Here is a 143581-nt window from a genome sequence, read left to right as displayed (position 1 = left end):
GAAAAAAAAAAAAGTCAAAATGGGGAGATACAGGAACATGCTTCCAACAAAATAACAAAAAAAAAACTCAGAAACAAGAACTAAATAAAAAAGAGAAACTATAAAAAATAACCAATAAGACATAAAGAATACAATAACTGAGGCTCACCTGGGTGTCTCAGTTGGTTGAATATCCAACTCTTAATTTCAGCCCGTGACATGATCCCCCAGGTTGTGGGATTGAGTCCAGTTTCAGGCCCCACACTGAGCATAAAGCCTGCTTGGGATTCTCTCTCCCTCTGCCCCTCTCACCTGCCCATGCTCTCAGAAAGAAAAAGAAAAGAAAAGAAAAGAAAAGAAAAGAAAAGAAAAGAAAAGAAAAGAAAAGAAAAGAAAAGAAAAGAAAAGAAAAGAAAAAGAAAGAAAGAAAGAAAGAAAGAAAGAAAGAAAGAAAGAAAGAAAGAAAGAAAAAGATGAGGTGCCTGGGTGGCTCAGTCAGTTGAGCCTCTGACTTCAGCTTGGGTCATGGTCTCACAGTTTGTGGATTTGAGCCCCATGTCGGGCTCACTGCTGTCAGCATGGATCCCACTTTGGATCTTGTGTCCCCCCTCTCCCTCTGCCCCTCCCCCTGTTCATGCTTTATCTCAAAAATAAACATCAAAAAATTGTTTTAAAAGAATACAATACTTGAAATGAAAAGTGCAATAGAGGGAATCAAAAGTACACTAATAGATGCAGAAGAACAGATCAAATCTGGAAGACAAGGTAATGGAAAGCATCCAAGCTGAATAGTGAAACAAACAAAAAATTAATGAGGATAGATTAAGGGATATCTTGGACAACATCAAGTAGAAAATATTTGTATTATAGGGGTTCCAGAGGAGAAGAGAGAGAAAGAGGAAGAAAAGGTATTAGAAGAAATAACAGCTGAAAACTTTCTTAACATGGGAAAGGAAACATACATCAAGGTCAGGAAGCACAGAGTTCCTAAAAGACAACTCAAAGAAGTCCAACCCATGACATATAATAATTAAATATAAAGAGACCATTTAAAAAGCAGCAAGACAGAAGCAAAAAGTTACATACAAGGGAAACCCCATAAGGGTATCAGCTGACTTTACAGCAGAAACTTAACAGACCAGATGGAAATAGCAGGAAATATTCAAGGAGCTGAAAGGAAAAAAAAAACAATAACCAAGAACACTCTAAATGGAAAGGTTATAATTCACAATGAAAGGTGAGATAGAGTTTCCCAAGCGATAGTTAAAGGAGTTCATCACCACAAAACTGGCCTTACAATAAATGTTAAATGTACTTCTTTAGGTGGAAAATAAAAGTCCATAATTAGAAGAAAATTATGAATAAAAAATGTAAAATATGATAACAGATACATAAAATGTGGAGAGGGAAAGTAAAAAATTCTTTTAGAATGTATTCAAACTTAAGTAACCATCAACTTAATATAGATTGCTATATACTTAGGAAGTTTTATATGAACCTCATGGTAACCACAAATATAAAACCTTTAATAGATACACACACAAAGAAATAAAGCCAACAACAACACTACAGAAAGTCATCAGTCATAAGAAAGAAGGGAACAGAGAAGAACTACAAAAACAACAAGAAAACAATGAACAAAATGGAAATAAGTACATATGTATTGATAATTATATTAAATATAAGTTATTTTAATGCTTCTATCAAAAAACATAGCTTAGCAGAATGTATAAGAAAATAAGACCTATTGACCTATCTATATGCTTCCTAGAAGGGATTCATTTCAGACCTAAAGACACATACAGACTGAAAGCGAAAGAATGGAAAAAGACATTCCATGCAAATAGAAGCAGAGGGGAAAAAAAAAACATGGTAGGGATACTTATATTAGACAAAACAGACTTTAAAACAAATGCTAAAAAAAAAAAAAAAAGACAAAGAAGTACATTACATAATGATGAAAGGGTCCATCCAACAAGATATAACAATTGTAAGTATCTATGAACTCAACATTGGAGCATCTAAATACATAAAGCGAATATTAACAGGGAGGAGGAGTTAAGATGGCAGAGGAGTAAGGAGAGCCTAGGCTTGTCTCATCCCTTGAACACAGCTAGATAAATAACAAATCATTCTTAACACTCAAGAAATCGATCTGAGGACTAAAAGCAAAAATGCACTAGAGGTGAAAAAACAAAACAAAACAAAACACCACATTGTGGAAAGCAGGAGGTGCAGAGAGTTGACTTGGTGAAGAGAAGAACTCTGTGTGCTGTGATAGAGGAGGAGCCCTGATCACAGAGAGAAGTGAGAGAGAAATAGTGAAAGCACATACATGGAATTGCATGAGAAAAACTCTTCCTTGGAACCATTGACTGGGAAAGGGAGGGAGGCTAAATACTATAAGATTTTATAAACAGCCAAGTGCAGACTTTGAAGTTTCAGAGGTCTGTGCCATTCACCAGGGTTGTGTCTGGTGGGCTTAGCTATGCTGCTGTGGGGAAGGAGAACAGACACCCAGGAGCAGGCAGTGTAGTCTGAGGATCCCCTAGGTCACATGAGAAACAGTTCCCCTGCTTAGAGTGCATTTGGGAGAGGTGGTGTGGCCTCTCCAGGGCCAAAAGAACTGGTGGGTGCCATTAAGCTACTCTGTTCACTAAAATAGGAATGGGGATGCTGGCTGAGGGCAGCAAGCTTTGGTGCCAGGTTTCTGCTGTGCTTTACCATAAACTCTGAACCACTGAATGGTCATGCTACAGATTTCTGGGACAAGCTGGCATTGGCCACAGTGAGCAAGACCCTCCCCCAGAGGATCAGTATGGTCCATACCACATGAATCTCTAAAATTTGGAGTTCTGACACCCTGCCTTGCACCAGAGATAAAACACAGGAGTGCCCTCCCATGCTGCCTGATAGGCAGACAGCTCAGACGCAGGCAGGGTGAAGGTGGGGATCTGGTAGAAGCTGGGGACACAAAAGAGTTGATTGATTGCTCTTTTGTGAGGGCTTCCTGAAGAGCAGTGGGTGAGATCTCCCCGCTCTAGGCATGAGAGAGCAGGGTGACACAATTTTTACCCCACCCATCAGCACCCACCAACATCAGTGAGCAAAACAGTGCCACCAAGTGGAGGCTGGAGCTGTCACACCAAGCCTTGCTCCCCATGCCCTAAAGGTGCATCTCCACTAGGGCAAGTCCACCTGAGAATCAACGCAGCATGCCCCACCACCAGAAGACTAGCATAAACGCCCCACACACACCAAATCTACTGATCATAGAGTGATACAAAGCTCAGCTCTAGGGGAAATAGAATCCAGCTTCCTTTGTTGCTGTTGTCTTTTACCCCACCCTCCCTTGGGATACAGAAAACAATTTTTTTTTATTTTTGATTTTTTAAATTTTTCATATATATATATATGTACATATATATACATATATATGTATATTTATGTATATATGTATATATATGTACATATATGTATATACATACATACATATATACATATATGTATATACATACATACATATATATGTATGTATGTATATACATATATGTGTATGTATATACATACATGTATACATATATACATGTATATGTATGTACATATATGTATATATATGTATATATATATAGCTTCTTTTAACAAGCAAAACAAGACACACCTAGATCTAGCTTCCTTTTTTGTTTTTTTTTACCTTGACAATATGAAAAGGTGGAGGAATTCACTCAAAAAGAAAGAACAGGAAGCAGTAATGGTCAGGGAATTAATCAATACAGATAAAAGTAAGATGTATGAACTAGAATTGAAAACAATTATAAGGCTGCCAGCTGGGCTAAGCATAGAAGAAATTAAGGAATCCCTTACTGCAAGATAAAAGAACTAAAATCTAGTTAGGCCAAAATTAAAAATACCATAACTGAGATGCAAACTCAACTGGATTCCATGACAACAGGATGGATGAAGTAGAGGAATTAAATAGTGATATAGAAGATAAAATTGTGGGAAATAATGAAACTGAAAAGAAGGAGGAAACAAAAGTATTAGATCATGAATGTAGACTTAGGGAACTCAGCAACTCCTTAAAGCATAACAACATTCATATCATAGGAGTCCCAGAAGAGAAAGAGAGATAAAAACAGGAAGAAGATTTGCTTGAGGAAATTATAGCTGAAAACTTCTCTAATCTGGGAAAGGACACAGAAATCAAAATCCAAGAAGCACAGAGAACTCCCATTAAATTCAACAAAATCATGGTAAATTCACAAAATACACAGGCAAGGAAAGAATCCTAGAAGTCCTTCACCTACAAGGAAAGACAGATCAGATTTGCAGATTTGTCCACAGAAACTTGGCAGTCCAGAAGGGAATGAATGGCAGGATATATTCAACATGCTGAATGGGAAAAATATACAGCCAAGAATACTGTATTCAGCAAGACTGTTGTTCAGAACAGAAGGAGAGATAAAGAGTTTCCCAGACAAACAAAAACTAAAGGAGTTCATGACCACTAAACCAGCCCTGCAAGAAATTTTAAAGGAGACTCTCTGGGTGAAAAAAAAAAAAAAAATCAAAAGCAACAAAGACTGGAAAAGAAGAGAGAACATCAAGAGAAACACCAACTTAACACGTAACACAATGGCACTAACCTGTATCTTTCTATAAACACCTTGAATGTAAATGGACTCAGTGATCCACTCAAAAGACATCAGGTATCAGAATGGATAAAAACAAGACCAATCTATACACTGCCTAAAGAGATTCATTTTAGACCTAAAGACATCAGCAGATTGAAAATGAGGGGATGGAGAACCACCTATCGTGCTAACGGACACTAAAAGAAAGCCAGAGTAGCCATACATATGTTAGAAAAACTAGATTTTAAACCCAAGACTGTAATAGATGAAGAATGGATTACATCATAATTAAGGGGTCCATCCCTCAAGAAAAATCTAACAATTGTAAATATTTATGTCCCCAACTTGAAAGAAAACAAATATATAAATCAATTAATAACAAACATAAAGAAACTCATTGACAATAATACAATAATAGTAGTGGACTTTAACACCCCACTTACAGCCATGGACAGATCATCTAAGGAGAAAATCAACAAGGAAACAATGACTTTGAATGACACACTAGACTAGAGGGACTTAACAGATATATTCAGAACATTCCATCCTAAAACAGCAAAATACACATTCTTTTTGAGTGCACACAGAACATTCTCCAGAACAGATAACACTGCGTCACAAATCAGCCTTCAACAAGTACAGAAAGACTGAGATCATGCCATGCATATTTTCAGACCACAACGCTATGATACTTGAAGTCAACCACAAGTAAAAAGATGGAAAGACCACAAACACTTGGAGGTTAAAGAACATTCTACTAAAGAATGAATGGGTTAACCAGGAAATTAAAGAGTAAATTAAAAAGTACATGGAATCAAAGAAAAATGAAAACATGACAGGGCAAAACCTTTGGGATGTAGCAGAGGGAGTCCAAAGAGGCAAGTATATGGCAATTTGTGCTATCTCAAGAAGCAAGAAAGGTCTCAAATACACAAGCTAACCTTACACCTAAAGGAGCTAGAAAAGGAACAGCAAATAAAGTCTAAAGCCAGCAGAAGAAGAGAAATAATGAAGATGAGAGCAGAAATAAATGATATAGAAACAAAGAAACAAACAAAAACCCAATAGAACAGATAATGAAACTAAACGCTGCTTCTTTGAAAAAAGCAATAAAACTGATAAACCCGTAGCCATACTTACCAAAAAGAAAAGAGAAAGTATCCAAATAAATAAAATTATGAAAGAGGAGAGATCACAACCAACACCACAGAAATACAAGCAATTATAAGAAATATTATCAAAAATTACATGTCAACAACCTGGGAAATCTGGAAGAAATGATGAATTCCTAGAAACACACAAACTACCAAAACTGAAACAGGAAGAAATACACATTTTGAACAGACCCATAAGCAGCAAAGGAGAATTATAGGCCAATGTCCCTGATGAACATGGATGCAACAATTCTCAATAAGATACTACCAAATTGAATTCAACAGTACATTAAAAGAATTATTCACCATGATCAAGTGGTATTTATTCCTGGCTGCTACAGGACTGGTTCAATATGTGCAAATCAATCAACATGATACACTACATTAATAAGAGAAAGAAACATATGATCCTCTCAATAGATGCAGAAAAGGTATTTGACAAAATACAGCATCCATTTTTTAAAATATTTATTTATTTTTGAGAGAGAGAGGAAGACAAAGCATAAGCAGGGGAGGGGAAGAGAGAGAGGGGGACACAGAATCTGAAGCAGGCTCCAGGCTCTGAGCTGTCAGCACAGAGTCCAACGCAGGGCTCAAACTCACAGACCATGAGATCATGACTTGAGCCAAAATCAGAAGCTTAACCAACTGAGCCACCCAGGTTCCCCAATACAGCATCCATTCTTGATAAAAACCTTCAAGAAAGTAGGGATAGATGGAATGTACCTCAACATCATAAAGGCCGTATATGAAAGACCCACCACTAATGTCATCCTTGATGGGGAAAAACTGAGGGCTTTTCCTCTACGGTCAGCAACAAGACAGTGATGTGCACTCTCACCATTACTATTTAACATAATACTGGAAATCTTAGCCTCAGCAATCAGACAATGAAAAGAAATAAAAGGCATCTAAGTTGGCAAGGAAGAAGTCAAACTTTCACTATTTGCAGATGCTATGATACTCTGTGTAGAAAACCCAAAAGACTCCAACAAAAAACTGTTAGGATACATGAATTCAGCAAAGTCGCAGGATATAAAATCAATGTGCAGAAATCTGTTGCATTTCTATACACCAATAATGAATCAGCAACAAAATTAATCAAGGAATTGATCCAATTTGCAATTTCCCCCAAAACAATTATATACCTAGGAATAAATCTAACCAAAGAGGTAAAAGATCTGTACTCTGACAACTATACAAAACTTTTGAAAGAAATGGAAGAGGACACAAAGAAACAGAAAAGCATTCCATGCTTATGGGTTAGAAAAACAAACATTATTAAAATACCTATACTACTCAAAGCAATCTACACATTTAATGCAATCCCTATCAAAATAGCACCAGCATTTTTGGCAGAGCTAGAAAAAACAATCCTAAAATTTGTACGGAACCATAAAAGACCCTGAATAGCTAAAGCAATCCTGAAAAACAAAACTGGATGCATCATGATTCTGGATTTCAAGCTACATTACAAAGCTGTAGTCATCAAGATAGTATGGTACTGGCACAAGAACAGACTCACAAATCAATGGAACAGAATAGAAAACCCATAACTATACCCACAACTATATGGTCAACTAATCTTTCACAAGGCAGGAAAGAATATCCAATTAAAAAAAGACCATCTCTTCAGCAAATGGTGTCGGGAAAACAGGACAGCACCATGCAGAAGAATGAAACTGTACCATTTTCTTACACCATACACAAAAATAAATTCAAATGGATGAAAGACCTAAATGTTAGACATGAAACCATCAGAATCCTGGAGAACACAGGTAGCAACCTCTCCCGCCTCTGCTGTAGCAACATCTTACTAGACATGTTCCAGGGGAAAGGAAAACAAAAGCAAAAATGAACTATCGGGATTTCATCAAGATAAAAACCTCTGCACAGTGAAGGAAGCAATCAACAAAATTACGAGGAAGTCTATGGAATAGATGAAGATATTTGCAAATGACATATCTGATAAAGGTTAGTATACAAAATCTATAAAGAACTTATCAAACTCAACACCCAAAACCAAATCCAGTGAAGAAAGGGAAGAAGACATGAAGAGACACTTTTCTTAAGGCATCCAGATGGCTGATACATGAAAAGATGCTCAACATCACTCATCATCAGAGAAATACAAATCAAAACCACAATGAGATACCACCTCACACCTGTCATGATGGTTAAAATTAACACAGAAAACAACAGATGTTGGAAAAGATGCAGAGAAAGGGGAATCTTTGTGTACTGTTGGTGGTAATGTAACTGTTGCAACCACTCTTGAGAATGGTACGGAGGTTCCTCAAAAAGTTAAAAATGGAAATACTCTATTTTTAGAGTATTGACTCAGCAATTGCTCTACTAGGTATTTACCCAAAGGATACAAATATACAGATTCAAAGAGGTACATGCATATCAATGTTTACTGCAGCATTATCAACAATAGCCAAACTATGGAGAGAGCCAAAATTTTCATCAACTGATGAACAGATAAAGAAGTGGTGTGTGTGTGTGTGTGTGTGTGTGTGTGTGTGTGTGTAATGGAGTATTACTCAGCCATCGAAAGGAATGAAATCTTGCCATTTGTAAGGACATGGATGGGATGGGGCTGGAATGTATTATGCTAAGGGAAATAAGTCAGGCAGAGAAAGACAAATATCTTATGATTTCACTCATATATAGAATTTAAAACAGATGAACATATGGAAAGGGGGAAAAGATAGAGGGAAACAAACTATAAGGGACTATTATGGAGAAAAAACAAAGGGTTCATGGAAGGAGGTGAGTGGGGGATGGGCTAAATGGATAAAGGGTATTAGGGAGGGCACTTGTGTTGAACACTGGGTATTATACATAAGTGAAAAATCACTAAATTCTACTACTAAAAATAATGTTACACTAGCTGTTAACTAGAATTTAAATAAAGATTTGAAAAAAATATATATTAATATTAATAGATATAAAGGGAGAAATTGACAGTAATAGTAGAAAAATAGGGGATTTTAACATCCCACTTACACCAATGGACAGATCATCCAGGCAGAAAATCAATAAAGAAATGGTGTCTTTTAAGGATACATTAGACCAGATGAACTTAACAGATATATACAAAACACTCCATCCAAAAACAACAGAATACATATGCTTGTCAAGTGCACATGGACATTCTCCAGGATAGACCACATGTTAAACAACAAGTCTCAATAATTTTTAAAAGGCGGAAAGCATATCATGGATCTTTTCCAACTACAACAATATGAAACTACAAATCAATAACAAAAAAAAATTGGAAAAACACACACACACACACACACACACCTGTAGGCTAAACAACATGCTACTAAAGAGCCAATAGGTCAATGAGGAAATCCAAGAAGAAACCAAAAAATACATGGAGACAAGTGAAAATGAAAATGGGACACAGAAAACCCAGTCTAAGAAAGAAATGTATAGCAATACAGGCCTCCCTCAAGAAACAAGAAAAGTTTCAAATAAACAATTGAACATTATACATAGGAACTAGAAAAAGAACAACAAACAAAGCCCAAGTTAGTAGAAGGAGGGAAATAATATCAGTACAAATTAAATAGAGAATAAAACACACACACACACACACAAAGATCAATGAAATCAAGAGCTTGTTCTTTGACTCATTACAAAATAGAGAACACAAAATCTGAAACAAAAGAACGAATACCACAGAAATACAAATGATTATAAAAGAATACTGTGAAAAATTATATGCCAGCAAATTTGACAAACTAGAATAGAGAATAGGCATCTTCACAAAAACATCTAATCTTCTAAAACTGAATCAAGACAAAATAGAAAATCTGAACAGACTAATTACTAGTAACAAAACTGAATTCATAATCAAAAACTCCCAACAAACAGAAGTCCAGGACCATATGGATTCACAGATGAAATCTATTAAACATTTAAAGAAGAGTTAATACCTATTCTCCTCAACCTATTTCAAAAAATAGAAGAGGAAGAAAAGCTTCCAAATACATTCTACAAGGTCAGCATTATCCTGATACCAAAACTAGACAAAAACACCACAAAAAAAGAAAACCACAAGCCAATATCCCTGATGAGCAAAGATGCAAAAAACCCTCAACAAATTATTAGCAATGTACGTTCAAGAATCCATTAAAAGGATCATTCACCACAGGCAAGTAGGATTTCTTTCAGGGATGGTTCAATATTCACAAATAAAATTGATGTGATACACCACTTGACAAAAAAAAAAGAATAAAACACATAGGATCATATCAACAGATGCAGAAAAATCATTTGACAAAATTCAACATCATTTCATGATAAAAAACTGTTAAAGTGGGTTTAAAGGGAATATACCTGAATATGAATAAAGGCCATATATGAGAACACCACAGCCAACATCATGCTCAATGGTGATAAACAAATTGTCATCTAAGATCAGGAACAAGATAAGGATGTCAAGCTCACCAATTTTATTAAACATAGTACTGTCTGAGCCACAGTAATCAGAAAAGAAATAAAAAGCATCCAAATTGGGAAGAAAGATGTTATATGGTCACTACCTGCAGATGATATATATTACACATAAAAAACCCTAAAGACTCCATCAAAACCTATTAAAAGTAATAAATTCAATAAAGTTGAAAGATACACAATTATACACAGAAATTAGTTGTTTCTATACACTTAGAAAGAAGTAGAAGGAGAAATTAAGAAAATAATTCCATTTACAAATGCACCAAAAAGAAAATACCTAGGAATAAACATAACAAAGATGGTGAAAGAACTGTATTTTGAAAACTATACAACAATGGTGAAAGAAATTGAAGATGAGACAAATGGAAAGATATTCTATACTCATGGACTAGAGGAAACAATATGGTCAAAATGTCCATATTACCCAAAGAAATCTACAGATTCAATGTAATCTCTATCAAAATATCAATAACATTTTTCACAGGACTAGAACAAATAATGCTAAATTGTGTATGAAACCACAAAGACCCCAAATAGCCAAAGAAATCTTGAGAAAGAGGAACTAAGCAGGAGGTATCAAAATCCCATATTTTAAGATATACTACAAAGCTGTAGTAATCAAAACAATATAGTACTGAAACAAATATAGACACAGATGACAGAGAGCCCAGAAATAAACCCACATTTATATGGTCAATTAACCTACAACAAAAGAGGCAAGAATATACAATAGAGAAAAGACAGTTTCTTTAATATATGGTGCTGGGAAAACTGGGCAGCTACATGCAAAAGAATGAAACTGAACTGCTTTCTTACACTATACACAATAATGTAAATGGATTAAAGACCTAAATGTGAGACCTGAAACCAAAACTCCTAGAAGAAAACTTAAGAATTAATCCCCTTGACTTGGGTCTTAGCAACATTTTTTTTTTTTTTTTTAGATAAGTCTTCTAAAGCAAGGGCAAAAAAAGGAAAAATAAACCCTTGGGACTACACCAAAATAAAAGGCTTTGTGCACAGCAAAAGAAACCATCAACAAAACGAAGAAGCAACCTACTGAATGGGAGAAGATGTTTGCAAATGATATATCTGATAAGGGTTACCATCTAAAGTATATAAAGAACTTACATAATGCCAATGAAGAAAAAAATCTGATTTTAAAATGGGCAGCAGACCCAAATAGACGTTTTTCCAAAGACCCAAAGATCACAAACAGGTACATGAAAAGACGTTCATCATCTCTAATCATCAGGGAAATGCAAATCAAAGCCACAATGAGCTCTCACCTTCCACCTGTCAAAATGGCTAGAATCAAAAGCACAAGAAACAAGTGGTGTTGAGGATGTGGAGAAAAAGTGCACTGTTGATGGGAATGCAAACTGGTGCAGCCAATATGATAAACAGTATGCAGTTTCCTCAAAAAATTAAAAATCATGATCTAGTAATTCCTGGGTATTTACCCAAGGAATACAAAAATACTAATTCAAAAAAATATATATGCACCCCTATGTTTACTGCAGCATTATTTGCAATAGCCAAAGATTGGAAGCAGCTCTACTATCTATGGATAGATGAATGAATAAAGGAATGGCATATATACATACCATGGAACATTACTCAGACATAAGAAACAATGAGATCTTGCCACTGCAGAACCATGGATGAATCTAGAGAAAATTATGCTAAGTGAAATAAGTCAAAGAAAGACAAAAGCCATATGATTTCACTTATCTGTGAAATCTAAAAAAACAAAGGAACAAACAAAAGCAGAAACAGACCCATAAATACAAAGAACAAACTGATGGTTGCCAGAGGAGTCCTAGGATGGGCAGCATGAGTGAAGCAGAGTGGGTTGTACAGGGGTCCAGTATTGAAATAAGTAAGTCATGGGGATAAAATTGCATAACATAGAGAAGATGAAACAAATGTGGAAGATATGATAATAGTGTTGTATAGTGACAGATGGCAGCTACACTTGTGAGCTAGGGAGGGGCAGAGAGAGGGAGACACAGAATCTGAAACGGACTCCAGGCTCTGAGCTGTCAGTGGGCTGGAACTCACAACCGCGAGATCATGAACTGAGCCAAAGTCGGTTGCGCAACCGACTGAGCCACCCAAGCACCCCGCCTGTAAAGTCTTTAACTGCCACTTTGGTTAAATGGATAACTAAATATTGTTTTCTAATGATCTGCAAAGCTACTTAATCAAATGTCCAAACACTTGTTTTTTTTATGAACTTCCCCAAAACAGAATTTAAAATGAAATCTTTTGACCCCAAACTAAATTTTGAAATTTCTGGAAGGTCCCTGGAAAATCTCAAAGACTTTCTTCTGATAAAAGAGGGATGTTAAATATGTCAGACATATTTGTTATGTTAAATTACATGAGGAAGATTGTCAAACAAGTGTTGCTATACCTTCTTAGATAATATTTGTGTAAATATACATTAAGGCAAGTGTTCTAGAAATTATACAAAACTCCTAGAAATCTGTTATGTCCTGGTATGTTATCAGTTATAATTTCAGTTGTTATCTTGAAGTGTAGTAGGTCACAGAAATAATCAAATTTCCTTGTCAACTTCATGGTAATAAACTAATTAGATCTTTAGCCACTGCCATTTTTATTTCTGTCATTGACAGTTATTGTTTTACTCTGATGCTTTTGCAACAGTGTTTCATCTTCAAGGAGATTCAGGGAAAAGGCTCTGACAAGTACTCTAGAATAAAGTTCTCTATTACCTTTAACATCATACTACTGAACTAGGTAAGAATTTACAGATCTCTAAAGGAGAAACTGATATCTTCTTAAAGCAGCTTTATGAGGCTAAAATCAATAAATATTAATTACATGGGGCTGAACAAACTAATGAAGATGATTATAATTATCATGACTTTTTGTTTGAAATATTGCTGGCTCCTTAAATTTTATTTTCCAAATATTAGAAGACCTTTCCTCCTAAGCTAACTATGACTTATAGCAATTTGGTAAGTAATACCTATATAAACAGAATTGAAATATTTATCTTTTTCTCCCTACCTGACCCCTCCAGAATTAAGAAACTCTCAGTGAGTATTCTTATGTTTTCATGGCAATATATTTATTTGCATAAGTTCATAAGAATCTGTTCTTGTAACAGGACACCACTGCAAACATTGGTTATATTACCAAGGCTTTGACTAGAATGTCATATTTGAAAGAAAAATGCATAGACTCAGAAACGACCAGACACCTTTCAGGAACTAAAACTGACCCTATTGAGCCAATAAAAAGCCTTTTGGAAGCCCAGGGTCCATAAGCTCACTTGAGCCATAGATGCACTGGGACACTGAAAAGAGAACTATGGTTTAAAAGGGCTAAGGAGACAGAACTTTGGAAGATGGTGGCATCCAAGATGGAGGCTCACCGCGTCCTGCTGATCACTTAGATTCCACCCACACCTGCCTAAATAACCCAGAAAACCACCAGACGACTAGCAGAACGGACTCTCTGGAGCCAAGCATAGACAAGAGGCCCACAGAAGAGGGTAGGAAGGTCGGAGAGGCGGTGGGTGCTACATGGACCGGCAGGAGGGAGCCAGGGCGGTGGAGGGGCAGCCTGCCCAGCAAGGCAGAGCCCCCGAGTCTGACTTGCAAAAGCGGAGGGGCCAGACGGAGTGAGTTCTGACAGCCAGCGGGACCTAACATGTGGAATGTTATAAGTTGACAGCTCTGCTTGGAGAGTGGAAGGGCGAGAGGACATCGGGAGGAAGAGGTGTCGAGCCCCAGAAGACAGGGCTCAGCTCAGCAGGGAACAAAGGCGCTCGTGAGCATCTCCCTCTCCCATCCCGCAGCCAAAACCCCAAAGGGAACCAGTTCACCTAACTTGCTGCACCGCACAAACACCCAAGGCTGTGCTTCTGTGGATCCATCTCTCCAATGGGTCGGCCTCCCTCCCGGTGCTGCAGGGCCCCTCCCGCAGGGGACCACCTACGGCAAAGAGAACTGAGCCTGCCCCTCCCACCCCTGTGTACCTCGCGGATCCACCCTGGCTAATATGCTAGATCCCATCAAAGCAGCACCACACCTGACAGTGTGCAAGTAGCCCAGACAGGGGCCACACCACTCCACAGTGAGTCCTGCCCCTGGGGGAGGGGAAGATAAGGTACACACCAGTCTGACTGTGGCCCCAGCAGTGGGCTGGGGGGGCAGACATCAGGTCTAACTGTGGCCCCACCCACCAACACAAGTTACTCCAGACAGCACAGGGGAAGTGCCCTGCAGTTTGGAGCCACCCCAGGCACTACCCAAAATGACGAAATGGAAGAATTCTCCTCAAAAGAAACTCCAGGAAATAGAGACAGCTAACGAATTGATCAAAACTGATTTAAGCAATATAATGGAACAAGAATTTAGAATAATAGTCCTAAAATTAACTGCTGGGCTTGAAAAACGAATAGAGAACAGCAGAGAATCTATTGCTACAGAGATCAAGGGACTAAGAAATAGTCATGAGGAGCTAAAAAATGCTATCAATGAGGTGCACAATAAAATTGAGGCGACCACAGCTCAGATTGAAGAGGCAGAGGAGAGAATAGGTGAAATAGAAGATAAAATTATGGAAAAAGAGGAAGCTAAGAAAAAGAGAGATAAAAAAATCCAGGAGTATGAGGGGAGAATTAGAGAACTAAGTGATGCAATCAAATGCAACAATATCCATATAATAGGAATTCCAGAATAGGAAGAGAGAGAGAAAGGGGCTGAAGGTGTCCTCAGAACTTCCCTGATCTGGGGAAGGAAAAAGTCACTGAAATCCAAGAGGCACAGAGAACTCCCTTCAGACGTAACTTGAATCGATCTTCTGCATGACATATCATAGTGAAACTGGCAAAATACAAGGATAAAGAGAAAATTCTGAAAGCACCTAGGGATAAACACGCTCTAACATATAAAGGGAGACCGATAAGACTAGGGACAGACCTATCTACTGAAACTTGGCAGGCCAGAAAGGAATGGCAGGAAATCTTCAATGTGATGAACAGAATCCTTATGCAGCCGAGAATCCTTTATCCAGCAACTATGTCATTCAGAATAGAAGGAGAGATAAAGGTCTTCCCAAACAAACAAAAACTGAAGGAATTCATCACCACTAAACCAGCCCTACAAGAGATCCTAAGGGGGATTCTGTGAGTGAAATGTTGCAGGGACCACAAAGTACCAGAGACATCACTACAAGCATGAAACCTACAGACATCGCAATCACTCTAAACCCATATCTTTCAATAATAACACTGAATGTAAATGGACTAAATGCTCCAACCAAAAGACATAGGGTATCAGAGTGGATAGAAAACAAGACCCATCTATTTGCTGTCTACAAGAGACTCATTTTAGACCTGAGGACACCTTCAGATTGAAAGTGAGGGGATGGAGAACTATCTATCATGCTACTGGAACTCAAAAGAAATCTGGAGTAGCCATTCTTTTTTTTTTTTAAGTTTTTTTTTTTAATGTTTATTTATTTTTGAGACAGAGAGAGACAGAGAATGAACGGGGGAGGATCAGAGAGAGGGAGACACAGAATCTGAAACAGGCTCCAGGCTCTGAGCTGTCAGCACAGAGCCCGACGCGGGGCTCGAACTCACGGACTGCGAAATCATGACCTGAGCCAAAGTTGGCCGCTTAACCAACTGAGCCACCCAGGCGCCCCTGGAGTAGCCATTCTTATATCAGACAAACTAGACTTTAACTTAAAGGCTGCAACAAGAGATGAAGAAGGGCATTGTATAATAATTACAGGGTCTATCCATCAGGAAGAGCTAACAATTATAAATGTCTATGTGCCAAATACAGGAGCCCCCAAATATATAAAACACTTCATCACAAACATATGCAACCTTATTGATAAGAATGTGGTAATTGCAGGGGACTTTAATACTCCACTTACAACCATGGATAGATCATCTAGACACACGGTCAATAAAGAAACAAGGGCCCTGAATGATACATTGGAACAGATGGACTTGACAGATATATTTAGAACTCTGCATCCCAAAGCAACAGAATATACTTTCTTCTCGAGTGTACATGGAACATTCTCTAAGATAGATCACATACTGGGTCACAAAACAGCCCTTCATAAGTATACAAGAATTGAGATCATACCATGCACACTTTCAGACCACAATGCTATGAAGCTTGAAAGCAACCACAGGAAAACATCTGGAAAACCTTCAAAAGCATGGAGGTTAAAAAACACCCTACTAAAGAATGAATGGGTCAACCAGGCAATTAGAGAAGAAATTTAACAATATGTGGAAACAAATGAAAATGAAAATACAACAATCCAAATGCTTTGGGATGCAGCGAAGGCAGTCCTGAGAGGAAAATACATTGCAATCCAGGCCTATCTCCAAAAACAAGAAAGATCCCAAATACAAAATCTAACAGCACACCTAAAGGAAATAGAAGCATAACAGCAAAGACACCCCAAACCCAGCCAAAGAAGGGAAATAATAAAGATCAGAGCAGAAATAAACAATATAGAATCTAAAAAAACTGTAGAGCAGATCAATGAAACCAAGAGTTGGTTTTTTGAAAAAATAAACAAAATTGATAAACCTCTAGCCAGGCCTCTCAAAAAGAAAAGGGAGATGACCCAAATAGGTAAAATCATGAATGAAAATGGAATTATTACAACCAATCCCTCAAAATATAAGAAATTATCAGGGAGTACTATGAAAAATTATATGGCAACAAACTGGACAACCTGGAAGAAATGGACAAATTCCTAAGAACCCACACACTTCCAAAACTCAATCAGGAAGAAATAGAAAGCTTGAACAGATCCATAACCAGCAAAGAAATTGAATCAGTTATCAAAAATCTCCCAACAAGTAAGTCAGGACCAGATGGCTTCCCAGGGGAATTCTACCAGACATTTAAAGCAGAGATAATACCTATCCTTCTCAAACTGTTCCAAAAAATAGAAATGTAAGGAAAACTTCCAGGCTCATTCTATGAAGCCAGCATTACTTTGATTCCTAAACCAGACAGAGACCCAGTAAAAAAAGAGAACTACAGGCCAATATCCCTGATGAATATGGATGCAAAAATTCTCAGTAAGATACTAGCAAAATGAATTCAACAGCATATAAAAAGAATTATTCACCATGATCAAGTGGGATTTAAGAAAAGGTAAGAACCATAAGATCCTGTCAATCGATGCAGAAAAAGCATTTGATAAAATTCAGCATCCTTTCTTAATAAAAACCCTCGAGAAAGTCGGGATAGGAGGAACATACTTAAAGATCATAAAGCCATTTATGAAAAGCCCACAGCTGATATCATCCTCAATGGGGAAAAACTGAGAGCTTTTTCCCTGAGATCAGGAACACGACAGGGATGTCCACTCTCACCGCTGTTGTTTAACATAGTGTTGGAAGTGCTAGCATCAGCAATCAGACACCAAAAGGAAATCAAAGGCATCAAAATTGGCAAAGATGAAGTCAAGCTTTCACTTTTTGCAGATGACATGATATTATACATGGAAAACCCGATAGACTCCACCAAAAGTCTACTAGAACTGATACATGAATTCAGCAAAGTCACAGGATACAAAATCAATGTACAGAAATCAGTCGCATTCTTATACACTAATAATGAAGCAACAGAAAGACAAATGAAGAAACTGATCCCATTCACAATTGCACCAAGAACCATAAAATACCTAGGAATAAACCTAACCAAAGATGTAAAAGATCTGCATGCTGAAAACAATAGAAAGCTTATGAAGGAAATTGAAGAAGATATAAAGAAATGGAAAAACATTCCATGCTCATGGATTGGAAGAATAAATATTGTTAAAATGTCAATACTACCCAAAGCAATCCATACATTCAATGCAATCCCAATCAAAATTTCACCAGCATTCTTCTCGAAGTTAGAACAAACAACCCTAAAATTTGTATGGAACCACAAAAGACCCCAAATAGCCAAAGTAATTTTGAAGAAGATGAAAGCAGGAGGCATCACAATCCCAGACTTTAGCCTCTACTACAAAGCTGTAATCATCAAGACAGCATGGTATTGCCACAAAAACAGACACGTAGACCAATGGAATAGAATAGAAACCCTAGTACTAGACCCACAAACGTATGGCCAACTAATCTTTGACAAAGCAGGGAAGAATATCCAATGGAAAAAAGACAGTCTCTTTAACAAATGATGCTGGGAGAACTGGACAGCAACATGCGGAAGGATGAAACTAGACCACTTTCTTACACCATTCACAAAAATAAACTCAAAATGGATAAAGGACCCAAATTGAGACAGGAAACCACCAAAACCCTAGAGGAGAAAGCAGGAAAAATTCTCTCTGACCTCAGCTGCAGCAATTTCTTACTTGACACATCCCCAAAGGCAAGGGAATTAAAAGCAAACGTGAACTATTGGGACCTCATGAAGATAAAAAGCTTCTGCACAGCAAAGGAAACAATCAACACAACTAAAAGGCAACCAATGGAATGGGAAAAGATCTTTGCAGATAACATATTGGACAAAGGGCTAGTATCCAAAATCTATAAAGAGCTCACCAAACTCCACACCCGAAAAACAAATAACCCAGTGAAGAAATGGGCAGAAAATATGAATAGACACTTCTCTAAAGAAGACATCCAGATGACCAACAGGCACATGAAAAGATGCTCAACATCGCTCCTCATCAGGGAAATACACATCAAAACCACACTCAGATATCACCTCACGCCAGTCAGAGTGGCCAAAATGAACAAATCAGGAGACTATAGATGCTGGCAAGATTGTGGAGAAACGGGAACCCCCTTGCACTTTTGGTGGGAATGCAAACTGGTGCAGCTGCTCTGGAAAACAGTGTGGAGGTTCCTCAAAAAATTAAAAATAGATCTACCCTATGACCCAGCAATAGCACCGCTAGGAATTAACCCAAGGGATACAGGAGTGCTGATGCATAGGGGCACGTGTACCCCAATGTCTGTAGCAGCACTCTCAACAATAGCCAAATTATGGAAAGAGCCTAAATGTCCATCAACTGATGAATGGATAAAAAAATTGTGGTTTATATACACAATGGAGTACTACGTGGCAATGAGAAAGAATGAAATATGGCCTTTTGTAGCAACATGGATGGAACTGGAGAGTGTTATGCTAAGTGAAAGAAGTCATACAGAGAAAGACAGATACCATATCTTTTCACTCTTATGTGGATCCTGAGAAACTTAACAGAAGACCATGGGGGAGGGGAAGGGAAAAAAAAAAGTTAGAGAGGGAGGGAGCCAAAACATAAGAGACTCTTAAAAACTGAGAACAAACTGAGGGTTGATGAGGGGTGAGAGGGAGGGAAGGGTGGGTGATGGGTATTGAGGAGGGCACCTGTTGGGATGAGCACTGGGTGTTGTATACAAACCAATTTGAACAATAAATTTCATATGTAAAAAAAAAAAGCCATACCTGAACAAGGTCCAGCTCACAGTGAGGCAAAAAAAAAAAAAAAAAAAAAAACAAAAAAACAAGCTGTGGTTTTGGGTTTAATTTTTACTATTTTATTTTTTTACTCTTTAAAATTTGTCTTTTTCTGTATTTTTTTTCTTTTTTGTTCTTTCTTTTCTTCCTCTTTTTCTTATCTATTTTTCACTTTTTTTATGTAATTATTTTTTCCTCTTTATTATCTCTGTAAAAAGCCATGGTTTAAAAGAGTAACTTGCACTACAGACACAGCTCCAGCCAGCCAGCAAAAGTCACCAAGCACACACAATCTGCACAGGGCTCACCATACACAAGACCACTCCATCAACTTTAGGAGTTGTTGTTTTGTCTAATACACAGGGAAAAAAAAAAAAAAAACACATAAAATCAAGCAAAATAGGGAGACAGAAGAATATGCTCCAAAAGGAAAAAAAAAACTCAGAAAAATAAGTAAAACAGAGATAAGCAATATGGCTGATAAAGACTTTAAAGTAATGATTATAAAGATATGCACTTTGCAAGAAAAAAAGAATGGAAGTACTCAATGAGACCTTCAGTAAATAAAGAGTTAGAAAATATTTAAAAGAACCAATCAGAGCTAAAGAATAGAATAACTGAAATCAAAAACACACTTCAGGGAATTGATAGTAGATTGGAGGATTTAAAAGAATGTATCAGTGATCTGAAAGACAGCAACAAAGAGGGAAAAGAATTTGAAACAATAAGGATAGATTAAGAGATCTCTTGGACAACATCAAGTGAACAAACATTCACATTATAGGGGTCCTAGAAGAAGAAGAGAGAGAAAGGTGCAGAAAATTTGAAGAGTGGTCCCTGGGCAGCTCAGATAGCTAAACATCTGACTCTTGATTTCAGCCCAGGTCATGATCTCATGGTTCATTAATTTGAGCCCCACTTTGCGCTCTGCACTGACAGTGCGGAGCCCACTTGGGATTCTCTCTCTCTTGCTCTCTCTCGCTCTCACTCTCGCTCTCTTCCTCTCTCTTTTCCCCTTCCCTGCTTGTGCATGTGCTCCCTCTCTCTCAATATAAACTTTAAAAACATTTTTTGAAGAATAACTGAAATCTTGACATCCAATTTCAAGAATCAGAGTCTCAAACAAGATGAACCAAAGGATGTCCACACCACACACAGCACATAATTAAAATGTCAAAGTTAAAGATAAAGAGAGAAACTTAAATACAGCAAGAGAGAGAAAAAAAGAAATTACCTACAGGGTAAAATCTCTAAGACTATCAGCTGATTTTTTAGCACAAACATGGCAAGCCAGAAGGAAATGGCATAATATATTCAAAGTGCTGTAAGGAAAAAAAAAAAACCTACAACCAAGAATACTCTACCCAGTGAGGTTATCCTCAAGATTTGAAGAGGATAGATGAAGAGTTTCCTAAAGAAAAGATAAAGGAGCTCATCATCACTAAACCAGCCTTATAAGAAATATTAAAGGGACTTAAAGAGACTTCATTAAGTGGAAAAGAAATGGTCATACAGATATTAGAAAAATATGTATAAAAATATGACAACATAAACATAAAACATGGAGAAGGGAATAAAAAGAGAAGGGTAAAAGAGGAAAAAAAGATTTTTTTCTGTTTTATTTTTTTCAGAACATGTTTGAACTTAAATGACCATCAAATTAATATGGAGACCTATTTACTTAGGATGTTATATATGAACCTCATGGTAAGCACAACCCAGAACCTATGACAGATCTATGAAAAATAAAGTGAAAGAATCCCAAACAAACATTTCAGATACTCATGGATCACAAAGAGAACAAGAAGAAACAAAGAGGTGCAAAAACAATCAGAAAACAAAATTTTTATATGGTAATAAATACATATCTACAATATTTACCTTAAATATAAATGGCCTAAATGCCCCAATTAAAAGACACAAGATAGTGGAATGGATTAAAAAAAAAAAACCCCACTATATGCTTCCTAAAAGATATTCACCTCAGACCTAAGGACACATACAGATGGAAAATGAAGAGATGGAAAAACATTCGCCATGCAAATGGAAGAGAAAAAAAAAAAAAATCCCAGGTGGCAATACTTACATCAGAAAAATAGTCTTTAAAACAAAGACTGTAATGACAGATATAAAAGAGTACTACATAATGATAAAAGGATAAACCAAACAAGAGGATGTAAAAATTGTAAATATCCATGCACACAACACTAACGCACCTAAATACATAAAGCAAATGTTAATGGATATAAAGAGAGAAATTGGTGTTAATACAATAATAGTAGGGGACCTTAACACCCCTACTTAGATTAATGGATAGATCATCCAGATAATCAATGAGGAAACAAGGTCTTTGAATGACACATTAGACCAGATGGACATAACAGATATATACACAACAGAATACACATTCTTTTGGAGTGCATGAAAATAATTCTCCAGAATAGATCACATATTAGCCCATAAAACAACAAGCCTCAAAAAATTGAAGAAGATTGGAATCATACATATCATGCACTTTTTACAACCACAACAGTATGAAAATAGAAATAAATCACAAGGAAAAAACCTGGAAAAACACAAACATGTGAACAACATGATACTAAACAACCAATGGGTAATGAAACAATCAAAGAAGAAATTTAAAAATACATGGAGAAAAATAAAAATGGAAACACAATGGTCCAACATCTCTGGGACACAGTAAAAGCAGTTCTTAGAGGAAGCATATAGCAATACGGGTCTACCTCAAGAAACAAGGAAAACCTCAAACAATCTAACCTTACACCTAAAGGAAATAAAACAAGAACAACAAAGCCCAAGGTGAGTAGAAGAAAGGAAATAATAAGTATCAGAGAAGAAATAAATGACATAGAGACTAAAAAAGAAAGAGAGAGAGAGAGAGAAATCAATGAAACCAAGAGCTGGTTCTTGAAAAGATAAACACAATTGACAAACCCTTAGCCAGACTCAACAAGGAAAAAAGAGAAAGGACAAACTTAAATAGAATCAGAAATGAGAGAGGAGATGTAACAACTGACAGCACAGAAATACAAAAAGATTATAAGGCAATACTACAAAAAATATATATATGTCAACAAACTAGACAAGCTAGAATAAATAAATTCCTAGAAACACAATCTTCCAAAACTGAACCAAGGAGAAACAGAAAATCTGAACAGACCAATTACAAGTAATGAAATTGAACTGATAATCAAAAAAACTACTCAAAAAGTCCAGGACCAGATAGATTCACAGAGGAGTTCCACCAGACATTTAAAGAACAGTTAATACCTATTCTCAAACTATTGCAAAAAATAGAAAAGGAAGGAAAGTTTCCAAATACATGCTATCAGGCCAGCATTACCCTGATACCAAAACCAGACAAAGACACCACCAAAAGAGAGAATTACAGGCCAGTATCCCTCATAAACACAGATGCAAAAATCCTCAACAAAATATTAACAAACTGCATACAACAACACACTGTAAAGATCATTCACCATGATCAAGTGGAATTTATTCTGGAGATGCAATTCCTATTAGAATACCAACAACATTTTTCACAAAATAGAACAAATAATCCTAAAATATGTAGGGAACCACAAAAGACCCCGAATAGCCAAAGCAATCCTGAGAAAGAAGAACAAAGCTGGAGGTGTCACAATTTCAAGACATACTACAAAGCTGTAGTAATCAAAATGTTATGGTGCTGGCACTAAAGTAGAACACAGATCAATAGTACATATAAACCCACATTTATATGGTCAATTAATCTACCACAAGGGAGGCAAGAATATACAAAGGGGAAAAGACAGTCTCTTCAATAAATGGTGCTGGGAAAATGGGACAGCCTCATGCAGAAGAATGAACTGGACCACTCTCCTACACCATACGCCAAAATACACTCAAAATTGATTAAACACCTAAACATAAAAACTGAAACCATAAAAATCCTAGAAAAGAACACGGGCAGTAATTTTTCTGACATTAGTCACAGCAACATTGTTCTAGACGTGTCTCTTGAGGCAAGGGACACAAAAGTAAAAATAAACTGTTGGGACTACATCAAAACAAAAAGGTTTTGCACAGCCAAGAAACCATCAAGAAAACAGAAAGACAACCTACTGAATGGGAGAAGACATTTGCAAACAATATATTTGATAAGGGATTTATATCCAAAAATATAAAGAATTTATACAACTCAACACCAAAGGTCAAATAATCCAGTTAAAAGTGGGCAGAAGATATGAATAGCTATTTATCCAAAGAAGACATATAGATGTCCAGCACACACTAAAAATGCTCAACACCACTCACCATCAGGGAAATACAAATGAGCCACAATAAGATATCACTTTTTACCTGTTAGAATGGCTAAAATCAAAAAGACAAGAAACAAAAACTGTTTAAGAGGATATGGAGAAAAAGGAACCCTTGTGCGCTGTTGGTGGGAATATAAATTGGTTCAACCACTGGAGAAAACAGTATAGAGGTTCCTTGAATATTAAAAATAGAAATACCATATGATCCAATAGTTCTGCTATTGGGTATTTACCAAAAAAACAAAAACAAAAACACTAATTTGGCTTCCTTTTGGCCATCTTCCAGTAATTTGCCAAAATGACCAACACAAAAGGAAAAAGGAGAGGCACCCGCTGTATGTTCTTTAGGCCTTTTAGAAAACATAGAGTTGTGCCTTTGGCCACATACATGCAAATCTATAAGAAATGTGATATTGTAGATATAAAGGGAATGGGCACTATTCAAAACGAATGCCCCACAAATGTGACTGTGGCAAAACTGGAAGAGTCTACAGTGTTACCCAGCATGCTGCTGGCATTGTTGTAAACAAGGTAAGGGCAAGATTCTTGCCAGGAGAATAAATGTAGGTATTGAGCATATTAAGCAAAGGTATATATAGATATAGATAGGTAGATAGATATATCATAGATAGCCAGATAATTAATATACATAGCCACAAAGAAAAGTAAGATCTTAACCATTTTTGACAACATGAATGGACCTAGAGAATATTATACTAAGTGAAAGAAGTCAGACAGAAAAATACTGTATGATTTCACTGATATGTCCACTCTAAAAAAACAAACAAAAGCAGAAATAGACTCATGACGGTTTCCAGAGGGGAGGCGGTGGAGGGATGCACAAAACGGATGAAGGGAAGTAGGAGGTACAGGCTACTAGTTATGAAATGAATCAGTCATGAGGATAAAAGGGGATAAAGGGTACAGCATAGAGAATATAGTCAGTGGTATGGTAATAGCATTGTATGGTGACAGATGGTAGCTACAGTTGTGAGCAGGACATGACACATAGAGTTGTCAAATCATTCTGTTGTACACCTGAAACTAATGTAGTGTTTCAACTATAGTTCAATTAAAAAATAAAATAAAAACAGGGGTGCCTGAGTGGCTCAGTCAGTTAAGCAACCAACTCTTGATTTTGGCTCAGATCGTGATCTCACAGTTGTGAGATTGAGCCCTGGAAAATACCAGAACCAGTCACAGACAAGCTAGGTTGCATTCCATTCTTACCACAAAAGCAGCAACTCAGAAACTGATAATGACTGTTTGGATATTGGAAACAGCACATATCACATATGAGAATATTAAAACACATTTATGAAATAAATAGGAAGAGTAGGGAATTTAGATGGAGACCCATGAGGCAGTCTTTATTTCAAAAATGCTGTCAGAACTTATAATACCATCTCATGAGGGCTCTGGATATAAACCAGAGAGCCTATACTCACAAGGGTTTACAACACAATCTCTGTGGACTAAAACACCACAGGACCCCCAAATATTACCCAACTGTATTTTGGACTAAGAAGTTCCTGTGGTCCAACAACAGACACCAACCAATTAAGGGCTCACCCAGGTACTCTATGAGCCCTACAAAATTCAGAACCACTGACAGAAAGTAAACTAATTACACCTAAGCTACAACAGCCTATTCTGGAATGGGTAAAGCAGACCCCTGACAGAGAGAAGCTACTCCTGACCATAAAGTCCTAACATGGAAACGGTATATTTCCAAGCGGGACAAATAGATTGAGGGTCAGCTTTGTGTGAACTGAGAAAATCTCCACTATGCCAATAGTGGACTTGCCAGAATTCCTGAGGGCAAGCCTATCCACGCTCCAGCAGTTGGGCAATGGGGACTGCCCTGGTCCCTGGCACCCAGTAATGCCTGGTTTATACACACATCAGCCTCCATGACACCATCTGGAGAATGCTAGCAGCCAGTGGCCTTGAGGACTAATGATGGTCTAACCCTGACAGATTCAGGCTTGAGAAAATCAGCACAATATGCTGAATTAATGGCCATAAAACTAACTGATGAACAATCTGTTAAAGAAAATCAGAATGACCTATATCTTTCTCAGACCCATGGGAAATAGCTGTTGGAATAGCTCTCTGGTCAGGAACATGGTGGGGAAATGACTGGGAAATAGGAAATATGAACATATGGAGTAAGGATATGGCAGAAAATAGCACTGGCTGACGTCTTCATGTTCATCACACATGTCTCGGCATATCAGAAAGACAAGGCTCAAGTACCAAAACTTAATGACCAGGTAGACAAACTCACTAGGAAAACTAAGAGGCCCAAATTCCCAAAATTTAACAAAAACACAATGATTCACGACTAAGGAGGAAACCAATTCAAAACACAACCATATATAAACAAGCAGAACAATGGAACATAAAACCTGAGCACACAAATATGCCAATTGATTGGGTCATTGCATGGGCACATATCACCAAACAAATCATGCTGGGACACAAAGCACTAGGACATGATTAGGAAAATAAACATGTATATACCTACCAAATACCTCCACTTTCAAATTAAGAAATGCGGGAATTGCTGAAAGTTTAAAGTGTGAAGGTCACTAATGAATACTCTGTAAGGTCAAAGAAGCAGCAGACCCTTCCAGATTATACAAATGATTGTATAGGACCCTTATCTGTACCAGGGAACAAATTATGCATGCACTTTGTAGACACATGGTCAGGAATAGAATTACTCTATCCTTGCAGGAAAAATGATCAGAAATCTACCAACAGAGCATTAGAAATCAGGATTGCTTGCTATGGTATCCCAATTAAATCAGGGGCCCCACTGCAAAGGAAAGCAAGTACAAGAATGGGCTAAGAACAAAGCATAGTAAGATACAAAGGACTTACACCTACAAGCCCAACCATGTCTGGGTCAAATGAAAGGTGCAATGGCTTACTCAAGCAGAAGCTGACTAATAAGCCTGATATAAAAGCTTGGACAAAACCAGTCTGGGAGGTGGCAAGATCTCTAAACCATAAATATGGAAAGAATGGAAAAACTCCTATCGCATTAATATTGCAAGCACCTCTACAGATGAGACCACTAACAAACTCCAGAATCTAAACTAGAAGGAAAACATTTAAAAAAACCATAATGGTATATATATAGTACTAGGGAAATTATGGTACCTGCCATCAATACAACCTACTGGATGACTGAAGAAAAAACTACATTACATCACATTAAAGAAAATAATATGATGACTCTGAAAATGGCAGGCATAAGAACACCATCTTTACTGTATTGACACCAGATGCCTGATATTTAGCCTCGCAAGATGGAGGGCGACTATGCTAGAGGGAATATAGGCAATAACGGACGTCATAATGGTAGATATCCTTGGGTGGCAAGAACAACGAGAAGGAATTAAAAATGCCATGGAAACTATCTTTATTTTGCAGGCATGAATCCACGATGCCTCTTTAACCCTACCAAGATTACTAACGGGTCAGTGCAGCATGCTGCCTGCTGCCCATACTCCATTGCCTATCGCTCCCTGTTGGATACCATAGTCATTACAGCTATGGATACTCCTCTGATGGCTCCAGCAGTAGGAGCTGTGCCAGTGTTCTGAACTGGAATGCCACTTTCTGGTCCGGCACAACTCCACTGTCTATGACATCCTCCGCATTCTCCAGAGATCACTAGTCTAGTCACCTTATTGCAATGGAGGACTCATCAACATCAGCGGCATCAACCAACGCAGCCTCTGCACCCCATCCTTCGCTGTCAGCACTATCTACTCACCGGGAAAGCTTCAATCAGTAGAGACACCAAATACTTAGGGAAGCTGATGAAGCAGTGGCGACCTCCATTTTAATCTCCACAAGAACCATCAAGGATTCTGAACAACAACTCTATTAGACATTGACTTGGAGGATGAAGACTGGCCTGAACTACTAATTGGCTTTTGGTATTATAACCCAGCATACATACTAAGGCAACCAGGTACTGAATTTTTTACTTTTATCTTATTGAATTGAGGCAGCATTGGACACATCACAGAGACTCTGAAAATAACCTGGATTTAGTTCCTGATTTGTGTGCTAGCACTTTATTGTAGAAGAGCAGCCACTGAATACACAGAATGGGTAATTATATCCTTAAATACAAATAGGCCAAAAATTAATCATTACACTCACAATTTATACTGTTTAACCCATATTCACCTGTTAGAAAACAATAGATATGAGTGAACAATGTGAACAATAGATCTGTGGATATTATGTCCAGACTTTAAAAGAGGGGCACCTGGGTGGCTCAGTCAGTCAAGCATCCGACTTGGGCTCTGGTCACGATCTCACAGTTCACGGTTTGAGCCCGCATCTGGCTCTGTGCTGACAGCTGGGAGCCTGGAGTCTGCTTCAGAGTCTGTCTCTTTCTCTCTGCCCCTCCCCCACTCGCGCTCTCTTTCTCTCTCTCTCAAAAATAAACATTAAAAACAAAAGCAGGGACATATAAGAAACAGAAAACTTAGCATGTAACATATATCATCACACTATGGATTTCCTTCTCACACTATGGATTTCTACTCCAAGAATATAGGAATCTATGTTAATAAAACCTCTCCCAGTCGCACCCTACAATAATAGCCTATACCTTGAAATTTAACATGTAGGAGTTTCTAGCCAGGAACAGATACCCTAATTGTGTTCAATTTTATTCATCTTCATTTATGCTCAATGTGCAATGGATGCCAACAACAGATTCACTAAAAGGAAGGAAACCCATTTAGTTCCTTGTTGGACTGGCAGGTTTAACTGAAGCAACAGTGGCACTTTTTCTCAATTCCAAATCCATCAAACCACATTAAATTTTCAATTTTTGAAATCAATCTCAAGTTAACACGCATGCAATGGCACCTTTGTCGTTATTGGGTACGTAGATGGAAACATTTGCAACATACGACAAATAAATTTCACACTAAATAAAGCAATGGAAATTTGACATAAAGCAGCTGGAGAAAACACTAACAATAATACTAAAAAACAACATAGAACATGTTTCTCTAACTGTTAATTGTCAGTGTTATAGTTAGGAATGGTTGATATATGTAGTCGTCTTCGGACAGTTATAATCTCAAGACAGTACTGGCTGCCTGAGATAACAGCCCCACCAGAAGGAAAGTAGATATCACACATCCTAATGGCTCTAATTCCTTGGGCAGCTGTCAAATTAGAATATTGGCATTTAAAGAAGGAAACATGACATTGGGTTCCCTACATTTGCTGTTTCTCAATATCAAAAGGGAGAGTGAAGGCCACAGGAGGACCCCTTATAATAGAAGGAAAATGTGTTCCTAAGGATACATTATTGGAATAGAACCAAAATACCTTTATTATTGCTGGACTTCTGGATATACCTATGGCATAAGTACCATACAGGTACCTATGACTATGGCTTTGATGCCTCCCCCACCACTTATATTTAACATGGGAAATTGGACCAGGATAGCGTGCTGTAAGCCAAAGTCCACCCGAACCTAATGGGGTCAAGGGGAAACTACAACATGACGTGATAGGTAAACATACAACAGGTAATGAATGTGTCAAGAGAACAAAAAAAATATTATTCGTGGTCAATAAAAGATAAAGAGCTATGAAAGTAATCAGAAAAACGTTTCACATCGAATTTCCTCAAATTAATCTAATAAATGTAAATCATACATGAGAAAACCTAAGTAAAGGCCCATTTAGAAGATTAATAAAATCAAAATCACTGAAGGAATTGAAAAGAAAACCAACACATACATTCCCTAAAATAATGACAGCTGGGGTTAAAATAAAATTATTATCTAGGGTTAAAATTTTAAAAACTGCTAGGGTTATGGCAGTGGAACACGTGCTTGATAGTCCTGTGCAAGCCTGTACCCCTGCAGCGTTATAAAGATGATCTTCACTTGGAAACGTATTTGTCAAGGACAATAAACTGAGTGGTTCAAGAAGCTTACCTTTGGGTTGTTTGGAGATTAAATATGGTAACACATTAAAGAGTGCTTTGTTATCCTTATATTAAAAATATTAGGAATACAGTTGTTTAAACTGGTCGTTAAACTATGGTGTCAAAGAATAATACTCTCCACTTGTGACTGTGATTAATACTGTAAGTCATGTAGAATCACGGGATGGATTGATACTTTTGTTCATTTAGATTTGTACAGGACATTAGACACTTAGTATTAGTGTGTGAGTGATTTGAGTCACGGGGTAGACTGTTGTGTACTGGTTTGGAAGGATTTCAAATCCACTGGTTTACAACAGAGACAAAAATAAGGTTGTGCTTAGAAGTGAAGTTGCTTTGATAGAACAATGAAGTTGTACTCATGAGAACTTAGTAGCTCAGCCGCTGAGGGGCCCCCAGGGGCCTTACCATGGAAAAGATATGAAGAAGCAACGATGACAAGAGGACATTAAACTATATTTGCTGAGGGATCGTGAGGACTATCTGAGAGGGTTTGGTTTGGCCAAGGCAATAATACTTCACTGATCTAAAAGGACTCTCGAGGGGTACCTGGGTGGCTCAGTTGGTTAAACGTCCAACTCTTGATTTCAGCTCAGGTCATAATGTCATGGTTGTGAGATCAAGCCCCATGTCTGGCTCTGCTCTGTGCTGGGCTGGGCTTAGAGCCTGCTTGAGATTCTCTCATAAATTCTCTCTCTCTCTCTCTCTCTCTCTCTCTCTCTCCGCCCCTCTCCCACATGTGCACGCTCTCTCTCATGCTCTCTAAATAACTAACTAAATGGACTCTTGGAAACCTTGGGGCACTTAGCTCCTGCCTCCATAGCTCCTGCCTCCATAAACATGACTCTTTTACAGGCAGTGGTAAAAGCCATATAGTGTCCCTACAAAAATCATATTGCCCACCAACACCTAGTCCTCATTCCCTGGCAAGGTACCCTAGCAACATGGAACTTTTACTTTAGCACTGGCAGCTGGACGTCAGCTACAGTTCGCTAAGCTGTCTCTCCTGGTTACCAATTCCTGTAAAGATACACCTGAGCCATATTTGGATTTTACTCCTTTCATCTCTCCTTACCTGGAACAATAGTGTGATTAATCTAACACTGGTTTAGAGTATGTTATTTCTGTATTATCTAATGAAAAGACGTTCTCTTGTATGCTATTGGCTTGTGAAATTCACAGAGCGAACCATTGTTAAATACATTGTTGGCAAAGACCAAATCAGTTTCTGAGTGTTATTTGCCTCCCCAAAACAGCCTTCATGGGGAATATGTGCATTTGTGTAGATTCAAGATGGGAATTAGACAGACGCTAGGTGCCCCCAATAGCTGTTCCTGTGACCCAGCCTTGCTGACACTGCCTGTTCTAGGTCCCTGGCTACTCTGACCTGGGCTTCCAAGCATCAACAGTCTGCCCCGTCAGCCACCCTTGGCTACTCAGGTCTCCCCAGGCCCGTGGAGCTAGGGCTCACACCCAACTTCCTGCATTGCCTCAAGGGTGGAAGGAAAACACCCCCCAAAATTGTTCTGAGGCAGCCATAGGAATAGGTGACAGTCCTCATGTGTACTTACTGTTTGCTGGGGTCCTAGATTTCTGCAGCAATCAAGGATCTCAGGGATCTCTTATCGGAAGCTACCTCAGCCGGTCTGCCCCATCCAACCCTGATCAGGCATTCCAGATTCCTCCAGCTCTGCCTTCAGGCAGAATATGGATTATGTGTAGGTTAGGGCTTGGAATTAGGAATATGCCAGTTATACCCAAAAGCCTCCCCCGGTGACCCAGACTTACCCGACTTTGTCCATGTCTACCTGGGCCTGCACAGCTCACACAGGTATAGTAGTACCCACCCTGTCAACTTTAAACCGGTAAAAGACTGTCCCTGTTTGGACTGGTTGCCTAATGGAGTCTCTAGCAATCACGGGCTTTGAGCTGTCACTTACTGGAGAGTACCTTAGCTATTTCACCTGCTCTGCCCTGGCAGGGCAGTCCAGATTTTTCCAGCTCTACTTTCACGGGGAATATGTACATTTGCATAGCCTAAGGTTTGGAATCAGGCAGACACCAGGTGCCTTCAAGAGCCTCCACATATGAGCCAGCCTCACAGGTCACCTGTCCTGTTCCAGGTTCCCAGCTGCCCCGAACCGTGCAGCCTGCGCATGCGCAGTTCACACCCCTAAGCCAGTCCACCAAGCTTGTGAAATTTTGGCTGGACGCCAATCACCGGCACAGCCGCCAGCAGGAAGGGAGCCCACCTTCTGAAAACTGCTCTGAGCTGAAAGCTGCAAATGGGCCATAACTAGTCACCATGTGAACTGAACCAGGACCCCCCATGTATCTAACGGAGGATATCCTGGCTCCTGCCGGCCCAGCCCCTCCTGGCAAAGCAGTTGGAAAACCTCCAGCTCTGCCTTTGGAGAGAAAACTGTCAGTGCAGAGCCTGATGTGGGGCTCCAACTCACGAACCGGGAGATCGTGACCTGACCCGAAACCAAGAGTCGGACACTTAACCCACTGAGCCACCCAGGGACGCTGGCCATCACTTTTTAACATTAATAGCTCCCTCCTGAGGCTCAGCCTTGCCTGACGTCGCTTAACAGGTCCCCGGACACACTGAGCTGCAGACACTGCGCATGCGCAGACTGCTCCTGTCAGCCCGTCCTGGGCTGCAGGGGGGCACTCAGGCCAGCGGAACTCCAACCTGAACCCAACCACCTGAATGGCCTCAGTGTGGAGGGGGCCCATCCTCCCCACCTCAAAAATCTTTGAGGCAGCAGCTTTAAACTGGCAGTAGTCAGTTCCCATGTATGCTACCCTTTTGGACTTTAGCAGTAATCAAGCCTCCCAAATGTCTCTTGCCGGAGGGTACCCCACTCAGCCAGACCATCCCTTCCATCATACTCCAACTTTACCTTCTGTGTGAATATACTCATTTGTATAAATTAGAGCTTGGAACAAGGTAGATACCTTGTAACCCCAAGAGACTGCTCCAGTGACCCAGCTTCTCCAGATGCTTGCTCAGTTCTGGGTCTTGGCTACCCTGATCTGGGAGTCCCACACATGTGTAATTCACACCCTATAAGCCAACCCTAGGCAGACCCCGCCTACAAGCCCTTGGAACTCAAACCTGTCCTGAACTATGGCTAGCTTCCAATGTGGAGAGAGCTCACCCCCTGAAAATCTTTCTGAGGTTTCTGCCTAACCTGGTAACTGCCAGTCCCCATTTAGACTGGCTTACTAATGAAGTCCTGGTCTTCTCCAGGAATCAAAGCCCCCCCCCCAGGTGTCTCTTATCTGAGGGTAGTCTGGCCATCCCACCTGGCCCCATGCTGGCAGGGCAATCCAGATTTTTCCAAACGGCCTCAGCAGGAACATACATCTTTGTGTAGGTTGAGCCTGGGAATTAGGCAGATGCTAGATACCCTTAATAGCCCCAACCTGTGATGTGGCCTCTCCACACACTTGCTCTGTCTTTCCGAGTACAAACTCTTGGCTACCCTCACCTGCGCGGCCCACGTATGCACAGTGCACACCTTGAAAGCCACCTGTGGGTGAACAGGGCCATCCGTCCCTATAGAGCTAGGGCCCATTCCCAATCACCTGCATAGCTTCAAGTATAGAAGTCCATTCCCCCAAAATTGATCGGAGGCAGCTGCTAAAACGGGCAACAGTCTGCCCCTGCAGACTGACTGCTGGCGTTTCAGGCTTTAGTGCTCCCAGGTGTCTCTTATTGGAGGATACCCCCGCGAGCCAGCCCCTTGCATCTTACCCCAACATTACTTTCAGCAGAAATATGCACATTTGTGTGGGTTAAGCCTTGAAATTAGGCAGATGTCACATATCCCCAACAGCCTGCTGTTTGACTCAGACTCTCCGGAAGCTTGCCCTTATTCAGATCCCTGGTTATGTTGACCCGCATGGCCCTAGCACGGGCAGTCCAAGCACCCTTCAGCTGACCCTCGGCAGATGGTGCCCTCCAGGCCTGTGGAGCCCGGGCTGTTCCCCACCCACCTGCTAGACTGCAGGGTGGAGAGAGTCCACCCCCAGAAAATCAACCTGAGGCAGCAGCTATAACCTGACGCCAGACCATTTGGACTGGCTGCCTGGTGGGGTCCCGGGCTTCTCCAGCAATCAGGGCCTCCAGGTGTCTGTAACAGGAAGGTACTCCAGCATTGAGCCCGCCTCACTCTGGCGAGACAGTCTGGATTCCTCCAGCTCTGCCTTCGGCGTGAATTGACACCTTTGTGCAGGCTAAGCCTTGGAATTTGGCAGACTCCAGGTACTTCCAAAAACTGCTCTGGTGACCCAGCCTCTCCAGACGCTTGCCCTGTTTCAGGTCCTTGGCAACCCTGCCATGGGCATCCCATGGGCATGCGCAATTCGAACCCCATCAGTCACACCTGGGCAGTGGGTCCCTGAGCCCTACAAAGCTAGTGCCCATCTTGAACTACCTGCATAGCCTCGAAATGGAGGGTGCCCACCCTCCGGACATGGGTCCGAGGGGGATGCCGAATGGGTGACAGCCAGTGCCCACATGCACTTACTGTTTGCTGGGGTCCAAGGCTTCAGCAACACTCAAACTCCCAGGTGTTTCTTATTGCAGGATACTCCGGCCAGCTTGCACAATTCAACCCTGAATCAGTCCAGATTCTTCCAGCTCTGCCTTCGGGGGGTAACGTGCACACTTGTGTAGGTTAAGGCTTGAAATTAGGCAAACACCAGATACTCCCAACAGCCCTCTCCAGTCATCAGGCCTCTCCTGATACTGTCCTGCTCCAGGTGCCTGGCTCTCCTGACCTGCGCCGTTCGCACATGCGCAGCCTGCCTTGTATCAGCTGGCCTTGGCCTGCAGGGGGCACTCTAGGCCTGTAGAGTTCCTTCCGGTGAAAATCTTTCCTTTTTTTTTTTTTTTTTTTTTTAAATGTTTATTGAGAGAGAGTGAGCATGGGGGTAGGGAGGAAGAAGGGCAGAGAGAGGGAGACAGAGAGTCTGAAGCAGGCTCTGTGCTGTCAGCGCAGACGGGGCTCCAACTCACGAACCATGAGATCATGACCTGAGCCAAAGTAGGACCCTTAACCAACTGAACCACCCAAGCACCTCCCCCATGAAAATCTTTCTAAGGTGGCAGCTTTTAACTGGCCACAGCCAGTTCCCCTAGGTACTCACCCTTTCTTGGGATTCCAGGCTTCTGCAGCCATCAAAGCTCATGTCGGAGGCTACCCTAGCCCCACACAATCCAGCCCCAGCAAGGCAGCCCAGATGACTCCAGTTAGGCCTTCTATAAAAATATGTGCATTTGTGTGGACTAGGTCTTGGAATTCTGCAAACGTTCTGTAACCCCCAGAGCCCTCTCCAGTGACCTCTTCCAACACTTGCCCTGATCAGATCATTGGTTCTTCTGACGTGCCCTGCCTGTGTGTGCACAGTTCATATCTGAAGACCCAGCAGGCCCTCCAAGCCCACGGAACTCTGGCCAGGCCCAGAGTTTAAGGCTTGAAATTAAGCAGATGCTGGGTACACCCAATGGTTCCAGGTCCCAGGCCACCCTGACCTCTGCAGCCCACACATGAGCAGTACTCATCCCAAATGGGCAGACCTAGCCTTCCAGTCTGGTGAAACTCCAGCCAGGCACTTGCATAGCCAACATTGTGGAGGGAGCCCACCTTCTGAAAAATCACCCTGAGCAGAGCTGAAAGCCACAAGTGGGCAAGGGCCAGTCCCCCTATGAACTTACTGCCTTCTCCAGAAACCAGGACCCCCACGTGTCTCCGAATGGGGGAAAGCCTGTACTGCTGGCCCCATCTGCCAAGGCAGTTGAAAAGCCTCTAGCTCTGCCTTTGGGGGAAAGGTTCACAATGGGGAAAATAAAGCCTTGGTACTTTAGGCTGACACCTTATACCCCCAAAGCCTCCTCCCTGTGACCCAGCATCCCCCAACATTGCCCTGGTGCAGGAATCTAGCTATCTTGACCTGTGCCAAGCCACACACACTCGGGTCTTCGCCCAGACAGCTTCCCCAGGGGCTGCAGGGGGCACTCCCGGCCTCCAGAACTCCAGCATGAACCCAACAAGCTGAATGGCCTCGGGGTAATGGGACCCCACACCTCGAAAATCCTTTTGAGGTGGCAGCTTTGATACTGGTGACAGTCTGCCACTTTTGGACTGGCTGCCTGACCGGGTCAGGATTTCCCAGTAATTAAGGCTCACAGGTGTCTCTTATTGGAGGGTACCCCAGCCGGCCAGCCTGCCCCATCCATCTACCCCAACTCTGCCTGCAGTGGGAATATGAACATTTGCATAGGTCAAGGCTTAGAATTAGGCGGAGGCGAGGCACCCCCGTGTCGCTGCCCCCTGTGACCCGCCTCACCCCGCGTTGCCCTGCTCCAGGTGTCTGACTACTCTGACCATTGCTGCTGGTGCCTGCCTAGCCCTTGCCCTAGCAACAGTCCTTTGGCTACCAGGGCCCTCCAGGCCTCTGGAAACTGGGGGGGAAGCCAACCACGGTAATCTTCTCTAGGCCAGAGGGAATCCACTACCTGAAAAATCTTTCTAAGGTGGCACTTTAAACTGGCCACAGTCCCCATGGACTGGCTGCCTAACAAAGTCCTGGGCTTCACCAGCAATCAAGGCTCCCAGGTGTCTGCGATTGGCCCGATCTAGCAAAGTAGTCCAGATTCCTCCAGCCCGCCCTCCGGCAGGAATACGTGCCTTTATGCACGTTAAGGCTTGGAACGAGGCAGATGCCAGCCAGGTACTTCCAATAACCTGTTTTTGGGACCCAGCCCCTCCCACACTTGCCCTGTTCAGGCCCCTGGCTACCCTTATCTGCTCAAGCTGCGCATACACAGTTCATATCCCTTTGGGCAGCTGGGGCTTACAGAGCCTGTGGAGCTAGGGCCCCTCTTTATCTGCATAGCCTCAAGGATAGAGGGAGCCCACCCTCCCTAAAACTGGTCTGAGTTAACCCCTAAAAAAGAACAACCATCAGTCCCCATGTAGACTTACTGGGCTCCCAGGTGTCTTTTCTTGGAAAAGACCCTGACTGGCCTGCATGATCGTGCCCCGGAAAGGCCATCCAGATACCCCAGCTCTGCCTTGAGCAGGGACATGTGCAATTGTGTAGGTTAGGGCTTGAATCAGGCAGATGCCTTGTAATCCCAATAGCCTGCTCCAGTAACCAGTCCTCTCCAAACACTTACCCTGGTCAGGTGCTTCTCCACCTTGACCTGCGCTGCCTGCACATGTGCGGTACACATCCCTAAGTCAGAATTGAGCAGGCCTGGCCCTCAAGCCTATGGAACTCTGGCCAGGCCCCAGCTACCAGCAGAGTTACTAGCCTAGTAGTATCGCCCCTGGCGATGTCGGGGGAGCCTTCCTATAATTGCTCTGAAGTGGCAGCTGCTAATGGCAACAGTCAGTCCTCATGTGGACCTGGTGTCTAATAGGGTTCTGGACTTCACGAGAGACAATGACTCCCAGGTGTCTCCTAATAAAGAATACCCTGTCCTGCCTGCCACCTGTCCCCACCCTGTCAAGGGAGTCGAAAACCTCCAGCTCTGCCTTGGGGTTGTTGCATCCACACGACTCCTGAAACAGAATGCTACGGGCACCAGTGACAGTCACAACAAAGTTTATTGCAATGAGAGGTAAGGCAAACGGATCGATCGAGACCGACACTCTTGACCAGAGTGCAGTCTCCAACGGCCCGGGATACAGAGTTTTTATAGCCGACCACACTGTCTTATTATCACCTGGGAACAGAACAAAGGAATAGCTCCCAGGTGGAAACAGTTGAAACAGGCCCTTGCCCCAATCCAATCAAGCGCTAATCCATCCCTTGGTTGATAGGATAAGGCTGTTAATCTCTTAACCTATAGTGTTAAAACAAAGCTGTTATTTCTTAAAGCTACAGGTTAGCCCTACCCTTACAGGGTGAATATTCCACAATGGAAGGTACGCCTTGAATTGGCCTGATGTTTTCTCTACCCCCTAGAGCTCGCTCCCGTCATCCAGTTTTTCCCAACACTTGCCCCGGGCCAGGTCCCTGGCAACACTGACCTGCACGTCCTGTGCATGCACCATATGCATTCCATCAGCCGCCATCATGCAGGCAGCGCTCTCCAGGCCTGTGTAGCTAGCGCCCATCCCCAACAACCTTCAAGGCTCAAATGTGGAGGTAGCCCCACACGGAAGATTGCTCTGAAGCGGCCCCTGGAATGGGCTTCATGTAGACTTACTTTCTGCTAGTGTTCTGGCCTTCTGCAGCAATGAAGTCTTCTAAGTATCTCTTTTTGGAGGATATTCCAGCCAGCTCACCATATCCATTGTATGCAGGACAGTCCAATTCCTCCAGGTCTGCTTTCAGGGGGAATAGGCGCCTATGTATAGCTTAGGGCTTGGAACTTGGCAGATGCTTTGTAATCACAAGACTTCACTGTCATGATCAGGCCTCTCAGGACACTTGCCCTGTTCCAGGTCCCTGTACGCCTGCACATGCTTAGTTTACACCCTGTCAGCAGGCACCACATCAGGCAGCTAGTCCAAATGGGGACACATGGGATCTTTGATTGAAACAGGGTGATATCGAAAAAAACCACCAGACGCCGAATAGAAGCGAGGCAAGATTTTATTCACGGCCGGGCCAAACCTGACCTCCTGATGTTAAGGAGAAAAGCGCAGAGAATGGCCCCGAACAAAGGCAGCAGTGGGCTTATATGGATTTTAGCAAGTCAGAATACATCATTATTTGGTTAACCAATTACAATCTACAGCGTTTCATGGTAGCCAATTATATTGTGACACAAAGACGTTAGTTTTGGCGGGAACCTATAAATTTTGAAGGTCTTTGTCCTAAGAGGGTTTAAAATGACCAATCATAGTTAGACACCTGAGATGCTGTAGGGCAGTGAGTACTTGACTTTTTACATGTTGGTCTGGCCTAGGCCAGATCTTGGTAGAGGGGGTGGGGGAACGTTTTGCATCCTAAGGTATCTGTTTAGCAAGCAGGCAAGGTCACAGAAGTGAGATAGGGCGGTTAGTAATTACTGATAACCCTAATAGGGAACTACATAAGCCTTTTATCTCCACTATTCATGAAAGGTGAGTTTAAGGCGAACTTATATACAATAAGCTTTCTGATATCTTATAAGTTGACCTATTACAGATTACTGTAGATGCCCAGGACTCCAGCAGAGTGAGTCCACAAGGGGACAGACTGTTGCCAGCTTAAAGCTACTGCCTCAGAACAATTTTCAAGTGGTGGCCTCCCTCCATCCTGGAGGCTATTCAGGGGTTTGCATCTGGCCTGAGTTCCATAGTCCACCATAAGCTAAAGGCCTGCTAACGGGTGTGGTCCACATATGCCCTGGTGGCACAGGTCAGGGCAGTGAGGGATGGGGAAAAGGGCCATGTCAGGCAAGGCTGGGTCACAAGAGCAAGTTATTGGGAATACCTACATTACCTAATTTCAAGCCTTAACCTACACAATGCATATTCCTGCTCAAGGCAAAGCTGGAGGAATATGGACTGTCTTGCTAAGTCAGGGATGGGCAGCTTGGCCAGAGTATCTTCCAATAACACACACTTGGGAGGCTTGATTTCAGCACCAGCTGGGGACCCCAATAAGCAACAGGTCCATGAGAGGCCTTGGGAGTGGGCTTTCTCTTACTCTTAAGGCAATGCCACTGACTGGGGATGGGTCATTTCTCTATAGGCCTGTGGGGCCTCTAGTGCCCAAGTGTGGTTTACGAGATGTGCTGTGCTTGCATAGGCCTTGAAGGACAGGGTAGCCAGAGACCTGTTAAAGGGCAGGTATCGGGGGAGGCTGTGTAGTGGGAGGAGATAGTTAAAGGTACAAGGCATTTGCCTAATTCAAAGCCCTAACCTCCACAAATGCACGTATTTACCCTGAATGCAGAGTTGGAAAAAACTGAAGTGACTTTCCAGGGTCTGGTTAGGCAGACTGGTGGGGTTCCAGAAAAATAAGGCATAGTTTTAGTGTTTCAATGAGCTAGATTTCTGTATTTCTTTTTTTTTTAATTTTTTTAATGTTTATTTATTTTTGAGAGAGAGACAGTCTAAGTGGGGAAGGGGCAGAGAGAAAGGGAGACATAGAACCATGAAGCAAGCTCCAGGCTCTGAGCTGTCAGCACAGAGCCCGACGCAAGGCTCTGACTCACGGACTGCGAGATCATGACCTGAGCCAAAGTCGGACGTTCAACCAACTGAACCACGCAGGCGCCCCTAGATTTCTGTATTTCTGAAAAAATAGCAGGTACATGTTTCTGGAGCTTAGGTAAATTTGAGGTCAATTAGGAGGAAAGGGAGAATTTCTTTCCAAAAGATTTTTAAGAATGCATTCCAATTTTGTGATTCATATGTCATATTATGTATTGGCATATCATGCTGTAAAGAATACTTCATAGCAATGAAATGATTTTAAATTTAACCGACAGCTATCTCATCACACAATTGAAGGTGAAGGCGGCCACAGGGAAATTTTCTTACTCTATGCATTTGAAACTGCTGTGATCACATTCCGAATGTTCCCATTGATTTCTGAAGTTCCCGGAATAGCTCCCTTTTTTTGTCTGTTCGTTACAGTTTTCTGATTTTGCAGATTTATTAGAACTGGTTTCAAAGGTCAGGCAGACATCTTCTATATTTGGCTAATCCATGTTAGCGTTTTAAATCTGGCTTTAACTATGTGGAGAAAGATAATGGTGATGTTGAACTACTTTTGAGTGGGGCTTTGAAAGGAGAAGAAAGGACATGAATTGTCTGAAAGCTGCTCATGAACTAGAGGGCACAAGATACCAGCTCAGAGGGGGTGTGGAAGCTCCTGCTAGATCCGTCACTGGACTTGAACCCAGCCCACTGTTTCACCCAGCCAGATTGTTATGAAACGGGGACTCTGAAGAAATATTGGAAAGTATTTAAACCACTAAGCTCAGAGATCCGTGAAGCTCTAACACCTCCAAGGAATCCTCCTCTCCTTGACCGTGAGAACAAATGGCTAAAGATAAAAGATGCTTCTGTTTCCCACCTGAGGAGCAGGAAGGGGAGCAGGAAGGCTTCAGGGTGGCTCACAGAGGTATGTCTGAAACCGGAGATGTGGTCCTCTCAAAGCAGTGATTCAGAATGAAGCAAAAAAACTGGTGGGAGCAAGTCCCAGTCAGATGTTCAGAGCAGTGAAGTGGTCTAGGGTGTCCACATAAGTACTAAGAACAGGGATTATTTAATAGGATTTTGCAATCTTAGAGCTGGAAGGACCTCAGCAACAATCTAGTCCAACTTTTTGTTGCTGTGGAACCCTCTCTCTTCAAACAAAAGCTTCCACAGAAGCCCTAACACAAACTCATAGGAAAGCAGGATTGCTGGGGGTGTGGCCTGGAAGGGCAAAACCCACAAAAGCTTACTTATAAAATTAGAATAACTTTAAGAATCATCGTGCAAGAAGTTTTATTTATTTATATCAGAGAGAAGCTAAAGCAACTTTGGTCGCAAAGAATCAAGTTCCCCAAACTGACACATCCTTAATTTACAAAGTGAAAAGCCTTTGGATCCTTAACGACATTTTTACTTGGAGGCAAGAGAGCAGGGAATATGACTTTTAGTCACACGGAAATGAGCCTTGGATGGAAATTTTCAGATTTATGGACTATGCTATGCTGGTATGGGACAATGAGCCCCCAAGTCCCACCAGGGGGCGCCCCTGTTCGACATTTTGGGAACGTTTGTTTCTCTCCTGGAGTGTCTGTCGGCCTCGTGCTTTGTAGGTTTAAGGGAAATCCGATTAGATACCACGCTCAAGGAGACACTAGGCGTTCTTCTATTTTAATCTCCTTCCCTCTCACTTTTCGTCCCAATGATCGAAATCCACTTAATATTGGGGTTATTGAGGTTTCTTCACTTTTCAGAAAAAGAATTAAAAAGCCCCCAAATATCCCCTGGAGAGAAAAACAAGAAGCGTCTTCCAAGGTGCCTGGTGCAGCCCGAGGAAGGCGGGGAATTCCAACTACAAGATCCTGGGAAAGAACGGCTCCTCTGGCCTCAGTTTTCTCATCAGTAAAATGGCTCTTTGCGCCCTACCATCCGTAGCATCCCGTGACAGGGCAGTCTGGCAAATGTCAGCTTAAATTCTGGATCCTACTTCTATCTGTAAAAGGCGGATGCCACATAGTATGATCACGGAGATTAAATAAAACAATGTTCGTAAGCGCTGGTGCAGTGTCACTAAATGAGTTTATTATTGCTTCTTACGTTTTTATTATTGCTTTCATTACCCCTCAGTGGTGGGGGGGGGGGGGGAGAAGCCCCTCCTTGGGAAAGCCTAGGAAATTAGACTTTTCATTCATTTTAGTTCTAATTCATATTCACGGGAGGTTTTAGAAGTTCAGGCTACAACGTGCTGAAGGACAGCAGACGGTTGAGGGGCGCGCCCGTATTTCTGAGGCGGAAATCGGGGGCTAACTGCTACTTCCACAAAACCTCCCCCGGGCCTTTCTCCCTCTGGGGGCAGCGACCCCAAGCCTCACTCGCTGCCAGAGAGCACAGGCAGCGCAAGCGATGGACGCCCCGCCCCGAGCCTCCCGGAGCCGGCGCCAGTGGCGGAGGCCAGCGCCGCACGGTGGGGAGAGGCCTCGGGCCCCGCCCCTGGCGTCATCGCGTAACTTCGCAGAGGCGTTTCCCGGGGCGTGCCTCTGTTGCTAGGCGACCACACCGCTCCCCCTCCCTCCCCTGGCGCTCCTCCCACCCCTGGCGCTCCTCTCCCCACTCCCTGCCCGGCCAGTCGCAAGCAAAGGCGCGCGGAGCTGCAGTGTCTGGACGAGAGTCCCCCGGGAAGCGTCGCGGTCCCGGAGGCAGCCGCCCCAGCGCAGGTGGACCCTGCGCGTCGGACCCTCCAACCGTCGCCCCTCCCCCGGGGGCTCCCGAGCTAGCGGATGGGAGGCACGGCTCGCGGGCCCGGGCGGAAGGATGCGGGGCCGCCGGGAGCCGGACTCCCGCCCCAGCAGCGGAGGTAACGGCGGCGCAGGGTAACGGGCTGGGGGCCCCCGAGTGGGTGGCTGGCGCAGGCTGGCGAAGCCGGGGGTGGGGGGAAGTGGGGGGCGGGGAAGGCCTGATGGAGTGAACTCCCGGTAGCAGGGACGAGGGAAGGGTTCTTTCTGATCTCCTCCCGGGGACCGGCCCACCCTCCTAGTCTGCATCAACTCCCCTCCCCCCCCCCCCCCCGGCCCCCCGTGAGCGGAGGAGGAGAAGCTGGAGCGGAGCTAGGAGAAGAAGCCGTAGATCGGGGATATGTAAAGAACTCTAAGAAGCTGGGACTTTTTTGTGGGGCTTTTTAACAAACTGGGGGAGGCAGAGAGCAAATACCTTTCCAAGAAGCCCTGTTGCTCAGAGCAAATAACCCAGGGCTGAACTCTTGGGGTTTGCCGTGAGGGGTGCGGTCTGACTTGGGATATGCAGGTGAAGGGTTGCGCTGAGTAGGGCTTTCTGGGGATCCTATTTTGAGAGATCTCCACCTTGCATTGTATTTTACACCTAAAGGGAGACTAGGGACACCCGCTCATTTGCATGCAGACTTCCTTTGGGTAATTTCCTCTGCCTGTTTATAAGAATACTTGCAGGTCTTCAGGGTCTGTCTTTTTCTCTGTAGTTGTGGACGCCTGTCCCATTTTATTTATTATATTCATGCTGTTGGCAAAGAGTCAGTCACATCCAGAATTTTTGGCTGTCAGAGAAGCAGTGTTCATTAAAGATACATAAAATTCTATCAGAATGTGAGCTTGTGTTTATAAAGAATCTTTCAAAAATATTTGTAGTTGTGTTTTTAATTATCTTTGTATTTCTATAACACACCAATTAAGAAAACTCTAGAACTAATTTTATAAAAGTTTTGAAAGGCAACTTTAAATATTGCAATTAAGAAAACAAGTATTTCAGCATATTTTAAAAGATTTTTAAAAATTCTTCCCCTGCAACCTCGTGATCATCATTGTATCTGTAGTATATTATGTAAAAATGATACGATGAAAGGCTGATGTGTATGACTGGGAAATTCATGTTCGTGGTGGCAGATGAAATGCATTATCTAGGACCATCTTGTGGTTTAAATAAATCCTCCCCCTCTTTTGTGGCAGAGGCACAGCGTGAAGGAACAGAGAAATGGTCCTTAATCATTTAGCATTTAGCTTCCACCATCCACTAGAAAATGGAGTGGATAAAGAAGTGAAATTCAGTACCTTGTATAATTTAGAGAATCTCTTTAGTATTTGTTGTAGTATTCACTGGACATTTCTACAAGTTGGGTAGATGTTAAGTAGGTAAGTGAATAAATCATAAAAAGAAGACATTCTAAGAAGGCTTTTTATTTCTTGCCTGTAAGACAGAGAAGTGTGGAAACTGGAACTATTCTTCCCATTATAACGTGGAAAACAGGCTCAGAAAAGAAGGTAGTACAGCCAGTGGTAAAGCAGAGACTAGAATCCAAGGCTCTGACTTTTAAAATACAGTTACCTCGGGGCGCCTGGGTGGCGCAGTCGGTTAAGCGTCCGACTTCAGCCAGGTCACGATCTCGCGGTCCGTGAGTTCGAGCCCCGCGTCAGGCTCTGGGCTGATGGCTCGGAGCCTGGGGCCTGTTTCCGATTCTGTGTCTCCCTCCCTCTCTGCCCCTCCCCCGTTCATGCTCTGTCTCTCTCTGTCCCAAAAATAAATAAAAAACGTTGAAAAAAAAAAAAAAAAAAATACAGTTACCTCTGCCTTTTTTTTTTTTTTTTTTTTCTCTCTTTTCCTGCTCCGGTTACCTTTTAGGCTTCAGATTTAAACGAGCCTTTATTTTCATGTAGTAAGTTAAGTGAGATCCTTCTCATAGTCCCTATTCTTATTTTTTAAATTTTTTTTTAAAGATTTTATTTTTAAGTAATCTCTACATCCAATGTGGGGCTCGAACTCACAACCCCAAGATCAAGAGTTGCATGTTCTCCTGATCAGCCAGCCAGGCACCCCGATAGTCCCTATTGTTAACAACATTTACACAGTAAGAGCTGTCTTAACTCTGTCAAAATACAAACCTAAAATGCTATCCTTTTTTTAAAAAAGAAAAAGAAGAAAAGTTGGGTTTTCTCTCTTCTTTTGCCAAATACCCCAGTTGTTTGTATTCGATGCCAAAATGCAGTGTAGACATTTTTTTGTATTAGTTATTTGTGGCAGATGTGAAGGAGTAAAGACACAAAATGTTTTGGAAATACAAGTTTATATACCTCAGTTACTGACAGATTTTATCTGTAATCCTTTCAACTAGATTGGGGGATGGTGTCTATGATACCTTCATGATGATAGATGAAACCAAATGCCCACCCTGTTCGAATGTACTCTGCAATCCTTCCGAACCACCTCTACCCAGAAGACTAAATGTAAGTAAATGAAATTGTTCTTTGCTGTCTAGATGTCTGGGAAAGAAGGAAGCGCTACTTAATGCCCAAGGTACAATTACATCTCACTGGCAACTCAGACTCTTTTGTTTCCTTTTGGTGTCTCTTGACTTTGGAATAACAATTTCTGTGGTCCAAGTTTAGCTTCTCAGATGATTTTGATTTGGAGCCCCATGTATTCCTTTCAATCACTGGGATAAATTATATGGCACTAGGAAAAAAAATAATGCTACTTTTATCTAGGGAATGTTTTGTTGTTTTTTTGTGTTTTTTTTATGGGATGACATAGTGTATTATAAAGGTTCATTTTAACAAAAATGAGGAACAGATAATACCCCTGAATTCATAGATCTGCAAGTTTTTTTTTTTCCCTGCAAGATAGAAATGCAGTCCTAGCTTATTAGTATGCTAAAGAGAATCACTTTATAGATCATAAATAAAACTTGAACAGTACAGTTTGGTTTCTGATGCATTTAATCATTCTGGAGCTTGAAGACATTTAGCTTTTGACACTGTTTTACTTAAGGTAATAAAAAAATTAATTCATATTCCATCAGCATGCACAGGATAGTAGGGAGAACGGGGTTTGGAGGAACTCCATGACAGGGAGAAGCCATTCTGTGACTTTAAAATTTGCTGCATATGTCCCCTGATGACCAAATTTAATAACTGAATAGACTTATTTGTAATATTTCTCCTTCATATTTCTGCATTTAAGACCTAAAATTGTTTCTGTATTCTAGTATATTTTTTAACATCTATTTATTTATTTTGAGAGAGAGTGCACATGCACATGCGCTGTAGCTGGGGAGGGTCAGAGAGAGAGAGAGACACAGATAGAGAGAGAGAGAAAGACACAGATAGAGACAGAGAGGATCCCAAGCAAGTTCCGTTCTGTCAGCGCAGAGCCCATGGCAGGGCTCAGTACCACGAACTGTGAGATCATGACCTGAGCCGAAATCAAGGTCCCAATTAACTGACTGAGCTACCCAGACACCCCAGTTTCTATAGTCTAAAAAAAAATTACTTGAATTTTTCATAGCCCTTTCTAACTTTCTGTTAGCTTTTGCTATTAAAATCAATCTTTTCACTAGTTCCAAGGCTAATAATATTACAAAGTATTGGCTAAATATATTTGGAAGGCTGGTCTCCCTATTTTTAACCTGTTCCCTGGAGTACAATAAGTTTCCTTTCCATTTTCAACAAGCTTATTTCTTTAATATGTGAAAACCTCTCAGAGTTCCAGAACCATATACTCCTCTGGTTGACCACGGGCTTTTTGGTTACTGGCTGCCAATTAGCACATCTCTGTAGGAAACTTTTTGCAGTTGGGCTGGTGCATTAACATATGATTTAAAGTTCATTTTAACTTCAGTTTAGAGTTAGCCAGTGCTAATCACCTCCCAGTAGGTCAGTTAAACTGTATGTTTCAAGATTAAAATGAATTTCTTACTGTATAGCATACAGAGTAACAGTTTTTGAGAAACATGGGGTTTTAGATTCTAACCTAACCGGTGTCTTTGCAAACTTGGCTGAAAGCAGTGCTCTTTGACCTCTTGCTGACATTTATAATAGTTCATTAAGACATGATTCCGTCCCTAGACCCTATTGCTTTTTGTCACAAAGCCTTTAAGCTTTGTTTATCCAAGATGTTCTTGCGTTCTCACTCTAAACTATAAATCATCTGCTTGGCATTTATTGGCTTAAGCTTTGTGTTGCAGATTTAGGGTCAAGAGCTAGGGAAAGAGTAGTGTTTCATATCTGGATGAGAAGGATATTCCTTTTCGGAATTTCTCAACAAGATCTTCGAGACTTGACTCACACAATTGAGAATGTCAGCTTCTATTTGAAATGTCAAGAGTCCTCCAAATTAGCAGTGTATGTGAAGCATTGTTAAATAAAACATAATTAATCGGTCTCTCTGGATGCAATCACATAATTAAGAAAATAATTGGTAGAATTGATCATACATATTGTTGAGTTACTGTGATTACAACTACGGACTAGAAACATATAGTATTTTATTTATAACTATTCTACTTTAACATGTGTGCAAACTCTAGACTCTGCTAGAACAATGGAAGGAAGATTTTATTTATAGCACAACAGTCTTGATACATAATTGATTCAGGCCAGTATTTGAGTTATTTACAGGAAAGGAAAGAGACCTGAGAAGATACCCCATCCTTGTGTGGAAAAATTCCTTCCTGGAATTCTTCAGATTCACTGGAGATTCAAACCTTGATAAGCCATAGTGGACTGTACCTGAGGTACCTTGTTCTGTTCTGGGAGCCACACTCTAAGAGAACAGCCCGTGCTGAGAATGTGAATAAGGCAGTAAGCATGAGGCAGAGGATATAATGGGCATGATGGGCCCAGGGAAAAGTGGGGGGGGGGGGGGGGGGCAGGACAGCCCCTTTTTAGTATCTGAAGGACTTTTACATGAAATCTGGACACTTCTATGTCCTTCCAGAGGGCAAAATAAGATGTAGTTTTCAGGGAGAGAGATTTAGGCTCACTTTAAGGAAAAACCATGGCATCCTTAATCTTACTGTAATAGCTCTGTGGCAATGAAATTTCTGTAACATATCCATTCAAATTCATGTTCTGTGCCCGAGACCCCCTCTTTATCACAGACAGAAATGAAGACTCCAGAACCCACACAGCCTTACATGTAGGCAGGGTAGGTGAAATACCCAGGGATGGACCCTGGACCCCAAATACCTTTCCTATCAGCTTGTTACTGATGACTACGGTTCCTAGAGAGTCATTCCTTTGGGTTAAGGCATTGATCTGCTGTTAAAGTTCAAATATCTTGGAGAGGTAAATTAAATTACCTTAAATTGTATGGCAAGTCAAAAGCACGTTTTGTATCAGGGAGAAAATGGGTGAGTTGTTTCCACACCTCCTAAAAGAAGGCCTAATGTGGGTGCCACCATGCTGCAGGAGAGATATTTAGTGCCAGATGTCTGTGGAGGGAGACTGGAGATGTGGAAGGAGGTACCAGAGAGAGAAGAGATAAACTGAAAGGGGAAAAAGGGAGGGCGTATAAGAGTTTAAACCTTAATATGTTGAGAATTTTGTCTACTTATTACCAGTGTTTGTAAAATGTTTTATAGCTTGTAAGGGTCTTTCACATATATTATTCATTATAGTTTGATTTACACTTTGCATCCTGCAAGTAGGTATTATGGCCCACATTTTATAAATAAAGAAACCGAGGCTAAGAAACTGAGCTATAAGTTTAACAACTTGCTCAGGGACCTACAGCTTTTAAGCAGTATAGCCAGGACTCTAACCCAAGCCTTTTGACATCGCTTTTCTTCAGCATGTGTCCCCAAAGCACTAGTGGTAAATCTTTAGATGCATTGAAGTTAGGTATTAAAAATTTTAAGGAAAACTAGCTGAGATGCACGCAAAGATTCATTTTTGTTACGCAAATCTACCTAAAACCAAACGATTGTAACTCCCTAGTCCAGCCAGTCTATCTCCTCACAGATTGGAGTTCCTTGAGAACACCTGTTTCTTTCTGCACTTGTAATAGTGAACAGTAAGGGTTCCTGTGAATGTCACATGGATGGATGGATAAAGGGGACCCTCTTCTGTTTTTTTTTATCCTTAAAATCACCAATAGTGGGGCACATGGGTGGCTCAGTCAGGTAAGCATCCGACTTCAGCTCAGGTCACGGATCTCGCGGTTCCTGAGTTTGAACCCCGCATCAGGCTCTGTGCTGACAGCTCAGAGCCTGGAACCTGCTTCGGATTCTGTCTCCCTCTTTCTCTGCCCCTCCTCCCTCTCTCTCTCCCTCTCCCTCTCTCTCACAAGTAAATAAACCATTAAAAGAAAAACCACCTAAAATGAGGAATAGTTATTTGACTTAATTACTGCTAAGAAAAACGTTGTAGTATATTTCCATCTTAGCAAGGTGTTTGGGTTCTGTCTGCAGGCCTGTTTTATTTTCTTGACCAGTGATAGTTCTCCATTTTGGTATCGGAGAGATTTTTCTGGGTCCATAGGTCGTCTCTTTACTGAAACCCCACATGCCAAAGTGTGGCTACAGTTGTATTGCCAACTTCACTTTGTGTGTAATCATGTAATATCCTGTTTTTGTAACTGTGGGACTTCACAAATGTTTAAATTGATTAAATGACCTGAAAGGAGCAGGCAGGAACTAATGTCCTGCTTGCATAACTATAGCTGTATATGAAGTTTGCCAACACTCAAATGTTTTCATCTTTCGTTTTTTGCCGCTATTTATATCTTTTATATTGTTGTTTAGGTAATAGGCCATGTGCTGTTTTCTTGAGTTAGATTAAAATTCTTGTTTTTAAAGATTTGGCCACTTTGGATCATTATCTTTCCATCTCTTCTTTCCTTCTAGCACCCTCTTAATTTTTCTGTGTGTGTGTGTGTGTGTGTGTGTGTGCGCGCGCGCGTGTGTAATTGTTTAAAGTATTTATCTTTCTTGCTTTTCCTTTCCTCCATCTAATTTCAAAGAAATTGTGTTTCCTCTTGAAGGAGTAAGTAGAGCTGTCTTCTGTGAGTTACTGTTCCTTGAAGGAGAATGTTAAGCAAATGCAAGTAAAAAAAAAGTAGTATGCCATTATCACTTAGGCTCTTGCTGAGGAAGAGTGGGTGTAGGTGTAAGTGAGAGAGAGAGACTCTTGATCTCTTTGAGAGAGCTTTACAAGAACCTCCCCCACCTTACCCCCAGGACCTTGGATTCTCACCGTTACTCATCAGATACTTAAAGAACTGGCCCAGATGATCTCAGGAGCCCTCTTTGGCTTAGAACTCTTGTGATTCAGTGCCCTGAGCTAGAAGGATTCAATCATTTTGGGGGGAACCTGGGAGTAAATAACGAGGCCTCTCTTGATTCCAAGCCACAGTCCTCGTTCAGCCCTAGTTGGAGAGGACTGCAGGCACTGGGAGAAGCTGGTACCAAGTTGTGTTCATGAGAAGGGTGCTGGACTGACAGAAGACCTGGGCTCAAATCCTGCCTCTGTCCTTCAGTGGTGTTTTATTTATAGAACGCCTTTTTGTTTTGTTTTTTAATAGAACACTATAACGTGCATATTTTGATTCTATATATGCCATTAAGATCTGGGAAGATACTTGAAACAATTAGTAAACAATATGAGACAGTGTGTGTGTAATCAAATGCCAGATTATGTGGTACGGGTTGGAAAGCTACGGTCACGATTCGTTAGTATGGGCTTGGAGTAGTTCTAGATAGAAGAGAGAGGGCTTGAATTGGGCCTTGAAAGAGTGTGGATGAGTGGATGGGGTGAGAAGATTCTCAGTAGAAAGACATACCTACCAGAAGGAACCTAGCATGTGTAGGGCTTGCTAAGAAGACCATCTCTCTCTAACAAACCAAGGCATGTGTAGGGGGTTGAGGTGGTCATAGTATTCCAGGAGTCCGAGATCCATATAACCCAAGTCTCTAGAGACTCCTGCTCGTCTTACCTCACTTTTGGGTCTTTGTAACGTATGTGACTGGACAGTTTTGTTGTTGTTCAGTCAGGGGGAGGATTCTTTCACCCTTCCCCTGTTTTCAGTGACTTTCCTATTACATTCATTTTTCTTTTCCATAGACCACTGCTGAGCAGGTAACAAGGGACCACGCTCAGCGCTTTCTGAATGGAGGTGAGGTGAAGGTGGAACAGCTGTTTCAGGAATTTGGCAACCGAAGATCCGATAGTCTCCAGTCGGATGGCATCAGCGACTCTGAGAAACGCTCTCCTACCGTTTCTCAGGGTAAGAGTTCAGATAGCTCGAATGCGGTAAAACCCAGCAGTTCAGCCAAAGCATCCAAAGTGGTGCCACTGACTCCAGAGCAAGCGCTGAAGCAGTATAAACACCACCTCACTGCTTATGAGAAGCTGGAAATCATCAACTATCCAGAAATTTACTTCGTGGGGCCAAATGCCAAAAAGAGACATGGAGTGATCGGTGGTCCCAATAACGGGGGGTACGATGATGCAGATGGGGCCTATATTCACGTACCTCGTGACCATCTAGCTTATCGATACGAGGTGCTGAAAATTATCGGCAAGGGGAGTTTTGGGCAAGTCGCCCGGGTCTACGATCACAAGCTCCGACAGTATGTGGCCCTGAAGATGGTGCGCAATGAAAAGCGCTTCCATCGGCAGGCAGCTGAGGAGATCCGGATTTTGGAGCATCTCAAAAAGCAGGACAAAACTGGGAGCATGAACGTCATCCACATGCTGGAAAGTTTCACATTCCGGAATCATGTCTGCATGGCCTTCGAATTGCTGAGCATAGACCTTTATGAGCTAATTAAAAAAAACAAGTTTCAGGGGTTTAGCGTCCAGTTAGTTCGCAAGTTTGCTCAATCCATCTTGCAATCCTTGGATGCTCTCCACAAAAATAAGATCATTCACTGTGACCTGAAGCCCGAAAACATTCTCCTGAAACACCACGGGCGCAGTGCAACCAAGGTCATTGACTTTGGGTCCAGCTGCTTCGAATACCAGAAGCTTTATACCTATATCCAGTCTCGGTTCTACAGAGCTCCGGAGATCATCTTAGGAAGCCGCTACAGCACGCCTATAGACATATGGAGTTTTGGTTGCATCCTCGCAGAACTTTTAACAGGACAGCCTCTCTTCCCGGGAGAGGATGAGGGGGACCAGCTGGCCTGTATGATGGAGCTGCTAGGGATGCCACCACCAAAACTTCTGGAGCAGTCCAAACGTGCCAAGTACTTTATTAACTCCAAGGGCCTACCTCGCTACTGTTCTGTGACTACTCAGGCAGACGGGAGAGTCGTGCTTGTGGGGGGTCGCTCACGTAGGGGTAAAAAGCGGGGTCCGCCAGGCAGCAAGGACTGGGTGACAGCACTGAAGGGGTGTGATGACTGCTTGTTTATAGAGTTTTTGAAAAGGTGTCTCCACTGGGACCCCTCTGCCCGTTTGACCCCGGCTCAAGCATTGAGACATCCTTGGATTAGTAAGTCTGTGCCCAGACCTCTGACCATTGAAAAAGTGTCGGGTAAACGGGTGGTAAATCCTGCAAATGCTTTCCAGGGACTGGGTTCCAAGCTGCCTCCAGTTGTCGGAATAGCCAATAAGCTTAAAGCTAACTTGATGTCAGAATCCAACGGTGGTATACCTCTGTGCAGTGTACTGCCCAAACTCATTAGCTAATGGACAGTGCTGTGCTCAGAGATGCGTATGTATGTATTTTTAATTCTCTTGCAAACCTGAACGTGGCGGAAAAAAAAAAAAACAACAACGCGAGCCCGTTGGTGGATATGTTTTTGTTAGACTAGATTTCTTTTTTTAACACGGCAAAACATTTTTATATGTCTGTAACAGAACTCTTCAAGGGCTAATGACCTAACCAGCCTGTGTTGGCCATCCTGGAATGTACATTAAATGACTTTTTATAGGTCAGTTTATCTTCGTTACTGTCGTCAGATGTACGTCACCTTGCGTATCCTGCTGGTTGAAATCCCTTTCTCTCCAGGTAGAAGGTATCGCAGGAGGAATATCCTGATCATTCCTCACCGTGTCTAGTCTCCCTCAGCATCTGTTCCAGAGGGACGGTTTGGGACACGGCTGTGGTTCTGGATGAGAGCCAAAGCCCCTCCTGTCCCAGCAGGCCACTCTGTGGGCCCATTCCAGGTGAAAGGGCTCAGCAGAATATGGCGTAAGGGAAGGCTCCAGAAGCTGTTAGTCACTTGAAGAGGTGTCCTTGCTTCTCAAATGAGTCCTATCTCTTTCAATCCTGTGATTTGTGGCGATTTTATTTTATGTTGTTATTATTTCTGTGATTATTTTGCTTCTGATTTGTTTCCTAGTCAAAGCACTTTACTGATGTCTTACCACTTTACCAAGTGCTGGCTTGAAAACTGAGTCCTGTGTATCACTTTACCGCCCCACTCCACCCCTGTCTCCCAGCAACATAAAGCAGCTTCTTTGCCCCAGATTAATGTTAGAAGCGTAGAAGCAGGGGCGCCTGAGTGGCTCTATCAGTTAAACATGACTTCAGCTCAGGTCATGATCTCACAGTTTGTGAGTTCAAGCCCTGCACTGGGCTCTACACTGATAGTGCGGAGTCTGCTTGGGATTCTCTCTCCCCCTCCCTCTGCCCCTCCCCCACACTTACTTTTCTGTCTGTCTCTCTCTCAAAATAAATAAATAAACTTAAAAAAAAAAAAAAAGGCAGAAGCAGCATGCAGACTACAGTTCTCTAATTTCTGGGAACCCTGGAGACCACCCTGCTTGCTGCATTTCCCTGGACTTTCTTCCTTATAAAAATCACTGTCCGATAATCCTCACTATAGTTTGCTGCTTCCCCTCCTCTCTCCCCGCTCTCTGCCACCTCAGTGTGCCACAGTTTACCCTACTTTTTAGTTGCTTAAACTGAAGACCGCTCCCTAGATTCTAAGTGCACTTCGGTTACAAGAAAATCCAGAAACTTGGGGGTAACCCATTTCCTTTCCCTTCACTTCAACATCCTTTCTTTTTCCCTGCTAAGATTTAAACAGTGAGGGCTGGCAGTAAAGCTAACTGCTAGCCAAATGTCTCTCGGAAGGCTGGAGAAGGCACAGTGCCTAAATACCTGAGTGCTACTGTTTTGTTGCCCTCTCCTGCCACTCTCCTCCAGGGGTGCGCCTGAACTCTGCCCCCAAGTGTGCTCTGTAAAGTAGACCGTTGCTTTCTTCACCGCCATTCTCAGGGTGACCCAGTTCCATTTTTACTGTAGAACTTAGTCTCCTGCAAGCGCCGTGAGATCAGAAGGAGATCATAAGCTCGCTGGGCAACACAGTAACCAGAAGGAAAAACATGCCAAGGGCATATCATTTAAGGAACGTTTGCCTTATCCAAAAGCACTCTGATTGCCACAGCACAGGCTGTGCAAACAGAATGAAGCAATGTCCAGAGCGTGCCCTTAGCCACCCCCCCGGCCGAGTTCAGACTGAGGCCTCCGCCTCCTAGAAAGGGGACGTGCCGGTGCTCCTGGTGCACCGTGTAAAACTTGAATGGCTTCCTTCCCTCCTGGTTTACAGAAGGCAATGGAACACGCGCCTCCCTTAGGCCCCTCCAGCTCCCGCTGCACTCGCCACCTGACGGAGCAGTTGCGTAAGGATCCCCTGCATTATCTCGGCCCAGCACGGGTTGAGGTGGTTACGCCCGTTGTTATCAGCGTGGAAGGCCTGCTCTTCTAAGCCAACAGTGCCTCGAGGACTGCCACCCCAAACACACGGGCTGCCCCTGGATTTCGGTGTTGGTGTTTTAGTGCCAGGTCTCCCGGGTCAGCCCGCGCCATCCGTGACGGGAGAGCCGAGCCTGTGGCTGAGGTGGACGTGTGGTCTGTTTCTGTGCACTGAGGGGACGTTCGGGTTCCTGAAAGCAGGCCAAGTGACAGGCGGTAGGCAACCCGTGACACCGGAGACAGATTCTAGAAGGCTCTGGGAAGGTGGATGGATGCGCTCGTGCCTAAGTTTGGCAATCTAGCGAGTGACGCAGAGCAGAGTCATTCAGGCTGGCATGCCCGTCCTCTGCAGCCGATTCACGTTTGGAGACCGTGGGCTGCTGTCAGATGTGCTGGTTGTGCCAGATGGATCTGGGGAGGTTTGAGTCGGTTTCAAGCTTCGGGGCAAGTTGTCACTTTTAGAGGCTGTTACCCTGGGCCCCCTTCTTTCAGCCCCTGTGAAAGTTTTTTCTTGGATCCCTGCCCACAGCAGTGAGTGACTAAACTGGATCAGAGTTAGTGCAGAGATTCAGGCTGTCTGACTGACGGTTACTGGATGGCTCTTCAGCCATGTTCGTTCTTCTGGTCATTTCCATTAAACAGGCCAAGTCGGTTGACTTCTACCGTGTTTTAAATTGGCAAAACTCAACTCCGTTTCCAAATCGCTATTGACGCCGTGGAAAGAGTAGGGTAGGAATTTCTGTTTTATTTCATTTCCTGAAGTCATTTTTTTTTTCTTTCAACATGGGAAATTGGCTAATCCAGCTAATAACCTGCGCATCGTATTAGACTCTGTCCTACCTTCTGCCCTCACGGTGAGTGATCTGTGCATTCATCATATGCCATCACGAACTCTCCTTTGTTGGAACGGAAGCTTCAAATGGGCAGGCCCACGTCTTCCTAATGCTCTAAATTAGCCAGTTGTAATGCTATCCGTCACGCGCAGGTGACAGAGGTCCGTCTCCCTCTGTGTGCCAGGAATGTGCTCACCTCTTGTCTTTTAAGTTAACCCACACGATCTCCACTCTCCAATCTCTCCTCTTTGAGCAGGGGTAACCGGAGAAGGGTTATGTGAGGGCACCTCCTTCTGGTCCAGGATCTGACACCTTGGTAATACGTATGAAAAACGCAGCCATAACCTTAACTGTGGCATAAAGATTCGGCTTCTGACCCACAGGGACTCTGAAAGAGGAGAGGGTGGGGCCTGCCTCTTCCCCAGACGACTCTGGTTTATGACTATAGTAGCATGCTTTGGTCCTAGGTGTTTCAAGACGGTTTGGGAAAAATGGGTTAGCTGGCTAATGTCATTATAATTTTTATGACCTTTAATCTGTTACGAGTGGGGTTTATTGCATGATCAAAAAGCAACAGAAAAGATTAAATAAAAAGTTCACCCGTGAAACAGTTTGGATCTGCAGCAGCTGGTCGTGTTGAAACATTTTCTGCTTTGCTTAATTCCTAAGGAGGCATAATTAAAGTCAAATGCTAAATTTTGGGTAGCAGCAGATAAATGCTTGTAAGCTTTCCTCGCAATACTCCTACTGCTTTCGTGAACCATGGAAACCTTTTTCTCGTTTATTTTTAATTATGTCCCGTGTATCTGTTACCTGATGTCACCGACATGGAAGTGGAAAAGTGGCAACGATTGTTCCGGACTGCCTGCGTACGCTTTTGCTCCTCTGAGAATCAAGGCTCGGTCCTTCTCTGAAGCAGGGGGGAGCTGCCAGAGCACGTGTTCCTTCGGGTCTTCAGTCGTGTCGGAGGTGACCGGTCTGTAGAGCACCATAGCTCACCACACAGAGAGCAGCCGCAGTCGTCCATGATATGAACAACCTGGAGTTTTCCAAACAAGGAGAGAGACAAGACGAGGGAATAGCACATCAGGGAAGAGTTGTCCTCTGCCAGGCATCAGCCTCCCGGTTTTAAAAAATATTTTTAACATCCTCAGTCCAGCATGTCCCGCTTTCGTCTTCAACCTGTACTTCCTACGGCCTAGGAATTTAAAAGAGCTTACTTCCAAACCTGGCCTGCAGCCATAATGTGATTAGGGGGTAATCTTTTCCAAGTGTCTGTCAAATTATGCCTGCTAATTTCAGTGAGGCGGGTTTTTAAGAGTCCCAGTGAACCCATCCATGTAGGGACTGAAAGCTCTGGCCCCTGAGATCTATAACCCCTGAGATGAGCCAGAGCTACAAATACATCGTCTAGACTTTGAAGGAGAGAATATGATTCTTAATATAGCTCACCAACCACCAAGTCGTGCCTAGACTCTCTCACAAGTTTTCTATAACAGGAGAAGCCTGCCTGCCTGTTGACTAGAAAGAGTCTCACCTCCTCTGCCACCGCACAGATAAACTAAAAAGAAAGGACTGCCCCCAAATCAGGCCAGATGGTGACCCCTGACTAGTTCAGCTCAGGATGTCAGCCTCTAAAGCACCAGGTTTGAATCATCTTGGTATCACGGGATTCTATCATTGTTCATTTGAATCTGCTGACACGCTTCCTCTGGAAAGTATAGTTTGGCAAGGATGACTCAGTGGGTTTTTCTGTTTTGTTTTGTTTTGTTTGGGGGTGGGGGGTGTTTATCAAAACATAAAGACGAAATGCTTTGAGAATTTTTCAGCACCTCATGATTGTTTCAAAACCAAGTCTGAGAACGTCCGCAGCTGGCCCTGCCTGCTGTACTCACCACCAGTGTGGGGACTGTGAACCAGTCGCTATGGGTTATCAGTGCTGACAATGAGAGAGAAAGAAAATGCTAGAAAAAGGAAATAAATGGACGAGGGGTAGGGTGAGAGACGGCCTCAAAGAGATTCTGCTTAGTCTGATAGCTCCTCAGAATCCAGGACGTACCCTGGCTTTGTGGAAAAGGGAAATGAGAAGTCATGTAGGGATGGCCATTTTCCCAGGGGGCCCTGACCGTCAGCTCTCCCATCAGGATTTCTTACATGTAGCCTCCAGGGGCCCAAGCGTAACTTCAGGATGAATCCTAACAAGCAGCTTCAAGGAATACAGTTTATTTGGGAAGTTTCAGTGTGTTTCTTAGGCCGAGGACTTGTACCACATAACAGCTTAAAACCTAAGAGAACTGAGCACACGGAAGGAAAGGGAAACAAGAGTTCTTAGGGGCCCTTGGGCAACTCAGCTCCTGCCTGCTTCTGAGCTGGCCCCGCGCCACTCTTGCCCTGGCAACAGGAACTAAGTGGACGCTGAACTCACGGACCGCCCTCTGCCGCCCTTGAATCATCCCCTGGATTCTTGAACAGGCTTTTTGCCTTATGAGAGCCTGGCCTAAAGCTAGAAAAGGACCCTCCTGTACTCGCGTGAAAGCAGCTGTGCCTTAAAAGAAACTAGAGGCCAGGCAGAATTAAAAAAGAATATCAGCCTTCCCCATGCTGTTCAGATTTCCTCATAATCTAGTAGACACCAAGACAGGACGGTCCCGTGGCTTTTTGGACCATTGTAAGGCCGAAACTATCAGAACTTAGAGCTTTGAGGAGGCAACGAAATGGCAATGAGAACAATAGGTGTGCCGTCCATCGCTTCTCATTACCCAGGAGGTAATTTCAGTCCAGAGGCAGAGACCTGAAGTGACCGCAGCTAGACCGTGACAATGCTCAGGTCTGGTCTTGCTTTTTCTATAGCATGAGCCTGGGTACAATTTGACCTTGTTTTACAAACGCTGCCCAGCCCTGCCTGTGCATCTGGCTGCTGACAGGCTCCCGATGCAGGAGCAGACCCAGGATACCCAATCCGATCCACTGCAGAGAATCCTTAATCATTCCCAGGGTGGAGCCCTGGCCCACACATCTCTGCCTTTCTAATGCACGTCCGTACAGGCCTTTATTAGTACATTTATTCTTTCAACAGTGACTTATTGAGCTATGGCTGGGGTGGGGGGGGAATGCAGGCCGGGGCGGGTTGGGGGCACCCTAGTGGCATTTGTCAGAGAGCATCCACAGCTCTGCAGACCACACGTTCATATGTTCTGTTGTTTAACAAAAGCCAGGCAATGGGTTTAGAGAAAACTCCTAAGTTACCTCCACTCTGCTCTGGTTTTAAATTTGTGTAAATCTGTAAGTGAATGGGGCAGGAAGGGGAGATAGATTCAGAAGAGAATGTTCTTATGTAAGGCTTGTGTTCCGAGCTGAAGGAGGAGAAAGATGTGCTATCCCAAAAGCTACTTGGCTCTCACTCCCCTCCATTTCCAACCTTGAAGATGAGATTGGGGTCACCCTTGGGGTTTCGCCGCCATGATTTCAGGTCAGGGGTTCGACTCCTGGTACTCTCTCCTCAAACATCAACTCTATCCCAAATTCACTATCTAGAGAAAGCACAGAGGAGGAGGAAGGAGCAGACACCAGACTTCCCCACCACCTTTCCCTCCCTGCCTATCTCCTTCAACAACTTGCTGGCTAGCGTTGCTGTTTTCTCCGGTTGCTAAATCGACATTGTTTATTTCTGTCCCATCATCAAACCCAGTGCCTGAGACCCAGGCGAGTGCTTGGGATAGATTCCGAAACTTCCTCCCTGAGATACTGCTCTGTGGTTTTTGAGCAGCTGTCGTCCCACGTTGTCCTGGTTCCAGTCCCTGCCAGGAAAGCTTCATTCAAGAGCCCCTTTCTAGGGGCCCCGGGGTGGCTCAGTCAGTTGTGTCCGACTTCAGCTCAGGTCATGATCTCATGGCTGGTGGGTTTGAGCTCTGCATTGGGCTCTATCTACGCAGACAGCTCAGAGCCTGGAGGCTGCTTTGGATTCTGTGTCTCCCTCTCTCTCTGCCCCTCCCTGCTCATTCGTTTTCTCTCTCTCTCTCTCTCTCTCTCTCTCTCTCTCTCTCTCTCAAAAATGAATAAACATTAAGAAAAACAAAAGAGCCCCTTTCTTTTCCTTGGAACCCCAAGTCACCTTCTGCTTCAAGGTGCTAGAGAGACAGTCCAGGCACAGCAGCAGGAGTGAGGCGGAGAAGGTTTCTGACTCCTGTAGGGGCCAAGCAGAGGGAAGGACCACAGGTGCTTCCCCTCAATCCTGCTGAAATAACAGGGGTCAGGCGCTTCCGTGGCTGGCCTTCCTGCAGGGACAACTGTCTCCCAACTGCAGGGTCACACACACCACCCCTCCTACCCTTTCCAAACGGAACCTGGCCCCGGGCAGCTGCATTTCAAAGAGCGAGTAATCCCCCGTTCTTTCTTCATTCCAGGCCCTAAACTCTACTACCTCCCGAGGAGAAAGGTGCAGCATTAGCTGGGAAAGCCTGGGTGCCGCTGGGGCTGGAGAAGGGGGCAAGGCTGGGATTTCTCAGGCCGTGGAGTCAAGGTTGGTGAAGTTAGAAACCAGGGAGAGAGCGCTGGCAGTGTCCCCATCCCAGCCCTGGGAGTGTCCCCCCTCCCCACACAGCTACGTGCTCTCCAGGGCCCCCCCCCCCCCCCCCCCCCCCCCCCCCCCCGCCACCGGCCGACCCCTTCTCCATTCTCTCCTGTCTTCTGTGCGCCAGGCGCTGTGCTGGGCAATTCAAACATGAATTAGACACAATCCTTGCTCTCAAAATTTGGGGAAAGGTAAAGCTCGGGGAAATAATTGACGTTCAAGGAGATACGTGCGATGATGCCCTAGGTGCCCTAGGAGCGAACAAAATAAAGCGTGGGGGCGGAGGTCAGCACAGGATGTTCGTGGTGGCTGCCCCATCTCTCACCAGCCAGGATCGTGTCCCCCACGGACCACCCACTATCTACAATGCCTCCTCCTGTGACGTCATGAATGAATGGTGCCCAGGCTCTTCCTAATGGGAAAAGCGACAGACTGAGGCCCAAACTGGAGACACCAAACGCCCCTTCCTCGTCCCTTTGGTTGGTAGCAGAGTCTTGGTTTGGAGCCAGCCTCTCCCCTGCTGCTATAAAAAAAACAAAACAAAAAAAAAAAAAAAAACCCTGCCCCGTTCAACCCCACCCCCACCCCCCACCCCATGCGGTGTTTACAGTGCATTCTCAGCAACTCTCTTCCCCCGCCCCCACCCAGCTCCCCAAAGGTGCCAAAATGGGGGGAGGGGGGTATTTTTACCTACAGGGTTGGGAAAGGGGCAAAGGCTGAGGCTAGGGCAATTCCGTGGCGCCAGCTGAGGCTTAAATACAATGAGAAAGCCCCACCCTGCCTGCTCTGCCCAAAGAGGACCCGGTAGGAAATAAATAGTGCTGTGTGCCCTGCCTGGAGGGCTGGCCCGCATCTGTCTGCCTGGACCAAAGCCAGTCACATGAGCCGAGACTGGTTAAAAAGAGGGCTCCGGTAATCTCCCAGCTCAAGTGTCTCAATCTGGCAGGAGGAGCTATGTGGGCGAGGGTGTCAGCTCTTCTTTATGGGGCCTGGGGTAGACCGGAGGAGAGTGGGAAGGGGCAATTCAGGCCGGTGGGGGGGGGGGGGGGGGGATGGCAGCCAATCCGTGGGACTTTACCCCAGGCAAAACTATCAGCCCCCAGTCCTGGTACTGGGAGAGGGTGATAACCCCAGGAGGGCAGTGTAGGCAGAGGAGTTGAAGGGAGAGAGGTTGGCAAAAGTTCCACAAGTCTTAATTTGGCCAAAGCCTTTTGTAGTGGGCACACGCGTGTGCACGCACACACACATACACCCCTGATATCTTTTCTTTCCCGTTGCTTTGTCCCCCTGTATGCACTCCTATCCCCATCTCCAACCCTGTCCGCTCAGAACATCAGCATTTGATAACCTTCAACTGCACACCTGTCCCCTCTCCCTTCCCCCACCCACCATCTCCTGTCACTCAGGGCAGTGGCTGTTTCTCCTCTCTAGGCCTCAGTTTCCCTTTGGGCAGCTGGTTGCGGATCTGGCTCCGAGGGCCCCCTAGGCAATCTAGGACAGCACCCGGAGAGGCTCCCAGGAGAAGAGTTTTTACTGAAGTCTCGGAACTAGGTGAAGCGATTCAGCAAGCTAAAGCCCTCTTTGTTCAGCTCTGAGCCCCTAAGAGGTTGGGGGACCTTGAGCCAGGAGGCCCATTTTGCTCCAATCCTCCTGGTAAGACAAATGCCCTGTGTATTATGGCTGAAAGCGTGTGGCCCCAAGTGTACCTGTTCATTGCAGAGGGTGTGCGGATAGTGGTCTCGGGATCATGAGGAGTCAGAAAACTTGCTCCCTGCAGGACGACACGGTGTTGTTGAATGGGGAGGCCCAGACCCCAGGAGCCCTAGGCCCTGAGAAGCCTGAACTCAAGGAGCCTGAACTTGGCGAAAGGCGGTGGGGGGGTGGAGGGAAGGCAGGGGCACATTCAACAGTGCTGAAGATTGTTAACCTGATGGCTGACTGTTCAGGGGAGAAATTGGGACCCCCCCCCTCCAAACAAAAGAAACAAAAAGCCATTCCGTGTTTGTAGATCTAACTAGTTCAGAAAAACACTGAATATATCGGGAAGGAGCAGGATTATTTGTGATTTCAGGGGCTATTAGGGAACCCCAAACTCCCTGAAGGTTACTGCTAAGGTTGGGGACAAATGTTCATTTTCTCTGGCTGGAAAATTTAAGAAATCAGAGGGGAGTAGGGCATATGCAGAAGCATGTAAGTTCCTGGAAAGTTATCAATAATTTCGGGCCCTGCTCGGGCCAGTGTTAAGCAGTCATCTGGAGAACCAGAGGGTTAAGAGGCCACCCTGTCTAATCCCCACTCAAAGAGGAACACTGGGGAGAGTCTGATGAAGAGGCCGTTTACAAAGCCGGGGAAGGGTGACAGGAAACTCTCAGGGGACAGTGAGGTTCCCAGGAGATAGCCACATTGGCCCAGGGAAAGGGCTGGTTGGTGCAATCTCGGAGAGCGTGACTGTCAAAGAGGAGGAGGAGGCGGCCACTCCGCAGAGGGCCTTTGAGGAAGACAAACACTGCCAACCTCTGGCCAGCAGGGAGGAAGCAAGTGGCTGAAAGGGCTGCCATCTCCTCTTACTCCCACACCTCCCACTGGCCAAACCTGACCGCAAGCCAGAGGAGAAGAGTCTGGCTGGTGCAATCCTAAAAGGCCAAACTTCTGGGGTGGCACAGAGCGCCGTGGAGAATGATGGGTAGCAGATCCAGAGGGGCAGGGGCAGAGTATTACAACACAGTCTCGATGATCCTAAGCAGGCAATTTCATCAGCACCGATGAACAATTTGGGGGCACAAAACATGCACCAGGATTGTGCTGTCCAATGAGGACAAAACTTCAGAATCTAGCAGCCCAGCTGGGGAGCCAGGAGCAGGAATGTTTAGGGAAGGCTTCTTGGAGGAAGTGGGAATGTGAGATGGGGCTTGGGGACAGGTGAACGAAGAGCTGGGAGTACTTTCACTGTTGCCGCTTACTCAGCAACTGGATCCACCCAAGGACAAGTTTCAGATTTTCCACCCCTAAGATTTTACACAACAGCCATGGACAAAGACACCCACCAGACTCCACACGTGACTTCTCACCTCACCTGGGAAGGATCAATTTCTGAACTGCCTGCCCGAACTTTCTCAACTGTCTTCCCCACTAGGCTCTCTAGAGGACAGATTTCTTCCACCTCCAAGAGTGATGTCCTGATCGATCAAGCAATTCAATAAAAATTCACTTGGCCCCATGCTGGAGACTCGGGCTATACAGATGGATAAAACATACTCCCTGCTCAAGGAGCAAATATTTTACATAGAACAGAGACATGGTTTAAAAAAAAAAATCACTATAATGTGTTTGGTCGGAGGTATGATGGAGCTATTATCAAAGTTCTAGAACTCACAGCAAGACAGTGACTAATTCCTAAAAGTGTTAAAAAAAAAAAAAAAGGCTTCAGAGAGGTAATACTGGATGAAAAGTCCATCAATGAGTAAAATCTGCTAGGCAGAGAAGGGAATTCCTGGCAGAGGACTTGAAATGTGTGGGAACAGCAAGAGGTGAAAAAGGATGGTGAAACACTCACGTCGTCTAGAACACAGGATGGCAGGAACTGAATCTGGTGAGAAAGGTTTGGGTTGACTTAAAGGGAACATTGTAGGTCCGGTTCTGGAGTTTATCAGTCAAGCAGACAAATAAAAAGCCGAAGGGAGTTTTCACATAGGGGAGTAACATGATGAGTTTTCTTTTTGGCCAGAAAGTAATTTTCTGGGAGGAAACCATATTTGTTCAGATGCAAGGAAAGGAACCTAAGATAGGGATCTGTACCTCTGCTCCACCCCTGCCTCCCCTCCACATCTCACCCCCTCACCCCAACTCCTGCCATCTTTCTCCAGAAAACAAGCGTTGTTCCCCCAAACTGGTGCAGTGGCTGTTCTGACTTGGCAACAAAACAAACAAACAAACAAACAAACAAAAACCCCAAAGCCCAATAAACGAGCTTGTCTCTTCTTCTAGGATGAGTGGACAAGAACACTCAGGAGAATATTTCCCCTTCCTCCAGTTTTTACCCCATCCCCAAATCTGCTGACCCAGAGGCTGGGATGGAACCTTAACTGGAGCAGACAGCCTATGGGATTTAGGACCTGCCAATCTTAGAATAACCAGCCAACTCCAGGGCTTTTCAGTCTCCCTGGGGTTCTTTCCAAACTTTGTGGCTATTCCTCTAGGTCTTAGCTGAAAAACACCAAAAATAGGCCAGCTCTTTTCAATTTAATTAGCCATTCCTCTGAGGACACCAGATGGAATGAAGCAAAGACAGATGCATTGGGGGCAAGGAGGGGTGGGAGTAGATTCTAAATGGGGTTTCTCATGAGCCCAAATTCACCCCCACAAAGGGTGCTTCTTAGAACAAGGAGCTCAAGAGGCAGACGACGGGGCTCCAGGCTTTGGGCTCACAGGCCAAGGGTCTAAGTGTCGCTCTCAGGCATGGTCTGTGAGGTGGCCAGAAGGATGGGGGCAGGTGCCTGGGTATCCTGGGCAGGAGGGAGGAACCACCGCTCCTTTTGCAGAGACTAAAGTACCATCACCCAGAGTCGGGGCGGGGGATGGGAGGGTACCTACCCTTACCTGGCTCCTGTCTCACAGGCTGTGGGTAGCCAGCAGCCAACCCTGACAGCCTTGTAACAGCCGCCAAGAGAGATGCTGGAGTCTATTTCTGGAGTTCTTTAAGAATGGAGGGAAACGGCCAGCTGCCTGGGACAAGATGATCCCTGCATGCCTCCCTCATCTAAAATTGGGTGATGTTTGCTAAGTAAATGCAGGTCACACTTGGGCAGCGGACAGCTAAAATGACCGTCAGGACCTCAGGGGTCTCTCACCTTAGTAAGTACCTTCTCAGCCAAGCAGAGAGACCACCGATGTGGAGCAACTGCCCCTCTGGTGGCGAACATGGGTATAAAGTTACGCGGGGTCAACTTCATCTCCCACTTGAGTCCATAGCAATTTCTCCTCCAAAACTCAAAAAAAAAAAAAAAAAGCCTGTGAGTCCAGGCTTGAGTCCCTCTAGCTTCCCTCTCTTTCTCTTGACTGCAGTTACAGTCCCTAGCCAGGAGCGTCTTTCCATTTTCTGAATTGATACTTTACAGTGGAAAAAGCACTGGAGATCGTTCCAATGAGAACACTGAGTGAGTCACTTTTCCTTTTGGCTCCATGGAGGAAAAGAAACCACCTGTCTGCATATCTTTATTCAAGCCTAGCTCTTTCCGTCTGTAATGTGGAGACGATAGAGGCACTGCCTGCCTCCCGGGAAGGCCACTGCCTGCCACGGTGCCGTGTGACAAGGAGTGGGAGAAGGGGGGCACTTCCTGGTCCTGGAACCCAGGTAGTCCCATCGCCGGCGTGGTCTTCCTTGTCGGGAGCTACTGTCACTGTCACTCATGCCTGGACCCGAGACACCTCCCCATGGCTCAGACCCTCGAGGCTGCTGGGCTCCTTGGTCCTGGTAGGGACGTCACCTTTTCCAGTCATCCGGGGCTGCCTGCCAGGGAAGGTCAGAGTGACCTGATGATTGTGGCACTCGGGATGGAAAGACTTGGTCCTGAGCCTATTTTGCTGTTGTTATCGTCACTTCACAGTCTTTATGATTTACGTTTATTTTTAGGTACCTTACTGAACATTCCTTTTATGTGCACTGTGATGCTTTATGTATCAGATGCTGGGTGCTGTTGGTGGCAAACAAATCGGGACAATTGTTTGGAAACAATATGAATAGTGTTGTGACTGTTTCCACAGGGAAACTAATGGCATTTTTGCTACAGTTTCTTTCCTTCTTTCCTTCCTTCTACTGATAGCTTAAAAACTAAAATAAACCCAGTAGTGCGAATGGTCGGCTGAATGGTCAATGCTTTGGATAGGTGTAGGTTCAGGACCAATGTCGCACAATGTGTTTCAAAATTGTTTTCAAGGGGCGTCTGGCGGGCTCATTCAGTGGAACATGTAGCTCTTGATCTCGGTGTTGTAAGTTCAAGCCCCGCATCGGGTGTAGAAATTACTTAAAAATCAAATATTAAAAAAAAAAAGTTTTTTCTAAGAATTTATGTTACTAAGGGTTACCTTTAAACATTTTTTTTATTGTGGTAAGATGTATAGGATACAAAGCGTAGGATACAAAACTTTTTTTTTTTATCGTGGTAAGATGTATACGATACAAAGTGTACGAACATCTCTAAGTGGATAGTTCACGGAACATTAAAGTACTTTCGCACTGTTGTGCAACCATCACCGTTCTGCAAGCTTCAGAACTTTTTCATCATCTCAAACTAAAACTCTGTACTGGGGCCTGAATTTAACACAGGTACCTAGGAGAGCCTGCTGGGGTCCAGTTTGACCCTCAGACCTCCTAGTGGCTTTCTCTTCTGCTGCTGTCCCTAACCTGATCAGACCTGTAGTGGTCACCGTGTTCTGGCCCTTTCCCTGGTAGGAATGACTCAGGTACTGATAACAGCAGAGAAGAGGGCTGCACCACAGTTGTTGAGTTTTGTAGCGAGAAGGGACCTCTAGGGATCCTCTGCATGGCCCTTCCACAAAGCAGAACCACAACTACCCCATAGCCTACCTCCATGCCTCAATTAAGACTTGTTTAATGAATGGATGAATCTGGAAAGATAGACACTATCCTGAGAAAGGAGACTTCCTAGCTGGCTACTCATGGTCGTAGGGAGATGACAATGCATGTCCTTTGAGGTCAGAAAGATCTTTGTCCCTTTGTCTCTTGCTAAGTCTGTGGCTAGGTTTTCCTCTGTTACACCACGAATGGAAATTGTCATTCTTACCTCATGGTACGAGGCTTGAGCGAGGCAGTGCATATGAGGTGCTGTAGCAGAGACAGAGAGTAGTAGAAGTTCAATGATGCTCGTTCCCTCCCTTCCACCTGCCAGACACTCTCACAGATGCATCTCGGGAAACGACTTCCTCTTCTTTGACTCCATTTCCATTTCTTATTGGCTCCTTTTGTGTCGGATCCTAAGAAACAGAAGCTTCCCCATTACCTTTGCCTTTTAAAGCTAGGGTTCTATTAGTAAGAAAATGTGAAAGGGGAGTATTGTTTGTTTTTATCTGAAATTGAGCCTCCCAATTTCTATTTTATTGGATGCGGTTGTGATTTATTAATGTTATGTGTTCTCTTTCTCTCCTCCCCTCCCTCCCCATACAATCACCCATATAGGCAACTCCTCTCATACCCTACACTAAATTATCCTGTTTTTAACTGTTTTCAAATCCAAGGACTTGGCTACATTCCCCTGAGACAGAGGACAGAACTTACTATGGATACCCAGCATTTATTTTATTTTATTTTATTTATTTATTTATTTTTTTAAAATTTATTTTATTTATTTTATTTTTTTATTATTTTATTTATTTTATTTTTTATTTTTATTTATTTATTTTTTAATTATTTTATTTTTATTTTATTTATTTTATTTTTTTAAGTTTATTTATTTTGAGAGAGAGAGAGAATGGGGGAGGGGCAGCAAGAGAGTATAAGAGAGAATCCCAAGCAGGTTCTCTGCTGTCAGCCTGCTGATGTGGGGCTCGAACTCATGAACCTGAGCCAAAATCCAGAGTCGGATGCTTAACCGACTGAGCCACCCAGGAGCTCCTCGTTTGTTTTTATTTATTGATTTTTTTTTTCTGAGAGAGAGAGAGAGAGAGAGAGAGAGAATGGGGGGAGGGGGAGGGAGAGAAGGAGAGAGAAAGAATCTTAGGCAGTCTCCACACCAAGTGTGGAGCCCAATGTGGGGCTCAATCTCACGACCTTGAGATCATGACCTGAGCCAACATCAAGAGTCAGACGCTTAACTGACAGAGCCACCCAGGCACTCCAGCACCCAGGTTTTGGTAGTAACCAGGTCCTATCATTCATTCTCAAAGATGTTTCCTTCATCCACCCCTTCATCCCAATTACTTTGTACCTTTATTCTCACCTCCAGATACTAATATGAGGCCACAGAGTAAGTAATTTGTAGAAATCAAGTGATCTGGCTAAAATCAGTGGGCTGCAGGACTCTATCTTTTCTGTTAAGTAGTTGGAACACTTCAAACCCAAAGGAAAGTAATACCCTTCAATTTTAAATCAATACTCATTGGGCATTGTGTTTATTCCAGGATTCTGGGAGCAACGTGGGCTTACAAAATCTGTAAATCTGATAATAGAGATTTCAAAACAGTATTTTCGAATAGTCTCTTCACTGATTTCTGTCACTGTGTGTCCTCTCTTCAGCTGAATTTACACAAAACTTGCAGACTAAAGTTCTAAAAACAGCACTGGTGACTTTGGGCCCAAGGCTGTACTAGGGAACATAGTCCATTTCTCTAGGCTCTGGGGATCTATTGAAAGATTTTTGAAGCTCTAGAATAATATACTCATTTATATTTTTATTTTTTACTTTTTTTGTAATGTGTATTTATTTTTGAGAGAGAGAGAGAGAGAGAGCGAGCATGAGCGGGGAGGGGCAGAGAGAGAGGGGACAGAGGATCCAAGGCGGGCTCCATGCTGGCAGAGAGCCCCATTCAGAGCTCGATCTCACGAATCACGAATCGTGAGATCACGACCTCAGCTGAAATCAGATGCTCGACCGACTGAGCCACCCAGGCACCCCCAGATTTATATTGTTAAAAATTATTGGGGCAACGCTGAGAGAATGCACTGGAAAGAGAAAACCAGAAGCCAGTTAGGAAGCTGGCGCCATCATCCAGATAAAAGACGGCGAGTGCCTGAGGCAGGGAAGTGGCATAGTAGCATAGAGGAAGAAAACTGGTAGAGAGGAGGGGGGACGAGCAGGAAATGGTCATTGAGTGTCAGGGATGAGAGGAGTGAGGACTATCAGACTCAGCCTTTGACAACCCAACAGATCGTGATCCCTTCTCTGAGCAGCAGAATGAAGCTGTGCGTGTGTGCATGTATGTGTGCACGTGTGCAGACAATGAAATCCATTTTGTAGCTGATGATTTAAGGTGTCTGGGAATGCCTAGTAATGGAAGTCCACAATGGGTATGGATTCAAGAAAATATTTGGGCTGGATTTGTAGATTTGGGGGTCCTGGGTACAGAGTTAGCTAATAGTTGAAACCTGAGAAGTAGCAGGGAATGATTGGAAAACGGTCAAAGAAGGAGCCCAAGACAGCACAAACACCTTAGGGACAGGTAGGAGTGAGGAGCCATTGAAGGCAACTGAGCAGTGGACAGGGAGGTAGAAGTCGAATTCAGTGTGATGTCCTGAGAATCAAGGTAGAGGGAGGCTGAGGAAGAAGGGATGGCTCCACGCGTTCAAAGCCAGCAAAGAGATCAAACTGAGGAAGTGAACTCGGGTGAGAAGGAGGAGGAAGGTGGCAGAGACGACAGCCTGACTGCGGTGGAGCTGAGGAGACACCAGATGAACTGGACACAGGCAACGCAGCTGCATGGCTCCTGCAGTGAGTCTGCTGGGAAAGGGAAGGGGAGAAATGAGGCAAGTGTAGGCAGAGGCAGGGCTGAGGGCCGGGGGTGCCTCCACACGGTACAGGATTGGGGGAGGAGTCCGCAGAGTGGGAGTCGGGCACTTGCTGTCAGTTACCCATGCAGAAACCAGCCCTCTCTTCCTGGGTGGTAGGCTTCTTCCTACCCAGAGAATTCCAGTTCCTTTTGTCCAGTGATTGGTTTAAGATGGACATGTGACCGATTTCAGGCCAATAAGATATAACGGGAAACCTGCCGAGGTTCTCTGGGAAGTATGTTTTCCCTTGATGAGTAACATAGTCACAGGAAGCGGGGGGCGGGGGGGAGGGGATCCTTTAAAATTTATTTGTATGCTTGTATTATTTGTATATGTTTTACCCCTGCCTCTTTCATTGCTCTGCTGAAGGCTGTCACTTGGGGGTGTGAACCTTAGAGCTGCTGCAGCATCCTTGCAAGAGTGAAGGGGTGAGCTGAGCTGGTGAGCGGGGACGGTCAGCGGAGGACGGCAAAGCAGGAGGATGGTAACACCTGGATCCTTGGTGGTACCTGCTGAGTGGCTGAACAACCCGAAATCACTTCCCTTCGGTCTTATTAAGAAACTATCAGTTTCAGGGACGCCTGGGTGGCTCAGTCGGTTGAGCGTCCAACTCTTGATTTGGGCCCAGGTCATGATCTCGGTTTCTTGAGTTCGACGCTCATGTCGGCACTGTGCAGAGCCTGCTTGGGATGCTCTCTCTCCCTCCCTCTCTCTGCCCCTCCCCCTCTTTCCACCTTCTCTCTCTCTCTCTCTCTCTCAAAATAAATAAATAAACATTTTTTAAAAAATAGTGAGGCAAAGCATCTTTGATTAGAGCTTCTTTCCTAAAGTAGCAGTCAAAACCACCACTCTTTAAAAAAATTTTTTTTAATGTTTATTTTATTTTTGAGAGAAAGAGAGCATGAGAAGGGTAGGGGCAGAGAGAGAGGGAGACACAGAATCGAAAGCAGGCTCCAGGTTCAGAGCTGTCAACGCAGAGCCCAATGTGGGGCTTGATCCCATGAACTGCAAGATCATGACCTGAGCGAAAATCAAGAGTCAGACGCTTAACCGACTGAGTCACCCAGGAATCCTGGGGGCAGATCTTTCTAATAGTTCTAATTGGCCACATTTTGGGCTTTGGATGTCATGCTTTCCTCTGGAATTTAGGCAAAAGAGCAGTGCTCTCTTGACTGAGGATTCGAGAGGCAGAGCTGTATTCCAGACCATGGGGCCTGATAGAAATCCAGAGATGTGCAAACAAAGGAGGCAGGAGAGAAACACCCAGAAGGCAGAACACTCTTCTCAGGGCTCCTGAGGAAGGTACAGGTGTCTGGGAATTGAGTACCCACCCTGGAGAAATGTACAGTCCAGGGGAGAGAAAGTCCTAACATGTAACTAATAAAGACCGAAGTGTAACAAGCACAGGGTTGGAAACAATGGGGGTTGAAGGAAACAGATCTAGTTAGCCATTACTAGAATATTCCAGGAAAGCAAAAACTAGGCCAGTAGCCGGGGAGATGGAAAAGAGGGCAGGATACAGGACGCCTCGCTGAGATAGAATCAACAAAAACTGCCAACCTGTTAGATGTGGGATGTGAGGAGAGGAATGGATAGAAAGACCAATCAACTCATACAGCATTGAGAGAGGTCTTTTTTTTTTTTTTTTACGTTTATTTATTTTTGAGACAGAGAGAGACAGAGCATGAACGGGGGAGGGCCAGAGAGAGAGGGAGACACAGAATCAGAAGCAGGCTCCAGGCTCTGAGCCATCAGCCCAGAGCCCGACGGGGGGCTCGAACTCACGGTCCGTGAGATCGTGACCTGAGCTGAAGTTGGACGCTCAACCGACTGAGCCACCCAGGCGCCCTGAGAGAGGTCTTTAAAAATCCTCTAAATCAAGGGTGAAAACCAAACTGTCATTTCACTATGGAATACCTTCTTCAACAAAGCCAGACACAGACATTCAAGGCACTTGGGGGTAGGATGTGTTTTTCCCTTTTCCCTTTGCTTGTTCAGGAGTTGGACACACACCTGGGCAGGAGAAGAGACGCCAGCCCCGGTGTTCCGCACAAGGATTCATACAGGTCTATGCAGGGCCAGTTCTATGGGCGTGTGACCCATGCAGTCACACAGGGGCCTGTGTTTAGAGGACCCTGTGCTTGGTTTTATCGCTCTGCTACCGCTCTTTGAAATTCTTAATAAGCTCTGAACGAGGAACTCTGCATTTTCATCTTGCACTGGGTCCTGCAAATTAGGAGCCGGAGCCTATGGTAGTTGGTGCTGGGAAGAGAAGCAGAGGTTAGAGGCCAAACAACGCAGTCCTTCGACAAGCTCTGCGATGCCGAGACAGCCAGGGTGGCCGTGGACGTGAAGAAGAACGTCCTAGCAGCCGTAGCCTACTTTACAGCATTGCTGTGAGTATTGAAACCAGCAAAAACACGGGAAGAGTCCAGAACAGCGTCTGGCACGTAGTGATTTGCTATTTAAGTGTTTGATGGCATGATTAGTCCCTCTCTGCACCGACTCAACAGCTGACAGCTTGAGGTTATTCATTCACAGGGTCACAGTTAAATTTCATTTTCAGTTTTAGGGGCACCTGGGTGGCTCAGCCGGTTGAGTGTCCGACTTGGGTTCAGGTCATGATCTCACGGTTCGTGGGCTGGAGCCCCACATCGTTGGCTTTGCGAAGACAGCTCAGAGCCATCTTCGGATCCTCTCTTTCCCTCTCTCTCTTCCCCTTCCCCACTTGGGCTCGTGGGCTCAGGCACACACTCTCCCTCCCTCTCTCTCTCTCTTTCAAAAATAAGCATTAAAGAAAATTTTTTAAATTTCATTTTCAGTTTTAACCTATAACTCGCCATCCAGCCCCGGGCTGATGATTGATCTTCGGGGGGGGGGGGGGGGGGGGGAGGGGAGGAATCCAACAACAATAAATATCATAATAAATAAATGTGCACCATCGCATCCTGTCACCTTCCTGACAACGCTCTTTTATGTTTATTTATTTTGAGAGAGAGGGAGAGAGAGAGAGCATAAATGGGGGAGGAGCAGAGAGAGAGAATCCCAAGTAGGCTCTGTGTTGTCATCGTTGAGCCCAACACAGGGCTCAACGCAGGGCTCGAACTCACTAACCAAACCGTGAAATCATGACCTGAGTTGGACATTTAACTGCTTAACCGACTGAGCCACCCAGGTGCCCCTAAAAACGAATCTTGAGCTCCCTGCTTCCTCCCTCCCTGGATCTAAAGGAAGATTATGTCCCTGCTGTCATCAAGATAATGGCTCCTTCCCGCACTTCTCTCCACTTCCGTCTCAGTCCCGAGAGCCTATAAAGTGTAAAACCTTTGTCCTTTAGAGTACAGCTCTTGACTGGTGGTAAAAAATTAAAACCCTGGCCCGACACCTCTATTCCATGAACGCTTTTCCCAACCAAAGACTGAAAGCTGTTCCTCCTACCCCTCCTAATCTTAGATGTTCTCAACATGTTCTTGGTAAGAGGGAACTCTCTCTTATTGTCCTAGGGTTTCAGGTCGGCAGGGACTGCACATTTTTTCCTTAGCTAAAATAGTTGTGGTTTTTCCTAAAAACTTTGCAAGTTCCCTGTAGACTTGGAAATTCCCTTCTTGGTTATAGCTCTTAATGGATGCAGAAGAATCCTGGCCTGGTCCTATCTTTCCTGCCGGTCTGCTTGCTGTGTGACTCTAGGAGGTCAGCCTAAACTCTCTGGGCCTCAATTCACAAGGATTTCCTTAGCTGGGGCAGATTGGAGAATGGAAAGGTTTGGGGAGGATTTATTTCCGGAGGACCTTGGAAGAAGAGATTTATAAATGTCTCTATGGTAAGAATAACCATTTGGGGAGCTAACAACCCATTTAGATCCCTCCTCTTGAAAAAAAAAATGAGTTTAATAATTTCCGCTGCTAATTACTAACCCCCACCCTCACCTCCATGCCTGCCTCCACTCCCAGCTGTTGATTGATGGAGTAGATAAGCTGTAGTCTCCCTCTTCCACCTATGTGCACACTTCTGGCAGGCCCTAGATAAATAGGAGGCAGAGGCAAGTCCTTAGAATTATTATTATCATTATGATGATTATTATGCTTTCAGCATGAGAAACAGGAAGTGAAACTGACTAAAACATCCAGCGATAAATGCCTAGCCCCATCTCCTCCGCCAGACTTAAAGGCAGAGAAGAAGCCAGCCAAAGAAAACTGTGGGCCACAGACTCTGTCAACCCCGTGTGTGTGTGTGTGTGTGGGGGGGGGGGGTGTGGGTGTGGGTGTGTGGGTGTGTTACAAGGACTGTCTCTGAATAACTAGTTTCCAGGACTTGTGATCTTTTACCCTCATTCTAATGCCCATGCTTCCTCCTTCATGTGATATCCTCAGGGGCCTTTCTTACGACTTCCTTCCCCATTTCCTAGAGAGAGCTTCCCATGGCTCTCAGAAGATGTTAAAAGGACCAGCCCAGTGAGTAACTGGTGCATCCGTACACACCTGGCCTGCTGAGGCCAGGTCTGAGCCTTACACCTTTCTCTGTCGCTTGATTTGTCCCCACGGCAGACATATTTCCTGGGCCAGAGGCCTTTCTTCCCTCACCTTTCAGGGGAGCCCTGTTTTCTCTTCTGGCCTGGTCACCTGACACTTCATCTGCTTGGCTGATTATTCACAGCCTTTGTCTTTTTCAGTAATCGATTGTGGACAAACGGTAGTCAGAAAACAGGGCATCAGGGCCAATGTAATTATCCTACGTTGACATTTCCATTTGCAGCACCGTGGCCTCTGGAAACTCTGAAAAATAGTGAAAATGACCTGATTTTCATACTACCTTGTTAGCGCAACTTCCCGTGGAGAAAAGAGGAGACAGCTGTGTGGGGAGAAAATGAACCAAGCTGGTGTTTCAGAAACGCCTTCTCATTTGGACAACGTTCTGAAAACTACAGAGGGAACAGATGCGGAAAATGCATCAAGGAGAGGTAGCAAAGACAGAGAAAGAGCGAGCAGGGTGCCGGGCTCTTGTGCTAGTCCCGGGGCCCAGGTCTTTTTATGGCTTTTGTACCAAGATCTTGAGCCAGATTAACAGAGTGTTGGAATTTTGCTTTGGGGAAAATATAACCATCGTAGTCTCCTTACGATTTAATAAGGTCCCAGTGAAGCCTACCCAGGGGTTGGGATGGCGCTGAGGCCACAACAGGGTAACTGACAGAAGAAGAAAACTCCAGGATAGAGCTCTCTACCCCAAGTTGTGACGACAGTTGTCTGCCTCCGGATCGTCCCCTTCCGGCTGGCCCTGCTCCCTGTCCAGGAGACCGTGGTGCCTAGGAAGACACTGTTGAGTCCTGGCTTCCTGTGTTCAAACCCCCATTCCAGTACTTCCTGTAAGTCACTAAGATTCACTGGGCCTCAGTTTCCTCATCCGGACCCCTGGAAGGATATTAGTAACACCTACCCTATAAAGTTGTTGTGGAAATTGATTGGATTAACACATGGAAAGCACTTAGAAACCCCATCAGGAAGACACTAAAGCATATGGGGGCCACTGTCATGATTTTGTCTCGTGCGCCACCCTCCATTCCATCCTTCCAGAAGAATGTAAGTGTCACACTCTGTGGCACGCATTGGGTGAGTCGCTAGGGATGGAGAGTTTGCAAAACATAAATCTCCGGGGGCTTCGCTCCCTCTGGGGGGTTTCTCTTCTTAACAGAAGATAGGTGGTGCCGCACTGACTCCCATTCTTCCTGGTTCCTTGACCCTGTTCCTTGACCCTGTTCCTTGACTGTTTGCCTTCATTTGCTGCTGCTGCTCCCCTGCTCTTTCCCTTCCCGACTCTGCAGAAGATAGGTCCCAGATGTCTCAGCCAAAAAAGGCCCCAGCGTCCTGATAGGCTCTTCTCTGACTTGTCCTGGTGAGGGAGCCCCGGGAGGCGCAGGGCCCCAGCGAGGGTGCTGGTCTTTCTGCTCAGCGGCTCCCCCTTCCCAGGCCCTGGGCTCCTCCACACACACTCTGGAGAAGCTGGGGGAGGGCCACCAGGCTCTGTAATAACCACACTTCCTCATGGGAAGCAAGAGCCAGATTCCCGGGGAGTGACGCGGGTGGGAGCCCTGTGGCCGGTCAAGGCAGCCGTGTGACTTGAAGGAGCACCTCTGCTCGGCCTTGACCTGCCTGGGGAAGGTTGAGGGGAAGGCTGCCCACATGTCCCTCTTTGCTACCCTTGCAGCCGTACTCTGAGCTACGGGGTCCTTCACACCAAATGGCCCTGCAGACTCTGGCTCTGGCACCCTGGCTCACGCTCACAATCAGGGAACATCTGCCCCGTGTCTCCTGTGTCCGCATTTGTCTCACCCTCTTCCCTACTCCTGTACCTAACTCCCACCCTCGGGTGCCTCCCCGTCCCCCCCGCACCCTGCACGAGGAATCGTATGCTTCCCTCACTGCTGCCAGAAGAAGCCTCACGATCCCAGGAGGGTGGCTTGATCCCAGGAACTCAAGAGTGAAGGCTGCAATGGAGGCTGGGCCGGCCCATGAGCTGCCTGGGCCTTCTGACTTTGGGTGGCTGGTCCAGAGCTTCCATCTGAACAGCGTGACTTGGGAGTTTAGGATCTGATGTCTCAGGAACGGAGGCCAGATACGGTCCCTGCTCGTTCTAGTTCCTGGGTGGAAGGTTGGACTGGCTCAAAGACCTCTAGAAAGGGCTCCACAAGAAAGGGGGGCAGAGAACTGGTAGCTGAGGGCTTAGGACGGGAGGGGGCAGTTTGTTAGATATCTTTTTGGGCATTTGCATTTGTTCCATGTGAATGTATTGAAGTTTCCAAAATAAAAAAATAAAAAAAAAGAATTCTGTGAGTTGGTAAATCTTCTGCATGTTAAGTTATAGAGAAGTGTCCCTTGACCCTTGTCCCCTTGACGGTGAGACATCCAGCTTAGACTTCAGGCTTAGAAGGGCCGCTAGAGGCGGGTGGCTGCTCAGGTCTGAGATTTTCCGAGCGCCTGAATGATTTGCAATGTTGCACTGGAAGGAGAGGCTTTGCTGAGCACATTGGTCCAGGAGGAGAAAGGACGTACCTGCTGTGCTCCTGTGATCTGATCCCTCCGGGTCTGGAAGGCCAGGAGTCTCCCATCTAAAGGACCGCAGGAGCCCGGCTCCACCCAGAGAGGTCAGCCGAGCAGGCCATTTGTGTTACCTTGGTCCCTGGGGGTCCACAGGGAGGGGGTGGGCCAGTGCCAGCACCCTGGGGACCCAGTGTCTTCCCTGAACGTGCCAGAAGCCACCTCAGTTTTCCAGGCATTGTGTATTAGTCTTAAAACTTGTTTCTTTAAAAATATTTCTCTCCTTGGGGCGCCAGCGTGGCTCAGTCGGCTAAATGTCTGACTTCAGCTCTGGTCATGATCTCATGGTCCGTGGGTTCGAGCCCCACGTCAGGCTCTGTGCTGACAGCTCAGAGCTTGGAGCCTGCTTCAGATCCTGTGTCTCCCTCTCTCTCTGCCCCTCTCCTGCTCATGCTCTGTCTCTGTCTCTCAAAAACAAATAATCGTTAAAAATTAAAGAAAAAAACCTTTCTCTCCTTTTTATTCTCAATCCTTACATTCATGTAATGTGTTGAAATTTGCATAGCACTTGCGCAGATGTTACCGATGGCTCCCTATTGCCCAAGTCCAAAGCTTTAGTAGAACTTCTAATCTTTATATCTGCCTCCCACCTCACGTCTTGACACTTTCCCACACACGTCCTATATTCCAGCCCATGCCGACCACCTGTTGCTTCTACGAGCCACACAATGTCCTCTTTCTCTCCATTCCATCATTCAGTGCTACCTCTTTCTCCTCCCCTTCCATGAGAACTCTTGCCTGTCTTTAGATGCCTAAGTCAGATGTCACCTCCTCGGGAGGACTTTCCGGATGAATCTGTCTTGTTTATGAGTTCAGGAGCACCATACTTAAACCCTCTCAAGGGCCACCTGGTAGGGTGGCTATTACCAAAACTGAAACCAACCAAACCAACGCTAGAAAGTAATGGGTGTTGGTTAAATGGAGAGACACAAGAACTCTTGGCACAGCTGGCGGGGATGTAAAAGATGTAGCTGCTATGGAAACAGCACAGGAGGCAGTTCTTAAAAAGAATGAAACAGAATCATCATATGATCTAGCAATCCTGCTTCTGGGGATAGACCCCAAAGCATGGAACGCAGAGGCTCCAACAGGCATTTGTACATAGTGCTCGCAGCAGCCGAAGTGTGGAAGCAAACAGGTGTCCACTGAGGGAGGGACGGATAAACAAAAGGTGGTTCATACATACAACGGTGTACGCATACACAGAGCCTTAAACAAAGAAGGACATTCGACACATGCTACAACATGGCTGAATCTCAAAGACATTATGTTCGGGGAAATAAGCCAGTCACAAAAGAACAAATACTATATTTGTATGTATATTCGTATGTGTATATATTCATATGTGTGTGTGTGTCTGTATATATATATATACATGTATATAAGCCAGTCACAAAAGAACAAATACTATATTTGTATATATATTCGTATGTGTGTATATATTCATATACGTGTATATATATATATATATACATGTATATAAGCCAGTCACAAAACAACAAATACTATACTTGTATATATATTTGTATATGTGTACGTATATATATATATACACATATATATACGTACACACATACATATATACATACACACATACATATGCACACATATATGTGTGTGTATATATGTATATATGTATATATATACACATATGTGTGTATATATGTATATATATAAATACACACATATATGTATATATATGTATATATACATACACACGTGTGTATATATATACATACACACATATGTGTGTATATATGTATATATATACATACACACATATGTATATATATGTATATATACATACACACATATATGTGTATATATGTGTGTATATATACATACACACATATATGTGTATATATGTGTGTATATATACATACACACATATATGTGTATATATGTGTATACATATACATACACACACACATATATATATATATACATAAAAAACTTCTTCTCCAGGCACCCAAGGCCTGTCAGGGGCATCAGGGCATCCCCATGCCCAGCACAGTACTTGGCACTAATCGGTGCCACCCAGTCCATCTTTATTGATACGAGACGGGCACAAAGTTGATGGTGTGTGTGGGGGGGGGGCATCTGCAGGTCCGTCTCAGGCTGGGCCACATTCCAAGTCACCTCATTCAGCACATCCAAGTTTCCTCTGCACCTGCCGCTCCACTGGAGGGGGGGCGGGGCTCTAGCTGTCTTTCCAGCACCGTGGGGAGACCCTTGCCAGCATCAGTGAGTGAGCATCCAGGAGTGACAGGGACTTGCCTGCAACATATGCTACACGGGTCACGCAAAAGGAAAAACCTACCCTCGTGTTATAATGAGGCACCGGAAGTCCTGAGAGTGTGAAGTTTTTAGGGTCACACACCTACCTACCTATATGGTGCTATAGTTGTGGTCTTCGGAGGAAGGAGACAAATGGGTGATTGCCATATGTCCTTTTCGTCTCCACAGTACTACAGCTTTCATAGCCTAAGAAGATAGGTGGGGAAAAAATTAGCTCCTACCTCTGTCGTGAAATGAGCAAAACCAAAACAAAACATAGTATATGTACTACATATATCTCACATATTTCGGTCCTCCCTCAAAAGCTTATACGTGCTAGGATCCCAAACTCATTAATGCTTCATTGACTTTACTCAATGCCTTTACCTCTCCTAGAGGGAGAATCTTTGGAATCAGAGTAAACTGCAGGTCGCAGAGTGTGTTTCCTTCTCCTGAACCATGCACACAGGCTGAGATGGCATCCCCAGAGAGGCCTGGCAGGTGTCAGCTAGCTGGACCACTTACAAGAGCATTTAGGACCACAGACTTTGACATATGTGGGAACAGCATGAGTCCGAAGGCTGGCTCTTCCCACTCCAGCGCGATGACTTCGGCCGGGTATTTAACCTTTCTGGGCCTCGGTGGTTTCCGTGATCCAAATGGCAGAAATACTGCTACGTACAGCCTTGTTGAGAGGATGGAAGGAGATAATTGGCACGAGAATATCTACTGCAGTATCACGGCTCACGTTTATAGAGGTCAATTACTATGTGTGGGTAACAGTTCATAATGTTTCACGTGTATTTAAGTTAGGGAATTATCACCCCCTTCATTATAAAAAGTGCGTTCTGAGGTGTGGTTAACACGGCAAGTGATAAGTGGTGGAGATGGGAGTTGAACTCAGAATTTGATTCCCCCATGCTCTACTGCCTGAAAGTTATCTTCTCATGTGAAGCTAATATCACCATACCCTTAGGAAACCACTAGACATTCCACACACACGCTGGCACACCTCTTCGCCCCCTTTCCTACCTTCCCATTTCCGTTTACTTTACTTTTCTTGTTTTTTTTTTTAATGTTTACTTATTTATTTTTGAGAGAGAGAAAGAGATGAGAGAGAGAGAGAGAGAAAGAGACAGAGAGAGAGAGAGAATCTCAAGCAGGCTCTGAGCTGCCAGTGTGGAGCCTGACACAGGGCTCAATCCCATGAACGGTGAAATCTTAACCTGAGCCAAAATCAAGAGTCAGACACTCAAGCAAATGAGCCACCCAGGCGCCTCTCTGTATACTTTTCTTAAGTGAAGGAGGGAGCAAAAAAACCAAAACACAAAAAAAACCCCAAAAACCTGGGGACACAAGATTACCAGGAAAAGATAAAATGACCTCCTAGGTTGACACACTCTGGTTGTGTCCCTGGATGTCCCCTTTTCCTTTCTCCCTTCCCCAGTTCACTCTCCAGGCTGAATGCTCATCTGAGTTGTAACTGACATGCTCAATACAGGGTAGTTTGAAGGGGCAAGGCTGACTCCAGGGACAGGGACCACAGCCTTGGGCCGTTTTGAATGTGGTAGAATATTTACCTCTTTTCCCTCCATTTCCCATACTAACGTGCAGAATTTATAATTAGGCATCTTGTAGTCCTGATTAGCCTCATTTGTGGTCCCTTTAGACATGTTATGTTTGTTGGTGGGCAGAGGCTAAGTTTCCATTCCCCTCTGGGTACTTCCTTCTTTCTCTTTCCATTCCCATTCTTCCCCTCTAGTCCAGCTGCTCCCTGCTATGGCATTAAACCCTCAAAGGTTGGGGTACAGACAAAGGCATCAGGGGGGTGGGGGAGCAGAGCATTTCTTCCCCTCTGGGAAGCCCTCAAGTAGGGCATTGTCGGCAGCATTTGCTTTGGGTAGAATTTCTTGCTGTGGACCAGCTCTTAGCACTTTCAGAGATTTCAGAAACTTTTGTAACTAATGGTTCTTCTGTATCTGTTATCCTTGAAGACATTGAAGACCCTCATTTTACCAAAGAATTACTAGCCTATCTCTCCCTGGTCCCAAATCATTTTCCTTCCCAACGGTGAGTTTTCAGTGGACAGATCTTTTCCTGTGAATCACGCTCCCTTTCTTCAATGTTCTGCTTTTTGCCATGCTAGCGTTAGATACAAAGTCTACTTTATCTGTGTGCCTATGCGTATCCAGCAGCCAGTGGATGATTCTATCTCATCAAGAGCATGCTATCTGAAAATTTCCAAGAAATTCACCTCCATAGATCCCTACCCTCTGTCATCCAGTCATAATGTCACAGCATGATAAAATAAGAGATGTTTACTCTCTGACGGTGTGAAGGCCGGGTAGGGGAAGCTTGGAGAAGAGAGTTCACTGTGGAGTCATATTTATCCCATAATATAACTGAGCTATGCAAATTAACATAGACCTATACTAGAAGGTTGAAGGAAATTGAAATGTGGGAGATTTAAAGTATATCTGAAAATGGAAACTATAGCCCATAGCTCTTTGGGCCATTCCTGCCCAGAAATGGCATATACTATCTTTCTGACATCAAGAAGGATTTGTGGGTATATGTCTGCTCAGGGTTTAGACTGGGGGCCATGATCATGGACTTTGGGTCACAAAGAACTGGGTTCTGTCCTTGGCTAACTCTGTCACCCTAGGAAAGTTATTAATTTCTCTAGGACTCAGTTTCCTTTCCTAAAAAATAAATAAATGAGGATAACAGTACATACCCCATAAGGCTATATAATAGGTAGGATAAGTAAGAGTTAAGTTTGGGAGTGATAGAAAACCTGATATATCAGTTACTATAACAAGAAGGACATTTATTACTCTTTTATATAAAAGTCTGGGTAAGTGTGTTAGGGCTGATATGATGGATGCTTGCTTCCCCCAGGACATAAGCTGCTTTTATCCTTTCGTTCTGTCATCCTCAACCTATGGCCTCTATTTCATGATCCAAGATGGCTGCTCAAGCTCCAGCCATTAAATTTTCATTCCAGCCATCGGGGAAGAGAAAAGAGGAGGAGAAGAAAAAGGACTACCTCTACCTTTCAAACCCTTCCCTTTACAAGTCATTGGCTAGAACTTCATCTCATGAACACAACCAGCTGTAATGGAGGCCGGGAAATGTAATTTGTAGTCCAGACATTCATGTGCTTAGCCAAACATTGGAAGGTCTTTACTACTAAAGAGGGGGAAATGGGTATTGGCTCAAATAACTAGCAATCTGCCACAGATCTTTATGAGATGTAAATAAGATGATGCACAGAGTAAGCACCCAATCATCACCATTACCATCACCATCATCATCATCATCATCATCATCCCCATGAGAATGTGGAGAATACTTTGAAACCCATCACCAGATGTTTCTTTATGTTAACCTCATCTTGTTAATGTCATTCTTACCCACCTCCCTTTTAAGACACTATTAGTTTTTTCTTTTATGAAGGTCACTTATACCTTATGAAATAAAATTATGGAAAGCAAGAGAAAACTGAGGAAAACAAGGGAATGGTGAACACGGGATTCTAGATAATGGTTCTCTTTGACGGTGGAAATAGAGGTGGGGTGGTATGGGGATGGAGAAACCACCTAGTTATTTCATTGTCAAAGCCCTCGTTTTTATTTTGGGCAGGAGATTCACAGGAGACTCTTGCATTGTTAAAAATAATGAATAACCAAATAAAAGCAGAGATACCTGGACCAATGATCCAATGCTGGGGCTGTGTTGTGAATCAAGGATTATAATTAATCTGACTCTATGCAATGAGGTCTTTAAATTGTACAGTATCACATGGCATATGTCTGTATGTCAAGAATAGACAACAATAGTGCTTTCTATCTGCATAGACCTTTAACTTTTGAAGTGCTTCTACACATCCATAAAAACTGCTTAAGAAGTTCATTACACGTGGCTGAGGGCTTGGTATTATAAAAATAGGACTTCGGACTTGTGCGTCCTAAGGGAAAATCGTTTATTTTATTCTTACGGTAGTTTTGTGAGGCAGGCAGGACAAATGTTTTATCACTATTTCACAGATGAGAAAGAAGGAACTGAGAGGGCAAGGGACTTCAGTGAGGTTGTGTGGCTACTTGGTCAGCAAAGGAACTTTAGACTAGATCTCTTGCCTAGTGCTTCTTCCTTTAGGCAAGCTCACTCCCGGTTATTACGCATCTGTTAGGCATTTATTCTGTGTTACATGCCAGGCACACCATGCCGATATGTTTGTGTTTACGTAGGTGCGTGTTTTCCGGGTACTGGGTGCAGTTTATGCGATCTCTGTGCACACGCACACATACACGTCCTTGTTGTCCTTGTGTGCCCTGAGGCCTACGTGGCCCATCTAACTCCAGGAGGAATCCCCAGCTGGGGTTTCAGTTGTCTTGTTATTCCTAGGTCACTGGGCTTCAGCATTTCCCCAGAGCCCCAGCTAGTTAGGAAGGCAGCTTTGGTATCAGGGACAGATCTCCCGGCAGTGGGCACAGAGCACAGGAACCAGCCAGCAATGCTTTAATAAAAAGAAGAAGGAGAAGGAGAAGGAGAAGGAGAAGGAGAAGGAGAAGGAGAAGGAGAAGGAGAAGGAGAAGGAGGAGAAGAAGAAGAATTTCCTGATTATTTCTAGTTTATGAAGAAATGATCATAAACACTATCTCATTAAATTCTCATTGTGTTCATAAACACAATCTCATTAAATTCTCACTCAGCCCTGAAGTCCATGTTATTATTTTTCTCATTTGCTCAGACACAAAGAGAGGATAAATGGCTTGCTCAGGGTAACTCAACCCGAGGGCAGACTTGAACTCAGGTCACTTGTCTCTGAATTCTTTTCTTTCTGCTGTGCCTTTCCATCTCTGCAAAGGCAAAAAAGACCCTTATCTTCCTTCTAGTGGTGTGGGGAGAAGCTGTGAAAGCTCCATGCCAAGCAGTAGAACACCCCTAGTGACACCCTCTGTGGACAGAAAAAGAACAACTCAGAGGGCGGAGCAGCCCCAGACCGAGGACCTTCAATCAACAGAGAAAAAGACGGAGTAGCTGGAGCTTTCCACCTCCCTCTCTCTGCATCCTTTCTTGTCTCAGTCCTCTGGCATCTCCGGGGAGATGCCTCGGGGAGGCGATAGCCATACTACTAAACTGGAGAGGTCAAGGCGTTTTCCAATCTCTGTGGCCTTAGACAGTCTGTCTTTTAAGAGTCAGGGGGTTGGGAGAACTGTCTCACCACAGGCATCCTCGGCTACTGCAGCCACAGGTGAATCCCTCCAGCTCCCAGACCTGTGTCTGTGCCACTCTGGCCAAGCTGTTCGCTTGCACGGGTCTGTCTTCTCCACGGATTAACACCATCTACCAACTGCAAGGCTGAGCATGGCTTCTTATATACAGTCAAGTTGTGCACTAAATGAACTCTGCTTCAAAAGAGCCAATATTTATGTTAGGGGAACTGGCCCCAGGGAGTGAATCCTGCTGCCCTCCCTGGAAGGGAGACTCCTGCCTTTTGCTCTACCTCTTAATCCTTCCCTGCCTGGGCTCAGTCCCAAGGGCTCCTGTCCTCAGGATATCCCATTGTTTTCTCCCTATGCTGGGTGTCCTTGGACAAGGGGGCTCTGGAGTATCGGAGGGACATATTAGGGGCCATGTGTGGCTATAGCTCAAGCCCCATTTTTAACATTTTATTTTATTTAGTTTTTTTGAGAGAGAGAGAGAGAGAGAGAGAGAACCCCAAGCAGGGTCCGGGCTTTCAGCCCAGGAGGTTTGATTCCCCCCAACTGTGAGAGCATGACCTGAGCCGAAATCAAGAGTTAGTTGCTTAATGGACTGAGCCACCAAGGCGTACCCCAAGCCCGATTCTTACTTTTGCATTACGGGTAATCTAGCTGAGGTTTTGTGTTCACCTGTCTGGTCTTTTTTCTCAACTGTTCTTAGAACAGGGAGGAGGTCAGCAGGGATGTATTAGATGATCATCCCCCACACCCATCAGAATGCATATAGAGGCCCTCCTGCAGCTTATAGTTAGGGCCTCCCCAGTCGCCTCCCCCTGACCTGGGCTACTATGGGCCCAGCTAGATCCTTGGTATCTTCCGCAGAGATATGGCGCTAATCTGGACTAGACCTCAGTTTCTTAAAAATACCCACTTCTCCTAATAGGCGTAACCCAGGGACTAACTTTTCCACGCTAGAAATCAGACCCTGGTCTGATCCAGACCTTCCTTTTGTTTCACCGTCTAATCTAATTCCACAACGCTGCAGAAAGGTATTGCTTTTCCTCCCACTGAGGGAGAGGTGCAAAGGCTTGCCCAGGGTCACACAGGAAGTCTGAAGGTCAGTCTATCCTTCCCCCCCCCCCCCCCCCCCCCCCCGCAGTTTCCTTTCCTAGCTAATTTACATGAGAAACAGTTCAAAGTTATAATTGCTACATTGTTCAAAGTTACACAATGATTAAATCTTTTAGTGACAAATTCACGAGAAAAGAAATGCAAAACTCAGAGGAAAATGGTCGCCCTAAGAACATGTTTAATATTTGCCTCACACCTATTTCTAGGAGGAAGGGCCCCTGTAATTCCCTGTAATTCCTGCTCACGCCGCTTACACTTACTAGTCGGTCACCTCTCTCCTTCAAAATACACCCCTTCTTCCGATTGGCTGCTGCCGTCTAAAAGAGCCAGACGACTGGAGAAAAGTGGGTTTTCTATCTGAATTATGCGCCTACTTTCATACGCCTCCTTCTTCTCTTGGCTTGCCCCCGATCAATCACGAACCGGAGTGTCTCGGCCCCCACTCCCCTTCAGCGACCCCGCCCCCAGGCCGCTGCCCCGGCCAGCCACCCTCCGTCCGCACTCGGGAAGGCTCGCGTCCTCCCCTTTAAGGCCAGCCCCGCCCCCACGACCACGCCTCCTTGGCCCCGCCCCGCCTCCCGAAGCCCGGCCCCTCCGACCCTCCCCTTTAAGGACCGGCCCCGGACGCAGACGAGGCTGTGACGCGGCCGCCGGCCCCCGGGCTGGGTACATTGTCGCGCGGCCGCTTCCCCCCGGGCCGGGCCCCCCGCCGTCCCGCGGTCCCCTGAGCGCCAGGCCCCCGGGGGGGGAGGGTGGGAGGGAGGGAGCAGGGCTGGTAGGCGCCAGCGGCGCGCGGCGGGACCCACGGAGCCCCGCGACCCGCCGAGCCTGGAGCCGGGCCGGGGCGGGGAAGCCGGCTCCAGCCCGGAGCAAACTTCGCCGCCGGGCGGGGGGTGGCGGGGACCCCGTCCGGAGTCGGAGGAAGGGGCGGCCGCGGGCCCTCCCGCCTCTGCTCCCGCGTCTCCGGGCACCATGCTGTCCAACTCTCAAGGCCAGACCCCACCGGTGCTGTTTCCCAACCCGCCGCCGCCGCCGCCGCCGCAGCCCCCCGCCCCGGCCCAGCCTCACCCCCCGACCCAGCCGCCGCCGCAGCCCCCGCAGCAGTTTCCCCAGTTCCACGTCAAGTCGAGCCTGCAGATCAAGAAGAACGCCATCATCGACGACTACAAGGTCACCACCCAGGTCCTCGGACTGGGTATCAACGGGAAAGTTTTGCAGATCCTCAACAAGAGGACCCAGGAGAAATTCGCCCTAAAAGTAGGTTCGGGGGCCGGGGGAGGGGAGGACGGGCACGGGCGGAGGCGGGGGCGGGGGGGCGTCCCGGGGACGACCCCCAGCGCTCCGAGCGGCCAAAGCGCACGGTCGCCGGGCGCGATCGCGCGGACCCTGCCCGAACCCGGCGACCGTCCGTCCCGGCCGCGGCGGGGTTGTGGGTCCCGGGCGCCCGAGGGGAGCCAAGTGCGCGGCCGGGGGCGGGCGCGCCGCGGGGAAGGTCAGGTCCGCGCCGACCACGCCGCCCAGACCGAGTTTCCGGTCACCTCCGGGTGTGAGTGGCGGGACCCGAGAGGACTCGTGAGCACTCTGCCATTTTGGGGTTTGAGCGGGATCCAGCCGAGTGGCAACGGTTGGCTTCGGGGCCACTTCTGCTAATTTCACCCTGGCTCGAGGAAGTGATTTTCGAGGCTTGTGGTTCCCCATCCTCTCCTCCCTCCTCTCTTTCTTTCTGCGGGCACAAAAGGCCCATTACTCATTGAGCTGGTTGGTCGGTTAGTTTGGAGAAGTCGGATCTCAGAGGTTTATTTAGCCTCGCTCCTTATTTGGGAGCCGGAATGTGTGATTTCACTTCCCTGGGCCTCCCGAGTGCGGCCATGCCGCCTTGGGGCGCGCCGGCCCGGGAGGTGCCAGCCTGGAGATTCCGCGGGGACACCGCCCCCCGGGCGCGGGGGAGGGACTGTTTTGATCCGAGAGCAGGCCCCCTCCTACCTTCACTGTCTGTGAGGCTCCAGATGGGAGGCCAGCAGGCTCCGGCGCGATGTCTGCTGTTTCCATAGCTCCATTGATCATTGTGAACCGGGTGTCTAAACCACGGCTTGGCCCGGTGCTGATTCCGCAAATCAGGGATGGCCACTTGAGCCCTGGACGTGGGCGATTGGTGGACAGTACGACGGAGCGTTTTCCTTGAGCCGGGGAAACCCAACCTCTTTTTTTTTTTTTTTTTTTTTTAAGGGGGGTGTGGTGGTTTCGGGGGGTTGGGGAATGAGGAGTTAAGTGAGAATACCTAGTTCAGAAGTTAAACAGAACGGACTTGGAGGCCTGATAAGGTGGGTGGGTCCCCAGTGCAGCGTGAGCCAGTGTTCAGGGTCACTTAAAAAGGTTTTCCCCCTCAGACAGGTTTCAGATCAAACCACATCTCTAAAGGTGACATTACGCCTATTTCCCCTGGGGTGTCTTAATGATTGGAGGAGGAGAAAAATACTTCCTGTGTTATATTTTTCTCTTCCCCCTCATGCCTCCCCTCCTCAGCTAGCTGTATTTCAGCTATTAATACAACTCAGATAGGTGTGATAGGCGGAACTGTTGGGATATATAATCCGATGTAATAAAAGGCTGGCACTTTGCATTCCATGTGCAATTTCCAGATTTTCAGGCGTCTAAAATCATTTTCCTGCTGCTTTCATCCTCTTGGGGGACAGCTTTCAGCTAGTCCCAACACTGTCAGATTTCTTTGGTTTCTACTCTAAGCTGTTGCTGTGGGCTTTTAGCTGTTGTGACTTAGACCCCTTTCCCCATACAATCAACTGGGGACAGGGAGTAGGAGCTGTGGTTTAAATGTGTCACTGACCTTGGGGAATGGAATTGAGCGAGTGCTGTTTGACCACAGTTAACTTGTACGGGTGAGGAAGCGACAGACGCCCTTTCTGAGAGAGTTTTCTATCCCTCCGAGAGGCCATCTGCCCTCACCCATCAGCAGTTTGGGGACGAAGGCTGTTCATTCATTCCCCTGGATAGTTGGAATATTGCATAAAGACTTGAGAACAAAAGCTCTCAACCTCTTTTTATTCTATTTAATGACACATAAAACTCCACTCTAAAATGTTTTAGGGTGGCAATTCAGATTTCTTTTGTAATTCAGATTTCTGCGATTGTAATTAATAGGAGAGAGATTTGGATATGTCCCCCCGCTTTAGTTTTGAAAGGAAAAATCCCGCAGCATTTTAAATAACACTCATAATTTATCCCTCTCGGGTGGGAAGTGGGTGCAGATTGAAGTCAGTCTGTTTTGACAGGCAGTCTGCTCCCAGATCTTGTAAGTTGGCTCAACTGTTAAATTGCAGATTCCCACACATCTTTATGTAAAAACTTAATAATAGAGGAAGAAAGAAGGTATGAGACATTCAGAGACTGATAGTGTCAACAGCACTTCCATGTCCAAATATTGGCTAAGACATAATTACAGCTTGTAGGGGGAATCTGGCCCAGTGAATCCTGTCTGAGACACACACCAAAGAGATTTCTAGATCTTGAATCTTGGTGAAATTAACCTTCGGTGCCGAGTGGTGAAATGATTTTCAAAACCAGGAGCGTTTTGACTATGAAGCAAGGGGAGGTAGATGCTGCGGGCTAGGACGGATTGCCCCATCAGTAGGTGCCTGAGGAAAAAGGGATCGGATCTCCACTCTCCACACAGCATTAGGCCATTCCTGGGGATTCGGGGCAGAAGCTGTGGGGCTGGAGCAGGGCCTCGGATGGGGGTTCTGACCTCTGCTGTTTCTCAGCTCTGAGAGTTAATGGGAGGTGGCAGATGCCCAGATGCCCTGCTCACTCTGTGGTCTGGTGACCTCTTAACCCTCTTAAGTGAAATCAGTGCTTTCCAAAAAAAAAAAAAAAAAAGCAGCCCCAAGCCACCTTGCTGCTTCTCTCCCTGCACCTCAGAGAGCTAACATTTCAGTGCTTTTAGTGCGTGCTGTGACCTTACCTCACCATCTCTCCTGGCTGCTGTTGCTAAGTTCTGAGTCATACCCATACTTCGTCAGAGTCGGAAGGGACTTCAGAGGTCATCGCATCTACCCCCCCTCGTCATGCAGATTTGCGAAAACCAAGGCCCAGAGCAAAGACTTGCTTGAGGTAGTATAGCCACGCGCTTGGCAGAGGCAGGATTAGAACCCAGGATGCCTGACTCCCTGTCTCAGGCCTCTTCCCACTTTGTAACTGCAGTGATGTCAGCAGACTCGGACCTGGGATTGGCTGCTGCTCCAGCCTAGGGAGCTACTCTCTTACCCCCTTGACTGGTGGCGAGGGGGTGCCGGGTGGGTATGTATTACCTCCCCAGCAATAACCCCCAAAGTTGGAAGGGCAGCTTACATACCAACTCAGCAGCTCCATGAGTTTTAAATATGGTTAACAAGCTTTTTAAAAATAATTTTTGTATACCACCCCCTCCCTTTTTAGGGCGTGTTTGATATAAATCTAACGTATTATTTTTTGTATAAGAACACGGGAATTCTATTAACTATTTCTTTGATACAGACGCCTGGTCCCAATCCACTTGTGTAATGGTTGGTTGTATTCCCCGTGGGGTTCCTCAGCTGCTTCCTGCTTCTCCGTGTCATGGTGACTCTTGGGTATTAGCTGAACAAATTTAATTAAAGCTGGCACTGTTGTCCCTCTCTGCTGTGTGACTCTGATTAGGTGAAGCACATTATTGCTTTACAAAATATAGAATGTTGTCCTCCCTTATCTCTGTTTATCTTTCCATTGCGTGGATTAGAGAAAACAAGGTCCTGTGATGTCTTCTCCTTTCCTTTCTCCGGTGGTCCTCCTTCCCCAGGTCACCTCGTGTCACTGCGGTGTGGCTTCCTTTGTTGTTCTGAGGGGGAGATCATCGGAACTGCCCACGGTTGGTCTGAACACTGTTAGAGGGAACCACCAGATCTCCCACAGCCCCAAAGTACAGGCATCGTCCTTTCCAGCTCACATCATCCTGTATACCTCCCGGGGAGCGGGGAGCAAGATAGGTAGTGTGGCTGCGTGAGGGGCAGTGTCCCAAGATGGGGTTCTCTGGATGGAATCACACGGTGAGGAAAGTTTCTTTGACTAATAAATCAGCCTCTTTCATATCCATTGAGGTTACAGGTAGTTAACAGTTTGCTGAGCATCCTATCGTATGCTTACTTGTGTGGAGGAGACAGACCTATAAAGTGCCTTAACATTTAGGGGGCCAAGAAACTGATTTGGAGAAGGCAAAATTAACAAACTTGGTTTGCACGCTCCAGTATGGCAGCCAATACCCATGCATGGCTATTGAAGTTAAAATTAATTAAGCTAAATCAAATTAAAAATCAGTTGCTAGCCACATTGCAAACGTTCAGTAGCCTGCACGTGGTTAATGGCTGCTGAACTGAATAGTGCAGAAGAATATATTCATCCTTGTAGAAGGTTCTACTAGCCTTCACTGGTCTGGAGGTTAAATCATGTGATTGGGAACAGAAGAGCTTTAGAAGGGAAATCTGGGAGGACCCAAGGAGCCATGGATGGCTCATTGCTGGGCCTCTGAGGTATGAGTAGATCTGTCCGGAGGGGATGGTGACCCTGGCTCTGAGCGGAGATCAGGTTGGCAGGGAGCATATAGGGCTAGTGGCTCAGAATTGACTCTGACCTAGTTTTGTGTTAAAAGCCGGTTTCAAAGTACTTGAGGGGCGTGAAGTAAACGAACAGGCTGTTGTAAAACAGGGTGACAGATCACTGAGGTTTGGGCTAGGAGGTTCTCGTTTCTGGTTGCAGAGATGCCCTCCCCGTCTTGGGGCCTTGGTCCCTGTTTACTGCACCAGGGCTCTTGGTGTCCACTGAGGCAGGATCAAAGTTGGGTCGGCTCATGGTCCTTTTTCACTTGTAAATTCTGGGCTTTGATGGAGTTGAAAATAATCTCCAGCTAAGATCTGGGGTCAGTAGCTGATGGAAGTGGAAGGAAGAGCAGCCCCCAGGCCTTGAGACCAGGTATCAGTGGGTGCCTGGGAATTGAAGGGGCTCCTTTTCAGGAGGATGAAGGCACTGGTACTCATGATTAAGATGTTTTGACTGCTTGGGCCCAGAGGAGTTGGCCCATCATCCGTTGATGATTCCCTTAAGAAACAGGTGCAGGGATCCAGGGAGAGACCTGGAGGAGCCAAGATTCAGGACTGCAGACTTGATCCCTGCCCAGATCCTGGGGTTGGAGGAGGGGCCAAAACTCCTGTCACCCGCAAATCCCAGGGGTGTTTGGCGGCCTTGCCAGGAGGAATGTCAGCCACAGGCGGGGAAGGACAGGGCACTGGCGTCTGCATTTGAGTCCCTTCCACGGTTCCCAAGAGGCCCTCGCGTGTTCTGAGTCAGGACTCTTCCCTACTGGTTTGAGGTCCTCTCTTCTGCTGCAGGCCCTTCAAAGTCATGTGGGGTCTCTTTTCTCCTCTCTTCCCTGGTCTGCAGCGGTGCTTCAGGGTCCAAGAGGGAGGTGGGCGGGCAGGGCACGGTTGGTGTCTGCTGTGTTCCAAGGGGCTGCAGGTGCTCTTGGTAATGGTTTAAGGCCCGGTGGTACAGAGACCCACACATCATTGCACCTTACTGCTGACACTCCCCGGCATCTTTCTTGACTCCTTCCGTCCCACCAGAGCGGGAGGCTAGGCCCGTCCGGAGGGGTTCAGTGGTCTGTCCGAGGCCTTACCTGGCATCAGCATCAGGGACACAGTTCCCCGGGACCTGCTCTGAGTCTGGGTTTCTTTGGTTTTTTGGTTGCTAGAGGGAGTAGCGCTGGGAGTAGAGACCTGGCAGCACAAAACTGAGCTCTTGGCACTAGGTCTTCCTACGTAGGTCACCTCATAAATGGGGACATTGGTAAAGAGAAGGGGCCACGCCACTGGGCGGCTTGATGTAAACCAGGTATGTGACCCACATCAGACTTTGTACCCTCTCTGGGCTTGAGAGGAATACTGATATTTTGTATTTTAAGATGTATACAGATGCATATTTTTAGAGAAGAGCCTGTTATTATTTGTTATGTGTCGGATGGGAAAGCCAAACATGGGGTCCAGGCTATATGCCCTGCTAACTGGGCATGTGTCCTGCAGTAGGTCAGTTAAATTTTCCAGGTTTGGGTGCCCATGGCAGAGGTCAGGCTACCCATTGCTCCTGAGCACTGGCATTGGTGGGTAGCGGAAGGCTGTGCCGGGGGCAAGAGGCCAAGAGCTGGCCGGATGGCTTGCTGACCAGCCCCGTGTCTGACCATCAGCAGCGTCTGAGCCAGAGTGGATGCCCCTGGTGTGGCCTTGATGGCTCCAGGGTAGCCTGTGCCCAGTTAATTAACAGTCCTCCCTGACCAACCGTCACTTCTTTTGTGTGAAGACGTGGAAAGTGTTGCACCTCGCGCCTCGGCAGAGAGGATGGGCCAGATAACTCAGTGGGATGTGAATCTGTTCTTGCCTTGAAGTTAGAAGAATCTTAGTGTAGCAGTGTCTCCAGGCGGAGATGCGGAATTCTTTTGTGTTCCCTGTCTGCAACTTCTTCCCCACTTGAGGTGTGGGGCCAGACGTGGCCGCTGTGATCGGTTGTGCGGGCTGGGCCCTGCACAGGGGCACCAGCTGAGGGAGGAAGTGAGGGCTGCAGTCTAACCTACCGCTCGCTAGTCAGCCTTCGCGTTGGCTTGTGGCTGGGTCCATCCACATGGGTGCCTTCTTGTAATTCACCCAAAGATACGGTATGGGCTGGGGACTGTCCTGGGATGAGAGCTGGAGACTGATTTCTAAAGCTGACGAGGAAATTAGGATTTGCATCCAGGTACCACTCAGCAACCCCCTAGGGCTGGGTAAGACTGGAAATCAGAAGTCTAAGGAAGCAGGAGGAGAGAGGGATGCCTGGTGAGGTCTGTTCTCTTTCTTCTTCTTCCTGCTCACTAAATGCTAAAACAGTCGTTTTAGCCCTGGAGCTTCAGACCATGGAGTCCTGTGCTCTAGGCCATCGTATGTGGCTGGATCCAGGAAGAAGAAACACAATGGAAAGGGGGATGAACCTCTGGCAGTGCCCTTTGGGGGGCTTTATTTCCTGATCCAGTAAACATCACTGTGTGCTGGCTGGCAGGTGGGAGAGGCTGGGACATGCCCCAAGGTCAACCCCCATCAGTAACTCATGTTCCCTCCAAGACGGGCCAAGCTGTGTGTTTATTCTGCTAGGAACATGAGCCGTCCCAAAGGTTATATGAAAGGGCATCTTACTCTTGAGGGACGTTTCCAGGCATCTCCATGGCCCGTGTCCATCCAGCACTCATCTGGAAGGTGAGGAGTGGTGACCGAAGGCGGAAGCTATGTGGCCACCACTCGAAGCCTTTTCTGTCTCAGACAAGTTGTGGGTGACAAAGGGAGCTGTATGGCTGATGCCTTCTCTCTGCTTGGCTTCTCTCCACTGATTCTTCTTCTGAACCCAAAGCAAAGGTGAAGGGGACCTACTGACAGGTCCCCGCGGGCTCCTCCACCGACCGTCATGCTCTTATGGGGCGCCTTGCCCCCGACCCTTCTGTGGCAGGTGACTGAGTCAGTCATGTTGCTGCCATTGTGACGATCCATGTTATCTCTAGGCTCCTAGCCCACACACTGGATGGACACTTGCAACCTGGCCTCCCGCCCAGGGCCTCGACCTGTTACTCAGCCCCTCCGTCCCAACAGCTAAAAATAAACGTGCCGCTGCTGCAGTCCCCCCCACACAGCCCGGCCCTGCTGTCTGCCCCAGGGCTGCCTGCCACACCGCCGAGCCCACTCTCTCTTGTCACTTGTGGTCTCCCCATTTGCCCCCTTCTCTTGTAGCCCGAGCTTGGGAGGTGGTGGGGGGCAACTCACAGTTCTGAGCTCTGGGAGTGAGATACGATACCCGAAGCAGCACCAGGCTCGGTTTGCTCCCAGCGCTCAGAAACGTGAGCTGCCCCCCACCACCTCCCAAGCTCGGGCTACGGGAGAAGGGGCAGTGCGTACAAAGGCTCTGGGGAGCCACCGTGCTTCTTCTTCCCCGTGAGGGGAAGGGCTGGGAGGAGGTTGCAGAAGTTCCCCGGGTCGATTAGACTTTCCCCCGTGCTTGCCTCCTGCTCCGGCTTCCTCCAGGCTGCACCGGCAAGCAGGCCTCCCCGCAGAAGGTACACGGAGGCCAGCAGGAGAGCTCTGCCTGAGGCTGCCCCAGGCCCTCACCCCGACTGCCCTGTGACTGAGCTCGCTCCCTGCCCTGGGACTCCTGCCCTGCTGCTGAGCTATATTCTCCACCCCTGCAGCGTGGGGCTTCAGGTTACCACATTCAGAAGTGTGACCTCATCCTGTCGGCTTCCAAGGATAACTGGGCCCTGGCTCTCGGGGCCTCCCTCCTGAGTCAGGCCATGGCCCCTCTGGCCCTCCCAGCTTCGCCACCTGCAGGATGTCACAGAGAGCACGGGTCTCTTCTGCCTCCTGTGAGGGCAGGGGTGGTGCTGATCGGTGTCCACTGAGGTCCATTGAGGTGACCTCTTGCCCTATTGCCTGGGGATCCCAGAGACCTACAGGATGTGAGGAAAGGGGCTCAGGGAGCTGGGGTACCTGCTTAACTGGTAGATACTGGGCAGACTATATCTTTTAGCTTGACTTTGGCACTCTCTTCTTACTGATTTTTCTAATCCTTGGGCAGGTGTTGATACTAACCATGCACAGAAGGATTCTGTGTCTTTTTTCTGGGATTGGGATTTGTTTGGGAGAAGGTGTGTTGGGGGAAGAGTAATAGAAGCTGAGGCAGGTCTGGGGGGCCCTCTGGCTTGAGCTAGAGTTACATACTGGACCAGGTCTCCATGGACTGCTTCCTCCCGTCTGTCCCTGCAGGGCCTCATTTCCTCTGCAGGGAGAGATTTATCTGCCAAGGCCCATTGGCTTCTGGAGGGAGGAGTTGGGTGTAAATGGCTAAGAGTTTATTTTTAACTCTGACAGAAGGAGCCCCTGTCCTTGGAGTCACCATACCCTCCCTCTTCTCTGTCCCGGGCCTCCTTCTCTGGCTTCTGTAATTCTTAGAGGAAGGCTTGTAGATTCCAAAGGCCAGGCTTCACAGGAGCTGGGGAAGGGGAGCCTCTCTAAGTGAAGAATCTGCAGGTTGCCCGACAGGCCCGACTTCTGTAGAGGCGAGAGCACTGTGGGGGCAGGGGAGTAAAGGGGGAGCCCTGGGCATTGGAGGCCACAAGTGTGGAACGCACAGCATCCTAGGAATGCAGGTGGACCGGTGCGGAGGCCACAGGGGCCTTGGAACTTGGAGGACCCTGTCTACTTTGTTGTGCTGGGGAGGGTGGCAGGGACATCTTGTGGCCTTCGTGGTGCCTCTGTGTTTCCAGGCACCCAGGTCTCTGAAAGGCAGAAGGCCACGGGGACAGAGTGAGTGTACCTGGTAGCTTGCTTTGTAAATGCTCATGTTTACAGAAACCCGGAAGCTTTGTTATTCCCTCTGACTGCCGGCCTCCCAAGCGTCACATCCTTTCTTTCCACTAGAGCCCACGTGGGATTCTCAGGGGTTTCCTACCTTCATGTCCCCCTCTCCTGGCAGGGCATTAGTCCCCTGTGCTCCTAGGGAGGAGGATGAGGGGTGAGAGCGCCCTTGACCCTTCTGATTTCGTGGACTTGTTTTTGTTACCTTGCCTTAGATTTTTAAAAAGAACATAAAATTGAGTTAGAGGTGTGTAATTAGAGAAAGAAGGGATGGAGAGTAGGGGGGTGGCGAGGGGGGCAGCCGAAACATTTAGCTGACTCTGAGAACCTCAGGCGGGGAATGAGGGTCTTGCCCCTCTGTCCCTTGGACCACATGGGGGACTACTTTGCCAGCCCTGGTCATGTAGCTTCGTAGTTTCAACCCTTCAGTGGGTCCCCTTTGCCTGGGGAGCACAGGAGATTTTCAGATCCTTCCTTGATCTGACCCCAATCTGGTTTTTGGTTGTGTTTTTGTTTTTTTTTTTCTGAATGACTGCTATGTTTCAGCTCAAGGGGCCTACATTTGCTCTTTCCTTAATAGGACCCTTCCCCTCCCCCTCCACTGTCACCTTTGCCCGTGGTATGTGTGCCATCTGTTCATCTGTATCTTCTTTGCCTCCCTGCCCCACCCCTGTCTGTATCTACCTACTCCACCCTGTACAAATGCTGCCACCCTCATGAAAGCCTTCACCCTAGAAGTGGGTCTCCCCTACCCTCCCCCGCCAAACTTGCCAAGACACTCCTCCCTTCTATTTCAGTTGAAGACAGTTTCTCCATGTTCAGGGGGCTTTCTAAAGGTTGGACTGCAAGTTCCTGAAGACTCACATCTTCATTCTCTATATATTCTCTTACTTCCACGTGAGTCGATGCCCTCATTTAGAAAAATTTCATGGAGTATTTTGGCATCATGCGTTATACCCAGCTGCCTGAAAAAGGTGCGATAACTGAGTAATGGTGGATGCTATCTGCATCGATATAAGGTACGAGTGGTGATCCTCAGGGTGGAGGGGGACGGCCATGGGCGTGGAACAGTATTGGGCTGGGCTCTCTGAGACTAGCCAGGGGTATGGTGAAGCCCCCCGAGTGTCTGTCCCTGCTCTCCCTCCTGTCTGCCAAAAAGCCATTCATAGCGGAACAGTCTTCTGGGCATCTCTTTTCTCCACACATTCGGATCTGCTGACTCAAGCTGGCACCTTCTGTTTCTGCTAACGGATTTCTCGTTCTCGTAAGGGCCCTGACCACAGTTTCCCATTGATGCCTCTTGTCTTTCTCGTCCCTGCTCCAGCGCCCCTCCTTTTCCGGTTCTACGGAGATGACCCTTCTGCCTCTCAGAGAATTTTCACTGAGGGAGGGACAGATGTGGAACTAGCCAGCTCTCCTCTGGCTCTTGGCATCTTCTAGTTAGCTCCAGACGAAGCAGAGACACACAGATGTAGTCCAAGGTGATCGTACTGCTGGCTTTGCTCCTGTGTGAGGCGAGAACACCAGCGTTGAATACTAGGCTGCCAGGTCTGAGGTTAGAGGTTTGACTCTCGTGGGGCCACTTGACTCCATGCCGCACCGTTGTAGGAGAAACAGAAGGGGACTGGTATCTGAGAGACCTGGCTTGTGTGGTCCTCGGCAGGTCCGAGAACCTGTCTGGGCCTCATTCAGTTTCCTCGTTTGTGAATCAGAGGGCTCAGAGTCGATCTCAGAGGACGCCTGCATCGAATGAAGGGCTTTCTGTAGTGCTGCTTCTGTGACCCCACCGCTGGGAATACTGCCCTGTGCTGGAGGACGTGGGGCAGCCCAGGTTCCAGGCCGCAGGGGCCATCCTCTCCGCCCTCACTTTCTGCAGGCCAGCGCTCTTTCACCCTTCTCCGGGCTGTAGTATTTTTATTCATTCAGCCGTTCAACCGATGTTTGTAAACATTTATTCTCCTCCATGCCTGCCTCCTGTCTTCCCTGCTGACTGGCCATCAGGAGGCCCAGATGGCAGGATTAGCCTCGACTGGGAGACTAGTCAGGGTCATCCCCTTGGGTTTAGACCCCTTTAATACCTCTGCTATATGAGATGAGAAGAATTTGGAACAATGAGGGCTGATTCTTTCTAGCAGCTTGGACTAGACTCCTGCCTTTCTAAGCAGGATTTGCCTTAGGGTGCCTTCTATCCCTCTGAGATCCAAAGCAACTTACTACTCAAGAAAATTAATTAGCAGTGCTAAGGATGACTCTGCAGCCTCCCTACGGATAGATCGGAACAGCAGATCGACTTTGAAACATATAACAGTCCTCAACCTTCTGCCCCATTCGGCTCACTGTTGAAGGTTTAGCAACCCTGTGAAGGTTTCCCAGATTAATAACAAGTCTTTCTTGAGCAGATACTATGTGGCAAGCATTGTGTTAGGTGTCTTACCTATATTCTTGTTAATTCCCTATATTAATACTGCCAAGTAAAAGTATTCACAGAATAATTAACATTTTACAGAAGGGGAAATGTGATCAGACGTGTTCAGAGCAATGCATTCATTAGCAACCATTTGTTGAGTACCTACTGAGTGCTAAAGATCGTTTTAGGCTCTGGGGATACATGAAGTGTACAAAACAGAAAAACAAAAACAAAAACAACCTGCACAGAGCCTGCATCCTAGTAAGGGGAGACAGACAAAACGTAATCAATTAAATGATACAGTTTGACAGATGGTGATAGATACAGTGGCAAAAATGAAGGAGGGAGGAGGCCCTGGAATGCTGAGAATGTGTGTGGCTCAGGGAAGGCTTTCCTGGGAAGGTGGTGTTGCCTGCACAGTGGGAATACTGGGATGGGAGGGGCGGGGGGGCAGGGGGCAGAAGGAACAGCAGGTTGCAAAGCCCTGAGGCCGTTAATGGTGGGAGCGTCTTACGCTGAAACCTGGGCTCCTTTGGCGTTTGCAATATTGCCGAATAGTTCCTCCGTGACTCCCTTATAATCCAGTACTCAGTTGACCTAGCGATTTGTGTTGTATCATCAAATATTTATGGAATGCTTATTTCGTGCAGATCGCCACAATGGTGAGGTGTGGGCCTTGCCTTTGGGAACTTACAGTTCAGAACAGGAGTGAACACCTGTGTGCGTATAAAAGGGGTGAATACCCCCCCCCCCCCCCCCCACACACACACACACGCACACACAGCAGTCTGGATTGTGCCCTTTCACACACATTCCCATTTGGTAATCTCTGGTAAAGGTAGTACTTCTCTGACGGAGGCAGGCCAGGTGGCCTGATTTCTGGGTTTACACACGAAGAGAGAGGTTCAGGGAGATGGTGGTGGGGACGCGGGTGGAGTCAGGGCAGAGGATACAGAGACACGGGATGGGCCCCTCAGGGTGGAAGGGCTCACTTTTGCCTGGCATGGGCAGAGGACACATCATGGAATCACATCTGTGACAAACCCAGGAGAGGGTACAGATAAAAGTTTGGCCAGTGGGGGGGATTCTAAGGGGAAATGGTGAAGAACTACACTGGGTACTCCTGTCCTCTGTTTGGCTGAGAGGGAAAGAGATGACGTCCTCCCAGGGATCTTTCTGGTAAGAGGAAATGCTCGGTATGGGTGTGGCTGGCTGACCATCCAAGAGAATCAGGGAGGAAAGGGGGAATAAAAAAGAGGGGGCCGGCCTGAGCCTGGGGCAGAGCTTATTTTTATCCTCCTCTGGGCCCTAACGGGACTTCTGTCTCGCTCTGAAGAATCGCCTCCATCCTGTGTTCAGCCTCCCGGTGGAGGAGCAGGCAGGCGGCCTGCCAGGTGATGGGGAGGCTGTCTGTCCCCCAAGCTCTGGCCATCTTTGCTTCTTGCCTCTCAGGAGCCCAGAAGTCAGGGCTCGGGATGGAGCTGACCGTTAGCACAGATGGGAAAGTGAAGCAAGGCCTGGGGTTTTTTCCTGAGTGCGTGCGGTGATGAAGGAAGTTGCAACATCATTTTCTTTTTCTTTTCCTTTCCTTTCTTTCTCTCTCTCTCTTTCTTTTTTTTTTTCTTTTTCTAGAAGGGGGAAAACCATCTTCCAGTAAACTTCACAAACAGTATCCAGTCTTTGATGGAAGCCATTGCCCCACCCCCACAGTGCTTTTCGTATTTGATCTTTTCTTCCATCTTTCTCCCCTGTCCCCCCCCCCCCACTGTGGTGTTCCTCTTGGCTGAGAGACCACGTCCCTGCGTCAGGCTGGCTACCCAGAGTCTTGCTCGGTGGCCTCTCCTTGACAGGGGGAGCTGTTGAAATACGACAGGTGGTTCCTGATATACGACAGGTGGCCTCTCCTGCTGTCACATCAGTCTGTTCCTTTGGTATTCCAGAAGGTTGAGGCAGCACTTCTCAGCTCAGGTAACCACACTTTGTGGTAGATTCAGAGCATGTGTGCAGGCAGATGCGGGGCAAAAAGGGCCTAAAATGTGGAAGGCAGGAATCAAGGCTGGAAGACCACACGTGTTAATCTGGAGTCCTCGGTCAGGTTTGAACTTGGCCTTTTACCGTACCTGGGCAGGGGTCCAGTTATGTTTGAGAGTGTGCAGACGATCTCTTTTGCCTGATGAAAAATTCTGAGGTCTGGAAAAGTAGTGGATTTGAGGTTTGCTTTTTGTTTTTGTTTCATTTTCTCTCTCTTGGATTTCTGCACCCCAATACAGCCAAAAAGTTGCGGTACAAAATTTGAGAGTCCGGCTCTAGTCGGCCAAGGAGTGTTCTAGGTCATCCCTGAGAATGAGGTCTGCCTGCTCCGAGGAAGCTGGGAGACACCCCACTGCCTGGGCTGGGATGGTGGCTGCTGGTACCTCTGGGGCTGCTGGTGGTGTTGCTTTCTCGGGCAGGGAAGGGCAGAGTCCTTGGGGTGAGAGTTTTAGTTTGGGCTCTTTGTTCTCTGTACCTGTTGTCTTTGGTACAGCCGACACAGAGCTCCTCCTTTCCTGCTATTTTCTTCGAATTTAACCTCTCTGTCATCAGATAGCTCACTTCAGGCTGGAAATGAGCTCTGAGAGGCGGTGGTCAAGGGAGTTGGCTTGTTTACCTGGATCCCACAGTGAGTACATAAGCCATCTTTTGCAGGAAGCTGCTGCGGCCAATAGAGTAGCCCCTAGTCATCTGTGGCTATTTCAATTGAATACATAAAATTATAAATTGGTTCCCCTATAGCACTAGCCACCTTTCAAGTCCTTGGTAGTCTCATATAGCTGGTGGCCACTGTATTGGGCAGTGCAGATAGAGAACATTCTATCATCACAGAACATTCTCTTAGATGATGCTGGACTCTGAGGTAATCATTCTACACCCTGGTGAAGATTTATCTGAGCTGGAAAGGGGATTTATGGAAGAGCACAAGGAGAGGTTTGAAGGCCCAGGTGAGAGGGTAAAAAGAAGGTAATCATTTAGAAAGGACCTTACGTAGTATTTACTTTGTCTTGTTTAAGACTATATACCAGCAAATGGCCATCTAGCCCAGTGGCTCTCTAAGTCAGTTGTCAGAATCACCCATAGATAACATTGAAGTATAGAGATTCTTCAAAAATAAATAAGCATTAAAAAAAAGAAAAGTGGTTTTTTTTTTGTTTTTTTTTTCCTAAAGGGGGCACCTGGGTGGCTCAGTCGGCATCCGACTTCAGCTCAGGTCACGATGTTGCGGTTTGTGGGTTCGAGCCCTGCGTCGGGCTCTGTGCTGACAGCTTAGAGCCTGGAGCCTGCTTCAGATTCTGTGTCTCCTGCCCCTCCCCTGCTTGCATACACGCACGTGTGCTCTCTCTCTCTCTCTCAAAAATAAATACTAAAAAAGAAGAAAGTTAAAAAATTAAAAATAGAGATTCCTGGCTCCACTCTTTGTATCTTACTGAGTGTGAGACTCTACAGAGGAGAGGTATTCAGGAATGTGTGTTTTCATCTGATGGTTATCTGGGTTCGGCCACCACTGATCGATTGACTTTACGCTTCAATTGGTCTGGTGATGGGGGAGCTTACCCCTTTTCAGGTAAACCTTACCATTGGGGCACCGGAGTGGCTCAGTCGGTTGAGCATCCGACTTCGGCTAGGGTCATGATCTCACAGTTCGTGGGTTCAAGCCCCATGTCAGGCCCCCTGCTGTCAGTGCAGAGCCCGCTTTAGATGCTCTGTCCTTCTCTCTCTGCCTGCCCCTGCCCCCCCCCCCCCGGCCCACTCTTGCATGCGCTCTCTCAAAAATGAATATTTCAAAAAATAATAAAAATAAATAAACTCCTTGGTTTAAAAAAAAAAACAAAAACCTTACCATTAAAAAAATTTGCTGTTGTTGAAGTTCAAAATTTTGTTCCTGGGACTTGTAATATTCCTCGGTGCTAGTGGCCTTTTCTGGAGCCTCAGAGAATGCATCAGTTCCATCTTTTGTATGCAGGCTAATGCAGATACTTGAACACAGCCTGTGACCCAATGTCATGGCACATTTTCAGAGTACTTGGCCTGCCAAGGGCCCTGGAGAGATGCAAAGATGTGACGTCATTCCCTGATCCCTCCGATTACCGGGCCTTCCTGAGGGATTGGGGAAAGGTCCATGTCTCAGGGGACCCTGTCGACGGGGAGTCCCAGAGGCTGTCCAGCTGCTGCGGACCATGCATGTCCTCCACCCCTCTGCACACTGATTCGTGGGAAAGAGGCCCCGACTCCCCATGGTCAACTCTGCTTCTTGAGGGCACTGATCTGGTTTTCTTCAGAGGCACCAAGAGACTCAGCCATCCATCCATTCCTGGTCAGATAGGACCACAAACATTACTTCTGCTTGGAGACCTTCAGTAGCACCACCCTGCCTGGCCCCCAGCATAACGCTCCCACTCCTGACATGGTATTCAAACAAGCTGGCTTTCACCTTCCCTCCCACCCCCACCCCTCGCACACAGACAATCACCCTTTCAGAGATGACTGCTTCCAGTCCGAGTGCGTTCTTACGCTCCCAGATCTTCTGTTGGGCCTTCCTAATGTTCATCCTTTTATATCCTGGTGGAGTTACAGCTAGCCTCTGAGGCTTAGATTTTACCTGCAAACTGCCCCCCCTACCCCCCCCAACTCCAGGCAGAATTCCCTTCCCTATGCTAGTGGTAGTTCACACTAGCTGTAGGTCTGCTGTGAATTTGAATTGCAGTGGCTCTTGTTTCCTTCCCTGCTAGACTCTGAGCTCCTTGAGGACAAGGACCGTGTCTCATTTATTTGGAGTCCTCCAGTGCAAAGCACAGTGCCAGGTACCGAGCTGAGGTGTTGTGTGTGCCCACAGAAGTGGGCCAGTCTCTTGGCTGTTTTGTCTTTTGGATTCTGAGGAGTCTGCCGCGGGGAGCTGGAGCCCCTTCTGCGCTCCCTTCCCCCGCGCCAGCTTTCTCTCTGCAGTGGCCTCGGGCCCCATCAGGTCTCTTGAGAAAAGTACTGTTTAGCAGCTGATAATTAACAAGCAGGGCTTGGAGCCTTGGCTGCCTCAGAGGCAAAACTGGTATTTAAACAATAAAGTTTTTAAAATCAAGAATTAAAGTGTCAGCTTCAGAAGCAGCGACATCCAAGCAGAAGCCTGCCCGGTTAAGATAAATGGAACGATGAGTGCAGCCAAAGGGTTCTCTCTAACCCCGCGGGGGCCCGGGGGGGGGGGGGCGAGCGGCCTGGCTGGGGTGCTGTTCTCTCTAGCCCCGCAGGGGTCCGGGGGGAAGCTGCCTGGCTGGGGTGCTAGAAAGGGAAGCTTCTGTCTCTGCTCTTGGTGTGGGGCCTGGGGCTGCTTCACTAGGAAAGCCTGTCAGCTTGCCTTTCCACTCCCAGTTTCCATAGATCAGACTAATTTTGCCAGATGGGCAAGAAGAGAAATTCGGAAAAATAGGGTAGGAATTAGGAATAAACTGAGAGCTTTTTCTAAGGTGATAAAAAGCGCACTTTTGTTTTTAGAGGCAAGTAGAGACTGTTCAATCCTGCCTCGAGGTGTCTCCTCGTGTTTTCTTCTGATGCTTCGAGGGCTGAGAATGGAGAGCTGACATCGGGGCCTCCTCCCTTCCTAGGTCAGAACCAGGGCGTGAGGAATCCCCCAGCCTCCTGCTGTTGCCCAGATACTAACCACAATCGCCATCTCCACTGTTCTAAGAAACATGCATACCAGGAACAGTCCGTGGCTTCAGAACAAGGGCAGCTGCTCAAGAGGCAGAGGCTTCCTGTGTGAGTGTGTGTGTGTGTGTGTGTGTGTGTGTGTGTGTGTGTGTGCGCGCGCATGCGGGTGGGGTGAGGGGGGGATTGAGGGTACCCTGCAACCTGTCACCAGGGCACCTGCCTCTGTGCCCAGCTGCAGAGCCCGGTGGAAGATGCCTTTTCAGAGTGCATGGTTGTGAGTGAAGCAAGGGCCTCCTGAAGGGTCTCTTCCATAAGTTCACCCCAGGTACGTGGCCAAAATTAGACAAATATTTTTTTAGGGGGGTGAGTACGGAGAGACTACTATCGAATCCAAGAGACGATCTGAGATACACAGTTTGAATATAAAAATACTGGGCTTACTGGGAAATGTTGACGATCTGTGTCCTGTCTGACGCTCCTGTCACCTATCCTTTGGTGTCTGTGGTATTGATACACCCACACCATGTGTGACCCTTATGGTGTGTGGTCTGTGGTCGTACGTTGAGTGCAGTGACCTAGTTACCTGTGTGGACAAATGCAAAACAGTCGGGGTAGTTTAGGAGGAGAACGAAACCCACTGGCTCACCTGGGGTTGAACCCTTGTCCCTGGTGACATAAACACAGATGATTCACAGGCAGCGTTGGCTTGGGCGTGTGCAGAGAATCCGTCTCTTCGATGACATTCTAATGGCCCTTGCAGAAACTTCCCCACTAGTTGAACAGAACGGTGAGGGTACCACGGGCATGTGCGTGCTCCTTCATCTGCCCACCCAGCCGTTCTCTGGAAGTTTATCGAGGGGAAACCATGTGAGCCAAGTACGTCTTCGATACTCCACGTGTAGAAGAGCTGTGGACAGGGGGCCGGGTGAACGTGGAGGAAAGACCCGCCCATGTTTCTCCAAGCACCAGACAGTCTTGGAACGTGCTGCTGGAGTGCCCATCCTGAGATGCTCTGTGACCAGAGAAACCTGGGAAACACTGCAGTGCACATTAACATTTTAAAGGCTCTGAGAAGTTCTGTAGCGAAAGAATGCATTCGACTTTGTAAAACCTAGTGCTTCTGACATGTATAGGATCCCTTTTTTACTCACCACTTATTAATATCCTGGTAGAATACTGAGAAATGGCTGTGCACAGTCTCCCTGCTCTGGGAGAACGGTCCAGTGATTCGAGAAAAATTCACCTGACTCTGACTCAGCACGGGTTTGAGAGGCTTTAAAAAGGTGTGCGTGTGTGTGTGTGTGTGTACACATGTGTGCGCATGCGTGTGTGCTGGGGGGTGTGGCAGAGAAGGGCCCCCACCCGGCAGGTGGCTTCTATTGAAGTTGGCCCTGTCTGCATCCCTGCTGGCTTTGTGCTTCTGGAGAAGGCTTTTGTCCTGGCTTGAACATACTGAATAGCAGCTACATCTGTCATGCCTGGGAAGCGGCAGTTTGCAGCATGGGGGGTGAACAAGCAGTGAGCAGACACCCCAGCTTGAGGCCCAGGCTGCTGAGAGCCCCTCTGTATGGAAGGGCGGGGCTGGCGGTCCAGAGGCAGCTGCTCACTAATCCTGGAAGTGGAGGGGAGCAAGGCATAGCTCCCTTGTCGCTGCATTCTCCTCGTCCGGTGGGGGAGGTTGTGTTGAACCTTGAGGCGGTAGCTGGGAAGAAGCAGGTGGGCAGGGTATTTCCTCCCCTTTGCTAATAACCACAAGGCATCTGGAGGGTGGACCAGAGCGGAAAGGCACTCAGCTCTCCATTACCCAGGGGGGGCTGAGATGAAGCCATTTTGGTTTAAATGTGAGGAAGAATTCAAAATTGTGAAGTGGACGTAGCAAAGTTTGTGGTGTTTTACAATGGGAGGGTCCCGGCTAGAATTGCTTTTAGGCCGTTGGTGACAGGAGATAGGTATGAGTGCCTGGCCTCCCCGAGGGCCGGCCACTTGAGAAAGGTCTGGGAGGCCTTCCTGGATTCTCCCCCTGGAACAAAACCAGGTGCAGGCACTTCCTGAGCCGGTGGCAGGCCTCAGTACCCCTCCTGCACAGCTTTGCCAGGAGGCAAAGGATTTCTACGGAAATGGGCAACTGGGAAAAAAATGGGAATGTGTGTAGGAATCAGTCACTCTTCCTGGGGATCGTACATGTCCGATGTGGGTAGACCTCTGTGTAATTAAGGCGGGCTCAGGATTTCCCAATCTGTTTGTACGGATGTAGGTATTGATGTACTTTTATGATGCTTTTCCTCTTTTGACCTTCCCAGAGGGGGAGGAGTTAGGTCCTCAGCAACGAGGGTGAGGTGTCCCTTACCTCCCCTCTAATCTGGCCTTCTCCTTCTCTTCTCAGTCACAGCCGCAGAGCTCCCTGGAGTCATTCATTCAGATGGGGGAGGAGCAAATCCAATCCCTCCGATCGATCGTTGCCCTTGTTAGAGAAAAGGCAGATGCTGTCCCTCCGCTCCCCCTGAACAGGAAGTCCGGGTGGGCCAGGCTTTGGTTTGGGAAACAGGAGTATTAGCTTCTGCTGCCAACTGGGGTTGTGTTTGCAGACTCCCAGGCTCCAGTGTCTCCGGAGGGACCAGCAGCTCTGACCCCCGTGGACTTGCTGTGGTCTCCGGGGAGGAAGCCTTTGCCAGGAACCTCTGAGCTCACTGGAGGTGGGTGTTGGGTAAGGGTGGTGGAGGACTGGGTAGTAGGAGAGGAGCAGGGGGATGACTCCCTCCTTCCTCCATCAGCTGGGGATGCATCACCACTGCTGGGAATGCATTCAGGCCACTTCTAGACAAATTGGTCATTATGGAAATTCTTTCTTACCCCACACGCTTTACTGCGTGTTCAGAAGAATCTTTAGATGTCCTGGCCGTGAGGGTCCAACCCTTTTGCCTGCTGTCCCCTCAAGGCTAGAAGGCGGAGCAGTGTCTGAGCCCCCATTCCTGTGATCTCTCCCTGTTCTCCCTTCTCGTGTCGGCCAGTCTTCACCTGGGCAGACGTTGGGGCGGTGGTCTGGTGCATAGCGGGCATGGAGTTGGGGGAGACGATGGCACCACATGCCTCGCCTTCCTCTTCCCCATAGGTCCGGGCCCTGTTGGGTCTCCACTTCCTGTCATGGCCTCACTTGCCACGTGGTGGCACATCTGGACCCAGACAGGGTGTCCTGTTGTCCTGCATAATGAGGATCCCAGACTTCCCCTAGGTGACTTGCCACAGTTATTCCAGGGAAGAGCGGGATTTCCCCTACCCCCAAGCACTCCAGAGACTTCCTCCAGGCTGCGGGCTCCCATTTCTGAGTCTTGACCTCTTAGCAGTCTACTCTCCTGTTCCTCCCCTACCCCCACCCCTCACCCCAAGGAGAAAGGCGGGAAGGAAGTCCCGCCAGAATTGTTTTTTGGTTTGTGAGGTAACGGTCTTTGGGTTGAGAAACACACCCTCCCCTTTAAGATCTGAGGCCAGAAGCAATGGGAAACCAGAGTGGGCAAAGCAGGGAAAGGAGCAGGGGGAGGGGGTTGGGGGCTGGTTATAGGTACTGAAATCTGGGAGGGACTCCCAGGGGGGCCCTGGGCGGTAGCCCTCCCTCTGTCACCCACCAGCAGGGGAACCTTGGCAAATACCTCAAACCCTCTGCACCCTGGTTTCCATGTGCCTAAAATGAAGGTGATGTCGACTCCACCGGGATTACGGATTTAAAGGTGACCTTATACACAGAAGCGCTCCAGAATGTATAAAAATTAAACACATTTTGAGGTTATATTACCTGTCTAGGAGGAGAGAATCGTGTCAAAGAAGACGGAGTTATAGAAACCTTAGACCTCATGTAGGCTGGTTATATGTTAGATTTTACAGGAGAGGAGACAGTGAAAGTGACTTGTCTGAGGTAGGCACTCAGCAGCAATTGTAGATGTGGGACAAGAACCAGGTCAGCCAGCTTTCTGGCACATCCTTCTATCGCTTGGCAAACTCTAGGTTGTGTCCTTGGGGTAGAGAGCCACAGAGTAGAGAAAACGTGGCACAGAAAATCTGACAGTCTTGTGTGCAATCAGATTTAAATTATCCATGCCACTGAGAGTAGGGGAGGGAGGACAATAGAGTAGATACTCTTAAAATTGTTGAAATTGAACTTTGCAAAATATTATTGAATTTTTTTCCTGTAGCAAATGTATCTCCTTATTTCTCTCGGGCTCCCACAGTGTTCTGTGTCCCAGAGACCTGCTGTGTGTTGGGGGGCGGGGTGCTCCCACTCCTTTATTCAGTGTTTGCTGTGGCTACCCTACAAAGTGGATAGTCCACATGCAGCGGGTTGAGAGCTTGTCCCTTTCTCTGGGGACACACGGATATGATCGTGAGCTCCTTGCCTTTTGCCTGTAGGAGACTGGCTGGAATGTCTGATGCCACTGTGGTACCTCTGCATCCTTTGGCTCCTGCCTAGAAACATGGTTTGTACAGATGCAATGAATTGTAGACTGTCAGAGCTGGAAAGCGCATTAAGCGTCTTCTAAACTAGTCCCTTGAGTGTCCAGGGAGAGGGACCAAGGTCGGAGCGGGGCAAGGACCTGTCTGGGACCAGAGAGCCAGATAGTGATGGAACTGGTCTCACGGGGACACGGACTTACGACAGGAAAGGTCTGAGTGCGAACCTCACATGTGTCCCATCTTAGCTATGATCTCCTGTCCCCAGGTCAGCCGGGCCTTTTGCAATTCTGCCCCAAGAGGCCCCTGTCCTGGCCAGAACAGTTCCCCTACTTCCCCTTGCTGCTTTCCTCCCATGACCCCCCAGCCACCTCTTTTTCCCTTGTGATTCCTACTGGCTGTAACTTCCTTCCCTCCTCCCCCACTTTTTATTATGAAGCACTTTAGATATGCAACAAGCTTGAAAGAACTTCACAGTGCACACCCGTGTACCCAGCCACCTAGATCGTACCATTACATTTCACTCTGCTTGCTTTCTCCGGTCTTTGCAGTCTTTCCATCTCTCCACCCATTTGTCAGCCCTATTTCAGGGATGCGTTTCGTTAGCAAGTCGCAGAAATCAGTACATTTCTCCCACTAAGCATTTCTGCATACATAGGCATTAGAGTTCAGTGTTTGTTCATGCATTTATTTTTTTGTGTTTTGGTGGTAAAATGTATGTAACTGTGAAATGCTCAAATTTTAGGTGTATGCTTTGATGTGTTTTGGTAAACGCTTCCATCTGTGAATTCCAAACCTCTTTCAAGACACAGAACAGGGGCGCCTGGGTGGCTTGGTCGGTTAAGCGTCCGACTTCGGCTCAGGTCACGATCTTGCGGTCGGTGGGTTCGAGCCCCGCGTCGGGCTCTGTGCTGACAGCTCAGAGCCTGGAGCCTGTTTCAGATTCTGTGTCTCCCTCTCTCTGTGACCCTCCCCCGTTCATGCTCTGTCTCTCTCTGTCTCAAAAATAAATAAACGTTAAAAAAAAATTAAAAAAAAAAAAAAGACACAGAACAAACATTGTTTTAAGTTTATTTATTTATTTTGGGGGGGGGCGGGGAGCAGGGGAGGGCAGAGAGAGGGGGAGAGAGAGAGAATCCCAAGCAGGCTATGCCCTGTCAGCGCAGAGCCCAACACAGGGCTTGATCCCATGAACCATGAAATCATGACCTGAGCCGAAGCAAGAGCCTGACGCTGAACCGATTGACCGCCCATGTGCCCCAGAACATTTTTATTACCTAAGTAAGTTTCCTCATGCTCCTTCATAATTCTGGTGTTTCTTCGCCATAGGTTAGTTTTGCCTGTTGTGGGACATCATATGAATGGAATAATCAGTATGAACTTTTTATTGTAAGGTTCATCCACATGGTTACCTGTGTAGGTCATTTGTTCCTTTTTATAGCTGAGTGGTACTCCATTGTATGGACAGCCTATAATTTGCCTATCCATTTTCCCGTTGATGGACATTTGGAGTGTTTCCAGTTTGGGGCTGTGATGAATAAATCTTCCATGAACGTTCTGGCACAAGTCTTTTTGTGGACATAATGTTTTCATTTCTCTTGGGTCAATACCTAGGAGTGGGATTGCTGGGTCAACAGAGGCTGGCCGTTCCTTCCTGTTCTGGACTCTGCCCTGCTCTCTCATTGTATTCTGCACCCGAGATTGTGAGTAGCAGAAAGTGCCTTATTGCTCATCTAGATTATTCTCTTGCCGGTGTAGGAATCCCCTGAGAGCCCACCTGACATTCGAGCCTCTGCTTGAATGTTTCCAAGGATGGGGAACTTGTTTCCTAACAGGCCCCTGCTCTTAGGAGACAGCTGCTTATTAATTTCTACCTTGGGGAACCACATAGGACAAGTCTAATTTAGCCTCTTCTGTGTGACAGCCCTATAGAATTTCAGGACTGCTGTCACATCTCACCCCTCAGCTGCTCCTCCAGGGTTCTTCTTCAGGCGGATTGTTCCAGTTGACTGAGCCGTCTCTCGGGTGACGTGATTCTCAGACCTTTTACGTTGCAGTCATCATCCTCTGAAAGCTTAATGTCCCCCTTCAAGTGTGTTGCCCAGAGGCGAGCCCTGGATTCTAGATGTGTTCTGTGAGGTACAGAGTGTGGCTGGATCTGGACTCCTGTCTTGACCTGGGTACTCGGTCCACCCATGGGTTGAAGGCAACGTTTACTTCTTAGCAGCCCCATCATGGCACAGGAGGAGATGAGTTAATATTTGTAAAAATTCCTGCAAATCTCAGATGGTGTTAAGACCGCCCGTTTTAAGTCCTCTGGAGCCGTGGGTATTAATAGCATTTGTTGCACACCTTCCATATGCCATCATCCCCTTTACTCTTTGCCGCCACCTTATGAGAAAGTTACCGTTAAAAGGAACTTAACAAACCACTTGGCTTCAAACCGTGTTTGTCACCTTTGGCACTGTTAACATTTTGTTGGGGATTGTCCTGTGCCTCACGGGAATTCACAGCATCCCCGGCTTCTATCCGCTTGCGGTCCTCTCCATGCCCCATAAGCTGTGACAATCAAAAATGTCTCCAGGTATTTTCAGGTGTCCCCTGAGGGGGAAAGTCCTCTTAGGTTGAGAACCATTCTTAAGGCATAGAACTTGGTCACTGAAAAGAGTTTTAATAACACAGCTCTTCCCAAAGGGTCACCGGTGTTATTCTTTAGTATGTATATTCCTGTACTGTGTCCTTTGTGCAGGACAGCCCTTGCTTTTTGCAGATCTGGTGCACGTGGATCTCAGTTACTACTCAGCTACTACTACTAGTTAAGTAACACCACTTGCCGCGGTGTATTAACTGAGTCGTTGCATAGAGCACAGACTTTGCTACGAGCTCTTCAGTCCACAAATCACTATGTACAGAACAGATGTTTTTTATGATCACCTCCCTTCTTTCTGAGTCTGTCAGTGGCGGTCGCTTATTGCCCATCTGTTGTCGGGCTCACACACAGATAGGGAAGTGGGCCGCTGTGTTGCCTCCTTGTCCCCTAGCGATGAACTCATGTGACACTTTACAAACATGGATAATCCAAAGAGGGAATTGACCAACAAAGATGACATTTCCACAAAGAATTGAAAAGTGGTAATCCCGGAAATGAAATTGGAGTTGGATTAAATGGAGTCACGGAATCAGTAGTTGATTATAGGGATGTCGACATGGCCACGGGTCATGACTGTGCAGATGAAGTCAGAGGAACCCTGGAAGGCAAGCTCATCGACATGAGTGATTGTGACGAAAAGGAGGAAGAAGTTCCAGAGGAACTGACGCTGGGGAAGAAATTCCACACTGAAGGCATTCGTGGAGGTATTCTGTGACACTAAAGCACAGCGGATAACATGTTGAAAACCGACCCAAACTTTGAAAGGAGTGTGCCAGTTTGCAAAGACACGGAAACGGTGCCCCCTCTAGAAAGCAACTACTCTGGATAAGTTTTTCCCAGAGAACTGACATACTCTATTCTAATCCGTATTACAGTGTACTGAACACAAGTTTTACTAGATTTTCCATTTCTCTCTTCATTTAGAACTGACAGTAAGAGAGTTCTCAATGTTTTGACCAAAATTTCTAAAGGTCATGGAACAATCTTAATTTTTTCCATTGATGATTAAGATCGCACGATCATTTGTGTGGTTCTGTCTTACTGTGCAAAGCAAAGGCTGTCTATATTTAGAGAGGTGTGGGTAAATACACACACACACAACATTTCTTTCGCTTTTTCTCTTTCGTTTTTTTCAAAACATTTCAAAACAAAAATAGGATCAGACTACAAGTGTCAATATGCAGCTTGCTTTTCTCATGGGAAATATCTTTTTTGGAGAACTTCTGATCTTGGTATATCTGGATCTACGTCATTCTTTGTGATAATTGTATATTATTTTATGTGTCGTTGTAGATGTGCAATAATTTGTTTGACCAGTTTTCTGTTAATGGAGTTTAGCTTCTCTCCAGTTGCTTTTTCTGCATGGGATATAATGCTGAAGTGGGTATCTCTGGCAGATTCATCGCTAGCCCCATTGAGTGGATGAAGACATCGGAGATAACTGGGACGCCTGGCCGGCTCAAGTCCGCAGAGCGCGTGACTCTTGATCTCAGGGTTGTGAGTTTGGGCCCCACATTGGGGGTAGAGATTACGTAAAAATAAAATCTTTAAAAACAAACAAAAAGAATGTGAAATAACTGCCCAAGTTCAGGCAGCTACTAAGCTTAGAGCTGACATGTGAACTTAGGACTGTCCAGTTCCAGGTCCTTGCGTTTTTAACTACAGTGCTTTACAGATTCTCTTCTCTTAGAAGTAGCTTTTAACAACACAGCAGCAGCCCAATAGCAAAAAATATTAGAGTTTATTGAGCGAGACACAGTTCTAGTGGCAAATGCATTATTTTTCCTATTAACTGAGCAACAACCCTATGGGGTAGATACAGTTATTGTCTCTGTACGATACTCAAGGACACTGAAGAAGGTGAGGAAACTAGCTAATGCAGGAACTGCGACCCCTCAGGTAGCTGGCTTCAGAGCCTTTGCTGTCACTCCTCGTGTTATATGGATCTGACTTGAGAAAGGTCCCTCTTATCCCATGCTATAGTAGATGTTTGAACCCCTGACTTAGGACTTTGCTCGGGCCCGTGTGTTCACCTACTGTAATCATTTAGAAATGTGTTACCAGGCACACCTCCACTTGTCGGTCACCTGCGAGTTTGATGAGCCTGCCGTGTACTCTGTCTTCAACCAGCTTGTTGGTAAAATAGCAGGCAAAGCCACAGATGACATTTGTCAGTTTGTCACTGGAGGTGTGCTTTGTGTTTAGCCAATAAGCAAGCGTGTATTAAGTACAGCCACTATGCCATGTACTGGGCCTAGGGTTCGCAATCGAAAGTGAACAAGATCTAAGGTAACGCTTCGTGTCAACGAAGCTTCGAGAAAATGGTGGATGAGATACAGTCCCAGCCTTTAAGAGGCACAGGGTCTACACGGCAGGGCAAGGAATGTTCTTGTAACTGACGCCAGTGAGTGTGGAAGTAGGAGCTTACCAAGAGTCTCTGAGAGCAGAGAGGAGAGGGGCTGGCTGTGCCTGGAGGACGTCAGGGAAGCTTCTCAGAGGAGGTCAGCACTGCCTTGGTGCTCGAAGGATGCAGACTTGGAGGCCCGGAGGACTGTCAAGTGTCGTGGCACTCAAGCAGAAAGAATGTGTGTGTGGGGGGGGGGGGGGGGGGCGCAGACAGAGATACTGCAGTTAGGAGCCAGGAAAGACCAGGCTAAGGAACTGGGGTTTTGTCCCGTAAGCCAGTGAACATGTCTAAGGAAGACAGTGCCCTGCTCCTGTTTGCCTTTCAGAGGTTGACATGGGATGTGCCGGGAACAGATTAAGGCTAGCATCCAGACTCCAGTTAGAAGGCACGCAAGAGAAAAGGGAACCAAGCAAGTGGCCGCAAGACTGGAAGAGAGAACGTGGATTCGTTTGGGGAGCTTTCCAAAGACAAGATCAGACTGGATGTGTGGGTGGGTGAGTAGGTGGGACAACTACTTCAAGGTTTATATCTGGGGGCCGGACGTCATCGTCGTTTACTGAGGCCGAGGAGCAGGTCAGAGGGGGCGCTGAGTTCAGCTGGCTGCACATTCAGCCGGCCCCAGATCCATTAAACAGCACTTCGTCATTGGTCACTTGTGGCAGCGCTCTGTCCTCTCGCCCCTTGTTTCTTTGTCATGTCAAAGGTCCGGCAAGGGACTGTCCGTGTACTCTCCAGAAGTAAAGGCCCCCTGCATCTGGCACTCCTTGGTCTATAATTTAGTGACTCTGCTAGAAAAGGTATTGAGATGAGATGCGTCACAGCCTCTCAGGGAACCCAGGCTGGGCTGTGGTCGCACTTCAGAATCCGTTGGCCAGAGACCGATGTGACGTTCGGCGGCCCCTCTTAATGACCATTCTGCTTACGTGTCGTTTCTTTTTCCCTTGACTGGTCTGTGAACTCCCTAAATCCCGAAGCGTTCAGCATGGTGCCTGGAGCATGGCGGGTGCTGAGAGAAGGAAAGCTGCGGGAGAGCAGGGCGTCCCCGTCTCCTCCTCCCCGGAGCCCTCCGTGATCACCAGCTGGTTCTGGAGGCACACCTGCAGATTGTTTCTGCGTCTCGCGGTGTCTTCACGATTGGCAACTTGTCACTCTGTCACCCTTGGGTGCTTATAGGTTGGCTCTTGGTTCAGCTTCCCTTCAAAGCTTCCCTTCAGTGTGTGTCAAGGTTTGGCCTGTTCGAATCTGAAGAACTTTCTCTGCGATTAGAAACAAACAAACAAAACGCGATGGACCATACTGGAGATGAACGTTCCCGCATCGGCCGTCATTTTTGTGGCTTAGAGCCTCAGCCCCATGAGGGGCCCTCTTCCCCCTCCCTGGTTTTTCTTACAGCTTTGCACGTAGGATTAAGACAGCCTGCAGTCATTCTTGCATTTTCACAAGCCCTGCTCGCTCTAAGAGCCCACGCCACTCTCTTGGGGTCTGTCCTGTCTTCAGTACCCGAGCTCATCGGGGCTCCCTGTGCTGTGGACTTAACCATCGGTGGCTGCTTCCCCCTCGTTTCTTTCTCGGGGGTTATTATGTTTTACGTGCTCAGAATCTACTTCAGAGGGACCAGACCTTATCTTTCGAAATGCGTTCCCCTGTGGGATCTGTGCTCATACTGCTCCGTTAAGGCAACATCTAAATATCGGTTTTCTGCAAGTCTAGGCTAAACAATTGTTTTTGTGCCTGAGTTTTTTCTTCCCTCCTTTGAACTCTAAAATGACAAGGTTACTTCCTCCCAATGTGGTATTCTTGTTGCCATTGTTTGTGCTAAGATGTTTTGTTGTTGCTACATAATTTACTAGATGTTGCTTCCTGGTCAGAATCTGAAGGAGCATTTCCCTTCCTTGCACCTCCGGCTGTGTGACAGGTGAACTCTTTAAGAAAGGCACGGCAAGAATTTATCAAGTGCCATGCTCTTAGCAGACAAAAAGAAAAACAAAACAAAACACCTTGCATTTCTCTCTGTCCGATGCCCTCGTGTTCACGTTGGGTGATGCGAGCTCTGTCTTGCATCTGGGCCATTTTTGCTAACAGCAGGGAAGAGTGGTTCATACCTTCTACCAGTTTATTCCCTCATAGGTTACCACAGGCGTTACTTAACCTCTGGTTCCCTTGCCTTCTCTCCTCACTCTGCTGACTTTCAGTCTTGGGCATGAGGAATTGTTTCAGGGGTAGGGTGTGTGTGTGTGTGTGCGTGTGTGTGTGTGTGTGTGTGTGTGTTGCCTTGGTGATCTGTAGGACCCTTCTCGTCTTCCATTTTCTGTCTCTCAGCTCTCTCCACCTCCCATTAGATCTGTTGAAAGTGTACGCACCGTGAATCTCATTCCACTTCACGGGAGAGTTGACGATGACCTGGCACTTATGGCTGCTAATTAAGAATTTGAATTTGCTTCGTCAGTTGCACAGGGTCAAGTTGATGGAGGCTGCATAAGCCAGAAACAGTGTCTCTGACCTCCTTCCGTCTTAATTTCTTTTGATACTTTGTCTATCTCTGTGGGTTTTTTAAAAGTTGTACCTAGACACTGCAAAGAATGTGGCATTTTCTTCTTCCTGCCACTCCCGTTTTGGCTTCAATCCAGCTGGGAGCGTTTAGTGTGTTTCCTTCCCACCACTGTCTGCCTCGTGTGCAGGGAAAGATGCTTTGTATCCTGATGTAAGCCATTCTGTTATACAGCCCGCCTTTTAATTTATCAGCAAAGTGTACATTGTGTCTCTTCTGCACTAAGCTGTGCGCTGGGCCGGGCAGGTGCAGAGATAAATGGGGCAGACCTGTGAACAGGGCGGCGTAGGGAGCCAGGGCAACAGTAAACTAATAGCAGCAGCTCAGGGTTTGCTTGTCAAAGCGTCGCTTGTCGTGAAGATAAGACCCTGGAACTTAGTGTCTGAACCGGGTCTGCATCTTGGCTCCGGCAGTTACTAGCCGCGTGTCCTTGGCAAGTTGCTTCCCCAGGACCTGTTGCCACACCTCCGCATGGACTCAGCAATTGACTATTCCAGAGGGCTGTTCGCAGGCTTCATTATAACGTGTTTGCTAAATATAAAGTACACCTGACACGTGGTTGGTGTGGTGTACACGAACATTCCTCTTTCGATCATGAGCATCTGCTGGAAGAAACACAAATATCTGTGTCCCCCAGTCCGTCAGTTTCCTGCCTGAGACTCCAGCGTGCTTGACCTTGTGCGGTGCTCATTTCCACAGGAGTCATAGGTGGTTAGCAGCGGTGGTCTGGGGCCTAAACCTGCTCTTTTTCATATTTGGGTTAATGCTCTTCAGGGAGACATCAGGCCTTTACATCAGCCGGGTAGCCCTCGTACTTTGAACTACACCGGGTCCTTCCTCCTGCGGCCAGTGTGGGATCTCCTGCGTCTGGTCCCCTGCCTCGCTAGTCGGAAGGTTGACTTGCTTTGGGGCACACAGAGCTGGGTCACAGTCTGAGGCCAGGGGTCAAGTAAGAACTGAGGCATAGTGCACCTTAGAATCTAAACCTCTTGGCTTGATTTTTAAAAAGAAATGCACGTAGATGGTGAGATCCAAATATTACAGAAAGATATAAAGTAGAAACGTAGGGCACCTGGGTGGCTCAGTGGGTTTAGCTTCCGACTTCGGCTCAGGTCATGATCTCACGTTTCTTGAGTTCCAGTGCGGCGTTGGGCGCGGAGCCTGCTTGGGATTTTCTCTCTCCCCCTCCCCCCCCCCCCCCCCCCCCCGTTCTCTTTCTCTCTCTCTCAATAAATAAAGTAAAAAAATAAAAAATAAAAAAATAAAGGGGAAAACAAAACAAACAAAAAAACACAAGTTTTTCGGTAGAACCTTCTCCTGGTAGTCAACCCTCTTAACGTTATTTGGGATAAATACCTCCAAAAAAATTGTGAGCATCTGCAGGCCTGTGTACCTTCTCCCCTGCGCCTTAAAAAACAAAACAACAACAAACCACCCAAATGGTATTATTATATTTTCTATTCTGTTCAGTATATTTTTTGGACGTTTGAAAAGCCCACAAAAGAAGAAAGCACTACCTTTATTACCACCGTTTACAGTGACCCATTAATTAACCTTTTGGTGTGTTGGCTTCTTGTCTTCGTGAATATACTTTAAAAGTTGCTTCCAATGAAAGTCCATGAAACAAACCAGGGTGGTAACAGTAAAGCCAAAGTGCCATCCCGTTCTTGGTCTGCCCTCCCATAAACATGGCGTATGCAGCCCCGCGTCTCTCACAGCCTGTGCGCTAAGTTCTCTGGTGTGTAGGTGCCTGCCATCTATCTGACCGGCTCGGAAGTGTCGGACGTAGGTCATTACCAGTTTGGGGGCCATTAAAATGCGTTAGGAACATATTTGTGGGATGATTTCCTAGCTGGGCAATTACTCCGTTCAAGGTTTGAACATGTACAATTTTGATAGATTCGGGCCAAGTTCCTCTATACTAGTTTACGTCCCTACGGGGTGTATGAGGGTGTACCCTTTCCTCCCAAATCTTGGCATAAACCCAGGAGTTTTGGTTTGGTTTTGGTCAAACATTAAAACATATTTGCCATTCTGGTGACATTACTGTCTTGTTTTTGTAAGCGTTTCTCTTTTCACAAGTCGCATGGAGAATCTCTCATTTGGCCATCTGTGTTCCCTTTCTTTGAACTGCCTGGTCGTATTCTTTGCCCATTTTTATATCAGACCGTTAATCTTCTACAATTGGTTTGTCGGAGTTAAGTTAGCCTTTTATCTGTCATGTGTTGCAAATAGATATTGTTTTAATTGTCGTTTATAGTGTGACTTTTAAGTTTCTTGCCTTTTTGTTGAACCTTGGTCCTTTGTGGCTGCCCCAGGAAGGTCCTGGAGAGAGAGGGCAGGAAGCACAGGGAAGATCTAGCTGGTCTGGGCAGTGTAGTGTGGTTCTTTCAAGGCTTTTAGTACCGGATTCCCCGTTACAAGTTTTAGCTTTGTTTTGGGTGAGGATTTTTCCCTATCACAATAATGAAAGTCAGTAACAGAGAACCACTTTGACCTCCCAGCCAAATATTTGGGACTGTGTGTGCCAACGAGGGACCCAGATGCAGTACTGCTGTGTATCTTTTATGTCAGTAACCTTCTAAGACTTAAAAACTCTATTTGATTTCTCCTTAGATCATTTTCTAGGGGAAGGTCATCACTAGCTCCTCATTGCAGAAGTTCTAGAAGAGGGCATACTCCCCAGCCCCACGCTGCCAGGGATTTAGAGAAAGGTCATTTCAACCAAGACTTACCTGTTCATCATCTCTTAGGTTCCTGAGCTGGGCTAGATGTGAAGAGACGAGTGACCATGTGTCCAGGATATAAGGAGCTCTCTGTCATTGGGGGGGGTGGGGGGGTGGGAGGGGCGAGAGAGAGTCTCCCCACTACCACTGCTGATTTCTGACAACACCCTAGCCCCCTGTTTCGTTCTTTTGTAGCACAAGTCACAGGATGTAATAAACCTTTTTAGACTTTTTCACCGTGTGCCTCCTGCATCCCAATGGAGGCTGCATGGGGCACAGGCGTGATTTGCTGTGTTCTCTGTTACATCCCAGCACTCTCCCAAACGGCGGGCTGTGTGAACTGGGTGCTGCAGACGCTTGCTGCGTGATGGCATCCTTGGGGGGGTGGGGGGTGAGCTCCCGCTCTGTGCTCTGCGTCTCCTCCCTGGTTCCCTCCCTGGTTCCAGGTCCAGGGATGAGGGCTGTGAGGACAGTGTGTCCCAGTCCTGTGGCCTCGTGACCTCCCACATCTCCCTCTTCCGCTAGCACGGGGCTGCGGGGGCCAGTTCCGCAGGCTTCAGGCTGAGAGGAGAGGCATAAAGAGCTTTGAGCTGACGCAGACGCCCGCTGGCTGGGGAGCTGGACGGCCAGGTCAGGAGCCAGAGGGGACGGAGGACGCTGGGGCGGGTTGAGCTGCAATTCTCAGTGTCCGCCCCTCCTGTCGGGGAGAGGGGTGTGGGCACCTGCCCGTGGCAGCCTGCACCTGCTGGCGTGAGCTGCCTTCCCCCTTCCGCGGATGTGGGGAGACCTGGGGGTGGGACGACGGCCTCTGGAATACATTTGGAGAGCTAAGCGTCTTTCTTTGCCTCTTAAAAAGTACAGATGCTCATTGTAAGTCACCTAGAAGAGAAAGATACAAGAAAGTTAAGTTACTGTAATCCTCCTTTTCAGGTAGAATTACCATTAGCGTTTTACTGAGTATGAATGCCCTTCCTTTTACACCCTCCCCCCACAGATGTAAATAAATGTATAGAGCTGTACTGTACCTAATTAGGCTTTGTAACTTGCTTTTTTCACTTACTATCAGATACTTTCTGATGAGAAAATTTTAGGAAACGAAGATTGGGATTTGTGCTTCAAAGAAAAAAAGTAGAATGCCCCCATTGACAGTGACCGATGGTGACTGAGAATCTAACACACAGGACTCCCTTACTGACGAAACATTCAGTTCCAACATTGCAGTAACGATTACAGATTGTATAGGTAAACACACTTCTAAACAAAAGCAACTTTGCTTATCGCTGGGCCTTCGTTAGCTGTTTCCGGTTGATGTCACTGACCCGGGACATACCTTAAGGCTCCTTCTAGGATAGTAGCTTTGGGTCAAATTCTCTAAATGGGATTTCAGGATCAAAGGGTTCGTACGTTCGGGCCCCCACTTTTGGCGTTGATTTGTGGACAGTCTTGGCAGATTTTGTGCCTTTGCCCTACCATGGGGCGGTGGAAAAGGGGCTTCAGGAGCAGTGAGAACAGGCACCGCATCCCAGCCCTGCCACAGGCAACTGCTGGGAGACCTTAAATGGATTGCGTGGCTTCTCTGAGCCTGAGTTCTCTCATTAGTAAAGTGGGATGCGCCCTCCCAGTTGGGTACGAGGGTTCCACGTTTGGAGTCCTTAGCACCCGCTTAGCACAGAGCACCCCGGAGGACAGGGGCTCCCTTCCCCCTGCTCCCTGGGGATCCCGCTCTCTGCTGGAGTATTCTCTGGGACTCACAGCAGCCTCCTGCCCATGACCTCCTCTTTCCCTCTGTGCCTCAGAGCGCCAGCTCAGCACCGCCCTGTAGTCCAGGAGGAGGGCGGGTGCACGGCACACGGGGCCTTTTCCCTTGACCTCCTGCTGCGAGTGACGGAGGAGGTCTGGTTTTAACGACACCCCACACACTTGTGGACACACGCAGTGCCTGACTCAGACTCTTGGCTCCCGGTCAGTCTTGGGAAGGGATGTCTTCCTCCTCTCATTACGGGTGCACCCGCCCCCAGCTGTCCGGTTGGTCTGGGTGGCGTAGGGAGGGAGAGGAAGAGCTCAGAGCTGGGATGCCAAAGACCGCCTCCCTTCCAGTGTTCTGGGTCCCCCTCCGCCCGGTGCCTGGAGCTATTAATAACGCCGTAAACCAGGTGGGCGTGAGCGGGATCCCAGCTGCCCACCCCGGTGGGACCCTGAAACGACCTGGGTGGGAAGTGGGGGCAGAATGATAATAGCAAACGTGAATGCGCTGCTCACTGTGTGCCCTGCACTGCTCTTAGTAACTTACATACGTTACCTCGTTTAATACAGGCGAGTCCTGTTATTACCCCCTTTTAAGTCCAAAGGGATTAAAAACTTCCACAAGGTCACGCACCTGGCAGATGTTGGAGCCTGTGAAGGGGATGATCCCTTGGGGCCTGCGGCTCGTTCCTTCCCCTCCAGTCCTCGTACCTGCTTTGCTGGTGAACCATGCTTCAGGCCCTGGGCTCTGTTACTTCCCATTTCTCTGCCTCAGCCCGGTTTAGGATGCTGACCACTCCTGAGCCTTTTCCTGTGGCCCCACAATGGAAGATTTGGTGACTGGGGAGATAAGGGGGACCATAAGCAACCAGCATCAGGGGCCCCATTCCTCGTCCCAGAGCTTCCGGCAAACTGAGGCTCGAAACAGGGTTTGGGGAAAAGCTGCCACGTCTCCCTCGTTGCCACTGTCATCCTAGAGGTTCCGCCCCAGGCAGTGGGCTCTGTGGCCTTGTCCCTGGCCCTTGCCACACTTAGTGGGTGGCCTTGTCTATTGCACACGCAATCATTAACCTTTTCTACAGTGCGAGAGAATTTCAGACGCGGCGTGCAGAGCAGGGGGTGGAGACAAGTCACAGCATCTGCTCCACGCTTAGTGTGGGCTTAAAATATTTCATAAACCCTTGCAGGCTTTGTGTGTTGTGGCTTCTTGGTGAGAAGACCCTTCCTTCCTTCCTTCCTCCAATCTGGTCTGGAGCCCTGAGAGCTGGAGACCTGGGCCCTTTGGCCTCCACTGTCTTTGTCGGGCCAGAGGAGTGAGCCTTTCCTAGGTGACTCTGTTGGCTTCTGGTTGAACCTGTTGGTGGCCCCTGGCAGCACTACGGGAATCCTGTTTCTCTCTCTGACTCTCCTCTGGCTAGGGGCTCATGCACCCACCCCCCGCCCGCCCCGCCCCGTCTGCCACAACCCCCACCGCTGTTCTTTACTGAGCTCGCTTCTCATGTCCTCCCTGCTGGCTGTCCACACCCCACAGCTGTCTGCAAAGCCTCTTTGGCTCTTCAGGCTCTTCCCCCACCACATCAGCCCACTTGCCCACCTGACCCAGTCGAAGGTCTTGCCTTCGATGCTTGTTGGTTTTCGTATCCCTCCAGGGATTTCTGATAAACACGTACCTGGAGGCCAGGCATCAGTCTCCATGGGAAATTCTTATTATGTTTCTTGTAGAACTTAAACATACGACTCTTTCCGGTTTATTTGTTTCGCTGAATCTAATCCCGCTTTACAGATGAGGAAACCCCTTGCAGAGAAGGAGGTTGGCTTAGCGGACCGCGCGAGGAAGCGCAGAGCTGGGAAGTGAGGTGCGCGTGGCTCCCGAGGCCAGCGTGTTGTAGTGGGTCCGTCTGGCTCGTCTACCAGGCGAAGCGTTATGTGTGGGCCTGGAGGTGGGATGTGAACCCAGGCCTCCTGACCGCACATGCTCTTCTGCCACGTGGTCTAACCCGTCTCAGGTTGGAGCGCCAGCTCTGAGTTCGCGGGGGGGCCAGGGAACACACACTTGGGTTTGGGCATTGGTGTGTCCCCGCCTGGCACAGCTCTGGTTGGTCAGAGCCCGGAGCTGGTTTCCAGGTTGTGGTCACTGGGCCGCAAACGCCAGCCCTGCCTACGGTCTTGCTGGTGACGTCAGCGGGCTCCAGCCCCAACTCAGAGGTGATGGAGAGAGTCCCTGTGCTGTGGCAGTTACGCTGCTGTTTACAGTGATGAGTGCCTTCCTGATAACAAAGCACTCTTAGCAAGACTATTTCATGAGATGCTTACAATGGCTCTGTGAGGAAGGGGGCCAGCCAAGAGTTACCCCCTCACTTCACAGATGCAGAACAGGCTTAGAAACGTAATGACCTGTCCCAGGTAATGCAACCAGAAATTGACAAATTCCAGACCCGCACGCAAGACCCTCCTGATTGTAAATCCATGACCTCGAGTTGCCTCTGAGTAAATCTGTCAACTTTACTTCTTCTTCTCTGGGTCTCATAGTCATCTATACACCTGTAGGGGGCGAGAGAGGTCTTTCCTAGTTGGCTGTTCTGAGAACTTTTGCTTCTGAACCATTTGAACTTACCACCCATATAGCACATTAGCTCACTGGCTCATAAGTATTTTCTGTGTCTATGTCCCCTAGTACCCTGATTCCTCCCGCCCCAGCTTGAATTCTTTCAGATTGGGACTCTTCTGTTACGTCTTGACGTTCAACACAATGTGGGACCCAGTAAGTGCTTACTGAGTTGAATTACATGCAAATGAAATTGGTCAGTACCTCCTTCTGCTTTCCTTAGAGCATGGGGAAGGAAAGTAAGCTTTTTTCCTGGTCCATCCAAATGAATTAAAGTTGAAGGTGGTGGAACTCAGAACATGTGCAGTATCCCCAGATGGCCACGAGGTGGCAGTGTGACCCCACAGGAAACTTGCCTCCTGCTTGCTCCTTAGGAGACTGAACTCTCTGGGCACCTGTCTGGGGATTGCCTCTGCAAGGTCAGTCTGCACTTGCCTGTCCGGAACTGACAAGTCTCAGCCTCCAGCTCTCCTTTTAAAGACTCGTGTCATGGAAAAGGCTTGGGCTTTAGAACCCACCATGCTTAGATTCCAACCCTGGCTCTGCCTTTCCCTAGGAACTTAGCCCTGGACATGCTATGTGTCCGAGCCTCAATTTCCTCATCCCATAAAATGGCAGTTGCATCTTGTTGACACGAGCACTGGGTGTTGCTGTATGTAAGTGATGAATCACGGGAATCCACCCCCGAAACCAAGAGCACACCGTTCACACTGTATACTTGACAATAAATTATATTAAAAAAAAAAAAAAAAAAAAGGCAGTTGTGCAGTTAGAAAAGGCCTAGTATATCGCAGACCGTAGCATGATGAATTCTAGTTTTATTGTTGGAAATTCCTGTGTTTGCCTTTCACCGCCCTCTGTGATCTGGCTTCATCCGGACCATCTGATCTTTCTTTCCAAGCTTTGTGCACTTTGCAGCAGGTCTCTGAGCTTTTGGGCTGCATCACCCATCGACTCCCAACTCCACTCCCTCCCAGTCAGTGCCCCGATCCCCACTGTTTTCCCGGCCTGGATGCCCTCCCTTCTGCCTCACCATTTCCTTCTCAGCCTCCACTGCCCTTAAATTACTGTGTAGGGCTAATCTTGACTTCCCACAGAGATGGTAAGTCTCTCCGGGTCTTTGTCTTAATCATTTTGGCATCTGTGCTGTGCGCATAGCGGACGTTCTGGAATGAAAGCCATGGCTCTGGTTATCGGGCATATACCAGGCACTCTGCTAGGCGCTTTGCAGGGTTGTTCAATCCTCGCAACTCTGTCCCCATTTTGCGAAGGAATAGATCAGGGTGCCTTTGGCTCCGTGCAATAAAAGAACTCTCCTTAAAAGCCGTTTAAATAGTAAGGAAAGATTCTGATCTTACCACAAACCGGTTCTGAGGGCGGGTTCTCGGTGTCAGCGAGGATCCAGGTCGTTGCCTCCTCTCCCGGTTGCTTCCTCAGGGCATGGACTTGTCCTCTAAGGCGGCCTCCTGTATGGCACTAAGGTGGCTGTCCCCGTTCCAGGTGCCACGAGCAGGAAAGACGGCATGGGTTCCTTGTGCTCCCTTTAAGAGGCCTCTAGTGGATTTTTTACAAATCTCATCTTGGCCGGCGTTGGGTCTTAGGCTTGTTCCAAAACTAGTCAGTAGTAAAGGACTAGGAATTAGTGAGACTGGCTTGGATTAATCAAGATTCAGCCCCCCAGGTTCCATTAGTGTCCCTGGCCACCTGGTCCGGGAAAGAAGGCACAGGGAGGAGGCTCATGAGTTAAGGAATGTGCTCAAGGTTGCAAACATGTAAGAAGCGGCATTCGAAACACGTCAGGCTGACTCCCTAGGCCATCGGTTGGTCGAACGAAGTATGTCACAGAGGTAGAAAGCACCTTGCTCTGGATTTGGTGTGCTGGGTTTTGAGGGATCTTGGGAGTCCCTTTTCTTACTGATTCTGGAGTCTCTCCTTTCTCCAGGCCCCTTTCTATGATTGTATTAATTTTCTTCTGCCTGTCTTTCTCCTCATGCCTCCTTTACTAACCCCTGTCTCCCAGTGCCCGACTGCTGCCTGCCTTCTAGAAAAGACTCCATGCCCGTGGCTAGGAAGGGCCCACCTGGATAAAATGGTCCACGGGCTGATTTCGGTGTAGTTGTCAAGGCCCCATGGAGGTCATCTTAAGGTTTCTTTCAGAGCAGATAAGGGAGCTGCAGAGCTCCAAGTCAGGATTTAGGGGGAGGGGCCGGAGAAAATGCCACGGGAGCTGGCAGGGGACCAGATGGGAGCGGCGGGGAGTTCCTGACGAACCAGCGTGGATGTCCGTGGGCACCCGGGCCACGGCCTTGGAATAGGCCTACCCGGGGCGACAGCCAGCCGTCCTCCTGCAGAGGCAGTGCAGTGACACGGGTGGCCGTTTGGCTTGCAGATGCTTCAGGACTGCCCCAAGGCCCGCCGGGAGGTCGAGCTGCACTGGAGGGCTTCCCAGTGCCCACACATCGTGCGGATCGTCGATGTCTATGAGAACCTGTACGCGGGGAGGAAGTGCCTGCTCATTGTCATGGAATGGTATGCACCCGTGCCCATTCTGCCCCTTGCCCAGCCTGTCCCCGCCTCCACTCAGGCCCCTCACCCTCCAGGCACTGCCCAGGCCTGGACCCACAGCTTCAGACATAAATGCTTCATTTCTTTTGGCGGGCGGTGGGGAGGGGTGGTGGGAATTTGTACCCGTCGGGTCTGACTGTGGCTTTGTTTCAGTCTGGATGGCGGAGAGCTCTTTAGCCGAATCCAGGACCGGGGAGACCAAGCGTTCACAGAAAGAGGTAGAAAGGGTCTGTTGTGGGGACGGGCCTTGGCAGGCAGGGGTGTGGGAAGGGGGCCTCTGCAGCGCCTGCTCTCTAGGAGAGATGCCGAGGCCCACGGCCTCCTCCAGCTTGTTGCCGAGGCTGGCATCCACAGCTGAAACGTGACCGCTCCCCATTTCTTGGTTTCTAGGGTGGGTGGTGGACTTAGGGAGTCTGGGGCTGCACTGGGAGGCGGGGGGCGGGGTTTCAAGCCCGACAATGCATCTTGTGACCTTCTTTCTCTCTCCCACCTCTCACGGCTACAGAAGCGTCAGAAATCATGAAGAGCATCGGTGAGGCCATCCAGTATCTGCACTCAATCAACATTGCCCATCGGGATGTCAAGGTACCAGCCGTTTATTGCCACCCCTCCCCCTGACTGAGTGTCGCGGAGGGCCGCGGCCGTGGGACCGCGGTGACCCTGGGAAGGTTTGTCCTTCCCAGGAGTGTCCTGCAGCCTTGCTGCCTGGCTCCTGAGGGCACAGTAGGGCAGGGTGCCATTCTCTGCCCCACGGGGCCTGCCCGCTCTGGGCACACCCCCAAACCCAGGAGCAAAGCCGCCTGTGGCTGTGCCCAGCCCTGTGGTCCTCACCTTTGGTTTCTGTGTCCCTGTGGTGTTTGCTCGTGGTTGTCTGTGTTAGTCTCCTGTCTCCAAGCACGCTGTAAGTTCTCAGAAGGCAGACCCCTGGTCGTGTATACCCGCCTGATTGTTGATGACTGTTGAATGGAGAAGGGAAGACAGGAACGTCACCCTTCTGATTCTCATAGCCCCTCAGAGGCTCAGCAGAGTTGCTGTTTCTCTGTCTCTCTCTCTCTCTCTCTCTCTCTCTCTCTGTAGCCTGAGAATCTCCTATACACCTCCAAAAGGCCCAATGCCATTCTGAAACTCACCGATTTTGGCTTTGCCAAGGAAACCACCAGCCACAATTCTTTGACCACTCCTTGTTATACACCGTACTATGTGGGTAAGTCCCAAGGAGGCCTGGGGCGCCCATCTGTCCCCAGGGCTGCTCTCACACCCTCCCTCCAGCTCTCGGTGCCACCAGTCCTGGGAGAATCATGTCCTCTGACCCTTTCCAGAGCTGGTTCTGATGTGACCTGACCACAAGTAGGGCTCATCAGAGTGAAGCTGGGGTTGAGGCATTATGGGAAATTTTCTGAGAGTATAGGCAGGATTTTGTGCCCACGTGTAATTTCCCCAAGAAGGTCGGTCCTTGCCATCAGATTCCCAGTGGAGTCTGGGACACAGATTTGGTTCTGGGGCCCCAGCGGACTGGCACAGAATAAACTCTCCGAACGTGTTTGTCGAATTAAATGGACAGCGTGAGTTGACAAGGCTGTTCAGTTCAGGAATTGTTTCGGTCTCAAGACTCTAGCCCCAGGGCTCCTCTTGGAGGAGGGTCTGTTCCCCATCCCCAATCCCAGCACTGGGTGATGCTGCTCCCCCCCCCTCCCACCCCCAGCTCCAGGACCATCATGAGGGGCTGAAGGGCTGGGAGGGAGAACATGTTCCACAGAGAAATGGGAGATAGCACAGTGCTCCAAGGGCCAGACCCACCCACAGGGACCTTTGGTTTGCAGCTCCGGAAGTGCTGGGTCCAGAGAAGTATGACAAGTCCTGTGACATGTGGTCCTTGGGTGTCATCATGTACATCCTGTGAGTGTGCCAGGGAGGGCGTGGGGGGTGGGGGGTGCTGGGCTGGGGCAGTGGGGTGGAAGGAGGCCTATACCTCTCTGGGATAAGAGGAAGGAGCGAAGGTCAGCATCCCCTTCTGGATGGGGTTTCCCTGGGAATCCCCAGCATGTCTCCTTCTCTCAATGCTTATTGGATTCTGGTAGCCAAGTGGTGGCTATAAACTGATAAATGGGCAGGAAAATGTTCTTTAGATACTCCGCATGCTGGAGTTCTGGGCCCTGGTCATGACTTCATACGTAGTGCCCGAATCAATGAGTTCCAATTTCTCTGTGACCTTGACCAGAAGAAGCCCGTTTCTCAGCCTGTTCCTGGTGCAAGGCCCCCTACGTAATACCAGCGCTATCCCTCTCTTCCTGCGTCGTGGTTTAGGCTGTGTGGGTATCCCCCCTTCTACTCCAACCATGGTCTTGCCATCTCTCCGGGCATGAAGACTCGCATCCGAATGGGCCAGTATGAATTTCCCAACCCAGAATGGTCCGAAGTGTCAGAGGAAGGTAAAGACCCCAGGCCGGCACGTGCGCGTGTGTGCATGTAGGTGTCCTGCTCGTGGGGGTGGTGTGGCAGCGGGTCTGTACCTGTGCTTGTGCCCGCTGGGTACATCCTGTCTGTGTGAAGGGCCTGACGCAGGGCCAGGGCCGTGGGGCCACACGTAACCTATCAGGTGGTATAGGCGTCATGCCCTCAGCAGCTCCTTGGGCAGTCTGCCTCCATGCAACACCCCCACCCCCGAATCTGGGTTCACCTCGCAAACTTTGGGAAGAGGCAGAAGAGGGAGAGTGGCCCCTGAACTGTCTCTGTCCCCCACCCCTCCCCCCAGTGAAGATGCTTATCCGGAACCTGCTGAAAACAGAGCCCACGCAGAGGATGACCATCACGGAGTTTATGAACCACCCCTGGATCATGGTAAGCCTGGTAGAGGCCGGAGAGACCTGGGTCCATGGGAACCGTCCCTCAGGGTGAGGGTTCGGCCACCACTGTGCCCCACCCCAGGCTGTCGCTTAAATTCCTTTTCTCCCCATCAGCAATCCACAAAGGTCCCTCAGACCCCACTGCACACCAGCCGGGTCCTGAAGGAGGACAAGGAGCGGTGGGAGGATGTCAAGGTGAGGGAAGCCCTGGCTGCGAGGGGCTGGGGGAGGCGGCTTGCCAGGGGTGCCCAGGCGTGGGTGGGGGGAGTTTGGGTCTGCGCTCGCTCACCCCGGGGATCTGTGTTAGAACAAGAGCAGTGACTCTGGGCCACTTCCCCGGCCAGGCTGCGGGCCGGGGACTCTGCTTTTATTCCCGCTAAGCCCACCGCTCACTAAAGGGACCCCAAAGGCTACTACTCAGGGTCACGCAGCTAGTGACAGGCTGGAGCTCACGGGACTCCTGGTCCTCTTCTTGCCTTCCTGCGGGGTCGTTGGAGGGCTCGGGGAGAGCAGCAGGATGCCGTGGCCAGGCTCCGGTGACCCACGCCGGGGCCCAGGCTGCTGTCGGCCCTGGACCCACTAACTAAGCAGCCTGTCCTCTCTGCTCCCACCTCCCGTCGCCCTCCCCCTGCCCTCGTGTCTCTTGTCTCCCGTGTCTCCCCCTCGGTGAAACCCTCCCCTCCCCAGGAGGAGATGACCAGTGCCTTGGCCACAATGCGCGTCGACTACGAGCAGATCAAGATAAAAAAGATTGAAGATGCATCCAATCCTCTCCTTCTGAAGAGGCGGAAGAAAGCTCGGGCCCTGGAGGCCGCGGCCCTCGCTCACTGAGCCTCTGAGCCCATCCCACTGCACGGCAGGGCAAGCAATAACTCTCGACCTGGATATATTTTTTAAACGAAGAGACACAGAACTGTCCCGTTTCCGCCTCCCCTCCTCCTCGGCGGCATGGAGTCCGGAGCCCCATCAGAGGCTGAATCCTGCCTTTGGTTCCAAACGAACGGCCACCTCAGAGACGGGGAGGCCGGGAGGTTGGGGGTGGCGTGGAGAGAGAAGGGAGCAAGATGCTCTTGAACCCGTGTTCATTTTGCAATTCTGTCAGTAATTTGACTTAGAATTTTTATGAAACTTCTTTTATTGTTCCTTGCCCCACTCTGCCCTCCTGTTCCCCAAACCCCTTCCTCTGGACGTGCAAGGGTTTGGGGTTTGTTAAAGGGTATTTGTGGAAACTGTTCTAGGGAGTGTCGCTGTGTGGTCCCACTGCCCTCTCCTTCCCCACTACAGCCTGAGGTCCCTGCTGGCCGAGGCATTCTGGAAGCTCAAAGCCATGCAGGGCCGGGGCTGGGATGCCACCCACCTCCGCTGGAGCCCTCAGACGTGTGCCAGACGCACAGAGGCGAGTGTGAGTGTGTGTGTGTGTGTGTGTGTGTGTGTGTGTGTGTGTGCGCACATGTGTATGTGTGCCCGGATCTGTGTCTGGGACTGCATTTGAGGGGCCAGGGGCAGGCAGGGCTGCAGAGGGAGGGGCCCTGCTGTGGCTCAAGAGCCTTCACCCTCCCTGGGCCTGCCGTGCCCATGTCGGGTCTGCCAAAGTGCCTGAGAAGCCTATCCAGATTCTGGGCCAGGCCCTCCGTGGCCTGCCCGTTAGCCGGTTCTGGGAGGCAGAGAGGAGTGACTTAGGCACTGGCACAACAATCAGGAAGACTGGACCACCCCCCGTCCTCACCCCCTGCTCCCTAGTTAGTGCTGGTCCTCGTCCTCTGAGGCGCTTAGCTTCCAAGTGGCCTCTCCACTTCTCCTTCCTGCCATTCTTAACCCCTTCTTGTTTAGTTTTCCTATATTTTTAGCCACTTCTTAACAGGCCTCCCTCTGCCCGCGTGGGTGAGCCTGGGCAGTCTAGAAGTGATACACAGCTTCTGCGTTCTGCTGTCTCTCTCCTGGGCTCTGGAGGCATTGGCGAGCCACCCCATGCGGGCAAAGGCAACACCACTCAAGTGCTGTTGTGTGTTGAGGGGGGGGATCCTTCACACCAAAGATGTCCCGGCTCTGCCCCCCCCCCCCCGCCCCGTCCCCGCTGGCCACTTTCCCTACCCCAAACAGCTCAGCTTCACGTATCCAGGCCAGTGAGGGGAGGGTGGGGAGGGTGGGGAGGGTGGGGAGGGCCCTCCCCCAGTGTTAATGAGCAACCTGGGGAGACGTCCTCTGTGCCATGGTCTTCAGGGCTGTAATCCTTCAGCTTTCATCTCCCTCAGGGGCAAGGTGGTGGAAGAGCCCCCTGGCTCTTCTCTGGGCACAGGGGAAGGCCCTTCTCGGAGGGCCTGCAGCGCCTCCCTGTCTCTGATGGTGTGTCCAGCACTCAGATTGTTGTAAACTGTTGATGTTTTGTATGAGCGAAACTGTCTTTACTAAACAGATTTAATAGTTGAAAGGTTTCCTTGCTCTTCCTTCATGGGACTCAGCCCTTCTACCCCACTCCCCCCATTTCTCTTCTTCCCACAGATGGAGATGGTTGTGTATGTTGGGAGGGCAGACTCTGGGTGTCCTGGCAGGGGAGAGGACAGGAGGGCCTCCGGGGTGAGTGGGAGCCAGCACCTGTCCCGTCCAGGGTCTGGCCAGGATGTGTCTGGTGTAGGGGCATGAATGCTGCTGTCCTTTATAGCAGCGTGGGGTGGCAATAAGGGGTGGGGGGCCCATGCTCTTTTGCCAAATACTGAATCAGGAGTGAAGCTGTTTCTCAGTACTTGAATCTTTGACCTGTTTAGCCAGGTGCTGGCCTCCTCAGCCTGAGGGGCCCTGCTGGCCTGGGATGGGAGGAACTGGTTTCAAACCCTGGGAGAGACCAGGGGAGCAGGTTGGTGTAGTTCCTGAAAGTTCCAGCAGGGGGCGATAGGGGTTAGACTTAAACCAAAATACTCTACAGTGACCTGGAAGAGCCCTCCGTGTTCCCAGGACCCAATTTCCGCCAGTTCACGGATGAAACTAGCAAGGCCCAGAGGTGGGATGTTTGGGGTCACACCACGGATTGGCTTGCAGTAGGGCCTAAGGTAGAAACTGGCCTAGTGACCCCATTGCTCTTTCAGGAAAGGAAAGGAAAATAGTGCACCCGAGTAGTTAACTTCACATTTTCTCACGTGGTCCTCAGAGCTGACTGGGGAGAAACGCAGGGCAGGGTGGTCACCCCTGCTTCACGATGAGGGAACTGACTGAGGGCGCAAGAATGTACTGGAGCTCACACGGCTACCTGGTTTGGACTAGAACTCCGGATCCAAAGGCCTGGGGCGGGTGTTTTCCATCCTCACACCTGACTGTGGCTGGAGGAGGGGCCTGCTTATCCCCTCAGTCATTAGCAGGATCACAGCTCCACTGCTCAGGCTGGTGGGCTTAGGCAGGGCAGCCCCTATTGACCCCCGACCTCCACTTTATACCCCCTGAATGGATTGTTGAGGCTAGTTCCTAGCTTGAGACACCACTCAGTGTTCTAGAAACCACCGCTCAGGTGAACCATCATGAGCTTTTGTGTTCAGAGAAACCCAGTCGTGTTCTCTGCGTTGACACAAGTGTCAGAAGTGACGAGAACTCGGGGGAAGAGGAGCCGAGGGCAGATAGGAGGGGAACCAGGGTGAGAGGGCACAAGGGCATGGTCAGAGCTCCATTGTCTTTGGAGGCCGTATCCCTTTTCTGTTGAGTCCTTGATGCATTCCATGGCTTAAAACGGCACAGATGTAATATCTTACAGGTCACTGGTCCGATAGGGTCTCACTGGGCTAGAATCAAGGTCTCAGCACAGCTGTATTCCTTTCTGGAGGCTCTAGAAGATTCCATTGCCTTGCCTTTTCCAGCTTCAAAAGGCTTCTGCGTTCCTTGGCTAGTGACTTTTTTCTCCCTTCTTCAAAGCCAGCGACATCACATCCCTCCGATGCTTCTGTTGTCCCCGCTTTGACCTGCACTCTTACTGACCTGTGTGATGAGACTGAGCCTACCCAGATCATCCCGGATAATCTCCCCATCACAAGGCTCTTAACCTTAATTCTATCTGCAGGGTTCTTAGGTCCAAGGATCAGGATGTGGCATCTGCAAGGCACCTGCTTTGCCACAGAGGCCTGTCCCACAGCTTTCTCATCCTCTTGTCCCCACACGTTGACACTCGTGTTTGCTGCCACTTCTGTCTGGGTCAGCCCGGCTCAGGATGCTTGTGGCCAGAGACCACCCAGCATGGAGTTGGTGTTCAGGGAGGATGGCTGGGGTGAAGGGCCCCGAGGGGCCCGGCTTCATGCATGGGGCCTGGCCATACCTTTGCACTCCTCCCCATGCCCCTGACCCACACACGGGTGGCTCTGTGACTCCTGCTAAACTCCCAGGTGGGATGGGAAAGGGAACTTTGGTCTGATGACAAATGCTGGCCTTCTGGGGTGCAAAAGACAGAGCGGTGTGATTCCCGAATGCCCTCAAGTGCTGTAAGATGTAAAGAGGGTCTAAGGACTAGTCTCCAATTTACCTGAGGAAACGCAGCCTCACAGAGTAAAATGACTCTCCCCCGAGACCTCACAACGAAGCAGTGGCGAATCTCACCTGTGACTCCAGCTTCCAAGTTTAGAGTTCCTTGCAAAGAACAAATGAAACCAAATACCGCCCCCCTCCCCCAAGTTTCTTGATAAGAAAGTGGGGCGGGGGAGCCAAGAGCGAGACTGGGTTCCCTTCCACTGAGTGGAATTGTTTCCTTTTGCATGAAATGGGGGTGACGTGCCTGTGCCCTGGGGCTACTGTGAGCAATTTAATGAGATCACGGATTTTAATGCTTCGTAAGGCACTAGGTGGCCTTTATGGATCCCACCGTCCAGAGGACACAGGGAGCTCTAGGTTTGGAGCAGGGTCACTGGTCTAGGCTGGGTCTATCCCGCCCTCAGCTCGAGGATGTGTGTGCCTTGGGCTGAGGAGGCAGTTGGTTTGGTAAACAATAACAGTAAATTTGGGGGTTTCCTTTGACTTGGTTGGAGACAGGAAGTGCTGTGGAGGGCTGTGAGTGACGAGTGGGTAGTGCCTGCTCAGGGTGTGAAGGAAATTCAGTTATTCAGGGGAGGAGGATGAGGTTGGTGAGGCTGGGGAAAGTGCCCGCCCTCCACAGGTAAATGTAAACAAACCTGCTGGGCACTCCCCAGCTGGGCCCCAGTGGGTGTGGGAGCAACCTTGGGGGGCAGCCTCTGTGCCCTGGGCCCCAGGAATACAGCCCCTTCCTGCCTTTGACTCTTGAAGCCCACAGTTAGGGGCTCAGCCACCCCAGGGGCGGGGCGGGAAATGGCCAAGTTTGGAAGTAGCTACTCTTCAGAAGGAGTACCAAGCTCCAGCTCTGGGGGAGCCTTCTGGCAAATTCATCTACCTTTCCCCTCCCTGCACTCAGACCAGTGTGAAGAGAGCACCCAACGCCCTGAATCGCTAAATACCCAGGCACACACTCTTATGCACTGTGCTTTGGGAAAAACCACGTGTAGGACGCAGGTCCTACTCAGTATGCAACCTTGGGAGGCCTTGTTTTGTCCTTTCTCTGCATCCACTGGCCTGGACACATACTTTGGGGTCTGAATCTATCCATTCAAAACTGTCCCAGACAGTGAGGGCGGTCATCATCTGAGCCCAGGTGGCCCCGGGACAGCCTTTCAGCACCCCCAAAAGTTTTGGCACTGGAGGGATGAGTGAGGTCAGGTGAAGCACACCCTGAATCCTTGTCCTGCGGGCAAAGCCCTCACCTCTGCCTATCCTGGGGACAGTATCAGTCCTACCCCCACTGAGGCACGTGATGATCGCATGTGGCCTTGCCAGGACTTTGAGAAGTAGGGGCTCTATCCGTGGGTGGACAAGGGGGTGGCCTGTACTTTTGGCCTCCTCGGCTCAACCACTCTTGGAGAAGACTCCCCATGCTCCCAAAGTTAAGGCGCCACCTTCCGACTCAACCCCTCTGGAGCACCTGCTACATGCCAGGCCCAGAGCTCAGGACTTCGGGGAGATATAGATGCGTTAGACGTGTATCCAGCCCTCGTGGACAGGTGGTTGTGGAGCTTTTCTGGGAGAGACCCTGGCGCGCCTCCTCTGAAATGCCCTTGGAGCTCGCTGTGGGAGGACAGGTTTGACCATAAACCACGAGGGAAGAGCACGAGGGTAGATTTTCCCATCAGATTTCCACTCTGGTCTCGGCAAGAGCCACATCTTTCCTTCTCTGAGTCTAGGTTCACCCCTTCCTTCCGTCTTTTGGTCTGAGCTGCTGTCTGTGTACCACTGCAGCTTGACCTTTGACCCCCACCGGTCTGTCTGCGGGGGAAGTCTGATTTCCTCCCCCCTCGGCGTTTTTCTGCCCCTTTTCTCTTCCGCGCCCCTCCAACTTGGATTCCTCTCATTTACTGTGGTTGCTTCCCCCAAACCAGAATTTGGGAACAGAGCCCCACTGGGATTTCCCCTCTGTTCTCCATTAACTTTTAAAGAAGCCTTAAACTTAGATCATTTTTAGTTACCCATTTTACAAGTCGTTATAAAAACAGGCTAATGTGACTTGTAATTGGGGGCCCCTCTTGGGAAACTGGGAGCAGTGGTTGTCGAGGGTTTCCTTGCTCCTCTCTGTCACTAAAAAGCCAGAGCTCCAATTTTAATGTACCTAAGCTTCCACACTTTTTGTTTTTCACACACCAACATCACAAACCTAGGGTTACCTCGGAATGTACAACCACCCTCTGGCGGTGGGGGGGGGGGGGGGCGCATATTTGTTGCTCTGGGGGAAAACGACTACCCAGAGCCTCTGGCCAGGAAGTCTTGGCTGTGAAGCCTGCAGGATCTCAGGTGGGGAGGGGTGAGTGGGGCTGGGCTGTCGGAACCTGTGTGTGGTAAGTCGTTTTTTTAGGGGCCTGGGCTGCCATGCAAATGCATTTGTTTGCATAACTTTCTTGCTCCGTGGGACAGTGAAGTTTCCTACTCCTCGCGACACCTCTGCCAGGATTTGCAAGGGAAATGCTGGACTGGCTTTCCCCCTTCACTCTCCCCCTCCAGGAGCCTTGTCCTCCCCCTGGGTTCTGTTTCAGTCCCTCTGGCTCAGTGTGACCAAATACCGGTCTTAACCTTCCGGATCCTGGGAAAGCGGCGTTTCTGGGGCCCCGAGATGCACAGTTATCTACAGAGGTTATGCAAATGAGTCCCCGGGGTTGGGTGGCTCTGGCCCAAGTCCAAGCCGGTGGAGAGCTGAGGCCGCTGGTGTCTGAGAGCGAGTGAAACGTACTCGCAGTCCTTCCTCAGTCCAGGCAGCTGGGGGATCTTGTTCCTCAAAGAACTCCAGCCTCCAGGGGCTATGAGGCCTCAAGTTTCAGAATGAGCCGAGTTCTCCCAGCCCTCCCACTCTGATTTGGAGACCTGTGGTTCCAAATACACCAGTCAGAGGTTTGCTTTTCAAAGAAACCACGATCTCCTCTAAGTCTGAGCCCCAGACCTCGGTTTAGGTGTGCCTACAGCCTGTGGTACAGGGAGACCTGGTTTTTTGCAGTAAGACCCAGAAGGGCCTATGGTTTTCTGGCACTCAGCTATCTCCCTTTTCAGGTCAGAAACCTCTTCTAAGTAATGGTCCTCATTCATAGTGAGACTCTGACCCTATTGGCTGCACCCACAGCCGCTCCACCGGGGCTGAAGGCAGGAGGGGACAGGCCATTCTCTGAGCCAGTCTGCAAGGAAGAGTAAAGGATGAGAAATCAGCCTGACCTGCTTATTCCAAGTTCTGAAAACGGCAGCTGACCCCACATAGGTGCTGGGGATCTGTCGGGTGGATGAATGCATCCACAGAACGATCAACACAAGTAATTTTAGTAATTCGAACAGCAAAGAAATTACATGCACATGTAATTGTGTATGCATTCAGAGTGAAATGTGAAAGTTGGTTACAACCTCTCTCCCCACCCAACCACGCCAGCTCCCTCTCCAGAAATAACTTCATTCAACAGCTCGGTTTGATTTTGATTTTATCCAGCCTTCCCAAAATTTCTATTAATCTATCTACATACATATATATCCTTATAAACACAGATGAGGAATTTCTTTGAGGGCTATCACAAGGGCACATGGAATCATTAGGTATGTTCTACAACTCGCTTTTTTTTTAAAAAATTGTGAAATACCCGTACCATAAAATACCCCATCTCCACCGCTTTTTAAGTGTCGAGTTAAATAGCATTAAGTATGTTCACATTGTTGTACATCCCGTCTCCAGAGCTTTTTCATCCCTATTAATTAACATGCAGCTTGCTTTTTAAACTTAGCCTACCTTAGTGAGGCTGGACTCAGAACCATCGAATTCTTTTTTTTTTTTTCCAATATTTTAAAGTTTTCTTTCTTTACTTTTTGAGTAATCTCTACACCCAACGTGGAGCTAAAACTCACAGTCTCAAGATCAAGGGTCGTGTGCTCTACCAACTGAGCCAGCCAGGGGCCCCAGAACCCTTACGACACCTATAGAGTATGCCATAGTAGAGATAAGCCACAATTTATTTAACTATCTGCTGATGGTGGGCAGACGTTTCATTTGTTGCCTTTTTTTTTTTAAACTATTAGTATTAATGTTGCAAACATCTTGTACAGCATCTCTGTGCACATGTGTGAGGGTTTCTGTAGGATAAATTCCTAGAAGTGCAAGTTAGGTCAAAGGATACGGACATTTTATGTTTTGGTAGGCATTCCCAAAAAGACACTGTCAATTTATGAATCAATGCATTTTGCATGTTGCTTGCTGAATGACAGGGCCATGAATGACTTTGCTGTCAGCAGTGGGGCAATCTGGGGATAGAATAAGTCAGCTGAGATTAAGAGGGTATTTGAAGCACTTCCCAAAACATAGATATATACCCTCGGCTGCGCTGTGGGCGACTGGAAGAATCAGATGTGGAGGGGCAAGGGGGATTCCTTCAGCCTCTCCCCACATCGGTGGCTCTGCTCGCCCAGTTACAGATATTTGCATCTATTTTGGGTGTGCAGGCAGAATGCCTCAAAAACAAATCTGAGGTGCAGCCTTACTCAGCTGGTGTTTGGTCTTGAGCACGTTACTTGATCGGCTCCCCAGACTGGGAAGCCCCTGGTGGGAACACCGTGGAGATGACGGTGTGCGAATGACTTTGACACAAGGCAGACTGGCAGGTGCCGTAAGCGAGGCCCTGAGTGCCATGGGAGCTTCCAGGAGAGGGCTCTCTCTGGTTAGGGACAAAGGCACATGCTGAAGAAGGTGACTCAGGCTCAGAGTTCTAGGTGTTGGGGCAGACACAGGAGACTTGCAAGCAGTTTTTCTTACTAGGCAAGAGCTCAACCATATTACCCCCAGAAACCTTTATGGGACACTCATGGTGTGCCCAGCCCTCCACTGATTATGGAGTCTGGGGAATCAGGTTTGGGATGCGGTGGTCAATAGCTCAGATGCACACTGTGCAGGAGAGAGCTTTGGAGTTAACTAAACTGGGTTCAAAGTATGTTCAGGTGACTTGACTTTATGGAGCCTCAGTTTATCAACCAGTACAATGGGGATAATAATTGCGGCACTCCACAAAAGTCCTTAATAATACTTAAAACAATATGTATTCGTTATGAGGATGGGCCTCATGGTCCTCCAATTACAGCATAACCAACCGAAGGGCCCCAGCTGCTGTGCTCTGAAATCCACTGTTGCATCTATGCTCAGGCCATGTTTCCCTCCATCTGCCCCAGCCATGACTGGGCCCAGCAGGGAGGCCAAGGTACCCCAGTTCCTGGGGAAACCGGGACTCTAGTGATGGCTGGTTTTGGTTTGAGGATTCTCTGGCAACTCTGGGGAAACTTCTTTAGACCGCACATCCAACTTCCTCTCCTTTGCTCCTCCTTGGGGTCAGCCATCGTCTGATGGCTCTCCCAGCTTGGCCAGGCTCCCCCCATGTTTTTGTCTCATGAATACATTTCTCCTAAGCAAACCCCTTGCACGTTCAATCTCATTCTCGCAGCTCCTTCTCAGAGGACCCAGACTAACACCATGATATCACTTACCTCATGGAAATGATGCCTGGCACATAGTTAGCACTCATTGTTACCCTCTATCGCAGGTCGTAGTCCTGTTATTGTATCATTGGTGTGAGTGGATTGATTTTAACTAGAGGAGAGTAAAGGTGACCTACACTGCGTGGCTTTGGGTTGACCCGGGAGGCTGCTGTATCGGCTGCTGCAGGGATGTTTGGGCCAGTGGGTTTGTGGCTCTGTGACCTAGCAGAGAGGACCCCCACTCACGCTGGGACGGGGAGTAGCTGCGTGTGTCACTGGAGGGCGTTAGTGGCCGGCAGAGTTGGGGGCCGTGGGGTGATGATGGGAAGGCAGTGTGCCTTCAAGTGAAACAGGGGCCATGGGAAGTGAGGGTGACTCACAGGGTTTCTCTCGAAACTCCCAAGCCCATGGCATCTAGAATGTGCCGAAAGTGGGGCCCGCCAGCCCAGCCTCGCCCCGGTTCTAAGAATGTGTACCTTCTCTCCCCTCCCACAGTTGCCAAAATTAATCAGGCCCCCGATTTCAGCGGTATTATTCTCATAAGAATTTGGCGAAGAAAACCACTGGGTCATACCCCCTCACAGGAGGCCGCAGAGATCAGGGCTGATTGGGAGGAAACGTGAGAGCCGTTATCTCTAGTCTGGGTTTCTGAACCCGGTCCTCCCTGCTCACTCTTGCAGAAAAGACCCAGTTGCAGTGATGTGGGTCAGGCTTGCCGGGTGGGGTAGGCTGGAGCCCTGCACTCCTGTAGGCCCAGACCACGTTGCGCCCCTTCCGCGTGCGGGCTGAGGCCACCGACTTCTGTGAGCCTCCACCCCCATTAGCAAATGGTGGCAGGAGAGCATCTCCATCACGGCGCTTCTGTGACAGTTAACCAGCTAATCAGTGGAAACCCTTAGCCCAGTTCCCGGCACATAGCAAATGTAAACCAGGTGAAGACACTGCTCAGTCCTGTTCAGAGACCTCTGGTCCCCTTTGTGGACTGTCCCTTCTCTTTCCCTTTTTTTTTAAGTGTTTATTTTTGAGAGAGGGAGAGGGGGAGAGAGAGAGAGAGAGCGAGAGAGAGAGACGAGTGTGGGCAGGGGAGGGACAGAGAGAGAGAGGAGACACAGAATCCAAAGCAGGTTCCAAGCTCCAAGTTGTCAGCACAGAGCCTGAGGGGCTCGAACTCAGGAACCATGAGATCATGACCTAAGCCGAAGTTGGACACTTCACCGACTGAGCCACCCAGACATCCCTCTTTTCTTCTGCATTCTGACCTCCAACAACCCTATACGGTTAGTGGTATTATTATTCCCATTTTATAGATTTGTAAACTGAGGTCAGCTTAAGTACCTCGTAAACAATCTCTTGTGATATAGGACCCCAATGTAGCCTGTTGGGACACTTCCCAGAGGCAAAGAGGAGGCAGTGAAAGCAACTGAGGCCAAATTTAGAAGCCTACAGCATTCATGGACCTGGAAGGGCAGCACCACATAGGCCATTCCCCCCCCCCACCCCCCCGTCCCCACGCCCCCAAGATGGAACGCTCCTCCTTCAGATATCTGCACAATTCATTTCCTTTATGTTCTGTGTATCACTTTTTCTATGATGCCTCTAGCCTTACTGCTCTATTTAAAACTATAGTCTTTCCTCCTACACCCCACCCCTCACTCTTACTCTCTACTCCCCTCTGTGGCCTTACATTTTGAGTCGTTTTAATTGAAATAGAATGTACACACCAAATGCTATCCTACTTCAGGTTTCCCCCCGCAAAGATCTGATCCCCTTCTAGAAACCTGTGGAACTTATTTATCGCCAGCGGAACCTAAGCTCCACGGGCGCAGAGATCTGAGTCTGCTTTATTCGCGGACTCGTCGCCGGTGTCTGGCACACAGTAGGCCCTCAGATGCTTGTGAGATGTTGGTGGGAACCTAGCAGCATCCAGTACTCCTCGCAGAGAAGGAAGACACAGGAGACCCAGCCTCTGCCTGCCTGACTTGGCGGTTCCGTGCACGGTGGCAGCAGGCTGTGTATGAGTAAGTTCCAGAGGGCGTGGCCACCGCCGCAGCACGTGCTCGGGGCAGGACCGGTCCCCAGAGCTCTGAGACCCAGGCAAGGCCTCCTGGAGGACAGAGCCGGGCACCTTGATGCTTGGGACTCCCCCGTCACCTGAGACAGCATCTCCTTCCCTGATAAAGGGGAAGCCTTCCCTCTGTCAAACCCAGATCCCTGCTGCTGCTGTTTCAACCCATTTCCTCTTGTTCTGCCCTCAGTGGGTCCTGTGGCAGTAACCGCACTAACCATTCCAACCCGTCTCATTCCTCAACCCGGTGTCCCCAGCAGGCTTGAGCAGAGGCTGCTGCAAATTGCCCATAACCCTGCGCAGCCCGGAGGGGACAAGCTGAGAGCCCTGCGCCCTTGGAGTAGGGTGGACTCATGGAGGCACGATCCCCAGTCCCGGTTGGGGAGTCGACCCGTACAGCGAGCTCAGGAAATGCTGGCTGAGTGGATGGATGAAGCTGAGGACTAAAACATGCCCTGAGAAATCCTTTTAATGACCCGGCTTCTGTCTAGACTTGGTGATGACAGCCTTTAAACAAATGTTGGTTATTTCGCTTTATGACTTGTTTGTGTTTTTAGTGTTTTATTTTTAGCCACTCTTCCCCAAGTAGAAGCTTCCAAAATTGCATTCAGTGCAGTACACTATAGCTGGAGAAAAATACATGAGAAAGTCAAAGAAAGAAGAAAAGAAAAATGAGAAAGTAAGGAGAGGAGTGTAGAATGTGTGTCGCCAGGAGATCCTACCCGGGGGAGCTGAGTAGAGCTGAAACCCAGACTTGTAAAGGGCTGCCGCTGTCTAGACACTTGCACGCATGTGTTGGCAAGGACCTGTTCTGAGTGCCGTCCAGGGGCACAGCCTTATCACAGGCACGGGGACGTGTCCCTTGCTCCTGGAGCCTACAGGGGAAGTGGTATGTCATGATTTTTATGGGGTCCTAGCTCTTCTCCGGTTTCCATCCCATGCCCTCACCCAGGCAAGTCAGAAAGCAGGCTGAGTGATGGACATTCGGGGGGCATCTCTGAAACACAGAAATCTCTAGGCGGGAGCTCTGCAAAGGGATACTGGTGTTTCTCAAACTTGCTGAATCATGGAACACCAAATCATATTTTTGGTGCTTCACCCCTAACAAACCTTTTGCTTAAAAAGTATCCCTGCCCCCAGACCCCTGAAGAGCTACTATAGAGCAAAACCCAAGGGGATGTAATTTCTTAAGGTCACAAAGAGGTAACATTTTAGCTGTTTCTGCTAATAGCAAATTTGTAACGATATTCTCTTCCCCAGTTCTCACAGCACATTGGCACTGTTTTCAAAGGCTCTGGACTAGTCTATGAACTCTGGAGCTGGAGTCACCAGCGCTGAGTTTACTCCCTCTGTAGCACTGTAACTGTGTAACAACCACATACCAGAAACCACGCCCCTTCCCTTTGGCTCCCCGCTGGGTGACCCTGGGGAGTGGCCAGTGTGGCCTTCTGAGAATTGCCCCATGACTTGCAACGAGAGACCTTTACCTAGTGAAGCTGGTGAAGCCCAGCTTCTGTGTCCCGACTTGCAAAATCTACTTTTTAATTTGACATCTCGAACCTCTAGTGTATTTTTTCTTTTTAAAAAATGTTCATTTATCTATTTTGAGAGAGAGAGAGAGAAAGCACAAGCAGAGGAGGGGCAGAGAGAGGGAGAGACAGAGAATTCCAAGTAGGCTCCCTGCTGTCAGTGCAGAACCCGACGCAGGGCTCGAACCCACAAACCGTGAGATCGTGATCTGAGTGGAAACCCAGAGTCGGATGCTTAACTGATTGAGCCAGCCAGGCACCCCGTCTAATTTACTTTTTCTTAAAGACAACCTCTAAATTATTCAAGCTTTGGGCCCCACAAATCTGGATCCATTGGTGCTTGGCAGAAAAGGCAAGCTATTCACTAAAGGTTTTTGCACCTTCCATATTTGTTGCTGGGGAGTAGCTACCAGTGTCTCCAGCTCCTTTGTGACTTGGTTCTAATCAGTGGAATGTGGCCGAAGAGAAAGGGCCACCATTCTCAGGCCTGACCTATTAAAACCTCCCGTATATCTTTGTCCCTTGTCTTCCGGCCGTATCCAGGAGCTGAGGGCCCCAAAGTGTAATTAAGGGTTTGACTCCATTTTTGATGTCTGCTCACGGCTCTCAAGCCCGCTACTCCCCTTTTCCCTTTCTGCCCCTCAAAACTGAAAGGGAAGTTTGAGCGCCCCCTCCTGTGGCACTCACCGGAAGTTCAAACCACACAAGTCTCAGCCTGCACCCGGGAATCCTTACTCAAGTCCCATCATGTAACGACCATGAACCCCACACCAGTAGCCCCTCCCTGCTTTTGCTCAAGCCATTGTTGGAACCAGCCCTTCTCCCTCCAAGAAAGCCTCATTATGTGAGTAATAAACCTTTCCATACCCTCCTGGAATGTGTGTGTGTGTGTGTGTGTGTGTGCGTGTGGCATCACCAGTCTTGGCATCTGAACCGCATTTTGTTGGGAGGGGAATCCATCCTGTCTCAGGAGTGACTATAACGCAGAACCTCCATCAGCATGAGAGAAGGTGAAGCAGAATTCTTGCCTGTACCTCACTGCTACCCTCTCCAGACGCATTCTCTCCATGAGTGAGAAATAAACTTCTGTTAAGTCACTGAGATTTCAGGGTTGATCTGTTACAGCAGCTCGTGTTATCTTAACTAATGTGCCCATGATAAAGCTGACTCTAATAATTCTGTCTAATTAATTCCAATATCCTAAGTAGCTTTGGGGAAATCTAAGAAGAAAAGAAAAAAAAGAAGAAGACTGGTTATTTTCCTTTCTGCCTCAAGAGAAGAGGCCAACTCTTTTCCTGCAAAGAGATTATAGATAGCAAGGCCATCTGATTCAGAATACAAGAATAAAGATGTTGTGATTCTAGAATGATAGATTACTTGTTTCATAGTATTAATATGACTTTATTCATTCTTAGTATTTTCCCACGGAAAAAAGAAGGGAGGGAGGAGAGTGTTATCGTGTGTTATGAAACAAAAGGAGAAGGGGAGGAAAGAAAGAACCCAGTACAGCAAAATCAGCCATCAAATAAACATATTCCGGTCATGGGGTCACTGGAGTCCAAGGGAGATGTATGCCAGCAACTTCCCCACCCTCCCTCCTTTCTAGACATTCACGATTTCACCCAAAGCTCTGGTTTCTGGCAGTAACAGGGAGTTGCTT

General features: G+C 47.3%; 2 protein-coding genes and 1 long non-coding RNA gene across 6 annotated transcripts; 2 read left to right on the top strand and 1 right to left on the bottom strand.

Moving 5' to 3' along the window:
* The first annotated feature begins 27463 nt into the window (after window positions 1–27463).
* On the top strand, window positions 27464–52888 carry DYRK3 (dual specificity tyrosine phosphorylation regulated kinase 3). Of its 3 annotated transcripts, none has more exons than XM_042925265.1 (3): window positions 27464–28029; window positions 45337–45448; window positions 51065–52888. In XM_042925265.1, the coding sequence occupies exons 2-3, from the start codon at window positions 45365–45367 to the stop codon at window positions 52637–52639; spliced, it is 1659 nt and encodes a 552-aa protein (XP_042781199.1). In that variant the 5' UTR covers window positions 27464–28029; window positions 45337–45364; the 3' UTR covers window positions 52640–52888. The 3 variants fall into 3 exon arrangements, with proteins under 3 accessions (XP_042781199.1, XP_042781196.1, XP_042781198.1); XM_042925262.1 differs by lacking the exon at window positions 27464–28029 and adding an exon at window positions 42789–43056; XM_042925264.1 differs by lacking the exon at window positions 27464–28029 and adding an exon at window positions 42789–43072.
* A 13983-nt stretch (window positions 52889–66871) lies between these two features.
* Window positions 66872–87440, bottom strand: LOC122211398. Its single transcript, XR_006198665.1, has 3 exons — window positions 87242–87440; window positions 79032–79127; window positions 66872–67046 (listed from the first exon to the last, which is right to left on the bottom strand). It is a non-coding gene; the product is annotated as an uncharacterized LOC122211398 (long non-coding RNA).
* Window positions 86043–129543, top strand: MAPKAPK2 (MAPK activated protein kinase 2). 2 transcript variants are annotated; one of them, XM_042924485.1, is made up of 10 exons: window positions 86043–86515; window positions 125292–125431; window positions 125621–125694; window positions 125973–126052; window positions 126545–126671; window positions 127288–127363; window positions 127772–127896; window positions 128220–128305; window positions 128425–128505; window positions 128998–129543. In XM_042924485.1, the coding sequence occupies exons 1-10, from the start codon at window positions 86231–86233 to the stop codon at window positions 129139–129141; spliced, it is 1218 nt and encodes a 405-aa protein (XP_042780419.1). In that variant the 5' UTR covers window positions 86043–86230; the 3' UTR covers window positions 129142–129543. The 2 variants fall into 2 exon arrangements, with proteins under 2 accessions (XP_042780419.1, XP_042780420.1); XM_042924486.1 differs by having other exon boundaries at window positions 86044–86515; window positions 125621–125685.
* The last annotated feature ends 14038 nt before the right edge of the window (window positions 129544–143581 follow it).

The sequence above is a fragment of the Panthera leo genome, chromosome F3, assembly GCF_018350215.1.
Source record: "Panthera leo isolate Ple1 chromosome F3, P.leo_Ple1_pat1.1, whole genome shotgun sequence".
NCBI classification, from domain to species: domain Eukaryota; kingdom Metazoa; phylum Chordata; class Mammalia; order Carnivora; family Felidae; genus Panthera; species Panthera leo.
The sequence above is the reverse complement of the archived record's forward strand: the minus strand, read 5'-3'. Positions and strand labels throughout refer to the sequence as shown.

Coding starts and splice junctions, on each gene's coding strand:
- DYRK3 (XM_042925262.1), top strand. CDS start 42,980: ATGGGAGGCACGGCTCGCGGGCCCGGGCGGAAGGATGCGGGGCCGCCG. Junction 43,057..45,336: donor CTCCCGCCCCAGCAGCGGAG/GTAACGGCGGCG, acceptor CCTTTCAACTAG/ATTGGGGGATGGTGTCTATG. Junction 45,449..51,064: donor CTCTACCCAGAAGACTAAAT/GTAAGTAAATGA, acceptor TCTTTTCCATAG/ACCACTGCTGAGCAGGTAAC.
- MAPKAPK2 (XM_042924485.1), top strand. CDS start 86,231: ATGCTGTCCAACTCTCAAGGCCAGACCCCACCGGTGCTGTTTCCCAAC. Junction 126,053..126,544: donor TTGCCCATCGGGATGTCAAG/GTACCAGCCGTT, acceptor CTCTCTCTGTAG/CCTGAGAATCTCCTATACAC. Junction 126,672..127,287: donor TTATACACCGTACTATGTGG/GTAAGTCCCAAG, acceptor TTTGGTTTGCAG/CTCCGGAAGTGCTGGGTCCA.